The following is a 109,588-nucleotide window of genomic DNA, read 5'->3' on the forward strand; positions in this document are numbered from 1 at the left end:
TGATGTGACAATTATCATTTAAACTGCATTGTCAAACTCGATGAAATGGAACCAAACTGTTCTCTATGCTGTTCAACCGCTGCACCAACAGCACCACAGCTGTGGCAATGCAAGGTCGACCCTGCAGTTAGAAGTGGGATGCAGTGACTCCAACATGCTGCACGTTGGCCAGTATTTGCAGGTGAACTTGCATAAGAAGCAGTGTCTTAACACAGCTGTTTCATTAAAAACTACCGCTTATGAGGCTCAGATTTGTAGTTTTACAGGGATGAGCCGCAGATGAAAGAACACAAATATGACATATGTAGCTACATTTTAGGAGGGAGAAAAACGAGTTGGAAGATAGATCCTTTTTGACTGTTTTATGATTTGAAAAGTAAACCTGGCAATAGTTTGAAATGAAGGCTCTAACTAAACACAGCCAGTAGTCCCCAAGAATGTGGCTACAAACTGAGGAGATTTTAGCTTAACTATTAATAGAAGCAAAGAGTTCGCTGTTACACTTGTCATCTTTGAGGCCTGTCCAGGTACGGACGTCTCTTCCTGACCAGGAAATGTTAAGGGTTAAAGCACTTTATGTAGAACATTCACATGGAGTTTACAGATTTCAACTGTGTCATAACAGCACGACATTCCAGCCCTCTCACCAAAAGCTTGCCCAAACATTCAGTGGACATGGTAGGAAACATTAAACTAGGTCTTTTTGGTGAGGTAAAGGCAAATTGCACAAAGCAGACGCTGGGGTGGGGTTTGGTATAAGCCCACTGATCACAACAACAAGTGAGCTACTCTGACTTCGAGACAGTAGGTGTTCCCTAACACATCTAATCCCAGCTCTGATGACAATTTACAAGCTAAAGAAAAACACTGAAGACCTTCACAGAGAAAAATGCACCGTTTTGTTTCATTTTACACAAAAAGTTTCCCACCTATTGCATTCTAGTGTCAGAAGCAAGTTCAGGGAGTGTCCCCTGCAGCTTCCGAAGGCATCGCATAAGGACAAGGACGCTGGCTGGCTCCCTGAAGCATGGATGCGTATTGACACCGATTCAAATGTCCCTACATGAAACAAACAGTAAACAGGTCTCACTCGTCACAAGCAGGCAGCAGGCCACACTCACAGCTATAGGCCACTGGACATTAAGGACTTCCCAGGGAGGCGCCCACACCTCCTTCTAGGCTGAGACGAGTCAACGCCCACAGAGGGCAGTTCCAGAGCCGCCGCGTCTCCACAGGAAGCAACAGCTGCCTGCTACTCCTGCCTCCTTCTGAGGCCTTGAAAAGCAGGATCTGGGTTCTCCCCTGCAACAGGCAACTCAGCTGTTCCCAAAGAGAACATTGTCATGAGATGTCAGGATGCCGGCTGTGGACTCTTGTCCCTCAGTTTCAAATCTCCGTAGTGCTCCACTGAATAGGTTCCTTCACAACCCGGACGTATACTCTGCTTTTGCTGAGAGATGATTCCAGCCTCACGGAATCCACCAAAGAATAAATACTAACTGGAAACCACTGTGGGGCGAAGTGGGGGGAGGAAAAAATACAAACGAGAGATGTTTCTGTGGTGGTTTTCCCAGCACCGCCTCTCTGGTACTGCAGGGACTTCCAGTACAGGGGGCCATGCCCTGTGCAGGTAGAAGAGTCTCTGTCCCAAGAAGGAACTTACTTGGCCTCTTGTTTCTCCTGCAGCAGTGGAATAATCGACTCCCACGCCATGAGGCACTGAAACAACAACAGGCACACACGGTATCAGCATCCAGTTTCAGATTCAGGGTCAGCTTCTTAATTCTGCTCTGATCTACCCTTTCATCATCAATCCTGCTGGGTCACCTTTGCTAACAACACCTACATGCCTCATCCATAACCAGTATGCACAGGGGAGGTGACAGGTGTTTGTTTGGAATGCCCCACCCCCACCTGTATGAAAGACAGCTGTGTCTCTAAAAGGCTTAAATGCATTCATGTCAGTCCAGAAAGCTCAGATCCAGACAGTGAAAGTGCGTTCACTAGAAGCCACTCTTCCCCTTTAAAAAGCGGAAAAGAGACTATGCAGGAACCCCGTGATGAAGCCCTAGGCCAGGTCCCAGCAGGACGGAGACACTGCGGCAGGTGTGGGTGGTGCTTACATAAGGACATCAGTCATAACTGGAACAGGCCAACCACCGACTCACCAGCCTCAGATTTGCTTGTTTGGGCCACTCCTGGATCTCCCAGAAGGGACAGTGGGGGAAGGGAGTGACTTGAGTTTTATTATGTCCAAACATTGCTGTGTACTTTCCATTCATATCACCAGTCCTCACTCTCCTCCATGAAGTAGAATTATTCATTACACACATACATCCCCACTTCATCAATGGGGAAATGAAGACTCAGGAAAAACGATGGGCCCAGAGCCCAGCTTGCACGTGGCAGAGCTCATGGCTCCCACACTGACAGCCTTTCCAATACGCCAATCTCTTTGCATTCCAGACCCTGTGAAAGGCCAAGAACCTGGAAGACTCTGGCATGGTCCTCCGGGAGCACTCTGTTTGGCAGAAACAATCCTCCCTTCAAGCAGTCTCTTGTGGAGGACGGGTGAACTGCATGAGGCCTTTCTCAGAAGCAGCCCAGGGCTGGAGGATTTACTCCTGAGTCATTTGGGGAGGAGTTCTGAGAAGGTGGGAGGAGAGAGGCATCCTTAGGTCAAGCAGGAAAGAGGGGTGGTGAAATTGCTCCGATTCCTTCCTGGTGACTCTGAGGTTAGAAAGGAAGTCAGATGGCCCGTGGCATTCTGGGTCCTGCTCTCTCCCTAGGCCATCACCTCACATCTGGAAGGGTCTTCCTACGTCAGCCACGAGGAATCGAGGCCATGCTAGCTTTCTTTTTGGTCCTCAAATGGACCAAACTCCTTCCTACCCTTGCACATGTTGTTCCCCTTGCCTGGAATACATGTTCCCGAAGTCTTTGTCTCAGACTCAGAATAAATGTTCTTTCCCCAGACTGGCCTTTCCTGCCCACTCCACCTGCCTCTTCCCCCACCGTCTGCATTATGCCCACCCCGTACTTTCTCCCACGGGTTCCTGTTCTTTTCCTTATTTCGCCCTAAAGTTGTGGGCGTTTTGCTTAACACACATCCTCTACTAGACGTGGGCTGCCTTAAGGGCAGGAATCCTGTTGTTATCAATGCTGTACATACAGTCCCTTACGCACAACAAGTGCACAAAAAGCACCTGTTAAGTATTTGTAGGAGCCAAGACTAGGCCAGGACAGTGCCCCTGTGCGTGGTGCAGTGGGAGGGACACCTAAGCACGGACATGAGACCTGGTTTGAGTCCCCCGACCCGGGCTTTGGAAATGCTGGGATTAATCACCAAGAGGAGTGATGGAGACATTTGATCTAGTTGGTTCTACAGTAGTAGGAAGGCTGTTGAACAGGGCAGGGAAGGTGAGGGAGTCAGGAGGGAAGGCTGAGAGCCCACCACGTTCCAGGAGTGTTCTAGGAGCTCACGCATCCATCATTTCATGTTATCTTTACAATCGTTTGGTAGAGAAGGATCACTCCCACTTTACGGACGAAGAAACAGAGGCACAGAAGGCACCTTGCCTAAGGGCGCAATCAGGAGAGAAACGAAAGAGGCTCTGACTTCACGTGGAGTGATCATCCCACCTTTGGGCAGGCAGGACTGTCCTGAGGGCAGGTGGCCCCTGTCCCCTAGGCTGCCAGTGTGTCAGAAGTGTTCAGCCTTGTGGACCTCAGAGCCAACTCTGATCCTACTTCAGTCACTTGCAGGCTGTGCACCCTTGGGCAGAGTTTAAAACCTGCTGAGCCTCGGTTTCTTCAGCTTTAAATTGGGAATCATAAAACCCGCATGACAGCGTTACAGTGAGGGCTAAATTTAATAAGGTGACACATGCAAAGCCCCCAGCCCAGCATCACTGGGCTCTTAAAACACAGGAGTGAGAAAAGGAGCACACGCCACCCTTCTGCTTTCAAACTGTCCCTCTCTAAGACCTGACAAGTAAGGAACGTTCCACAACAGCTTCCTGAGCCCTCCTACAAATGACCTTGACAAGATGCAGACACACTGCTCCTAAACAGCAGCCAGAGCCACCAAAGCCTTCAAAAGAGATCACTTCTAACACTCTGGGAGGCTGAGGCGGGAGGATCGCTCGAGGTCAGGAGTTCGAGACCAGGCTGAGCAAGAGCGAGACCCCGTCTCTACTAAAAATAGAAAGGAATTATATGGACAACTAAAAATATATACAGAAAAATTAGCCGAGCATGGTGGCACATGCTTGTAGTCCCAGCTACTCGGGAGGCTGAGGCAGAAGGATTGCTTGAGTCCAGGAGTTTGAGGTTGCTGTGAGCTAGGCTGACACCACGGCACTCTAGCCTGGGCGACAGAGTGAGACTCTGTCTCAAAAAAAAAAAAAAAGAGATCGCTTCTTCTGGTTTGGGATGAGGACGTGCTCCCAGGACCGTGGTGTGAGCAGCCGAGTTAATACTTGTCCAGCGTGCTGGGGGGCTGCGGTGTTTCCAACAGTTTGCTTTCAAGTCTACAAGTTATTAACACTTGTTGAATTGTGATGGGGCCATTCTTCGTCTGTAACTTTAAGCTTTTAAGGAATACCAGGATTCATTAGCAGAAATCATGCAGAGTATTACGAGCAAACCTTGACTGGGGAGACTGGGCTGTAGTTTGTGGACTGTGTGTGTGTGTGTGTGTGTGTGTGTGTGTGTGTATAAGTACACGCCTGTCAGGGTGCTTACCCTGAGGTCCACAGATCAAGGGGATCCATGAATAAAACTGTTTTCCTTTGTAATCCTACATGCCTTTATTTAAGGTATTAAAAAACAGTACTTTAAAGTTTATTTTAAAAACAATCAGTATTTTGGTAAGGGGTCTATAGGCTTCACCAGATGACCAAAGGGGCCATGGCACAATGAAAGTGAAGAACCCCTGTATCCAGAACCACAAGACGGTGTAAAATAACCCCAAAGCCTGTGTTACCTGCCAGCAGCCCCGTGCTTTAGGTCTGACTCTTGGGAGCAAACAGGCGCCAGGCTCAAAGAGCATGGACGGTAAAACTATTGCTCTCCTGGCAGCATTTGCAAGGGAAACCCCTGTGTGTACCTGAGGGCCTCTGCTTCCAAACTGGGCACCACAGCCAGCACGGCGGGGCAAGGGCACAAAGGGGGAGCTGAGAGTGAGATCGAATCAGGGAAGAAGATGACAGCAGCAGGATCCCTGCTTCTGGACTTCTGGCAGGCCCTTACGAAAGGCTCCAGCTCGTGGAAACCGTGGTCCTGTCGGGCACACTCATTACCTTCTCGTAATATTGGATGTTCTTGTCCGCCATCCCCATGAGCAGCTGCCGGAAGTCCTGCCTCTTGTTGTTCTGCCACCTCTCCATGTCAGCCTTCAGGTCAGCGTTGAAACACTCCATCCGATCCTGGCATTTCTCAACGTCTGCTGGCACCTGGGAAGGGGAGGCACACGTGGGTGCTTTGCACTCATAACTGGCATCTCCTGCCTCAAGCGCCTCTGCTCACGCATTTGTCAAAGGCCAAAATACTACATTAAAATGCCATCTACACACTCCTTCCTCTGGAGGCATTTATCTGAAAGCAGAGCCTTGAGTTTTCAGGTCTAAGGAGAAGTTCTGAAAAGGGGCTACCCTAACCCAAATCTTCAAACCCATCCAAGCACAACACAGACTCATGGGGAAAACACCTCCCTGTTTACACACAGGAAGAAGCATTGAAATTCAGAGTCATATGTCTTTGGTTCCTTTTAGGATTTACTCATCCATACTTAAAAATGTGCACAGACTTTGCGACTATACAGCAGTATTTGATATTACCCTACTATTCTCTTATGTCCCATATTGGAACTAGAAAAGAAGGTTTTCCCAGATCATGTGAACCATTCCATTACTTGTGACGTTTGATCATGTCTTTCCTCATTAATCAGAGAATTGTAATAATAAGATTATTGGCCAATTTCCTCCTTTCAACCCCACATTATAGACTAGATACTTGTCCATGCTTTTCCAGATAGACAATCAAAAACGAAGAGTTAGATAAGTCTGAGAAAATGGGAGCAAAGTTATTTATGTGTGTCAAAAGAATCTGAAATACAAGAAGAAAAATATAGCAGGCTATTTCAAGCTTTTCTTAAAGAGGTTTAGAAGACTCTCTCAAAAGCGCACTGCGTCACTTGAATTTCACAACTTTCACTTCGCAGTGGTGAGTTTCACACAGCCCACACGGCTGGAGAGGCCCCATGGTCGCAGTGGTTCCCAAAGCACAAAGCCGGCTTCTCTCTCCTACCCAAGTGCCCCACTGGGTCCTGGAGGTGGCCAGCGGGTCAACATGCCCAAAGCTGGGTCAAACACCCACCCGCCAGATGCTTCCCAACAAAGAGTGAGGTCTTGTATGTTGTGTGCTGGGGCCCATGAACCCCCAAGTCTCCAGGCTGTGGTCACCATCAGGAGCCAATCTCGACCAACTAGGGAAGTTTTACACCCACACCTTGAGGGCAAGGGCACCAATGTGGCGAGGCCAGGCCTGAGGGAGCTGGACACCTTCAGGGCACTTGGCCGTCTGCCACACAGACCATCGGGAGATGGCTGCAGAGCACGGGAGGGAGGGAAGGGACGCAGCCAAGGCAAGAGGAGTCAAATGTGCCTGGCACGAGAATGAAACTTGGAGGAGACAAGGATGAGTTGGAGAGAAAGATACAACCAGACATCCTGGGCAACTTAAAGGAAATCTTCTGTTAAGAGAGGAAAGGAAAAGCAGCCCTTTTCAAACCACTTGAGCTTCTGGAAGAGAAAAAAATTAAAAGACTGACTTTTTCTTCTGATGAAGCCTTTCTTCTGACTGAAGCCACTTTCCCTGCTGGGTCACCCATCACTGTTGGTTACCTCTGGAGAAATGGAAATGAAAAGCAGGGTGCCCGGCCTCGCCTCTGCAGAGCGCTCCCCGGCAAAGGTCCAGGAATCAGCCTCAGCGGACAGACCCCCGGCGAGCCATGGCGTCTCTGGCCAGACTCGCCTTCCCGCAGGCACAGGCCTGCTCCCTGAGCCCTCTCCTGGCCACGGCTCATGTCAGCACCGGGGGAGCGTGTCTTCCCCTCTGCTTAAGGAAATTTTGGCTGCGAAGAGAAACAGCAAAGTTCTGCAAAGAGAACCTCGCCAGGGTGCAGCGAGAAGAGGGAGGCTGGAGTGTCTGACTCAGAGGATTTCTCATGGAGGAAAGATTCCTGGTTCTGTTCTAGGGATGGGAACTCTGGTCGACTCAGAAAAATTCAGAGTCAAAACTGCGGCTCTGATTTCATGATTGCCTGAGCCTCTGTCTGGGCAATACCTGGCTTATCGTTTTGGCACTGAGGAATAGTGAAGTGCTTAGGTCTCAACAGGCAAATCTTGTCTCGAGGTGCCTATGGTCTATAGGGAAGGAAGAGGAACATGTCTAGACATGTGAGACACTGTGAGGGGGCTGGAGAGGGCATCCCACCTCGGGGAGGATCAGTCTTCAGGGAGGAAACAGCACCGAGGTGACTCTGTAAAGACGACAGAAGCAGGACAGGACAATGGAGTGGGCACTCCACAGTGGCAGTCCACACGAGTCCATGCAAGTGGCACAGGTGAGAAGACACCTGGACCCACCTTGGGAATCCCCCACAAAGGTGTAGACAGAGACTGCAGGTGGCAAAACTGGGGGTGGGGTGGTCAGTGGGTAGAGTGGGGCCTTTCAGAAGGCCAGGTTTTCTGAGGCCTTTGCTGTGGCAGACAGAGTTTGACGACCCCATCAACCGCTTACCAGGCGTGTGACTCGGGGCCTCTCGGTGCCTCAGCTTCTCTGTTTGGGTGATAAGACTCTTGTGATGGTTGAAAGAGATAACAGGTGCTAAGCACTTGGTGTCTCGCATATATTAAGCGCTCAATAATGGTCTGTTAGTTCATATCAGTATCAATATTGTAAACTGCTGTTCATAAGAGATAATCTGTCATTTGTACATCCCCTCAAGTCAAGAATGTTTTATTGAGCTTTCTTCCATGAAATTTTTTCATTTTTTCGTTTTTTTTTTGTTTTCCAAATATAAAATATCATATTATTAACTATGTTCCTTCAAACTTTACGCCACCCTTTGCCCACGCCACCACACCCTGAGATTTCACCAGACATCAGAGATGAGTCAACTCCAAACTATACAGTGGCACAATCACAGGGGACACCCTGGAACCAGGGTGGTGGCTTTCATACCAGAAGGGAGAGGATGGATTAAACCAATCTGGTGACACAGAAGTGACAGATTTGGCAACCAACTGCCTGTGAGAAATAAGATATAGGGAGTTGGAAAGAAACCTGAAATTTCTAGTCTGGGTGACTAGGGTGGCAATAGTGCCACCAAAGGGCTCAGAATAAACAACAGATCCATAGACCAGAGAAAAGAAGGAGCTACAGCCAAGGGAAGGGTGAAACCTCCCTCCACAAAGGAGGCTGAGACAAATCAACAATAAAAAAAACCCCAAACAACCCAATTAAAAATGGGCAAAGAACTTGAACAGACATTTCTCCAAAGAAGATACACAAATGGCCAACAAGGACATGAAAACATGCTCAACATCACTAATCACTGGGGAAATGCAAATCAAAACTGCAATGAGAGCACCTCACACCCATGAGCATGGCTGCTCTCCAAAACACAGAAAATAGCAAGTGTTGGCGAGAACATGGGGAAACTGGAAGCTTTGTGCACTGTTGGTGGGAATGTAAAATGGTGCGGCCACTATGGAAAACAGTGTAGAGGCTCCTGAAAAAGTTAAAAAAAGAATTACCATATGATTCTGCTGAATTCCACTTCTGGGTACATGCCCAAAAAAAATGAAAGCAAGGCCTCAAAGAGGTATTTGTGCACTTATGTTCATAGCAGTATTATAAACAATAGCCCAAAGGTAGAAGAAACCCAAATTGTCCATCAGTGGGTGAATGGTTAAACAAAATGTGCATATTTTAACACACACACACACAATGGGATATTATTCAGCCTCAGAAAGGAGAATACATGCTACAATATGGATGAACCTTGAGGACATTATGCTAAGTGAAATAAGCCAGTCACAAAAAAAGACAAATACCATATGATTTCACTTACATGAGGTACTTAGTGTGGTCAAACTCAGAAAAAGGGAAAGAGAAAGTAGAATGAGGTTGGCAAGATCTGGGGGGAGGAAGAATGGGAAGTTGTTTACTGGGGACAGAGTTTCAGTTCTGCAAAATGAAGTGATTTCCAGAGATTGGTTGCATAACAATATGAATGTACTTGACACTGTTGAACCGTACACTTAAAAATGGTTAAGATGGTAATTTAATGTTATGCATATTTTATAATTAAAAAGTTTTTAAATATATGAAAGAAAAAAGAGGGGGTTGAGGAGTGCAGGGCCCATGGGTAGGGCTCATGGAGAAGCCGACCTGCACGGGGTTCATAAAGGACTCAGCAAAGGTCAGTACAAAAGGTGGGCACAGAGGCAGGAGGGGTGAATCTGAGAACAGAGCCGGAGAAGCCCAGGGATGGCACGAGTTGGAAGAGGGCGGCTGGGGGACTAAAAAGACGAGAATAAAAGGAACCAGGCTGAGCTGTCTGAAGTGACCAGCTTGTGAAGGTGCCAGCTTGGTGAAGAGGACAGCTGGCAGGCGACACTCAGGTATGCATTCTCCTCACCCTTGTTTCTCTTTGGACAGTGTCCTTGTGACAATCAATTCACTGACCAGTAATGCTGAGCATTCCTCATCTCACGTTTTGAGTTTTCGTGTCTGAGATACTGCTGCACTGTGCTACCCTGCGTCTGAGATACCACTGAGCTGTGCTACCCTGTGTCTGAGATACCAGTGAGCTGTGCTACCCTGTGTCTGAGATACCGATGAGCCGCGCTACCCTGTGTCTGAGATACCACTGAGCCGTGCTACCCTGTGTCTGAGATACCGATGAGCCGCGCTACCCTGTGTCTGAGATACCACTGAGCTGTGCTACCCTGTGTCTGAGATACCACTGAGCTGTGCTACCCTGTGTCTGAGATACCAGTGAGCCGCGCTACCCTGTGTCTGAGATACCACTGAGCTGTGCCACCTTGTGTCTGAGATACTGATGAGCTGTGCTACCCTGTGTCTGAGATACCGATGAGCCGCGCTACCCTGTGTCTGAGATACCAGTGAGCCGCGCTACCCTGTGTCTGAGATGCTGAGGAGCCATGCTACCTTGTGTCTGAGATGCTGAGGAGCTGTGCTACCTTGTGTCTGAGATGCTGAGGAGCTGTGCTACCTTGTGTCTGAGGGATGCTGAGATGGCAACAGCCACTGCTAATGGCTGGGTGTTGCTTATCACAAGACACCAAGAAGAAAAACATCACCAAATAAAACCTCAAAAGACAAAATCTTCTAAATAGAGGACACAACTGCATTTTTCACATTGGCTCCCAATCTCTCAGGAGAATTTCCTTATAGAAAAAGGGTTGTTGGAGTGATGGGAGGAATGCCACGTGGGATAGGACTGTACGTTTCTGTGTGTTGGGGAGAGGGACAGTAACCTACATTCACTCAATATCCATTTAAAAATGTATGATTGAGCTCTTCCCATGGGCCAGGCATTCCCAGGCCCTAGAATACACATCTCTACCTAACCTTCCTTCTTGAAGCTGGGCTGGAGGTGTCACATTGTCTGCTCCCATGATGATAAGAGGTTAAAAAGTCCTCCAAAGACTGTACAAGGCAGACATAAGCCCAAGATCTGGGGGAGAGGGGAGCTCATGGCTGCCATGGGACAGGTCCCAGGACCAATGACAGAATCCATTCAAGATGGCAGTCTCCTCATCCACACATCACTGGGTGAGCAGGTGGGCAGAGCCTCCTAATTGGCCATGTGTGAATGGCAGTGCCATTGATCCCCCGGCCCTCTGGGAAGCCAGAGCCCCTGGCTGGTCACCTCCAGCTTCAAGCAACCTCGTCTGCCCATCCCAACGTGCTGTGCAAATAGACAAATGTTTTCAGTTTCTACATGAGCTACGAGATGAAAAAAAGTTGAGAAAACACTGAGACAGGGTCAAGACTGAAAACAGGCCACTGAACTTGGCAAACAGAAAGTCCCAGTGCTCTGAAAGAATGCATTTTTTATTTTAGTAGATAAAAAACAAACTTCAGAGGATGGCAGGTGAGGAGGGAAGGAGAGATGCGTGTGTAAGATGGGTCTAGAGCCTATGTGCTGAGAACAAGAGAGCCACAGCTCACCTGCACAGCCATTGAGGAGCTGGGGGCCAGGATGAGGACCCAAGAGAAGGTCCACGCTCTCTTCCACAGCCCCTCTGGCATCCATCTATCCACGCTTAGGAAATCCAGAGCCCTCCCCTCGAGGAGGCAGAGGTTGCTAGGAACCCTTGTAGCACGGGGCAAAGGGCGCCAGCTTTGGAGCCAGATATACCTGGGCCCAACACCAACTCCACCATTTGTTAGCTTTGGCACGTAAGTTATACGACTCCCCTGAGCCCTGGTTCCTCGTCTGTAAAATGGGAACAACTCCAGTGATGGAAGCCGTGGCAGGAATTAAATAAGATACGGGTGATGACAGAGTCCTGCCCTCCTTCGGCTGGATGCATCCAGCTTTCTAACCAGGCTGAGGTCATGGCTACTGTGGAGAGAACTGGAAAATATCAGGTGTCTCTCTCCTCCTATTCCAGAACATTCACCATCCAGGTGGTTCTAAGAGCCTTCAAAGGTCCACAGCCTTCAAGAGGTTCATCCAAGTGAGCCCAATTTCTACTTCTCCTCCCCACTTCTGCTCAACCTGGGAAGTGACAGGTTCACAGAGTCTCCTGCTCCCGTATACTTCACACAACACACGCGCTCCCTGCACGCCACGTATCGTCTCACCTCCACGCCATGTATCTTCTCACCTCCCATTTCAACCTGCACCTGGCACTGTACCCAGGACGAGGCCACCTATGGGTCAGAGCCTGGAACAGCACCCCTCCTCCGATCGTTTTTTACCTTTTGCAGATAACTAAGAATTCTGTAAAGAATGCTCTGCTTGTTCTTTTTTGAACTGTAATACATGAATGTATTAGCGTTGAAAGGAGTCAAATGCAGAACAGAGTAAATGTAAAACTCCCTCCACGGTTTACCCTCCTTGTTCACACTAGGGTAGGGATGTTTCCAGTTCAATCCTCATGCAATTCCCCAGCCCCTCCTGGTTTCCAGCACTGGCTTCAATACGCTCCCTAGCTTCTAAGGAGGATCAAATCCTAAGATGTACCCAACAAGCCTGTAGTCCCCACAGACGCAGCGGAAGGCAGCCAGGCCCCTGTGCAGTACCTATCATTTCTCCAACCTCCAAATTAAAATGGGGAGAGCCACGTCTACACAATCCAAACTCCACCTGCCTGAGAATAAACTACGTCACCATCTGCTGAGTTTTCTCAAGCCTAACAACAAAGCAAAACTTTAAACTCTACGACACTAACACTTCCCCTCAGCTCTAGAGGCCTCTGCCTGGCCTCAGCACACACCGAGGAGCCCCAGGACTCGCTCCTCCCTCCTCAGATGGCCTAGGGCTCCTCTGTCCTAAGAGGGCCACCCCAGCTTGAAATTCATGGTGAGGGTCATGGAAACCCCTGAGGCCACTTCCCTCCTCTGGGTTACAGAAAAATGATCAGATTTTTACATCACTCCATGGTCTCACAAAAATCAACCTTCCTTCACTCTTCAGAGCAATTTTTTCAAGATTTCACCTCAAAACTCAAGTCTCCTGTTAAGATGTCCATACCTAGGGCCCTCTCTTCTTCCCCGCTCCCCTGGGACAGACTTGGGAGCTATCTTGCTCCCACGCTCCCCATGATCAGTCACCAACAGTGGAAACGGCTGAGGCCTTCGGGCAGAATCAGCCCTAACCCACTTCCTGATACCCTGGTTTTATCTCAGCAGCAGCAGCTCTAGATGTGTGAGCTCACAACTGCATCAAGCAAAGCACAGCAAGGCCTTACGTTGCTCGTCTCCTAGATGTGCTAAGAGAATGCACACGTGTGTTTGGGACCCACTAGTCATTCTCACCCACTGGACAAGAAACCCTTCCCCTCTGGTCAGAATTCCTGTGGCCAAGAGAGCGTTCCAGGAAGGTGGAGAACAGCAGGAGCAGGAAGTTTTCAACCACAACTCGGAAGTTGAAAGAGGAGCCGCAGCAGCTCAGCTGGTTGGTACGTGGGAGCCAAACACCAGCTCTTCCCTCTGCTCTGAGGCTGGAACGAGCTTCCCGCAGCCAGCAGGCCAGGGTGCAGTTAAAGACTTAGTTAGGCCTATTATTTATAACCTTCAGTTCCTGGCTTTGGAAAGGAGTATGTCCCGTATAGGGCTTACATATTAAATGACAAATGGTCTGAGAAGGTTTGTATTCAGTGCTGAGCATGTACAAATGCAGACAGAACTATTTAAGTGACATTTTTAAAATGCAGGGTCCTCAGTTTCCAAAGTGTACCAGCAGCAGAACTTGCTGGTTCTCCTTTCCTCCCTCGCCAGAAAAAGTAACCTCTATTTTTTTCTCAAATATTTAATTGGCAAGCAAAGATTTATATATTCAAGGTGCACAATGTGATTATTTGATATATGTATATGTTGTGTAATGATTATCACAATCAAATTAATGAACACACCCATCACCACCCATGCTGTACATTAGACCCCCAGGACTTGTTTATCTTATAACTGAAAGTTTGTACCTTGTGACCAACATCTCCCCATTTCCTCCACACCCCCAGCCACCACTGTTCTCCTGTTTCTACAAGTTCAATTTTGTTAGATTCCACTTGTAAGTAAGATCACGGAGTATTTCTTTCCATGAAGTGACTTCCATCTTCATATTACGGGGCTAAACTGTTAGAAGGAAACTTCTTAAATATATAAAAATATGTCATCCCATTAAATAGACTGAGACAAGGGCTCAGCCGATGGCACCATGTTCCAGAATATCAGAAACAGCTAAGAACTAGTCAATGGGACAGGCAGAGCCAGGTAGAGAGCAGCTGTGCACACGGCTGTATTTCTGCCGTGGCCTCCGTTGGGACACACAGGATGGAAGAAGACCGACAGCCTTTGGCAAGAGGAACGAGAGGGACGGTCCCAGCTGCATACACTGGGCCAAAGACCAGAGTCCCAATCTCATCATCTGCCTTTCCAAGGATGTACGCAGCCTTCACGCTCTGGTGTAGATCACCATGGGTGACACACAAATCAACACAACAACACGCACAGCATCTCTGCCGTGTACGGCACATTGCACATAGGGACGTTTGGCATCAAAGAGGCCAGGCAACCGATTCTGCTTCACTTCCTCACCCACGCAGTGGGGAAAGAACAATGCCTTCCCTCTGGGCCTCAGATGGCGACTGTGGTGATCCCATGAAGTAGTATAATAATTAACCTTAAAAAGCACTACACAAAGCCAAGGTGTGCCACTTCTGAGGTTTGAGTTTCAAATACCCAAAGCTGGTTCCTTTCCAGGTATGTCCTGACACAGTGGTGGCAGCAAGAACCAAGGCAAAGGAAGGAAATAAAACCCCAACAGCTCTGATGCCGAACTATTTCCCTGACACTGGGTCCCTGCATTATCTTAATAACATTCTCTACTCCTTCTCTGAGACTACAAACAGCAAAGAAGCAGAATAACAAAGAAAAGTGGCAAGATTCTAAAGTCAGACTGCAGAGTATGATTCTACCAGTTGCTAGCTGTGACACTGGGCCTGGTGTGCTCATCTCTCAAATGGCAATAAGGGAACCTAAACCACACAGCGGTGATATGGAATAAAGGAGATTATACACACACACACACACACAGTTGTTCCTGGGTATCTGGTGAGGGTTTGGTTCCAGGACCCCTGCAGAGGGCAAAATATGTGAATGCTCAAGTCCCTGATATAAAATGACATAGTATTTGCATATAACCCCTGCACATCCTCCCCTATACTTTAAATCATGTCTAAGTTACCTATAATATCTAATACAATGTAAATACTATGTAAATAGTTGTTATACAGACTGAGCATTTCCATTCCGAAAATCTGAAATGCTTCAAAATCTGAAACTTATTTTTTTTTTTTTAAAGAGATGGGGTCTCCCCATGTGGCCCAGGTTGGAGTGCAGTCGCCATTCACAAGCACTATCACAGTGCACTGCAGCCTCTTACTCCTGACCTCATGTGATCCTCCTGCCTCAGCCTCCTGAGTAGCCAGGACTACAGGCTCACACCACTGTGCTCGACTCAAAATCTGAAACTTGTTGAGTGCTAACATGACAACACAAGTGGAAAATCCCACACGTGACCTCGTGTGATGGGTCACAGTCAAAACCTTATTTCATGCACAAAATTATTAAAAATATTCTATAAAATTATTCTTAGGCTATGTGTATAAGGTGTATACAAAACATAAACCAATCTTGTGTTAACACTTGGATCCCATTCCCAAGATATTCCACTATGTATATGTAAATATTCCAAAATCCAAAACACTTATGGTTTCAAGCATTTTGGATAAGGATACTCAATCTGTACTATGTTGTTTTTATTCTTTGTGTTATTTTCTATTATTGTATTTTTTTGGCTATTTTTCCCCAGATATTTTCAATCTATGGTTAGTTGATTCAGCAAATGCAGAACCCATGGATAGAGGAACAACTGTGTGTATGTTTGTGTGTGTGTGTGTGTGTGTGTTTTGTGTAAAGAGAATGGATTCAGACACAGTGAGCACATTGTAAGCACTTGCATGTTGGCCATTTTACTCTTCCTTTTAATCCTGGCTGGGGAGAAAGAAAGGCAACAAAGGAAGTGGCTGGTACAACCCATGCATTTCTGCAATCTGATCCTCTATCTAGACTCAGAACACTTGAGCCAGAAGGCATCATAGGCAAGACAGATCAGTGCTGCTCAAACTCCAGGGTAAAGGACTATTTTTTGTTGGCTTTTTCCTCAATCCAACCAAGTTGTAGTCCTACTGTGCATAACTTGTATCAGCACTAGTTTGACAACACTCATCTGTAGCGTTCAACAAGGTGTGTGCACTGGCTCCGCACCAGTGTCAAATTGCTATAAAAGTTTCCAGGCGCTTACTCTCAGCTTCGGTACTTTTCTCATCGTGAATCACACAGTTAATGGGCCAGTCCTCCAACCACACCTTGAGAGCGCTGACTTAGGCTGTTCTTTCCCTCTCTCTGCAATGCCATTTTACAGGGCAAGGAACTGCCAATGAATGGCAGAGCTGGAAGTCTGTTGTGTTTTTTTTAATCCCAGTGCCAGGCACAGGGGCTCACATCTGCAATCCCAGCACTTTGGGAGGCTGAGACAGGAGGATTGCTTGAGTCCAGGAGTTCGAGGCTGCAGTGAGCTATGATCAGGCCACTGCATTCCAGCCTGGGTGACAGAGTGAGACCCTGTCTCTACAAACAACAACAACAAAAACATCCCAGGAAATAGCAGAAAATTCAACCCCAAGTGCATGTTTGGAATTCTCAGAAACAAGGCAGAAAAGGGAGCAAAAAGAGGAAAATATAAACACCAACGTATCCCAGCTGGCACTGACCACCCTCAGTCATACAGATCCAGAGACAAGAACTGACTTAGCACCAGCAGGGAGGTTACAGCTTGTCAGCCCTCACCAGGCGGCTTCCCTGACCTTGGGGCGTTCTTCCTTTCTCAGAGCCACAGCTTCCAGTTTGGCTTCGTACTCCGCTTGGACTTGGTCCCTCTTCTTCAATACGCTCTGTGGGAGGCAGAGAGGAGAAGCACATGACACGGAGTCCACAAAGGGCTTCCAACCCCCAGGCGATTGCTTCTTTACCCCGCAACTCCCCAAATCATGGCACACCCAGGCCCAGCCATGGGCTCCTAGCACAGCCTGGCTGTGGCACAAGAGCTGTAGTGTGACACGTGACATGGACTCTGGAGGACGCAGGGGAAAGGAGGGGAGATGGGCGACCCATTCCCAGAGACAGCTTTCTAGGGAAGGGCAAGTGTGGGAAATGGTGCCCATCCATCGCCACACTGACAGGAGGGCTCTCGGCTTCCCTGTGTGCAGAGAGAACTCGGCTGTGCGGAAATGTGCAGCTTTGCAGGTTACGATGCAGGACATTCCCTGACTCTTAATGGAAAAGAGAAAGTCAAGAGAGCTCTTCACTCTTTAATTCACTGATTGGAGCCCCGGTGGACTGATTTGTTCGTTGATCCGTTAGCCACTTATTTGTCCTCTGCTCTGGTCCAGGTATACATAGAGCAAAGAGCTACAGCCCCTACCCTAAGGGGTTCAGTCTAGCAGAGGTATAGACACGGTATGAGGCTACAAGTGCTAAAAGAGCTATGCATGTGCAAGTCCAGAATTCCTGGCACCATGTGGCAAGCCTGCCAAAATGGTAAATGGGCCCGAAGAGAGACAGTTTTGGACAGGGCTAGAGTAAGGCAAACCAAGCGCCAAGGGTGCAAAGTTTAAGGAGATGCTCATTCTCTGGCCCACAGGAGTACAAGGTCAGCACCTGAGCGTGAGTACAAATACCTGAGCGTGAGCACCTCCTGAAATCTGTGCCCTGGGCTCACCTCCCTTAGTCCTAGCTCTGCTGCTAGGATCCCACCAAGCAAAACAGAAAAGCTTGCCAGTAGACATTCTAGAAAAGTATCTGTTTCATCAAAGTGTTTTTCTTTTCTTCTTTTAGAATCACAAAAATGGCAAAGCAAGAGTGATAAGAACTTTCTTTCCCATTAACTCAAAAGTCACAAACTGCTATGAAAGTTTCAAATCATGTACTTGACCCCTAGGGACCTTCCAGCAGAGCATGGGTCAGTGCAGGACGGAGCCACTCCTTGGCTAAACAGTGGACACCTTGTATCCCTGACGAAGTGCTAAAATAAAAGGTGATAAGTGACCGAATAGTTGAGAGCTCCGGGGTCAACCTTCAAATGCAATGTGTCAACACTGGGAGCCTCAAGTCTTCCCCTGAAGAATTTACTTTGAGAGATGTTTTACCATGACAAGAATATGAGGTAAAAATTTTGACAGTTTTATTTCATCATGTGCCACTCATTTGTCTCCCAAGTGCTCTGACATCCCCTCCACACACTCGTTAATCTTTGAGTAGGAATATCCACAATGCTGTGCAGTAGAACTCTCTGCTATGATGGAAATGTTCTATAATCTACACTGTCTAGTACAGAAGCCATGACCTCCACATGCCTGCTGAGCACCTAAAATACAGCTAGCATGACTGAGGAACTGGGTTTAAATTTTTATTTAATTTTGCTAATTTGACTTTAAACTTAAATAGCCATATATGACTAGTGGCTACCGAAAGGACAGCACTGCTAATAAACTAACAGAGGAAAAAAAGGAGAAAACTCACAGCTCATAATTGCCCCCTCAAAAAGAAAGATCACAGCTCACAATTGCCCCTTTGTCTGATTAACCACCTGTGGCTTAACTTGTTCTAAGAATTTGTTTTTACAACACTTGAAAGAAATCGAGCAGATAGAAAGAGCGTGACCTCCCCCAGTTTCCACCAGCCCACATTCCAGGGAGACTAATAAGCCAGCCTCACAGAATAGAGAAAAACAAAAGGAAAAAAAAATACACAAACACACACAGCCACTTCACAGCTGCCTTTTGCCATCAGCTTGCAGCAATAACTTTTTTTCCCTTTTACCCCCAATAAAAACCCTGAACCCCTCACCCTTAGGGCCAGCACTTCTCCTTTATTTCATGCCATGCCCTCCCCTTCCTTTGGGAAGTAAAATAAACTTTCTCTAAAACTAGTCTAATCTTTGTCTCGAGAATTCTTTCTCATCCCTCACTACGAGTTCCCACCCTAACAGCTACCATATTGGATGACATAAATCTATAAAGTAAAAATTTTAAACTCAGGGGTCCTGTCTGGATTTCATAGAGCCCAGAAAATAATCTAAATCTACTGGTCAGGAACCAACAGCAGTAAAAATCACAATCTCTACCCAATTAAAATGAAAATATGCTTGCTATCCATGGACATGCAAATGCGGTTCCCCCCAGGAGCGATGGAACAGCAGGGTGTGTACTTCCCCTCACAGGATGCCTCACATCTTACTGGAAAAAACATACATATCCAGACCAGCATTTCCAGGAATGAGAATGAGTTGCTCCAGTGACAGTGTGGCAAGAACCTCACAACCAAAGCTGTAAGACCATGCCTTGGAATAGGGTCAGCACAGTGCAGGGATGGACAGGGAGAGGAGATGCACGAACCCTACTCAGCTAAAACATTCTAAAAGCATCTCCTCTCTCTATCCCCAAAACAGGCGAGGGAGCCAGCAGATCCAGCCATACCCCCTCCAGTTAGCCTGAGCCTTCCCTGGCCCAGAGGACAGGCAGGGCTGCTGTCTCTTCAGCCACTGTTCCCTGCAGCCTCTCCTGGCGTGGCCAGCATGCTGCCTTCTCATGCAGGATGACTAGAGGATCTGTGCTAACCACTCTGCATCACTGGACAGCATGAAAGGCTCACAAAAGGGCATTATTCCTGTTTCAGAGACAAGAAGACTAAGGTACAGTGGCTGGACCTGTTCGACACCACAACACTGGCTAACAGCATAGAGAGGTGACTCATTCAGGTTCTTCCTGCTACGTTCAGCTTGTGGTTTCACAGTTGGACTTTGATCCAACAATGCCAAAGGTTGGGAAATGTGCTCTGAATCAAAACAAACTGTTTCAGACCAGCATCCTTGTTAGGACACATTTGCCCCTGTTCGTGATGGTCTGAGAGGACTGGGCTCCCAGCCCAGTCTCTGATGATAAAACTGGTTGAGCCAGCCTATGACTTAGATGCAGTGGGACGAAAGGGACAAGAGACCCAGTCAGGGTCTACAGAGAGGCTCTCCATCACTTGGTGACAGGCAGAAGACAGTCATCAGCTGAGCTTCCCACAGAACCGTACAAGGATCTCTGATTCTAACGGGTGTCCCAAGTCAAAACGGGAATTGCACAGAGATATCTTCCTCCTTACACTGCGCCACCCACCCTCCCCTATAGGGCCACCCTCACCCTGTTTCTGTCCTGCCTTCAAGCACCTTCATTCACCTATCCAGGTGCAGGGATACAGCAGAGAACAAAACACACAAAACCTTTGCCTTCATGAGCTTACATCCTAGAGGAGAGGCAGACAATAAACATGCAAAATACATAGTGTGTAAGGTGGCTCTAGGTGTTTAGGAGGAAAAATAAAACAGGAAAGGAAGATAGGAAGTACCAAGGGTTTGGAGGAGGGCAAAATTGTATGGAGGGTGCCCAGGGAGGGCCACACACTCAGAAGGTGACTTTCAATTAGAGACATGGAAGAAATTTCTCCTGAGTGCTATATACTTTTTAACGTAGAACACTTCATGATTTCAAGTGCTCCTAATAATCCAGAACTTTACTACCTTTCTTTCCTAATAAAGAGAGGGCAAATGACTCAGCTTCTTTAATAAATTATAAAGAAGAACAAATAGACGAAGAGGGATTTTAAAATATTTAAGAAACAGGCCAGGCGCTGTGGATCATGCCTGTAATCCTAGCACTTTGGAAGGCTAAGGCAGGAGGAGCACTTTTAAGGTCAGGAGTTCAAGACCACTCTGGGCAACAAACATAGCGAGACCTCATCTCTACAAAAAGCCAAAAAAAAAAAAAAAAGAAAAAAAGCCAAGCATTGTGGTAAGTTCCTGTAAACCCAGCTTCTCAGGGGTCTGAGGCAGGAGGATCACTTGAGCCCGGGAGTTCATGGCTGCTGTGAGCTATGATCGCACCACTGCATTCCAGCCTGGGCAACAGAATGAGACCCTGTCTCCAGGGGGAAAAAATTTCTTTTAAGAAACCTATCGACCAATGTATGCATCTTATTTGGATCCCAATTTGGAAAAAGACCTATAGAAACTGTCTGAGACAACTGGGGAAATTTGAATGCTAACTGGATATTTTAACATAGTAAGAATAAGGTAGTTTTTTCTTTTAAAAAGAATGTTTATATTTTAGAGATATGTACTAAATGTTTATATATGAAATGATATGATGTCTGGGATTTGCTTTAAAATAATCCGGGGTGGGCACTGGGAGCGGAGTGGGAGTGCAGACAGACAAGGCGGGACACGAGTGAGTAACCGCTGAGAGCACAACTGCTGACGCTGGCTGGGCTACAGTGGGCTCGTTAGACTTTCGCTCTACTTTGGGATATGTTTGAATTTTTCTATAATAAATAGGTCAAAATACCTTTTTCTATAATAAAAGGTGTTATGGAAACTTAATACCTGCCATCCAAAATGTTTATAACAAATAATAATGGCCACTAGAAGGCCTAGAATTATGTCATCCGTGAAATATGCCAACAGCCTTTATCCTACAATGACAAAACTGTCTGCAAGAGTTAGCTCACAGATGCAATCTGCGGTTTGACTCTCAACATCTGCACTGGGTTTTTCCCAGGAAAGGACCACAATGGTCAGGGTCTACGGGAAAGCTCAACACCCCTCCCCACCCCCAGCGCTCATGCTCACGCCCTCCCCTGGCAAGGCCATAGGCTCACAAACCGTGGGAGGGCGAAAAGGCAGTCTAAACAGAGCCCCAGCACCAAAGGCCAAAGCCTCCTCAAGTCTGGAAAGTGTTTATGCTTCAAAGCTTTACGGAAGAGGGACATTAGGACGCAGGGCTGAGGAAGTCTAGGAAGGCAGCAGGAACAGCTCAGCCACACGTAGAGAACTGCAGAACACGATGGTTCATATTCTGGTACACCAGGGCTGACAACCCAAAAGACCCAAGAGAAATTCATGTAGAATAATGGGTGTTCTGTAATAGAGAGAGAAGTTCTAATGAGAATGAAAATAAATACCCAGCGTGGCCCTGTGGCTTGTTTTCGGTAGCCCTCTAGGAGAACGCTTTTCTGCAGGAAGGAAAATGGGACCAACTTGGTCCTGCTGAGATCACAGTTTCTGGCTAAATGACTGAGCTCAGACTGCCCCTTTCAACATGCTCCTTTTATACGTTCATTTTGTGGAGACCAGGACCACCTGCAAGTTACATCTTCCGGGGCAATGTTGATAATATTGAAACCACACATTTCTCCCCAATTTTAAAAGATATTTGTTACATGCAATTTGGAAAATAAAGAAAAAAATGTATAGAATGGGGGGGAAGTCATCCATAATCTCATCTCTCAGACACAACCAGTGATACATTGTGTCTTTACCTCTAGTTTTTTTCCTTGAGTGGCTTCTTTGATGCTGCCCATTTCTGTTTCCTCTTCCTGCACTTCTGTTATTCAGATGTTGGACCTTATGATCTACTTCTCTAATTTTCATATTTTTTTCTCTCCAATTCTCTTTTCATTTCATTTTATATGCAATTTCCTTAACTTTTTCTTTTAACTCTTCTATTTTTTTTTTTTCATTACTATCATGGTTTCAATTTCCAAGAGCTCTTTGTTCTCTGAATTTTTTTTTTTTTTTTTTTTTGAGACACAGTCTTGCTGTGGTGCCCGGGCTACAGTGCAGTCGCATCATCATAGCTCACAGTAACCTCAACCTCCTGGGCTCAAGGGATCCTCCTGCCTCAGCCTCCCAAGTAGCTGGGACTACAGGCATGTGCCACCATGCCCGGCTAATTCTTCTATATTTTGTGGAGATGGGGCCTTGGTATTTGCTTGGGGTTGTTCTCTACATTTTAAAAAATTTTTGTTCTGTGGCTCTGACATCTTCTCTTCTCTTTTGGAAGATATTAATGAGTTCTTTTTCTGGAAATTTTCTTCTCCCTCAATAATGTTTCACTGAATACACTTTTTCTTCTTTGTTTTTACTTTTGATATTCATGTTAGAATCTTTCCTTAAATATTTGGTGACACTTGTCTATCCACTCACCCAAGAGGGAAACACGAAAGAAAGTGGCTGACAGCTCTCCTCACAGAGGGCTTGTTGACCATTCCCTATAGGAGACTCTGTTGGGTCCCTACACTGAGGGGCCCTTCTCTCCCGCAACCAATATCAGTATCTTTGGGTGTTTTCTCTTGGGCTGTTCAGACTTTCTGGGCAATGGCTCTTCTCTTCTCATCCTTGCATGGAAGATACAATGCCGAGAGCCAAGCAGGAGAAGATGAGTGAGAGTTTCAACATTCAGGAACCTTTTACTGAACACCCTCAGCTGTACCTAGAGTCTTGTTTGTTGTTCCAGAGACCCTCAATTTTACCCCCTCCAGAGAACACACCCACAATTCTGCCAGAGTGGAGAAGGAACAGCAGCCGCTGTGTGAGGAGGGAGGAGAGAATCAGAAGCTCTGATTCTTAGAGGGACTCCTGACTTACTCTTCAGCCCCACCTCTCCCTCAGCCCCAGGGGTGCTGCCAATTCTCAACCTTTCTGGAGGGTTCTACAGTGTAAACCACGTGACTTCTCAGGTCCCCCCACCACCAACAGTCAGCTTCCACATCAGCTTTTTTGAGTCATTTAAGTTACTCGACTCCTCTCAGTGGGCTTTTTACTTCCCCAAATTGCATTGCTATCATCTCCTTGCCCACTGCTGTCTTTGTAGGCTTATGCCTTAAAAAAAAAAAAAAAATCCTTCTAGTTTCATTTTGATGAAGTTCCATGAAGAAGAAGTTGTTTAAATATGGATTCTGTCTGCCACTACTGGGAATCTCAGAATTTTAATTTTAATATTTTTAAATTCTTGCTAAAACTTTTAAGCTCATCATGTCATTTCACATCCTGCTTCTTCACATTTTCACCCCAACTCCAAGAAATTAGCTCCACAATCTATAATCACTTTTGTTCAGGAAGAGGGACTTTTGTCCCCCGATAATTCAATCTTCCAGAAAAATCTTCATTTCAGTGTGTGAAAAGCACTGGAAATGGCCAACCTAAAGCACAAATGGTCTGTCCCTGGAGCTTGACTCACTTGCTCCATCTTGTGGCTTCTGTGGGGAAAGGCGGGCAGGCTGAAAAACCATCTGACAATTCAACTGGCATTTGAAAAGAACTACCGCGGAATGCTGTCGAAAGCATCTCCAACTCAAAGATAAACTTTGTCTTTAAACCAAAACTTCTGTATCCACATCTCACACCTATTATCACGATCACCAATGATGCCCATGTTGTTATTTTAAATCCAATGGTCACTGTTCATTTTGCCCCTTCTCCTTAAAACATTTCTCTGCTTCATTGAGGCAATTCTCTGCTTTTTTCCTCCTACCACCCCAACTATTCCATAACCAACTCATAACCAACTGGCGTCGCACCTCCACTGAATGACTAATAAGCATGTCTGAAATCAACATGGCCCAAACCACTTGGTTCCCAGCGACTCAATCTGTTCCTCCCTGGACCTTCCCCATCCCAATAAACAGTACTACTATCTGCCCAGCTGCTAAAGCCAAAACCCCCCAATTCCTCCTTTTCTTACTTCACTTTCCCCCAGCAGCAAGTCTAGTTGGCCCTTCATCCAACACGTACCCCAAATCCACCCACCTCACCACCACCACAGTCAAGCTCCACTGCCTGGTTATCTGTCCCTGGCTCCCTGTGACATCCTCCTAAATGGTCTCCCCAACCTCCACTCTCATTCTCTACAATCTGTCTCCATACTGTAGCACTACATGTCTTCTTAAAGTAAACAATCACATCCTGTCATTCCCCTGCAGAAAACCAAACGGCTTCCTTTCTACTCCTTAGAATAAAATCCAGCCTCTTACCAACGATGGCCTTTAAGGTGCTACTGTATGACCTGGCCCCCACCTCCTGCCACTTGTTCCCTTTGCTCCCTGGGCTCCAGTCACACTGGCCTTTCTGATCTGCAGACACCAAGCTCATTTCTGCTTTAGAACCTTTGCACTGGCTGTTCCCTCTGCCTAAAATGCTCCATCCTCCCATCCTGGCACAGCTAGCTCCTACGTATCACTCAAGTCTCCAGCTAGAGCCACTTTCTCCCTGTGGCTTTCCCTTACAACTCTCTCTTTCTTTGGACCCTCGCCCCACTCCAGTCATTCACCAAGACCTCTGAAATAAGCATGCTCATTGACACAGATAAATCCATCTCTTAAAAATAACAAGATGCATGGCATGCAATAGTTATATATTTGTAAATGTTCCCAATTCACCAAACTGTCAAATCCAATTAAATATTTGCTGACTACCTTCTATGAATAAGGCAGTGTGGGAAATGAGATGGTCCTGCCCTAACCTCCTTAAATAAAACTTCAACTCTTGGCCTGGTCATAATGACGCCAATACTCTAAAGGCACTGCCAGAAATTTGGTGAGGACTCTTAAGATGGTCTCTCTCAGTCCATCACTGCTCTAATTACATTTTTATACACACACAGTCTATAGCATGTGAAATTCCATATAAGGGCTCACCTGTAGATGTCTACAGGGTGTTTAACTTGAGTACTCGGCTTGAGGATAACTTTGGTACCCACCCCCCCTGCCCCCCAGCACTGTGTGCTATCTCTCCACGTATCCTTGGAATACATGCCTTTAACTATCTTTCTAGAACAAGCTGTTCTCATTGTTCACAGCTTAAAACATCACTGCTCCATTTGTTCCACGTGGCCTGATAATGACCCCACTTCAACACTTTCTTTCTACCTCCAAAGGGAACAGAATGCACCCAGCCACAATTGTCCTTAAAGAGACACAACTGGGGAAAGTACTCACCTGGCTTTCCTCCTGGCAAGCAGTTAAACACACAGCTATAACGTGACTGGTCAACAGGGAGTACAATTCTGTGGCCACGGAACAGAGAAGAGACTTACCCATAGGGTTCTGTTTCTTCATCTCAAAAATGAGCAAATTAGACAAGATGATCCCAAAGTCCTTCCAAGCTCAGAGAGGAACCCCACCCGTAGCCCCAGCAGGAGAGGGGTTCCTGAGCCCCCTCACTTTCCCCATCCAGGGATCAACCCAGCCTCTCAACTATTTCAAGTTCCTAAGGCACAGGCCACCGACTCCAAATGAGGACGACAAAAATTCACGATTTGGTTCACTCAAGGTCATGACAACAGGAGTAGAGTGACGGAACATCACCACACCAGTAACTGCCCACCAAAACAAAAACAGGACTTTCCCAGCTGGTGAAGAATGTGCCACAGCCAGGCTTTCAGCAACTCCTCTGCCCCATGTTTAGCTTTCATACTGAAGAGCAAAGCCTGCCCTGCTTATACCTCAAATATCAGAAAGTCATTTTGGAAATGGAATTATGTGACTCTCTCAGAGGAATTAAATATAGTTAAGAATTCTTAAAGGAGCAGCAGTGTGAAAAGGTGGGGGAGCCACTTAGGATACCATCCCCCTCCTGATGTCTTTTGTCCTGGCCACAGAGACCCCGACAATCCCACCACAGTCTTGGCTTTGCCATCAAGTCACTCCTGTCTTGCCCAGAACACTCCGCAGAGACGTTTTCCTGTTGCAAAGACCGGGAGCAGGTGACCCCATTCCTTACTAACTGGGCTTAGCTCAGCTCACCCTGGGGCAGAGCATGGGTTTCAGAGCTGCCAGCCAACATTCCCTCTTCTCCACCTCTTCCCCAGACAACACTGTGGATGATCCCATTCTCCCAGACTGAGTAACCTGATCGATATTTTTTCAGGTTCAGTAAACAAGAAACTCAATACATATGCCTCACACATGGGGTGAAGAAAGCAAGCAAACAAATATTTCTTTGATGTATAACTTCAATTACTCACACATGCTTGTGTCTCTTGTGTTGTAATAAAGATGCCAGATAAATCCTTGCTATGTGACAATTTAAATCCTGCTTCAAACACAAATATATATTAATATATATATATGTATATATACACTTGTCATGTGCAAGAACAAAGAAATTTGCATTATAATATCCCAGTACCATGTATGCACTGGGTTTTTACTCTGGCAAGGTTAGGAAGTGTTTTGACGAAGGGTGTGTCTATATAAGAGGCAAATCTAAATCTAGGGACATCCCAAGGAATGTAAAATTTTATTTTTGTTTACAAAAACAGACACTATTAACTTTCTAAGAAAAGTGAAATATTCTAGTTTATTTTAAGCAAGTCAGGATGCCTCTCTATACTTGCTTCAGACACAGGATTAAAAATATAATATGCATATCTTAATTTTTTAAAGAAAAGGCAACGTGATGGAGGAAGATGAGCAGCAAATTTGGAGCCAGAAGTTTTGGTTTTCAGCCTCAGTTCTGATAATTACCAACAAAGCTGTCTCAGGCCAATGATCTCACATCTGAGCTTTATCCAATCCCCATCACCACCACCATTATCATTTCCACCTTACAGACTAGGAAATTCATGCCATTTCCCTGATCATTGTGAGATCCAGACACAATCCTGTCTTTGAAAGTGTTTTATTAATATTATCACATGAGACTGTGATTCGTTCTACCAGGAAGAGGCTCCACTTTCCATTGTCCACACTTTAATATGTATCAAGAGTCTTAGAATATTCACACCTGATGAAATGAGATGGAGTAATGCTGGGCACATGGGAGTTCATCATACTGTTCACTCTACTTTTGTATATCCTTGAAGTTTTCCATAATAAAGCGTTTTGTTTTTGTTTTTGTTTTTTGAGACACAGTCTTGCTCTACTGCCTGGGTTAAAGTACAGTGGCATCAGCATAGCTCACTGGAACCTCAAACTCCTGGGCTCAAGTGATCCTCCCACCTCAGCCTCCCAAGTAGCTGGGACTACAGGTGCACACCCTCCACACTGGCTAATTTTTTTTTTTTTTTGTAGAGATGGGGTCTTTGCTCTGGCTCAGGCTGGTTTCAAACTCCTGGCCTTAAGTGATCCTCCTGCCTCGTTCCCCCAAAGTGCTAGGATTACAGGTATCAGCCACTGTACCTGGCCTCCATGATAAAGATTTTTTTTTTAACTTTTTATAACTAGTTGATTCGTTATTTTCACTCCCCTTCTCAAGCTGTAAAATACTTTCACAGTTCTATGGCCTTTTTGGTTTTCCATTTTTACAGTGCAGTGTTGACTGACAGGTGTCTCTCTGGAGATTCAGGTCAGGCCCTGCCCAGGTCTTTCCTAGTGGGATGCCCCAGACCTGCCCCAAAGACAGACTGGTAATTCAGGGGTCTCCTCTGACAAACAGGAAGGGGGCTACTTAAAGACTGGGATGTTCAACACTGAGCTGTGTATCTTTTTCTGTAGGTCAGGAAGACTGACCCTTTCCTCTGGCTGGTGCCACCACCACAGGAGTCCCCTAAAGCTGTGTTCCCAACCCACCTCTGTGTAGGCTGCGGAAGTTTCTGGTGTGGGCATCAGAAGTTCCTCTCTTTTGAACTTGTAGTTTCTCTTTTTTTCATACATTGCTCCCAGACCAGAGCCATTCTGATTCTTGTTCCTTCTATTCACCACCTGCCCCCCCTTTTTTTTTGGTTAAAGTTTTCAAAATCTTACCATTTTTTCTAAAGTTTCACAATGATATGCTCGAGTTGGCTACTTTTTCATTCCTTTTGCTGGGCAATTACCATGTCATTTTAATCTGAAGACTTCTGTCTTCAGCTGTGGGAGATTTTCTTTCCTTCTTTTTGTTTTTTAAAGACAGGATGTCACCCTGTTGCCTAGTCTGGAGTGCAGTGGTGTGATCACAGCTCACTGCAGCCTCAAACTCCTGGGCCAGATTTTCTTGTATTATTTCTTTTGCAATTTCCTTCCCTCCATATTCCCTGTTCTCTCAGGAACTCTTATCAGTTAGATGCTGAACCTTTGGGATTAATTCCTATGTCTCTTTTCTTTCACACTTTTGGTACTTTTGCATTTTTGTTCTATTTTTCCAACTACTTGTTTGTCTTACTTTAAGATTTCCTCAACCTCATCTTCCAACTTTACTATTGAATTTTATTTCAGCAATCATATTTTAACTTCCAAGAGCTCTAATTTAATTATCTATTCTTTTTACGCAGCATCCTGTTCTTGTTTAGGAGATCTTATATCAACTTGAACTCCCAGAGAACACTGATAAGAATTTCTTCCCAAACTTATTTTTTCCTTTAATTCACAAATTTAGTTCACCATGTGTTCTATTTATACATCTGTGATGTCAGTCCACATGTCTGATCCCACCCACCCAGGAAGAAGGAAACTTGTACCACATGCAAGTAGGCAACACTCCACTACTTTTTGGTAATTACTATTACAAAGAAAGTACCTAAGTGCACAACAAGCAAGCCAGCTTACCTTCATGGAGTCAGAGTATAAAATGTATTCCCTGAGCACAGGTAGAAAGTCTTCAGTCATGTCATCCGTCAGCTCTTCCAAGGCTGTAGAGCAGTTGCCGATGCAACCCGACACGCCCTCCAGGGGTTCAGCCAGCTCACCCTCCAGCGCGCTCCATGTGGAGTACACAGGCCCGTATTCTCTCAGCTCCACAAGATACTCTAAACAGGGAAGAGAGACCAGTTAAAAATCTGCCTGGGCAGCAATCACTGGTATTACTGACTCTGTAATCACCACAGTCAAGAGTTCTCTCTGTTAAGTTGTGTTTCCTCGGGTGTTCACTCAGCTGAGCACACTCTTCTTTAAACATACCACTGTTTCTAACATAATTTTTATAATTTTAAAACCACTAAAAGCTGACATTACTGCTGACATCGGAACATCAGTCCATTCCGCCCCATAATGGGAAGGCCACACCTCTGGGTAACACGCACGATGATGCCTTCTGGGGAAAAGTGGCAGGAGCCACATCCACCAAACATCTTCCAAAATAACCACTCACCTACCCCACACTGTGAAGCAGTATTTTCATAGGAAACGGGGGCAGAGTTTCATATAGGTTTAGGGAGATGTTTTTAAAGGAAAAGAAATTAGTAACAATGGAAAAACAATGGAATTTTAGGAAGCATTTTGACATAGGAGATGTGGTCTTACACTGACAGACTCACTCTTTCACTCAGTGGTCATCCCAACACCTTGGTCCCACCAGAATTTACTCCACAGGATCCCCAGGTGCAGACGATGCCCAAAGCCATCTCTAAAACCTGTGGGCCCCACATGCACATCAGTGGATAAAAGAAAAGGAGCAAGAACAGGGAACAAGGAAAAATGTTGATTTTTGTTCCCCCTACAAAGAAAACCTGGTCCATCATCGTTTGTCACCAGGATTCTCACCATTACAACAGAAAGTTGTTGCCCTTGTTTAGGAACCACTGAATGGCAGCTGCTGGAGAAGTCTTTCCAAGGTGTCTCATATGCTGGCATAATTATTAACACTGTTTGGGTCTGTCTGGCCTACACGTATGTAAGGGCACAAAAGACCCCAACATTCTGGGATGTGGCCATGAGAGGGTGGGAAGGAAGTGGTGGCCACAACCAGGAAGGACAGGCACAGGCCCCGGCAACTCCCCAGCTCAGGAGTGGGTTTGAAATGAACCAGGGGTGGGGCGGGTGAGTCAACCTCAAGTCTAAAGCCTTGTTAGGGTCATAACCTTGGCAAACGCAGGTCACCATGCTGCCCTTTTGAACCATCGTTCTGCCAGAAAAGACATCTAAGTTTTTTAAAATTATCATTACTATGAATGAAGGGCAGCTGAGTCCCTGTCTTCACTTTTAAAGCTAAAGTTAAGAGAAATAAAGGAGGAAAGGCCCAGAGTGGTTGTTTGCTGTGGGAAAAGCAAACGCAAGGCTGGGATGCAGGACAAAGGATGGAGTGCAAAATTACATTCCAGTCACAACTAGCTCCTCCGGCTTGGACTTACTTGTTTTACAAGTAAAATATGGCCTAGTTCTGTCACGCCAATGTTTCTGAGGTTTGATTCTGCTTAGCACACATGAACGCCATTTCTGCCACTGTGGTCTCGGAGCGTAATGGAGATCCCAACAAAGAGCTCACCTATTTCTTCTTTGATGATCCGCTGGGCTATTCGATCAATGGTCCCCAGTTTGAGAGCAAACGTGTCTAAGTAATCACCTATAGCTGCAAACTCAAGAGGCCGAGTCCTCAGCTTGTAGCCACCGGTGACGTGCTTGACCGACTCACCCACTCTGGTCAGCAATGCCATCCCCTGCTTCTTGTAGATGTTCAGGTCCTGAGGGTGACACATGAACAGACCCAAAGCGCTCAATCACTCACATGGCCAGGACTAAGTGAACCAATTCCTAAAGGCAGCCTCTATTTGGAAATGGAGGACTTAGAGAACGAGGAGCTGAGTTAGGGGCGCTAATTCATGCACACAAGCCTTCCCCCGTTGACACTGTAATCAACAGACCACGCTGCTGTCTGTTTACACCCAGATCCCTCTCAACAGAGCCGGACTCTGATCCTTTCATTGGGTTCACTCACCTGAGTTCCTTTAAACATGACGCGGTTTCTAACATAATTTTTTAAACCTCTGTCTAAAAAAGTATCTGTCTCTCCCGTACAAATCACCCTGTGTTGCCTTTAGGAGCAAAACTGAAGAGCTGAGGTTCAGATATTCATCCATTCATTTATTAATATTTATACCCCAACTAGAGCCATCTAAGGAGAGTTGAGGGTGAAAAGCAGGAAACAGCAACAGAAAAAGCACTGCTAGAAAACTCAGGCCAAGGACAGATGCTGTAAACAACAGAACATTTTAACCCTGAATTTCTTGTAGGTCAAAGCAAAAACGGGAAATATGTTAAGTTTCATAACCCACTGTACCTAATTTAAAAGCATATTAGCCTACCAGGTAAAACAAACTTCTTGCTATCATTAAACCCTAAGGGGAGTCTACAGTGTCTTCAGATAGTCCTTTGTCACTTACTGAAATGGCACCTTTCAAAAATGGTTTCACAGAAGATGCAGGTGTCTGTTCCTCATCTCCACCCTCAATACAAACAGAATGTTATTAATGTTATTAATCACAAGGAGCCTGCATTTCAGATGTAATAATTCCCAGTCCTAGAAGGGCATGTGTACAGGGAGATATGGGAACGTGGAACAAGGCTATAGCTTTCTGGTGACCTGGGCTGAGGCAGGCAGGGAGCAGAGAACGTGGGATTCACGGTTAACGCAGCTGCCCGACAGCCCCTGCTCACTTGACACACACTCTCAGGCTGATGTCACCACAGTATCTGAAACGCAGGCTCCTTTTGACTTCACTTCCGTCTTCATGCAGCCCAGGCCTTCATTTCTGCCCAATTCCACCCTTTTGTATCCACACTTCCACCCAACCAAGGCGTCTGCTCTATCAATTGTCCCCTCTCCTGTCTATACCTTATTTGTAACCCTTCAGCATGTGCGATCCACCCAAGGTTCACCCCTCTTAAAACAGCGGCCATCCCCTCTAGCCATCTCCACCTCTCTCCTTCCCTTCAGAGTCAGGCTGCCTGCAAGAATGTCCTAGAGATTCCATCTCCCCCGCTGACCTCCCACACTCTAGCCAAGAAACGTTCCTCAAAGGCACCAAGCCAGCATAATACAACTGAAACCTCAGGGTTCTGGAATTGCTTCTGCAGACAATATTTTTTAGAGTGGGGCTAGATTCAAATTGGCTCATTGGACTGTGTAAGCTCTAGCAGAGCTTTGAAAGGGTGTCACCAGTTAATCAAGGTAATTAACATGTTGAATAAAGTCATCTGGTAGTATCTATCTGATTGCTACACCCATTTGGCCAAAGATAAACACACTGACTTGAACACAGTTGATATTGACCTTCCTCCACTTCTCCCAGCATTACTGGCTTTTTCTTAAGGACAATACCAGTTTGTGATAAGCTCACATCATCATGAGGAAAAGGAAGAGCATCTCTGTGTTCCCTATGGCAGAACACATCAGTGCAAGACCAAGGTACTCAAGGTACTTCAAAGGAAAAGATGGGGGAGCCGGAGGAGAGCAATAGGGAGCTGTTGTTTAATGGGTATAGATTTTCAGATTTGCAAGATGAGAAAGTTCTGGAGATCAGTTGCACAACAACATGAATGTACTTAACACACTACTGAACTATACACTTAGAAACAGTTGAGATGGTAAATTTCACATTATGTGTACTTTATCACAAAGTAAAAGATTTTTTTTAAAAGATAGGGCTATTTAGCACATTTAGTTCAGCAAGTAATACTGAACTAGGGCTAGGACCTGTTCTGTTTAAAGTCACCTCTTCCGTATTCACTCACATGAAGTCAGATTTCGATTTAGACACTGAAAGACCTTCTATATTTTTAAAAATCATTTTCCTACTGGTTGGCCCACAGATAAATCAATCTCTCACACACTCACACTCTCTCTTTCCTACTGGTTCTTCATACACATCCTAATGACCAGGGTACAAGCCTTTCCCCCCTTTTCTTCTCTGTTGAGTAAAGATGACTGTGCTTGAGGGCTTTCTGGACAACAAGCCTTGGGTGAGAAAGTGAGCTGCACTTTTGGAGAAAAGGATGGATTTTACTTTAAGGTGAAAAAACTATACCTGAGCATTAGTTCACCAAGAAATACTTGTTTTTAAAAGTATTCAAGTTCAACACGTGGAGGAAAAAGCCTCTGGGAAAAAGAGACAATGAATGGGAAAGTCATCAATAAGGCTAAATGCCAACCGAGGTCATAAAACAAAAGTAAAAGACTTTGCCATGTGGTTTCCACTGAGTACAGAATGGCACCCTCTCTAAAGTCTTTAATATCGACTGATGTTATCTGTAAATAGCTCTCAATTTTTGCAATTGTGAAAAAGAAAACTAGAAAGCATCTGGACCTCAATGCCCTTACCAACATGGAATGTATTACTTATGGCCTGAACATGGAAACATGATACCTGAACCCAAACAGATGGGGCTGGAAGGAAGCTAGCAGGAGAGTCTGGGCATATGACCCCATTTCTGCAGACAAGGAGAGTGGAGCATCTCAGGTTTTCTGGCCAATTCTGCCAACAGGGAAGTGCAGAGAAAAGCTAATGAACAACCCAACTGAGTCTGAATTAACAGAGTCTGGCGACTGTGTAGGACCCAAATGTCTTCCAAATGCTTGGAAAATGCCCACCTGGTAAGAACGCGTCTGAAGCAGTAAGGGTCAGGCAGTCTGATACAGGGGGAAAGTGTGCCCTCAGGAGCCACAAAGACCCAATTTCAAATCCTAGTAATGCCACTTGAACAAGTATAAACTTCCTGAACTCCAGTTTCCTTGTCTGTAAAATGAGGCTATGAATAATCACTTAGAGGGCTCTTGTGAAGAACAAACACCCTTACCAAACAATAAATGTTTGTTCCCTTCTGTGCCCACTGTTGGTCAAACCGGCCTCACCCAACAATACTGCCAAGAAGGGTTTAAGGAAACACTTATCTCTGCTTTTGGCAAGTGAAAATATTCTAACTTTCTCTGCTGCTGTAAGGGGCGGTGGGGGTGTGGGAGGGATCTCTTGAATTCTAACACAAAAACCATGCTAATGTAAATGCGCACCAAAAAATAGAGCAATTTTATGACACCTGCTATAGTGGACCATTCATGAAGGTGGCTTGTGAGAGATCCAAACAGCTTTTAAGAAACAGCCCCAAGAGTGATAATTTGGGGAAGGAATATGCAAAATTCTGTGCTTACCTTAGCAGTAAGGAAAACATTAAAGTGCTCATTGAAGGAGAGCACAGGATGATCCGTAATTCTTTTCAGGAATTTATCCAAAGCTTTTCTTCTGGTCTCCACAAACTCTTCTGAAAAACGATCCACAACACCTTTCACCACAAACTTCTCAGGAAGCGGCTACGAAGACATGAAGAAAAAAATCAGAGTAATTGATGAGATGGTGCAGGGACAACCAGCCAGGCTAGCAAACAGCTCCTATTACCTGTGTGTCCAAGAACAGTATTTCTTGATCAGTCAGATCTTTATATAGTCAGCAATATAAAGATTTCCGAAAAATACAGTTAGAATAAATCACTACTACCCTGTCAATTTTATACTGCAAGGAATAAAACACTATAGCATAGTCCCTGAAATATAGAAAAGTCAACGTTTAGTATAGTTATCTTTACATTGCTTGATGTAAGAGGGCTGTCCGGGAAGTATCCAGCCATTATTAATATAATGAGAACAGTTACATGGCTAGATACTTTCCAGACAGCCTTTGTACACATGATAGAATGAGAAAGTTATGGCAAGATAAGAAAGATAGTCTAAGGGAAGAAGGCAGAACACATGAACCACACAAAAATTCATTTAACTATCTTAAGATTTTACTCCCAGTTCTAGGGGTAGAAGAATTTGGTGAATGAAGAAATAAGAACACTAGGCAAATTCGTGTATCCAAAAAATACCTTTTCTAAGCCAATTTTTTTGTTCAGGTTTATACTTAAAAATTCTTTAAATTTTAATTTCCCTTACTCCCCTTACTCAAATTTCTCTGTCACGCTTACTTTGAACAGATAATTGTGGGCAATTTAAAACTACCTGGCTACCAAGGGATCTTTGAGCTTTAACCTATTCCGCAGGAGCTTGATCAGATGTTTGATCAAAAGGTCTTCCACCTTACTACTACCACAGGCAAAGAGAGTACCTTCTATGCATAATTTTTAAATATTTGAATTATGAAACATTAAAAGACAATTCACATTAAAAATGGGCAAATGATCTGATAGATATTTCTCCAAATAATATATACAAATGGCCAAAAACAAACACATGAAAAGATGCTCAACATCATTAATCATTAGGGAAGTACAAACCAAAATAATAATGAGATACCACTGGGATGATCATCATTTTAAAAAAAGAATAAGTGTTGGTGAGGATGTGGAGAAACTGGAACCCTTACACATCACTGGTGGGAATGTAAAATGCACAGCTACTGTGGAAAACACTTTGGTGGTTCCTCAATAAGTTAAATATAGAATTATCATGTGACTTAACAATTCTGTTCATAGATACAGGACCAAAAGAATTGAAATCAGGTGCTCAAACAAAACCTTGTACACAAATGGTCATAGCAGCCCTATTCACAGTGGCCAAAATGTAGAAATAATCCAATGTCTGTGGATGGGTGAATGGATAAACAAAACATGGTATATCCACTACATAAAAAGGAATTAAGTACTGAAACATGCTACATCGTGGACAAACCCTGAAAACATATGGTAAGTGAAAGAAGTCAGATACAAAAGGCCATCTATTATATGACTGCATTTATACAAAATGTGTAGAATAGGCAAATCCATACAGACAGAAAGCAGATTAATGGTTGCCAGGAGTTGGAGAGAGGGGAGAAAGGAGAAGTGACCACTTCATGGGTATAAGGTTTTCTTCCGGGATGATAAAAAACTTCTGAAACTCTTCAGGAGGTGGTGATAGTTGCACAACATCCTGAATGTACTTGATACCACTGAACTGCAGACTTTAATATGGTCAAAATGGTAAATTTTATGTATTTTACACAATAAAAGAAACAACATATTATGTATCTCTAAGTCATAAAGCATAACAATAATACCAGCACTCATGCATCTACCACTCAACTCAACAGGACAGCACCACTGACAAAGCGCCCTGTCAGCAGATCCCTGATCAGATCTCCACTCTTCCCCACCCTGCAGGAGGGAACCACAATCCTCAACTTTCTGTTCATTGCTCCCTATACTTACAGTTTTAAAATAATATTGTTTGTCGAACTTACTTTTGAACTTCATGAAAAACAGAACTACAGTGACGCATCACTTAACGACAAGGATATATTCTGAGAAATGTGTCCCTGGGCAATTTCATTGTTGTCCAGATATCATAGAGAGTACTTCACAAGCCGAGATGGTATAGCCCACTGCACACCTAGGCTACGTGGTACAGCCTATGGCTCCTAGGCCACAGACCTGAACCACATTAGTGTACTGAATACTGTAGGCAACTGCAACACAACGGTAAGTATTTGTGAATCTAAACATATAAGAGCTACAATAAAAATACAGTATTATAATCTTATGGGACCACCATCATATACGAGGTCCACTGTTGACTGAAGCAACATTATGCGGCACATGCCTGTATACTTTTGTCACTCAACACTAGCTTTCTCTCCCTATCCACACTGATGCACATTAAGCCACAGGAGAATCATTTTACTGCTCCATAGTCTCACGTTATATAATGACCATATGACAACGTGTCCATCTACTCTCCTGACCATGTACACACGTGAATGGTTTACAGATTTGTGGCAGTACTAACCATGCTGCTGTGAACACTCTTGCAGATGCACGTATGCAAGTGTCTTTATAGAATAAACAAGGCGAGGATGGCCAAGTAGGTCTACCAAGGCAATCACGTTTTTCCTTTAATATATTAAGGAGTAAATTAATATATTTTCTAATGTTAAACCAATCTAGTAGTTCAAGTTCAAAACAGCAGGAGATTAAACACAAGCATTTAAGTCTACAACCTCCTCAAATATGGCAGCAAAGAGAGTTATTTTTCTTTTAAGTTATAAACCCTGCAGGACAAAACAAACCAGAAATAAGACACAGCAACAAGGACTAGTGGACTTAGCCAACCCAAAAAAGTAAAATACTAAGCCACGTGGAGTAGGAAAACCAAGAAGGAACCTAGATTTGTAACACAAAACCTTTAAAAGATTGAGGAATTGGAAACACTAGCACCCCTGGAAATGAAGTACCTGGGATACGAGGGAATTCAACAGCCTCAACTTGAAAGAGCTTTAGAAAGTCGGCATGTTTTAGGTCTCAAGAGTAAAGGTTCTGATGCTGTGCTTCCTGGGTTTATCTTTCACCTCTGCCACCTACCAGCTGTTTGCCTTTGGTCAAATTTTATAATCTCTTGGTACCTTGGTTTCCTCGTCTTTAAAAAAAAGATAATAGCATCAACGACATGGGGTTTTGTGAGGATTAAATTAGCTAATAAGCTGAAAGTGCTTTGAATGATTCCTACCACAGAGTTAACACTCGAAAGTCTGAGTGTTTTTGTTGTAGTACTTGCAGCAGCTTCAGGGGACTTCTAATCTTAATGGATATCAAGTGTTGATTTAAACCTTGAGATGGTAGGAGTATTCAGGGAAGAGGCTAAGAATACTTAGAGATTTCTTTGTAACAGAGCAGGAGTTCTCAACAGCATGGTGGAAAGGTTTGGAAATGAAAGAAGAGAGGGAAACAGAGTCAGGAATAAAATCACAGAGCCAAGTCTGACACCCACGGGAGCTTACGCTTGAGTAGAATATTGGCCACATGACCCTGGGTCAGATATACAGGTCACCCAGCCCAACATTCCGGCCCAGTCAAAAGCACCAGAGAAGCTTTCTTAAGAGGGTATAGTTAGGATAATTCCTTTATTCTGGTCAGTTCTCTCCCATTCCTTTAGGCAGTCATTCTCACACCCCAACTTTTCACACTAAGCAGATTACCATCTGAAGTAGGAACCAGGTGTAAGAACAGCAAATGGAAGTTCCCTAACCATTTGGCTTCCTCCATAGAAGCCCATCTACTGTGCATCCATCCCCCTCACCTCCTTCTGCACGTCCCTGTGGACAATATACCCCTCCCAAAGTTAACTATTTCATCTGTGTCCTTGACCCATTCGTTCACTATGGTGTACCTGTTATGAATTAATTATATCTTCTCTTCCCTGCATCTTCAACATCTCCTGCTTATCCAGCTCTATGCCCAGAATCTACAAAAATATGGTTTTTCTACCTGAAAATAATGAATCCAACCACCCCTTGACCTTACATTCTTCTTCTCCACTCTCTTTCCTGGCTCATTCAACCTTTTTGAAAGGAGTCATTTATCTTGATTTCCACTCTTTCCATTGATTTCTCAACCCCTTACCTCTCCCCCGGCCCCAAAACAAAACTGGCTTTGGTACTGCCCTTTAATGCTGTGTTTCCCTGCCCCATCCACAGCCAATGCAGAAACTGCTCCTTTAAAGATGATCGCCAAGGACCTTCTAATTGCCAAATCCAGTGGGTAATTTTGCTCTTATCTCATGAGTCCCACATACTCTCATGTGTTTCTACCAAACAGGACTTGGGAGGAAGACCTAGCAAGCAAGTAAGCGGTTAGATGCGCTCCACTGAACACAGCCAATGACCTCCTGAAACAGTTGTCCATTCTTCAGACTTAGTACATTCAACTTATGTAATGAATTGGGAGAACTTGCTATTTAAAGGAACCCTGGGGTGAATCCTTCTGCAGAGAGAATTTCCTTCTGTAAAAAGATTATTCCCAAATGTACATGGCTTTGGAAATTTGTTTCTTCCTATTTCAAGCTTCCTTAATGGGATGCATCTACTCTCAGTCTCACCTTTAGGATGTTTATGCAGAGGAATCTGGGTTGCTGGTGAAATCAAGTGCATTGATAGTCTGTAAATGAGATCATGCAAATGAAAAGCTCAACATAGCTGTAAGCACAGAATAGATGTCTAATGAATGCCAGGTATTTTTATTAATTTTTGAACACTGAGAACAGAAAGCAAAAAGAGGAGTGGACCACAAGGTAGAACTTCCACATGTCTTTTAGACCAAAATGTGAAAAAAAAAAAAAAATCATCATCTGGGATACCACTTCACACTCTCTAGGATGGTTACTAGAAAAAAGGAAAATAACAAGTATTGGCAAATATGTGGAGAAATTGGATCCTCATACATTGCTGGTGAGAATATAAAATGGCACAGCTACTGTGGAAAAATTTGGCAGTTCCTTAAAAAAATTAAATATAGAAATATCATATGATTTAGCAATTCCACTTCTTGGTGTCTAGCCAAGATAATCAAAAACAGGTGTTCAAACAAGATCTTGTACAACAAATGTTCATAGCAGCATTATTCATAGTAGGTGGGCTGGGCAAAGTGGGGAATGGGGAGTCATTACTTAACAGGTGTGGAGTTTCTTCTGAGGGTGCTGAAATGTTCCGGATCGAATAGTGGTGATGGTTGTGCAATACTGTGAATGTACTAAAAGCCACTAAATTGTACACTTTCAAATGGTTAAAATGGTGAATTTTATATGAATTTTACTTCAATTTTTTAAAAAAGGAAATGTGATAGTGGAAGCAGATGTCAGAGAGAAGAGAAAATGCCACATATGCTGCTGGCTCTGAAGATAAGGGAAGGGGCCATGAGCCAAGGAATGCAGGTGTCCTTAGGAGTGAGAAAGGGCAAGAGAACGTTCTCCCTTAGCCCCCTCCAGAAGGAACACAGCCCTGGCCTACACCTTGATATTAGCCCACTGACACCAATTTTGCACTTTTGACTCCAGAGCTGTAAGAGAATAAATTTCTGTTGTTTAAGCCACTCTAATATCACCTGTGCTGAAGGAGTAGATAGAGATGAAACAAGATTGGCCATAGGCTGATAAATGTTGAAACTGAGTGATGGGGTTTCATGTGGGTTCACTGCACTGAATCTCTCTAGTATATCTGATATTTTTCATAATGAAAACATTTTTAAAATCTAAATATATATACACATATGTGTTGGAACCTGCCAAAAAAATCCTACTTGCAAAACATTATAATAATGTATTAAATATTCCAAAGTTTAATCTTGATATATTGACATTTTTACAACACTTGGTACTTTGGTGAAGCACTTTCACATATATTCCATATTAGTTTATAAAACTGTTGTGTAATTTGTGAAACAAAAGCATACTTCCTGTAGAAAATGGAGAGCTACTATTTTTGGGTAGGAAATCTGGACAAAGACTTCAATTGCTCAATCTAGAAACGTCCAACTTCCTCTTGTCAGCATTTGAATTGCTACTGTGATTCAACAAATATTTACTGCATAAGTGCACATGAAATATTTACATAACAGAAACCTGTATTTCCTACCCTTGTCATGTTAACAGAAAATATTGCCCCTCAGCAAAAATAACTACGAAATGAATAAAGGAGCATCAAGATTAAAACCTTGTCTCTGTAAAGAAAAATCACCAAGCCTGCTTTAATTCAAAGTATTTGAAAGTTCAACCAATGTTTCACTACTTATTAACTTACTACTGGATAAGCCAAAAACACGTACATTTAACAGTTCAAAGGTGGAGGAATCAACCAGAAAATGAAGTTAAGAGTTTTTACTGATTATTTCATATTAAGAAAAACAGTTACAAATTCCTTCTCATTAATTCCCGAGAGTCCACTGCTATACAAAAGAAAACTGGGTGTATAATAAATGCAAATGCATCCTTCCATAAGGCTTCCTTCATAGAAGTTGAACAAATCTCCAAGTGAAATTAAACACTAAAGTGTTAAACATATTTGTTTCATCTTTCAAATCTATGTGTGTCCATCTAATCATGAAATCTCTCTGCTGTGTAACTAGTACTCCAGCAAATGAAACAGATTTAAAACCACTGAACCATATAGAAGCAGAAGACAGAATGAATGGTGGTTGCAGGGGATGGGGGGAGAGGGAAATAGGGAGTTATCGTTCAGCATGTGTAAAGTTAGTGTTATTCAAGACGAATAAGTTCTAGATATCTGCTGTACAACATGGTGCCTATAGTTAATATGGTATTGCTCCCCTTGCCCAAGGAGGATATTCCAAGACCTGCAGTGGATGCCTCAAACCATGGACAGTATCAAACCCTATATACACTATGTTTTTTCCTATACATACATACCTATGATAAATTTTCATTTGTAAATTAGGCACAGTAAGAGACTAACAATAACAAAATCTAATTATAATATACTATAACAAAAGCTATGTGAATGTGGCCTATTTTCTTTCTATCCAAATATCTCATGGTACTGTACTCACCCTTCTTCTTGTGATCTGTTGATCTGATATCCAAGAGGGCTACTAAGTAACTCACAGGTGGGCAGTGTCTACAGTGTGGATACACTGGACAAAGGGATGATTCATTTCCCGGGAAGGACTGTACAAGATTTCATCACACTATTCAAAGTGGCTCACAATTTAAAACTTAAGGATTATTTCTGGAATTTTTCATTTAATATTTTCAGACTCCAAGTAACAAACTGCAGAAAGTAAAATTTTAGAAAAGAGGGAGTCCCCTCTTTTCTGTACCATAGCACAACTGTATCATGTTGTGCACTTAAAAATTTGTTTAAGAGGATAGATCTCGTTAAGTATTCTTACCAAAAAAAAAAAAAGCAAAGAGGCAAAAGAAAACTTTTGAGGGTGATAGATCTGTTTGTTACCTTGATTGTGGTGCTGGTATCATGGATGTAGACAAGCCCATCAAACTGTATGCATTAAATATATGTAAGTTTTTTTAATATTAATTATATCTCGATATTAAAAAAACACTGAGAAAAAAAGTCACAATACAGACTTTCTGATGGCTGCAACTATTACATAACAAAGAAAAACACAGTGAACTGCCATTATGACATGACAAACATACCCACCCAGCACAATTCTAGTTTCAAGATGACATTTTAAGAGTATATGGTTAGTCTGAGCCACCCTGGGGCTTTGCAAAACCTTTCAAGCTCCCATAACCTAGCCAAAAACTGCCTTGCTCCTCACCCCACCTCAGTGGTGGTGGAGACCAAGCAGCCCCCTGGGAACTACAGGGTCCCTCCTATGGTTCAACATATGTAAATCCATAAATGTGATTTACCACATAAACAGAAGTAAAAATAAAGATCTAGCCAGACCAATCAGGCAAGAGAAGGAAATTAAGGGTAACCAAATGGGGAAAGAGGAAATCAAACTATCACTCTTCACTGATGATATGATCTTATATCTAGAAAACCCCAAAGATTCCACCAAGAGACCCCTGGAATTGATAAATAAACTCATCAAAGTCTTAGGCTACCAAATCAATGTACACAAATCAGTAGCATTCCTATACACCAACAACAGCCAAGCTGAGAATCAAATCAAAGACTCAATATCTTTCACAATAGCTACAAAGAAAGGAATGTATTTAACTAAGGAAGTAAAAGATCTCTACAGAGAGAACTATGAACCACTGAGACAGGAAACTGCAGAATATGTATACAAATGGAAAAACATACCATGCTATGGATCGGCAGAATCAACATTGTTAAAATGTCTATACTACCCAAAGTGATTTAAAGATTCAATGCAATCCCCATCAAAATACCAATGTCATTTTTTGCAGATCTAGAAAAAATAATTCTACGCTTCATTTGGAACCTGAGAAGAGCCTAAATAGCCAAAGCAACCTTAAGCAAAAAGAACAAATTGGGAGGCATCAAGTTACCAGACTTTAAGCTATACTACAAGGCCACAAAAAATCAGAGACATAAACCAATGGAACAGGACAGAGAACCCAGATATAAAACCATCCACAAATGGCCATCTGATCTTTGACAAAGCAGACAACAATATACACTGGGGAAATGAATCCCTATTTCAATAAGTGGTGCTGGGAAAACTGGATAGCCACCTGTAGAAGACTGAAACAGGATCCAAATCTCTCACCACTCACAAAAATTAATTCAAGATGGATAACAAACCTAAACCTAAGACATGAAACCATAAGAATTCTAGAAGAAAAGGTTGGAAACACTCTTCCAGATATCAGCCTTGGCAAAGGATTTATGAACACAATCCCAAAGGCAATCACAGCAACAACAAAAATTAATAAATGGAACTTGATTAAATTAAAAAGCTTCTGCCCAGCCAAGGAAATAATCAACAGAGCGAAGAGAAAACTTTCAGAATGGGAGAAAATATTTGCATGCTATACATCCAATAAAGGGCTAATAACCAGAATCTACGAAGAAATCAAGCAAATCTGCAAGAAAAAAATCAAACTCTATGAAAGAGTGGGCAAAAGACATGAACAGAAGTTTTTCAAAAGTAAATAGATGGTTAATAAACATATGAAAAAATGATCAGTGTCACTAATCATCAGGGAAATGCAAATCAAAACCACAATGAGATATCACCTAACCCCAGTGAGAATGTCTTTTATCAAAAAGTCCCAAAACAATAGATGCTGACATGGATATGGAGAGAAGGAACACTTATGCACTGTTGGTAGGACAGCAAACTAGTACAACTTCTATGAAAAATAGTATGGAGATTCCTCAAAGAATTAAAGATCTACTATAGACTTACCATTTGATCCAGCAATCCCACTACTGGGTATTTACCCAAAGGAAATAAAGTCATTTTATCAAAAAGACCCTTGCACTGGAATGTTTATTGCAGACAATTCACAATCACAAATATGTGGCATCGACTCAAAATGCCCATCCATTCATGAGTGGATTAATAAAATGTGGTATATGTATGCCATGCAGTACTACTCAGCCATAAAAAAAAATGAATTAATACTGTTTGCAACAATCTGGATGGAACTGGAGACCATTTTCCTAAATGAAGTATCACAAGAATAGAAAGACATACATCACATGTATTCACCATTAAATTGGAACTAATCGAACAGCACTCATGTGCACAAATGGAAGTAAAACTCTGCAGAAATCAAGCAGGTGGGAGGCAGGAGGAGGGGATGGGTGAAATCATACCTAACGGGTACAATGTACACTATCAAGGTGACAGGCACACTTATAACTTTGACTCAAGCAGTACAAAAGCAATCCATGTAACCAAAACATTTATACCCCTGTAATATTCTGAAATTAAAAAAAAATAATATATGGTTATTTCTTTCTGCTTTTAAAATTCCTAAGGAACAAAGCAATATAAAAAGAAAGAAAAAAATCTGTTGTGGCACCAGAAGACGTAAAATGGTGCTGTTAATAGGCCAGATTTGTTGAAGACACAAAGTAGAAAAGACTGGATTGACAGAAAAGTCAATCAATCAATATCAACCATCCTATGATTCTACTCAGGCAAAGCAAAGGTTAGCCTATGAAGTCCAGGGTTGGGTTTCTCCAGTAGAGTCCCAGAAGCTGTCAAAATCAGAGCCACAGGGACCAGAAACAAGGGCAGGCCTGAGGACAGCCAACAAGGAAGGGCAAACCCAAGAACACAGGTGCCTCCCCAGAACCACAGTCTGGCTGGCTGTTTACTTACAGTTTCACGTGGCTCCAATGAAGCCCAGGTAAAGAGTAGATTTTATCTCCATGCTCCTAACATAAGCAGTAGAATCTGAAAGTTCAGTAATTCTCAAACGTTATTAATCATAGCTGAGTTAAGAAGGCATCAAAAACCATGGAACTCACCACCATTCCCCTAAGTTTTCCAGCTGATTCAAAAAGATCCTAAAGTCCCTCCAAAAAAATAAGACACGTGCAAATAGGTAGAAGAGCTCTGAAAACAAAGTATATTGAGAGGTGGGGGCAGAGATGGGGACCCATGAAATATTGAAATGTGCTGGAAAGGTACGATAATTCAAATAGTGTAGACGGAGCATCAAACTAGAGAGATCAATAGACCAAATGGTTCAGAAACAGCCCAGGAATATACACATCTAATACATGATACAGTTTAATGCATGAACTATGAGAAAGATGACTGATTAGTTATAAGTGCTTCTGGGAGAACTTACACACCATCTAACAAAGTAAAGTACACACATCTTACCACAGAATAAATTCTAGATTTAAATATAAAAAATAAAGGCATAAAAATAATATAAGAAAATACACAAAATTTTAACATTCTATGTTAGAAACAGCCTTCAAAGCCAGAAACTGTAAAGGAAAGATTAACTTGGGTGGGAGGGAAGAGGTGGGTTTTTTTAGAGAGCTAAGTCTAAGACAAATGATAAATGGAGAAAAAATAGGTAGAAAGATAAGATATTCCCAACTGGGTTAATTTTTTTCCCCACAAACCAATAAGGAAAAATAAAAGAGAGAAAAATGAAGAGGCAATTCATTTAAAATGCCAATGTCCAATAAAGTCATGCAAAGATATTCAGCCTTCACTAGTAATCAAAGAAATGAAAACTTATCTAAAAATGGACTCAAAATGGACTAAATAACTAAAACTATAAAACTCTTAGGAGAAAGCACAGGTATAAATCATGATTTTGGATTAGGCAATAGTTTCTTAATGTGACAGCAAAAGCACAAGCAGCCAAAGAAAAAAATAAGTTGGACTTCACCAAAAAAACAAAACAAAACCTTTGTACTCCAAGAGACACCACCAGCTGGGCTTAATCCCAGCTACCTGGGAGCCTGAGGCAGGAGGATCATTTGAAGGCAGGAGTTCAAGACCAGCCTGGGCAACATAGCGAGATCCTGTCTCTGAAAAAATTTTAAAAGTTAGCCAGGTGTGGTGGCATGCACCTGTAGTCCCAGCTACTCTGGAGCCTGAGGCTGGAGGATCATTTGAGGCCAGGAGTTTGAGACCAGCCTGGGTGATATAGCAAGACTCTGTCTGTCTCAAAAAAATTTTTGCAGATCATTTATCTGATAAGCCATTTGTATCTAGAATATACAAAGAACTATGACAACTCAATAATAAAAAGACACCCTAATGTTTAAATGAGCAATGGATCTTAATAGGTATTTCTTCAAGGAAGTAAGGTGCTCAACATCATTAGCCATCAGGGAAATGCAAATTAAAACTACAATGAGATATAATTTCACATCCACCAGGATGGCTATAATCAAAAAGACAGATAATAACCAGTGTTGATGGAGATGTAGAAAAACCAGAACTGCTGTACACTACATGTGGGAATGTAAAATGATGCAGTCACTTTTGAAAATAGTCTGGTGGTTCTTCAAAAGGTTAAATATAGAGTTATATATGATTCAGCAATTATACTCTTAGTTATATATGATTCAGCAATTATACTCAAGAAAAACAAAAACATATGTCCACAGAAAAACTTGTACATGAATGTTCATAGCAGTATTAGTTATAATAGCCAAAAAGAGAAACAACCAAAATGTCTATCTAGGGTAAGTAGATAGACCAAATGTGCTATATACACACAATGGAATATTATTCGGCAATAAAAAGGAATGGAATATTAATATATGCTATGACATGGATGAACCTTGAAAACATTATGCTAAGTAAAAGAAGCCAGTTACAGAAGATCACATAATGTCTCATTCCACTTATATGAAATGTCCAGAATCAGCAAATCTATCGGGACAAAGTAGGTAAGTGGTTGCCAGGGGCTGGGCGAGATAGAGGGTTTGGAGGTGACAACTAAGGGGTGTGAGGTTTCTTCTTGGGGTGAAGCGAAGTTTCTAAAATTGACTGTCCTGATGGCTGTACAATTCTATGAATATACTAAAAGCCTTTGACTGTACATTTTAAATGGGTAAATTTTTAAAAAAGAAATGAAAATCTAAACAACAATTACATTGTTTACTGGGTCTCCACTTGACAGTACGTTCCCCAAGGCAGGGGTCCCTTGTCTTTCTTATAACCTCTCACCCCACCCTCTGTTCTTCCCCAAAGTCATCTACCAGGCCTAGGAAAAAGATTAACACCAAGTTGATGCTTAATAATAGGACAGACACCTCCTAGCAAAGCTGCTGTAGAATGAGTTCTACTAGGGGAAAAGGGGGGTTGTTTCTGGTTTGACTTTCATGTTTAAATCAGAGACGCTCTCCTGTATTAAATCTCTCTCCACTCCAGATATGTGAGTACCAAGAATTTATAAAGAAATTTAAGTCTCCACTTTTTTTTGAAGTACCTTTCTACTCGCTGCTTCTACCCAGAAGATAAGAGACCACACTGAAAGACACTCTGGATCATTCTGGAGACTCTTCCATTCTTTTAGCGTCTGTGGATGAGCCGCTATATGTCACCAGCAGGTGTCACTGTCTAACTTTTGCTCTTCGCATACCAAACCTCAAATGTACCAGCTGCCAAGAGGGGGAGCCGAATTCCCCTGACGTGCAGTGAGCGCTGCCCATAAAGAGCCACTTCCTTCCAAAGTACAGTAAGGAAAGGGAGGGGGAAGAAAGGAACTGTGCAGTGAAGACACCTGACACTGCCTCTAGTCAGGTGATCAGGGCTAACATCAACAGTGACACACAGTGCTGACAGCATGTGCCCTCGATGTGGGTGATGAGAAAGGCACCTGACCTCCGTGGTTGTCCTCCCCAAAATATATTACCCCAATCTAATGACAAGAAAAACATCAGACAAATGTCAATTGAGGGATGTTCTACAAAACACCTGTCCAGTGCTCCTCAAAACTGTCAAGGTCATCAAAAAACAAGGAAAGCCTGAGAAACTGTCATAAACAAGAAGGGCCTAAGGGACATGACTACTAAATGTAATGTGGGATCCTGGAATAGAAAAAGGACATTAGGCAAAAACTAACTAGGAACTCGGAATAAAGGACTTTTAGTTAATAATAATGCTTACTTAATAATGATTGGTTCATCAATTACAACAAAATGTGTCATATTAATATAAAATGTTAATAACAAGCAAAACTGGGTGTGGGGTATGAAAATCCTCTATCTTTGCAATAATTCTGTAACTCTAAAACTGTTCTAAAATAAGAAGTTTATTTTTAAAAAATGATTCACTGTCAATTTTGCCAAATTAAGATTCTATTTTAAGGAATAATCCCAACTCTTTAAAATCTATTGTTTCCTCTTCAGGCATGTTTTTAAGTGAAAAGCAAAAGGCAGCCTTGGAGAGCAGAGAGGATATGTGATTGGGGAAAAAGGAAATGCCCTGAGAAAGAACGGCAAGACCCATCATTTCTACCACGCCACTAGCAACGTGGCTCTTTTCACTGTGAAAACCAAGAAAACTCCCAGCATGCTCACAACATATACAGCCTCTTCCAACCATGGGGGAAAAAGGTTTGAAGAAGCAGTGGTGACAGAAAAGTTGATGGTGCTAAGAAGTTATCATTGAACTGAGGTTTTTGGTGAAAGATAAATCAGCCCCTCTGAGGAATTTTATGACCTAAACTGCCCTAAAGCCCCCAAAGCCCAAGAAACATCTAGTATCTAAACAGTTAAGTCTACCTTTAACAAAAGAAGTCAGGCCAGGCAGGTGGTTCAGGCCTGTAATCCTAGGACTTGGGAGACCTAGGTGGGAGGATTGCTTGAGGCCAGGAGTAAAAGACCAGCCTGAGTAAGGAAGACCCTGACTCTACAAAAACTAGGAAAATTAGCCAGGCTTAGTGGCACGTGCCTATAGTTCCAGCTACTCTGGAGGCTAAGGCAGGAAGATAGCTTGAGCCCAGGAGTTTGAAGCTGCAGTGAGTTATAATCACACCACTGCCCTCGTGCCTGGGCAACAAAGCAAGACCCTGTTTCAGGAAAAAAAAAAAAAAGAAAGAAAGAAAAGAAAAAAGTAGTCAGAAAAGTACTCAATATGAGTGTTGATTTAGTATTTAGTAGTCTTTCAAATTTTATTTGCTCTGGTTCTGTTAAAACATGTGCAGATGGAAATACTATAGTAAATAAATGTTACGCTGCTTCAATAAATAGTTAGGTGGTTTCCTTGTTTGTTTTTCCAATGAAAAACTGTGGTTAAAATGGATTGTGTGCTAGATTCCTGCTCCCATGTCTAAAGAAAGCCCAGCCAGCTGCAATCTGAGCCATCATTCTTCACCTGGTGGCAGCCATCCAAACCTCAAGAACAATGTCTACGAAGGGGGAAAGAGCTTCCACAAGGCTTATACTTCCAAGCTTCAATCTTTAAAGAGGCAGCAAATGAAAATTAGGACTATCCAAACCTCAAAAAATTATCATAGTGAAAGTGAAAATTTACCCCACCCCACCCAAGAACTGGCACACTATATGACAAATCTAAAACCAAAACCCAAAAGGTGAAATATTCTATACAGTATCCATAAACATGTTTTACATACATTTGATAGGTGAATCTAGTATAAAATGTATGGCAGGATTTACCAGTAATTTAAAGAGCACAAGCTGAGTGAGCCTTTCGGGAAAGATAATGCAGGCAAAATGAGAAACAAGCGGTAATGACTTACTACCTACGGGAATGAGATGAGTGGGCTGGGATTCTTCCAATTTGTTCCTCAACCAGTCAAAATCCTGGTATCTTCGACGAACAGAATATTCTGGCAGGTCAAACTCCACCCGGGTACTCTGCAAATAAGAACGGAATGGAAAAAATAAGCATAAGGGAATAGTAGCATATTTTGGCTGAAGGGAAGGAAAAAAGCTCTCTCAGAATAACTAAACCAGGCAAGAACACACTTTCCTTCCACCGAACGCACCAGCCAAATGGCAGAGTTTACCAACATAGAATGACTAGCCTGGGCCACTGAGCCCAGTTAGAAATTCAAGAAGCTCGAATAAAAATGTCACGGTATTTTTTTCCTCTGTATCCTCAGGAAATGGAACTCAACTATCCTTCAGAATTGTTTAGAAACATTGATTCATTTCCTCCAAGCTTAACTCTGAGAATTTCTTTTAGCAGAATAATTCTACTTAGGATATTGCTACTGAATCCAAATCTATGAAAAGAAATTAAGTCTCCACCTTCTGCTAAATATGCTGACAAATTTTGCCAAAGGGGAAATAAACAAAAAGTAGAGATAACAGATCACTGCTCATTTAGGAGGCAGATTAGATGAAAATAGAAAAGATTTTTGCTTAATCTGCCATATTCTGCCAGAACCATAACCTTGAAACTATGTTGTATTTTAGGTACATAAGAGAAATCTAGAAGGAAATATAATAATATCAAAATGCCATTGTGTTACAAAAAAAATTTTAATAATCTTATCCCCTTTCCTGAATTGTTAAAGTTTTCTGAAATGTGACTGCAGCACTTTAATGAAAACCAATGTTAAATAAAATTAGGCTGATTTATATCAAAATAAGATCTTTTTTTTTTTTTTTTTTGAGACAGAGTCTCGCTTTGTTGCCCGGGCGAGAGTGAGTGCCGTGGCATCAGCCTAGCTCACAGCAACCTCAGACTCCTGGGCTTAAGTGATCCTCCTGCCTCAGCCTCCCGAGTAGCTGGGACTACAGGCATGCGCCACCATGCCCGGCTAATTTTTTCTATATATATTTTAGTTGGCCAGATAATTTCTTTCTATTTTTAGTAGAGACGGGGTCTCGCTCTTGCTGAGGCTGGTCTTGAACTCCTGACCTCGAGTGATCCACCCGCCTCGGCCTCCCAGAGTGCTAGGATTACAGGCATGAGCCACTGCGCCTGGCCAAAATAAGATTTTTACTCAGTAATTTGCTCAAACTAAAACTGTGTCTCAGATAAGCCATTTTTCCCTATGAGGGTAGAGACTATCTGATGGTCACTGTTCTCAGAAATTAAAGTACAAGATAAAAATGGTCAGGCTACATTTCATAAATTTACTCCTTCAAGCCAAAAGTCTGTTTTAATTCACAACACCAAGAAAATCTTACAAACACATGAACAAGAGTCATACAGAGAAAAAGCTGTGAACCGCTCTGGCATTGAAAATTACGATTTCATCCTCCCCCAAAACCTGTGCTCACAGTCTGAGTAAAATTGTGAAATTACAGGATTCAATTTCGTATGGCCCCCAACTCACACTGCATCGTTTTCCCCTCGCAAGTCCCACGCACCAGCATACACCTACGAAACACAACCTTGGCTGGGCACAGTGGCTTACACCTGTAATCCTAGCACTTTGGGAGGCCCAGATGGGAGGATCACTTGAGGCCAGGAATTGGAGACCAACCTGAACAAGGGTGAGACCTTGTCCCTACGAAAACTAGAAAAATTAGCCAGGCATGGTGGCACCTGCCTGTAGTCCCAGCTACTCGGCACATTGGTGGGTAGGACTGCTCGAGCCCAGAAGTTTGAGGCTGCAGTGAGCTATGGCGACACCACTACACTCTAGCCTGGGCAACAGAGTGAGACCATCCCTGTCTCAAAACAAACAAACAAACAAACAAAAAACCCTTCCCCCATGTTGGGGAGGTAGGCTGAAAAGTATGGGGAAATTCACTCAACGTAGTTATTTGTCACTAATGTAATAGAACCCCCAAATTAGCATTGTGACATTGGAGAGAGGAGAAAAACAATACTTAAATCCAACGAATAAGTCACTGCTGACTAATATTCAGGCATAGCATGATAGAAATCTTGGAGCATGACATTTTGGGCTGATTTAAAAAAAAAAAAAGACGATGACGAAGAAAAGAAAAGAAAAAAAAAATAACGGGAGCAGGTAGCTGGACACACCCCCTAGGCAGGGAAGGAGGAATTCTGCGCCTGCGCAGTTCTTGCACCACCTCCTTCCAGAGCCCTGAGATGCCACTAAGCCTCCCCTAAGCCACAGTTTCCTCAACAGTCAGAAGAATGTTGAAAGGGAAGTTTTTCAAGACCCAGAAATCCCCCGCAACAGGCTCCATCTGAGGACTTGCCCACGATCATGGCCCACGAGAGGTGTATTCTGAAAGGTACCAAATGAAAACAACTCATTTCCATTGTCAATGGAACACATGGAAGACACTACTTTTTGCCTTCTTAAATGTTACATGATCATCAGCTAATAATTTCTCTTTGTTTTGCAAATCCATTTCATAAATTATAGTGTATGTAACATTTCTACTCTAACTTTGAAATCAATTTTTGATAACTACAAAAAGTAGTATGATAAAACACAAGTTTTGCCTCAACCAATTTCACTTTTGGGGAACAGGCTTTTTTTTTCCTTCTTCTTCTTCTGTTTATTCAGATTATATACACTTATTTTAAAACCTCAGGAAAAATAAAAAACAGATCAGCCATAATCCCTCTAAATAGAGAAAAGCACAATTAACATTATGGTTTATATCTTTCCAGGTTTTTTCTATGTATATTCATTCATTCACTCATTTGTCTTTAATATATCTTGGACATTCTTCTATGTCAATAAATTCAGATCTACATAATCATTTTTAACATATGGTATTCCACTGAATGGCTATACCATAATTAAACCAAATCCTATTTAAGTTGTTCCCAATTTTTCAATCAATAAACAATGCTACAGTAAGCATCATTAGGTCCCTGTCTAATAATTCCCTTAAAATAAAATAAATTCCCAAAGACAGAACTGCTAGATGAAAAAGCACACGTATTTTTAATTGTCAAACTGTTTCAGAAATATAGCAATTTATATATACATATATATATATATATATATATATTTTTTTTTTTTTTTGACACAGGGTCTCGCTCTGTTGCCCAGGCTAGAATGCGGTGATGTCATCGTAGCTCACTGCAACCTCAAACTCCTGGGCTCAAGCGATCTTCCTGCCTCAGCCTCCAGAGTGCCACCACATCCAGCTAATTTTTCAATTTTTTGTAGAGACAGGGTCTCACTCTTGCTTAGGCTGGCCTTGAACTGGCCTCCAGCAATCCTCCCACCTCTGCCTCCCCAAATGCTAGGATTATAGGCATGAGCCACAGCATCCAGCCAGGAACTAGTTATCTCTGATGGACTGATAATTGAAAAATAATATACCATGTTTATTTTTGTTCCTTTAGTAACTTTTGGAGTTGAACAAGTTAGTCAGCCATATATTTTTCTTCTTTTTTCAGGGTCTTTTTTTTTAATTGTGAGTCAAATCTTTTTCATCTATGTAAGCTCTTTATTGCTATTTGCCTATCATAATTTCCAAATGGTTTTTCTTATACAGAATTTTTTCACTATTATGTAGTTGATTTCATCCTGTTTTCTCCCTTTTAAGGTTGCTACTATTTATCTCAGGAATGGAAAAACCACCACCACACATACTCTCTAATAATTGAGAGCTAACTGATGGGCACACATGGGTACAAAGAGATACAACTGTCATTGGAAATCAAGAAGGGGGAAGAAGGGGAGGGATGAAAACTTACCTGTGGGGTACAATGAGCACTATTTGGGTGATGGGGACACTAAAAGCCCTGACTTAAGCACTATGAAAGGTATCCATGTAACAAAAACATTTGTACCCCCCCCTTTAATATTTTGAAATTAAAAAAAAAAAGGCTGCTACTTTTGGTGTCTCAATAAGGAGGCCATCCCCATTGCAAGCTTATAAAAATATTCACTTGTATTCTTTCATTTATTTATGGTTTTCAATCATTGTTATTCTACTTCTAGGTATCTACCTTTGTTTTGGGGAAAAAAAACGTTTAAACTATGACAAAGATATTTGTATAATGATCTTCATTTGCAATATTGTTTAAAATAGCAAAGGAATAGAAGTAACCTGAATGTCCAACAGTAAAAAACTGTTAAGGAAATTTATAGTATATTTATTCAATGGCCATCAGTAATTATGTTTCTAAGACATTCTTAATGACAAAAAATGCTTCAATATAGTTTTAAGGGAAAATGGCAAGATACAAAATTAATTGTACATACATTATGATTTCATTTGTGTTAAAAATGAATATAAAAAATTAGAAGAAAAATTTAGAACTGATAATGAGAACTGTCCTGTTGATACTCACCCTTATTTCCAAATTTTATACCATTCTCATACAGTATTTTTACAGTCACACATCAAAAAATGCTCATTTTTAAAAAGCTCCTTTAAGGACATAGGGAACTTAATACAGCAGGAAAAACTTGTTTGATGCTTTCAAAGCAATAAGGGTAAAAAATCATCATAAAACAGAAGGATACTCACACTCTCTGACCCAGTATTTACTGCACTTATTTTTACCACAGCTTGTTCTAGAAAAGATGTAGTAATATGTAAAATACGATCAAGTGACATAAATTAGAAGTAGGTGAGAAAGATAAGAGAAAAACAAGGACAGGGAGAAAAAGTAGAGCCAGGAACGAGGCTAGCGATGCATCCGCACGATGGAACGCTGTGTGCCCGCTCAAACTGGGCCGCAGACATTACTTTGAATTTCTGGAGAGAAAACCATTTTCAGGTCTTACAGTATTCACAAAACATGCAGACCAGTAAAACTCCAACTGTGAGTTTGTAGTCAATTTTTCCTCTGTAAAATTCAAAGTCTAAGTTAGAAAGGAAAATAAAGAAATATATGTTTATCTCTATTTTCTAATATCTGTGGTAAACAAAAGCAAAGCATCCACCCACAGTTCCATAACCAGAGACAACCATGACATCATTTTGCTCTGTGCCCTTCCACATTGTGTCCACAACCTAGAATATGCAAAGATCACGAGGTCATGGGTACATACCCAAAGTCAACTCTAAGAACGGGTAACCAAACACAAAGCCACAGTCTAATCAATCAGCCAGCAGGGCGCCTGTCTGCTGGGCCTCACCCTAGCACACAAAGTCCCCCTTCTGCCCCAGGAGCTGATGTGCCCAACAACTGTGGCCCAGGGCCATGCCATAGAATGCCCATTCAATCCAAAATTTAAACAGCAGGCTCACTCCAGACAAATTTGGTCCAGGACACAGCTGGATCCTAAGACGTCTAAGTGACCTGCATCTCCCAACAAAGGAAGCTCTTCCCTTATCAGGTAATAGCCAGCTAATCCTATTTTGCCTCAAACCCCCCCTAAGAGAACACCTGAGAATGAAGACTAGAAAGGCCTTTGGCCTTTCATCCTCACGCTCCTCTGGCTTCCTTTCTCTGACATCCATTTATCTCCTTCCTCTCAAAGGTTTCCACCAGGCTCTCTGGAACACCCATTCCAACTTGATAGAGTCCTGTAGTTCTTCAGCCTGTTCAAATGTTGAAACATGACTCACCCCTGAGAATACAGCCTGCCTGCCGTCTATCCCTCCCTGAGCTGCCCATTTTCTCACATGCCACAAACCTCGCTTGCCCCAAGGCCAGGAGTCACCGTGGACATCCTCCTCGCTGCACACTGCTCCTCACTGCCACAGCCCTGGGGAAACCAACCCTTTTGAGGCTCATGCCACCAAGCTATAGACACCCTCTATCCCTCCTCACAGTTGTCATCAACTGACAGCCCTGTCACTTCTCCTGATTCCTGGCAGATCCAGGCACCTGGCTCTTCTTCCAAAAGCCCTTCCATGAGCTGGATGCCCTAAAGATCCAGGTGGTTCACATGTACAACACCTGCCTGTAAGCCAACAATGTCCCCTTCCACTCCAGGGCCTCTCCACAGGCTGATACCTGGCAGAAATTCACACATCTCCCTCTCTCAACAGCACCCCTCTATTTCAGGTTCTTCTGCTTCCCAATACCCCTGGTTTTTCAGCCTCTTGGGACCTCAAGTTCCTTGACATTCGTCCATTCAGATCTTTACTTCCTTTCTTATTCCGTGTCCATTCCATGGCCCAGCATGTCAATCCCCTGTCTACCACAAGATGAAACGCTCCTCCCCCCACTGTCCATTCGCCCAACTCTGGCAAAAACGCCACCATCAACGTCTTGCTTTCCCAGACCGGGCATGTGAGCACACACTGCTGGGGAGGAAACAGAATCAGGCAGGCAGCAGACTGGTCTCCACCCTCACCCTTACACTGCCAAGCAACCTCTTACACTCCCTTAGTCAGCTCACTCTCATTTTCCACTTCAGTTATCAAAAAAGCTGTAAAAGTTCTGAAACCTTCTAATCCCCACTTCAAAACCTCCCTCTCACTCTCAGTAGAAGACCTCATCCATTCAGAGAGAAAACTGCAGCTTTAGGCAAAGAACCCCCTAACTTTCTGCCACAAAACAAACTTCCCTTCTCTTTCCAGAAGCAATGGAAAGAGTGCACCTCCTCCTCCACCCGGGGGCCAATCCCTCTACTTTTGCTCAGACTGTTATCTCCTTCCACCTTCCAGCAGCTTCCATCCCACTCTCCAATCTTCAACCTAATGTCTCCTTCTCCACCAACACTGGACACTTGGCATTTAAACAAGTCTCTTCATCCTTTAAAAAACCACAAAAGCCTCCCTCTCCCTCAACCCCCACAGCCTCTTTCGGCTACTGCTCGCTCTCTATGCTCATTTTCACTGCCAAGCTACCAACACGCGTCTGCTCTGTCTCACTCCCACTCGCGCCAACCCACTGCAAACCGGGTTCTGCACCACCACACCACTGAAGCTCTCCTGCCACAGTCAGCAACAGCCGTCTTTCCCCCACACCTAACCTCTGACCAGCATTTACACTCTGTTGACCACTGAGGCATTTGGAAAGAGGAACTGGTTGGGGCATAAGACTTCCCCGCCCCCGCACCAAGACAGGGTCTTGCTCTGTCGCTCAGGCTGGAGTGCAGTGGTGCAATCATAGCTCGCTGCAGTCTCGAACTCTTGGGCCCAAGCAATCCTCCTGCTTCAGCCTCCTGAGTTGGTCTACAGGCACGTGCCATTGTGCCTTTTTTTTTTTTTTTTTCATTTTTTTATAGACGGGGTCTCAATATGTTGCTCAGGTTGGTCTCAAACAACTGGCCTCAAGCAATCCTCCCATCTCAGCCTCCTGAGTTGCTGAGGGGCACAGGGTAAAAGACAAGAGAAGGAGGGCCTCTGGAGGGAGTTGAAGGCTCTTCTCTATTTCTTCCCCCTCAAGTCTATTTCTACATCATCAGTTTCAACAGCCAGGCCATGGTACTGGATCACAGTGCTGAGTGTGGGAGCCATCTCTCTCTTGGAAATCACGTCTTTTGGAAGTCTAGTGCAATTATTAAGTGTACGAACTCTGGAATCAGACAGGCCTAGACTCAAGTTCTAGCTCCACTACATATCAGCTGCATGTCTTTGAGCAATTTTTTAAATATATCTGTGGCTCAGTTCCCTCACTTATAAAATAAGAGCAGTACCAATATCTACTTCATTGAGTGTGAAGATTAATAATAAAGCATTTAGCACAAAAGAAATGATGGCACATCCACATGCTGGAACACTACTGCAGTCTTAGAAATGGTGGCATAAAAGTGTGCTTACCAGTGTTTACTAGCAAAGAAAGATGTTCACAATGTTTAAATGAACTGGCAGCATGCAAGATACTTATTTGTGTACGTGGATAGAGGAAAATAGCACAGAAAGTTATCAATGATTATTTCTGGCTAGTGAGCTTTACAATTTTTAGCTTACTTGCACTTTCTATGTTTTCTACAATTAACATGCATTACTTACATAAAATAAAAATTAAAGGGTTTCTATTGCAAAAGAGTACAGCACATGGTAAGCGTCAAGAACTAGCTGCTATCATGTTACTTTCTAGGAGCTGCCTGCCCTGAGAATGCCTCAACTGGCTCTCCACCACTGGAGAGAGAAGATATTGACGGCTTAGACATGGGTGGGTAATTCTTTGCCTATGTTGGCTGTCAGCCCTAGACTCATTTTAGCTCAGGCGAAAAGAACTCTGCAGTTCATCCAGCTTTGGCCATCAGGAATCTGAATTAGGATTGGAGAGCCTCAAAGTAATAAAGCAAAGCATTTGTACAGCCTCATCCTCTGACTGTTAACCTTGCTTGATGACCTCAGCAGAAATGGAGGTCCCAGGACAGGATCAGGCGTTGGGATTCTGTGTTCCCATTTGTCCTCTTTCTCTCACACCTGCATACCTCTACATATCATTTAACACAACTTTCGGGAAGAAGGCTCCAAATGCACCACCAAGATACCAAACCTGGTGTCACTATTAGAAATAGGAAAAGAGAAGACAGGTGTGGTGGCTCATGCCTGTAATCCTAGCAATTTGGGAGGCCAAGACAGCTCAAGACCAGCCTGGGCAACATAGCAAGACCCAATCTCTACAAAAAAATAAAAAAATTAGCCAGGCATCATGGCACATAACTATAGTCCTACGTACTCAGGATGCTGAGGCAAGAGGACCACTCGAGCCCAGGAGTTTAAGGTTGCAGTGAGCTATGATGACTCCACTGCACTCTAGTCTGAGCAACAGAGCAAGACCCTGTCTCCAAAACAAAAGAAAAAAAAGAAACTCTGGTTTGGGATCAGATGTAGAAGAGACGGTAAGAAGTAAAACTTAGATCTGCAACAAGATCATCTTGAGGGGCTACCATCACAGCCAAGTAAAATGTGGGACTGTAACTTGCAAAATGTTACTCTAAGGTATTTACTGACTTACAGGAAATCAACTAAGCCCATGAGAAGTTACAGAAATAAGAACACAAATGGAAAAGGGCAGGGAAGGAAGGAACAAAGAGGTGTAGGAAAGACTTGTGAGTTGCGGCATGAGCACTGGCCTATGAATCAGTTAACAGATGTCCTGCAGTATTTGCATTTTGGGGCCAGAGGAATCAAGTAGCAGTGGGGAAAATGTCAGGGCAGGCAAAGCATTGCTGTGCCAGCAAGGCAGTCACCTTGTCATTTGGCCACATACAGCACCAAGTTAAGAAAAACAGGGTTTGCATTTCACTGACTTCAGGGTAAAAAATAAGTTCATCCTAGGAAAAATTAAATAAATGGAAATAATTCCTGGGAATATGTATATTAACCTAGGATCTCTGAGGAAGTAATATACACCTAAGCACCTAGCCCAACGTCTGAGAAACAGTGGGCGCCCAGTGGCAGTGGTAACGGGGAAAGGCTGTGTGTGTACATGTGCACATGCATATATACACAAATCTTCAAATGTGAACCAGGTGCAGAAAGGACCAGGTAATAACATCAAAAACTTGGGGAAGCCTTAAATGTCCATAGAGAAAAAATATTGTATAATAATTGCATAAATAATTATGCAGACACTGAAAGAATAAGCTAGATATAGTCACATGAACATAGAAAGGTCTTGTAAAATGAAAGTCAGAAAGCAATATTATACTGAAATCTAAATTATGTATCTTCTAACTATATGTGTGAATGTAAATGCAAAGAAAAAGGATTGCAAGGACACGCACCAAAGTTTAGCAATGGTTGCTTTCAGCAAGAACCACCACCTAAATGAGAAGGGCTAAGGAAGACTCCTGGTTTCTACTCCATATTTGGTCTTTAGTACTGTTTCTTTTATTTTTCACAATAATGTATTATAATACTTGTGTAATTTTTAAAATACATTTTCATCTAATAAAAGATAAAGAAACAAAATATGAGTGTATTTTATTCTCTGCCTTTCTTTCCAAGAATTTACTTTTCTATGATTTGTTTTTTAATATGGGCTGTATAGTCCCACAAACTCAAGTCAGGATCCTGGTTAAACTTTGTGACCTTCAATAAGTTACTTAATACTTTCTGCTTCTGTTTTTCTCAGCTGCAAAACTGTAACTAAAAGATACAACTTTTAGGATTGCTGTGACAATAATTAAAGCTCGACACCCTGCCCACTACCTGCCTGGCACACAGCAGAAAGTCAGTAAGTATTAATTCTTGTCCTCTTATTCCTTCTCCCCTACCATCAACCCTAAGTAGGCCAAATTATAATCATGGTCTCATCACAGTGATTTAGGTTGATAAAATGATTCATAAATTTCAATAGTAATATAATATTAACATGTTAAATAGTATCATGATAGAAAATAAGTGCAAATATAGGGATTAAATGTTTATTTGAAAGATCTTAGTCACAATTTCTCCCTCATTTTAAGATTTAAAAAACCCACTGTTATATATAGATATAATCCTTTTAATCTGAATACATGCACTATCTCAAAAAGTCACATCCACAGTTGTAATAAAGGTGAACAAAGAGAGGGAGAGAGCAAAGGCAGAAGTGAGACCCAATTCCAAGACTACTCAACACAGGCATATATAACAAAGGGACCTACTTTCGTGGTGATCCTATACGTGATGTAGGTCTCCATCGTACACACGTGTTTCTTGGGATCGTCAACTGTGACAAAGAGATCTCGGGTCTCACCATCGATGTCATCATCAAGTTGAAGTCTGTTGAGAAGGGAAGACGAAGAAGCTGGACTTGAAGTGCCTGCGGGAGTTCCACCGTTGGGCAAAATCAGATCCTAAAAGAAGAAAAGAGTTACCTTACAAATTAAATGGAAACACACAACCTGGAGAGTATCAACAAAAGCAACTGGTTTAGCCAAACTAAGAAACACCTCTAAAATACAAAAATCACTTTCAAAAAAATCTGAGCACCTTCTTACTCAGTGTTCCTTGAGTGAACAGATCTTTCATGACCAACAGAAACAAACCATGGCAGTGCTCTGGGTCAAATTCATGCCAACTCATCTTTTAGGGTGCTGGAGGAACCAACACAAGCAAATAGTTCAGGGACAGAGAACACAAGATCCCCACCATTGTAAGAATTTCAACAGAGAAAGGACTCTGAGCACACCACATATTCTGTTTTTCCCACTTTCTCAAGACCACACCACACCTGGGCCCAGGCAAACATTAAGGGGACTGAACCCTTTTAAATACTTAACACATAAAAACTCAATCTGCCATCACGACAAGACAACTAAACATTATGTGCTTCCTAAAAGAAGTTCACACTGCCACCTATGAAGTATGCTTGCCAAAAAAAATCACATAGGAATCCTAAACATGCCTCTAGACACAACACCAATTTATAGGAAATACAGAGAAGTGAAGAACATGTTCAGTGATGCTATAAGGATACAATCAGCAAAATCCGCACTAGGTGAAACTATTAATAAAAAGAACCAAAGACCCAGCTTCTCCAATAAATAAATTGCAAGAAAAAGAGAGAAGGAGCACCTACAGATGTAAAGAAACTTAAGAGATCAACCAATTGCATTAAAACAAAATGTAAAGATTTTGAGATATTCAGGTAAATTTAAATATTGATGATATTAAGGAATCATTAGGTGTGATAATGGGAGTATGATTTTCCAAAGTCTTCATCTTTTAGAAATATATACTAAAATACTTATAGATGAAATAAGATGTCTGGTATTTGCTTCAAAATAATTAAGGATGGGTAGGTGGGGCTGCAAATGACACAAGATATTCAAGAGTTGGTAATTGTTGAAGCTGGAACTTTCAGCTTCCTCATACAACTCTCTCCACTGTTGTATATGCTTAAAATTTTCTTCGATAAAAAAGTTTTAAAAGGGGAGGGGAGGTGGTTGGGGGAACAAATACCACAAAAGAAAAGGAAGGAAAAATTACATTGCTGATGAGCAAAAAGAAAAAAATAGAAAAATGACAAACCTCTTTCTCTTTAGGCCTTAGTAGAAAGCCACCTGAATAAATTATGTCCCTGCAATATTCAAAAAGACTGTGAAATTGGAAGGGCCCAGTCTTACAGGTGTATTTCTTGGTTTTAAGAAACCAAGATAACAGAACAGAGCCCTGCCTAGCAGATGTGAAAGCCTCTGAACGTCACCTTGGAATCACTGGGAGACAAAGACTAAGGAATATGGTAAGAGACAGGACCATGGAAAGGGCCTTGGTGACCTGTGGGTCATCAGATCACAGGCTGCGAATAGGGAGGTGCTTTCCCCATATTCTCTCATCTTGGAGCTCTGCAGGCTGGACGTGGCCCAGCCCCCAGGTGAGAGAACACACAGGAAACCAGAGGTCAACCTAGCAGTCATATCCATGAGCTCCAGCTGATCATGGGGCTTGTAGGAAGAGGGAGGGGACAAGGCAGAGGGAAGCATGGCCTGGGGTCAAGGGCAATGGCACCAGCTTGGTGGGTGATGGAAAGTACCATTCAACTCAAGTACCAGAAAAGGCATCTTCCTTTATCTCCCATCTGCACTGACCACAGATCATTTAATCACATACTTATGCAATATGAAAAGCTTTTGTAGGGCCGGGCGCGGTGGCTCACGCCTGTAATCCTAGCACTATGGGAGGCCGAGGCGGGTGGATCGCTCGAGCTCAGGAGTTCGAGACCAGCCTGAGCAAGAGCAAGACTACGTCTCTACTAAAAATAGAAAGAAATTATCTGGCCAACTAAAAATATATATAGAAAAAATTAGCCAGGCATGGGGATGCATGCCTGTAGTCCCAGCTACTCGGGAGGCTGAGGCAGGAGGATCGCTTGAGCCCAGGAGTTTGAGGTTGCTGTGAGCTAGGCTGACGCCACGGCACTCTAGCCCAGGTAACAGAGTGAGACTCTGTGTCCAAAAAAAAAAAAAAAAAAAAAAAGCTTTTGTAATTGTGGAAAGGGCACCATTTTCACAGAAGGTACTCATGGGAATAGAATCACCCCCCCACACACTTCTCAGCTGTGCTTCTGACCACAGGGCAGGTCCAGGAGCTCGTCAGTTGTGGCGTCACACCCTCAGCAGCTACGCGTGGTGTGGACGTGACTGCAGAGCCCAGCTAGGGCAGCAGTCGCTCCTCTGACTGCTTTCTCAGCTTCTGGGACCACAGGGCATGTACTGCCCACACCCCAGTGTCTGGGGATCTGAGAAGGGACATCATCTTCTCTGGAACTCTAAGATAACCATCTTGTCATGGTCATGTAGCATGATCAACTGCTACACAGTTGATAAATAAATGAAGACTCCCCATTGCTACAAAATATCAACTCTCCACGTAGTTTCCACTATAAGAGCATTTTTCTTCCTCCTCCTCCCTCCTTTTTTTCTGCCTTACAAAGAGAGATACAGAGCTGGCTGGATTGCTTTAGAAAACTCTCTGGTTCAAAGAATTTAAATTTTAAGATCCACCATTGTGGTAAGCCAGCCACAAGACAGAATATTAAATTACAATAAATCACTGGTAAAAATTCTATATCACATTAAGCATATGGCTTATGAAGAGAGTGGTATGCATCAGAGCCAATACAGATGTAATAAAAACAAGTCATACTAAAATAATCTGATTTCCCTTTCTGATAATATTAGAGAAATGAGGGCAACAGGATGATCTAGTTTCAGAAGAGCCTGGCAAAGGCTCTCGAGGCATCTTCACAGTGAAGGGGAGAGGGATGGCTCTCTGAATGCACAGACTGCACCTTACCTGTCACGATGTGCCTCCCTCGTGCCAGGTACAAGCAGATGCTTGGTGAACAGACATACCCCATACAAACTGACAGAACACTCTTGATTGTTGGTTTTGTTGTAAAATCAAATTTAAGCCCAATTTGGAGAATAAACGTAAAGGTACATTCTCAAAAATGTTCTGTTCAAAGGTATTCACAACCCAACAAAGAACACAGAGTGAAACCTGGAAAAACCCCAAAGGCTTGATAACCAGGAAATGATTGTGTTTACATTAATAAGACGTTACCCACTCATTTAAAAATTATAAATCTAGACCTCTAGATAAACCCAGTGAATTGAACACAAGCCTTTGCTTTCTCCCTTTTTCTGCCCTCCAGATACTAGCCTAGAAAATGAGAGAAGAATCTGGGGGAGGAAAAATGAACAAGAAAAACAGTGACTGGAGCCACATCAATACGGGACACTAGGAAAGGGTGCCATTTAAATGCCAAAACTTTCACAGGTTTTCTACTGGATGTAACTGAGCCACAACTGAAAAAAGAACTAAGAGGCATCTTTAACCCATGTTACTGAGGTTACTTAAGGTTATCAAGATAACCTAAAAGGTAGAAAATGTCCTAAACCCCCTCATATGCACCCCAATTTGAAAGTGCAATTGTCAGGGGGACGGGGATGCAGCAGGCCCAACAGTGGGGCAAACGAGGACCACCAGGGCGTCACCAGGGCAGGGCGTCTGTCTGGTTGCTGTGAACAAAAGGATGCCGAGCACAGGCAGATACACCAAGTGAGAGCCACCAGCAGAGGGCGCCCTAGCCGCACAGCTTTATCGCCCCACAAAGGGTAGAGATGCAGGAAGAAAAGTCACAGGAACATGAAGTACCTTGGGTTGGCCGCCCTGGGTGTGTCCAACAAGCACAGAGCAGGCCAGACTGCAAATGCTGGAGGCACGGGGCTCTACTGAGATGGGGAGAGGAGCTGAAACAAGAAGGAAGCCAGGCCACAGTGGATCCAGACACAGGGAGGAGCAGAACCAAGTTTCCCCGACTGGACTGCCCAGGACCCTGCCTCCCTCCGACTCCTTTCCTGGCTGACAGATAACTCAGCTGGTAATCAACTCAGCTGGTAATCTAAGGATCCAAGACAACTGTAATGACATCAAGCAGAAACACAGGCCATCCAGTAATTCACTTGTTTTGATGGCAGGCAAGAAGCAGGCCTGAATTATTACTTCATCAGACACAAGAAAACCATAAATACACACCAAGACTGCATTATCCCATCATTCAGAACAAAGAAAACCAAAAAATGCATCTAGCCTATATTAACTCATCATTCAGACCCAAAAAAACTCAAACAAAGGAAGAAGCACAGAGTCCTTAAGAGCAGATAAACATGCATTTGAAAAAGATTTATCCCATGAAACAGAATATTTTAGGTCACATCTACTTTGTGCTCCCATTTTAAAGAAAAAAAAAAAAGCCTAAAGAAAGTGGAAAGAAAATTTTAAAATTAAAGCATAAATCAAAAACAGAAAAGAACAAAAGTTACAAACAAACCCCAAATTTAATTCTTCTAAAAGACGAATTAGATAAATTAAAACTTAGGAAGCCTGACCAATATAGAAAGAAGAAAAAGGAAACAGAGAACAGGCAATAACTATTTAAATCTGATACCCACATAAGAGTGTATATTATAAGGTTGTGCTATGAATAACTATGTCAGTAAGTTTGGAAATCTATAGCGTTAGGTGGCTTTCTGGGAAAAAATGTGTGGCCAAAGAGAAATTAAGTAGAGGTAGGAAACCTGAACAAATATTCACAAAACTGTTGTCAGAGAACATCCACTAAAAGGTAAGCTAGAAGCCAATGGTTTTACAATGAGCTCACATGAATCTTCAAAGATTCAGTTCTACTTTATTCAAATATTCTAAGACACATTTTAAAAATGTAGAAAGCTTTCAAATCACTTTATGAAGGTTACCTATATCTGATATCAAAATATTAGGACAAAAAGTATATGAGGTATAAGTGTATGTATCATTAATAAAGTAAAAACTAATGGCATACTAAAAGAATTTTTAGAAAAGAAGAAGAAAAATATACCAGGATCAAGTCAAATGTATGTAAGGAAAACAAGAATGATTTAACATGAGGAAATTTATCAATGAATTTATTACATTAACTGATAGTATATATAACCACTGTTGAAGATACTCATGTCCACAACTACCAAACGTTTTTTTTTTTTTTTTGAGACAGTGTCTCGTTTTGTTGCCCAGGCTAGAGTGAGTGCCGTCGCGTCAGCCTCGCTCACAGCAACCTCAAACTCCTGGGCTCAAGTTATCCTTCTGCCTCAGCCTCCCAAGTAGCTGGGACTACAGGCATGTACCACCACGCTCAGCTAATATTTTCTATATATTTTTAGTTGTCCAGCTGATTTCTTTCTATCTTTTGTAGAGACAGGGTCTCGCTCTTGCTCAGGCTGGTCCCAAACTCCTGACCTCGAGCAATCCTCCCGCCTCGGCCTCCAAGAGTGCTAGGATTACAGGCGTGAGCCACCATGCCCAGCCCACAACTACCAAATGTTTACTGGTATCATTCATTGGTAAATATCAGCCATTCCATTAAAATCTCTAAGTAAAATTAAGGAGGAAAAAGAAATGTTAAATATGTTAAAGAGTATATATCAGAAACCATCAACAATGAACCTTGAAAACATTATTCTAAGTGAAAGAAGCCAGACAAGAAAGGCCACATGCTGTATGATTCCATTTATATGAAATTTCAGAACAGGTAAATCCTTAGAAACAAAAAACAGACTTTTGGTTGCCAGAGGCTAGAGGGATGGAAATGGGGAGAGACAACTTAATGAGGGTGGTATTTCTTCTGGGGGTGACAAAAATATTCTGGAATTAGATAGTGATAATGGCTGCACAACTCTGTTAATACACTAAAAACCACTCTACTGTACACTTTTAAATGGTAAATTTCATGGTATATAAGTTATGCCTGAATAATAATAATAAAACAGCAGTGGCCGGGCGCAGTGGCTCACGCCTGTAATCCTAGCACTCTGGGAGGCCGAGGTGGGAAGATGGCTTTAGCTCAGGAGTTCGAGACCAACCTGAGGAAGAGCAAGACCCCCGTTTCTACTAAAAATAGAAAAATAAGCCAGGTGTGATAGCACTCGCCTGTGGTCCCAGCTACTGGGGAGGCTGAGACAAACAGAAGGATTGCTTGAGGCCAGAAGTTTGAGGTTGCAGTGGGCTATGATGACACCACTGCACTCTACCCGGGGCAACAGAATGAGACTCTGTCTCAAACAGAGTGAACAATATAGCAAACAATGTGAAACTCTGGAGGCATGTCCACTAAATCCAGAGACCCAGTATTTACCATTATTCAAAACCATTTTGGAGATTCTAGGTACTACAACGACACACAGAAGAATACCTGAATTCATACAAGGATCTACCACTTCATTTCATGGCAATAGGTCGGGCTCCTCTCAAATTAACCTAAATTTTAAATGCATAGAATAGGAAGGAAATGTGTTTAAAGCATTTTAAACACATTTAAATCTTAGCTGATATATTTACTAAATAATGTTCAGCAAAAGAAGTAGCAGACAGACTACACGGTAGATTGAATTATTGTTCATAATTTTTAACTCCCCTCTTTTAAAAGGATCATACATTCTTACTATTGACTTCTCACAGGAAGACATCCCCTCTCCAACAACTGTGGGCTTGGCTGTGTGACTTGCTCTGGCACGAGCACACACCACATCGGAACAGACCCTTGAAGAGCCATTGCATGTTTCCACTAGCTCTCGTGCTCTCTCCCCTCCACCTCTGCTCTTGCAGAAGGGAAAGGCTTGTGGGAAAGAGCCACAGAAGCTGACTCACAGCCACCGACGCATAACATGACCCAGAAATTAATGTGTGTTGCAAACCTTTGAATTTTTGGAGTTATTACATCAGCAAAGCTGACTAGTACATATAATTATAAAAATGTCTATATAACTTATACAAATCTAGATAGGAAACAATGATATAAACAATATGGAATGTTGAGAAGTAGAGATTTACCTTTTTTTTTTCCCCCCCAAAAAAGAGTTATTCAAACGTATGTTAACTAGTATGTCCCAAGTTCTGGGACCCTACGTGCTTATTAGGAGGAAGTTCAGTTTCCCCCACCACTGCCCCAGAGTCCTCATCTCAAATATACTCCAAGGCTGCTTGTACAAGTGTCTCCAAGTTCCCAAGGCCCACCAGTCTGTGGTTTTTAGTTTAGTATCTTCCTTAAACAGTTCTACATTTCCCTACTTTGGATTCTGGACCATTTCTTATAAGACAAACACTTTCCTTTAGACATGGGTTAAGAGACCACCTGTTTCAAAGCTTTATTTGTAGGTTAAAGTCGTTCAGAAACTGAAACCGTTTCCACAGATTTTCTACTAGAAAACCTGCCCTTCAAGTAAAATCCACCATTGGCCTGATGCAAAAGAACACCTCTTAACAAGACCATAAATAAAGCCAAAGTGAAAGAGCCCAAGTCCACATTCCTTGGCAAAGTTTCCAATGTCTGTTATAAGCTTTTTCAAAGAATCTCCAGACTAGCAATCACTTCTCCAGACATTCTTATGATTCTAAGGAGCAACGATTTTACCCAACTCTCAGCTGAATTTAAACATGATTCTTGTTCATTCCCTTTAAGGAAGATCCACTACTTCAAGCACATATTAAACACCTAATACATGTCAGCCAAAGTGCCAATTGCAAGGCTACCAAGAAAAATAGGATATAACATCTGCGTTTAAATAACTCACACTTACTAAGATGCAATGCAATATTGGTCATAACAGAGCTCCACAAATTGAAGGGGGCAGCTTGCAAAAGAATGTGTAAATTTGCCAAACAGAAAAACAAGGCTGGGGGAGAATTGGCCTGGTCATACCAGGCTGAGAAATTACCACCACTCAAGGAAAAGAGGTACTCCCAACAGCTTGTCCCTAACTGAATGATAACTGAGATCCACAACACAAAGATTCTGCCTCTATGTATAGCTGGTCAAGTATGTGCAATCCCACCTGGAGGACTCAGAAGTCCAAGGAGACAGCTTTCTCAAAAGACAGATTAAACCTCCCCAAAGGGGACAGATCCCAAGAGAAAACACGACTCTACCTAAAAACCTGTTCTCTTTTCTGCCTACCTTGACATTTGTTCTTAGGATCCTGCCAAGTGAAAACCCACAAAACTAAATAAGGCATTCCACACTGACATTTGTACTCCAAAATTACACAAGGTTCTGGGTGTAAACCCCTCAGAGACCATCCAAGTTGTCTGCATTACATATAAGGAAAAGGCTTAAATGGAACATGCATGAGGTCACTCAAATGGTACATGGGGAGCCCAGGTCTAGGGTCCCTCACATAGGGCTACACTACACCACAATCCAGGTGCTTCCGCTTGTATCTTAGATAGGAAGAAGGTGCCTAGTATAATCCCTTCATAAATGTTCATTCCTTTCCTACCCTTCATCCAATGCCTCTTAACTGTACCATTCATTCATCTTACAAAGCCTGGTTCTAGTTTACAGGTTTCTGTGCTACCATCTGACACAGTACTATCCACGTGATACACGCTCAGCGCTTGACCAAACAAGTCAAATACCTAAGAAAAGCTAAGGAAAAGGGCATTTTGGGGGGATTTTCAGAACAAGGACCTAGAAGAAACAAAATACCATGCAGAGCTGAATACGTACTAGGTGATCAAATACTTGTTGATTAATCATCACCCCAACCCAAATCTTCTCAAGGGCAAAAACCACTCGAGGAGCAGAACAGAGCAGGACTCAACTCCCAACAGCAAGTGCCAAGCAGTTACTGTTACGTCCACTCTCACAGCCCCCCTGCTCAGGACTGCTTCAAAAGCCTTGCACCTTTAGCAAGACCAAAAGTGTCCCTGCCTCAAAAATTTACCATTTCTCTACAACAGGGACTCTTTCTCTGGAATCCATAGGCACCTTGGTGGCCAAAAAAGATGTGCCAAACTTTGCATGTGCACATGTAAATGTTAATCTTCCTTGGGAGAGAACCTGTAAGTTTTAGAGTCTCAAAAATACCTATGGGGGAGGGAAAAGTCACTATAGATTCTAACCTATCTCTCTAAACTAAAAAGAGGAATCAAATACATTCCAACTTCCAAGAGATACCCAAATTCCAACTGCCCTCTGGTAGAGTACTTTCACATTCAGTGATCTGCCATGCAAACACCCTACCTTTGGGGATGGGGATGTCCTTAAATCCTCAACGCAAATCTAACATGAGAAGAGAGTGTGCTAAATTAGAAGGAAATGTGTGACTATATTCAAATAGGTCATACATCCTTAAAAAGTGTTTTCACTTCATTTTTTTCTCCTTGTACAGAGTGGAGGAGAGTGTACAGGATTCTCTCAGTATTGTATTAGTTTTGTGGCATTAAACAATGTTGTATTGATTCAATTCAGATCTCACATCTTACCACGAAGCAGCCAGAAGAGATGTTTTTCTGTGGCACTTCCAGGCCGGAGACACACTTTCCCCATGGCATCTTTTTCAGAATCCTGAAGTGTGCCTGCCTATAACCCAAAAGTGCAGATGGATTTCCAGGCCAGAGATCCACTGGCTGGCTACCTGGTTGCTCCAGATCTAATTCCACAAATTCCTACTGATATGACTAAGACAATATTCTAAACCAAACTGCTCAAAAGGGTTTTGCAACTAAGTAATCAGACAAGGACAGGCAAGGAAAGTAGAAAAAAGGCAGGAAGGAAGGGCGTAAAAGGAAAAGGCTTTAAACTTAATATTGGTCACAGTCTTGCCCTCTCACATGGGCGTTCTTGACATTCAGGGGCAGAAATGAGCTCTGAAGAATATTATGTTTTAGTTAAGGTTGTTGTGGACAAAGGTGCTGATAGATTATGGGAGAGTTGACTTCCCAAAGCCACTCCTAGGTATAGCTGTTGTTCAACAAAATTTAGCTAAAAGATTACATTCCTGGAATATATATATATTAATAATTAAATGTGTTTTAAGCATCTTTCTTCAAGTAATGAAATAGTTGATTATGTCTCTATGAGATGGCAGAGGGAGGAGGACAAAATAATGATCACTCCCTATCTATTCTGGAGACCAAAATATTTTCCAACACACAGGGGTTTTAAGTAGCCTAATTACCAGGGTACTATACTCTCCCAAACCACAGGTTAGAAGATATGGAAAGCTAAATCTATCCTTTCATGTATTCATCCAAACACTTATCAAGTTCCAACTGACTGCCAGGTGCTATTCTAGATGTGGAGGAAAAAAAGCTGATAAGGAATTTATTTGAGGAATCTAGTTTAAGTAACCTGTTGTACTAGAGCCCCGAGGAAACAAAGAGTAATTCTACTCTCCGAGGAAGGCTCCAGAGAGCGATTCTGACCTGAGCTTCACAGGATGGCAGGAGGCCTGGGTTTAAACTCCAGCTCTCCTGCTGGCTAAGAGGCTGTAAGAAAACCACATAAATGCACCAATGTTCACTAGAAAATGGCAAGACCCCATTCCGGCAGCTAGGCTGCATGCAGACTATCAAGAATGTCTATGAAAGAGACAGTCAATGGAAGAGAAAGGCGTTCCTGGCACGAAACACCACATAGCAAAATCATCTCGGGGTGAAGTGCAGAGGGCGTAGCTGGGGACTGGTCACCGTGGATGGACATCAGTGTGGATGGATATGAGCCACTCCAGGGAAAGTGGCAGGAAATAAGGCCTGGAAAGCGCATTAGCTCCAGAATCTGAGGGATCTTAAATAACAGGCTTGAGAATTTAAGGTGCACCCCACTGGCAATGGCCAAGATTTTAAGTAGGAAAGCGGAAATCATGCATAAGGTTTATAAAAAAACTTCAGAAAAAGCATGCAGAAAAAACAGAGACAATATAGGAGACACGAAAGGGAGCAATTAGGGAGCTGCTGTAATTGTCCAAGCACATCCCTCCATCTGCCCAGGAGAGGTGTCGTCAATGCCAAGGTCAGATGACCTAGGATACTCTGATGAATGTTTCCTAGGCGGAAAAAACAGTGTGGTCACATAAGGGGGAATTGTGTTTCAAACGTAGGTAAATTACAGGATTAGAAACTGCTGTAGTTCTAGCAAAATCTAGTTCAACAGCCCTGCATGCTGTCCACAGAGCCCATCCGTAGGACAGAGGGCAAGTCCTGCCAAAATGACTGTGTTCAGCAAAGGCTTAAGCCAAGGTCACTGGGTACTTGGCATTCTCTTGCCTGTGTAAGAGCTGCCTCCCACAGGTCACTCACCTTCAGTGATCTGCTTCAGTGATACTTGGTTTGGGCCATTTTTCCCACTGTCACAAACCAGCAGTCCTCACCAGAGGAACCCACATGGGGAATCATGACTACAGTCCATCCATTTGAGGAGGCCAGATGCACAGACAACCCACAGACTGTCATCACAGCCTGGCTCTGACACCTGGCCTGAGTGTTCTCCTTGAGACATCTGAACCCACCCTTGGCAGAGAGCAAAAGGTGGCCAGCTGAGCATCCAGGAGCCTGGGCTATAAGGTGACTCAAAACTCCAAAACAGAAAGCAAACTCTTGGGGCTAAGGACTTAGAGACAAAAATCCATACTTTTCACAGCAATCTACACATACAGCTCTAAGTCAAAGGAAGGGAAGATAAAAAAATTAAATGTTTAAGCCCATACTCTCTCCTAGGCACTATATAAGCCATTTTATACATTAATGTCTCATTTAACCCTTAAAATAACCTGGCGTTTAAAAAAATTAGGCAGACACAGTGATATGCACCTGTAGTCCCAGCTACTCGGGAATCTGAGACAGGAGGATGGCTTGAGCCCAGGAGTTGGAAGTTGCAGTGAGCTGTGATCTCACCACTGCACTCCAGCCTGGGCAACAGAACAAGATCTTGCCTCTAAATAAATAACTTGGTGGCAGAGGGGAGGGAATTTTATTATTCCTGTTTTATGGCTAAAAGAGGTTAAGGACCACGGAGGTTAGAAGATGGGCAAGGTCACTTAGCCTGTAACAAACAGAGGCACAGTCCAGTCCCAAGATTCCAGAGCAGAGACTAGTAGCCCTCCTCCATCTGCCTCCCTGTCACAGGAGACTTCATTAAACAGGCACCTACTGGTCAAGAGACTCCCAGCTACCACCACATTCACCTTTGCATTTGTGGCACCTAGAGAAGTGCCTGGTTGTGAGCAATCCTTCCTATGTGTCTCTTAAAACAATGAAACTTCTGACCCACCAGTGCCAGAGAAATAAATCCAGCCACTTCTCTCAAGAGATTTTAAGAGCCAGCCAGCTCCAGAGAAGATCCAACATAAGGTGCCAGAAATCATCAACAAACAGCTCCACTTGGCCATCAGCAATCCCCAATGGAATCCAGAAAAACAAAACAAGACCCCACCACAGTGTCTACATTTAGAAATAAATGTGAGTGGTCAGATGCTACTGTGCACGGGCACAACTGGCTTGAACATTCAATGTTAATACACAAGTGTAGAGGGTTCTCATCCCCAGAGGATTCTTAGGTAATATATATCCAAACAGCTCAATGACTCATCCTGTCATTCCCTAAATTGATGGAAGGATCTGAGTTTTAATAAATAACTATGGAACTTCAAGTAGTGAAGAGAGAATAGATTATTCAATAAAGGCTGATGGAGAATTTGGTTAACTATTTAGAAAACAAGTTGTATCCTTCTTTAACACTAAACACAAAAATAAATGTCAGGTCATTTAAAGGATTAAATGAAAATTTTTTTAAAAATGAGTACCAGATGATGATTTATATTGGGGGTTGGCAAACTTTTTTTTAAGGACCAGATAGTAAATATTTTCAACTTTGTGGGCCATTTGGTCTCTGCTGCAACAACTCAAGTCATCTGGTGCAGTGCAAAGGCAGCCATAGACAGTAGGTAGACTAATAAATGTGGCTGTGTTCCAATAAAACTTGCTCATGGACACTGAAATTTTAATTTCATTAATTTTCACATGGTACGAAATATAATTCTTTTGATTTTTTTGTTTTTACCCATTTAAAAATGTAAAACCACTCTAAAGACTGATGGTGGTGAGGGGTTAGGGATGGGGAACGGGAAAGGGTGTTGCAAACAAAGGGTAGCAGGAAGGAGCCTTCTAGTGATGGAACAGTTCTGCACCTGCACCAGTAACAGAACTCCACACAGATAGAACTGCACAGAGCTACGCACACTCACAAATGAGTGCACGTAAAACTGGTGGAATGTGAATGACTCTTGTGGATTGTACCAATGTCAATTTCCCGGTATTATTTGATCCAGCAATCCCATTATCGGGCATCTACACAAAAGAACAAAAGACATTCTATAAAACAGACATCTGCACTCGAATGTTTATAGCAGCTGAATTCACAATTGCAAAGATGTGGAAACAACCCAAGTGCCCATCAATACATGAGTGGATTAATAAAATATGGTATATGTATACCATGGAGTACTACTCAGCTATAAGAAACAATGGTGATATAGCACCTCTTGTATTTTCCTGGATAGAGCTGGACCCCATTCTACTAAGTGAAGTATCCCAAGAATGGAAAAGTAAACACCACATGTACTCACCATCAAATTGGTTTCACTCATCATCACCTAAGAGCACATTTAGGAATAACATTAATCGGGGGTCGGGCAGATGTTGGGGGGGAGGGTGTATACATACATAACGAGTGCAATGTGCACCGTCTAGGGGATGGACACGCTTGAAGCTCTGAAGGGGGGGGGCACCCAGGGGCAAGGGCAATATACGTAACCTAAACTTTTATACCCCCATGATATGCTGAAATAAATAAATAAATAAAAGTTTCCTGGTATTGTTATCCAAGTAAGCAGGATGCTATCACTGGAGAAAACTGAGTAAAGGGTATCTCAGTGGGACCTCTTTATATACATTTTTTGTAACTTTCTATGAATCTATAATTCAAAATAAAAAGTTTAAAAAATTTTTAAACGATTAAAAAGGATTTTTTTTTTTTTTTGAGACAGGGTCTCGTTCTGTCGCCCAGGCTGGAGTACAGTGGCATCATGACAGCTCACTGCAACCTCCAACTCCTGGACTCAAGCAATCTTCCTGCCTCAGCCTCCCAAGTAGCTGAGACCACAGGCATGCAACACCACACCCGGATAGTCTTTCTATTTTCAGTAGAGAGGGGTCTCGCTCTTGCTCAGGCTGATTTCCAACTTCTGGCCTTGGGCAATCCTCCCACCTCAGCCTCGCAGAGTGCTAGGATTACAGGTGTGAGCTTTCTAGGCCTGGCCTAAAATGCATCCTTAACTCATGGGCTATATAAAAACAGGCAGCTGGCCAGATTTGGTCTTTTGGCCTTAGTTTGCAGATTTCTGATTTAGATGAATAGTATTAATATACAAAATCTTGTGGTTAGGAAAGGATTTCTAAACCCCAAAACAAAAGCAGAATCCATAAAGGAAAAGACTAACAGATACGACAACTTTTCTATGTCAAGACACAAATAATAACAATTAAAAGATAATTTAAAAACTGGGGAAAGGAGTTGAACATACATGAAAATAGGTTGTTTGCCTGAACAGATTAAGAGTTTTAAAAATCAATATGAAAAAGAACCCAATACAAAAATTAACAAATTATGTAAATACGGCCAATAAACAATAATTGTTCAACATTAATAGTAAACAAAATGAAAATGAAAAAACATATCGTTTCTCCCATGAAATTGGCAAAGATTAAAAAGATTATCTCTGGTTCCAAAGTCATACTGTTTCTACTACACCACACTAAAAAATGTTTAGGACAATATCACCAAAATAAAATGGCTTTTTCAAAGCTCTGTGCAGAGCCAAAAGAGCAAGGAAGGACTTTGCAAACAAGAACAACGTGAGCTGGATGACAATACTATGATTAGGGGACACTGTGACAGGTTGAACAATCTTCAAGAGAAAATGTTGATAATAGAGCTGGTGTCCCCTTTTTCAATCTTCTGCCATGACTAAGTGTCATCGATGCCTATGCTGAGGACATAGATTCAGAACACATTATCTCATCCATTTGTCTTCAATGATCCAAGTGCTTTTCCTCCTCAGTTGTGACTAATGGCAGATGGTAATACTTACACCTAGTGAATTTCATCTTACTATAAAATACATGCCCTAGGAAAGCAGATAGTCCTCAAAATCACCCAAGGTAGCACAGGACACAAGTGGCAGTCAGCCAGAAGCTATGCTGATGCTAAGCGTAAGGAACATTTTTAATTCTATGCACAATGGTGCTACTACACCAAGGGAGGAGCCCACATAGCGAAGGCAGGAAACCCATTCTTCTTGGGTTTCGGTGTGAAGAAAACAGCTTCCAAAAGCGCAAGTAAAAGGCTTAGACATCCCCTTTAGCTGCCCTCAGCAAACCCACACATCAAGTTTTTTCGGACTCTAGAATGATTTCCTTAGGCGGTGCCAAGCAGGGATTACAAACTTCTCTCTTTTTTAAATTTTTTTATTTTTTTTGAGACAAGAGTCTCACTCTGTTGCCTGGGCTAGAGTGTCATGGCATCATCATAGCTCACAACACCCTCAAACTCCTGGGCTCAAGCGATCCTCCTGCCTCAGCCTCCTGAGTAGCTGGGACTACAAGCATGCGCCACCATGCCTGGCCTCTCTTTTTTTTTTTAGTAAAAAAAAAAAAAAGGTATTTTAGTAGTAAACTACGCATAACATAAAATTTACCATCCTGACCATTTTAAAGTGTAAAATTCAGTTCACTAATGTTAAGTACCTTCACACTATAGAGAGAAGTGATCTCCAAAATTCGGTTCACACCCTTCTCTTTTTAACCAAAGGACTTTTTGGCTATGATTAGGTTTGCCCCCTCACCCCAACTCTGCCTGCTTGTGCACATATATGTTTACACACACACAGACATGTGTGTGTGGCCATATAAACATGCACCCCAGTGGTGGCACAAGAACAAATCTCCCTAACTGGGAGAACAGCATGTGCCTCCGCAGCTGCAGACCAGGAACTGAGAGCACCCTTGTCAGCCCCTGCCCTTGGCCAACATCATCATCCCGGACACATACCCTGAGATGAGCATGTGTCTGAAAGCATTAGGAAGGTACAGTGACAGCCTGGCCCCGCTCCTCCCTAGCTGAGAGATTCCTGCCTTCGTCTCAGAGCTTCCATGTTCTCATCTGTAAAACAGGGATGACAGTGTCTGCCTCATAGAGGACTGAATGAGAGAAAATGGTGCAGCGCTCAGCCAAGCGCCTTGCATGCAGCAGCTTCTCCAACTCTAGCTCCCTTCCCTCACCCCTCGACCCTGTGTGCTCACCTGAGCTACACACTGGGGAGGAAAAACAGAACATGTAACCAGAAGGAGAAATGAAGGAAGGAGAATGAAGAGGATCTAAGAAAAGGTCTCCACAGTGAAGCTGATGAGGCTGGCTCTCCCCCGCCCCCTCACACAGCCCATCCATCACCTCCCTAAGGAGACACTAAGCTTCCCGCTAACACACTCTGCACACGAGCCAGCTGCGGCCCTCACAGGCCAGGCCAAGGATGCAGAACACACCGTTGCTACCTCCCATCCCGTGTGCCAGCAGCACCCAATTCCTGGACAATCCTCAGTCCAGGAGCAATTCCCTCAAAGTGCCATGAGCTCTTATATCCCTAACTTTGTATGGGATCTTTCCCCTCCCCAGGACTCACCTAGCTAATGTCCATTTGTGCTTCAAGACGCAACTCCAAAGATAATCCCTCAAAGATGTCTTCTTTCTCAACCGACCTCCCCAGCCGCCAGCACTCATCCAGTCTGGGTTGTGCTAACACCCATAGTGCTGTCATTGTGCCCTGTACGTGGCCCTTTCAGAACCCGTCTCATCTGTGCTGTCAGTGCCTGTTTATCTGCCTGCCCCTGCTGCCACACCATAAGGCGTGAGGAAGTACGGACCTGGTATCATCATCTTTGTGTCTCCAGCACAGTGTCTTCCGCAGTCTGTATTTTTTAAAGGATGGCCATGACAATATCTCCCATCCCACATGCTTATCTCTGATCTGGCCTCTTCCCTATCAAGAGAACAATCCACCCTGTTGAATCTGGGTGGGTTCCCCGACTGCTTTGACCAAAAGAATCTGGTAGAAGTGATGCTGCCAATTCCAGGCACATCCCTTATATGGCCCAGCAATTTCCATTTCCTCTTAAAATGCTCATTCTTGGGACATGCCCTCCAGATACTCATCCACCACGCTTTCAGTAACTCAAGCCACATGGCAATGTCACATGTAGACACTCCAGGCAACCGCCAGCTTTGAGTGAGTCACTGTGAGCGAACAGTCCGATTGAGCCTTTGGTTGACTGCAGCCCCAGCCAACATCCGACTTGAACTGCATGACAGACCTCACGCAAAAACCACACACCTGAGGCCAGAAAACCCACCAAGAGAGAAAACAGTATATTTGTGTTTTAACCTACTTAGCTTTGGGGTGGTTCACTAAGCAACGGTGCATAACCACAGCAGTATCTGCCTGGTAAACGGGAGGTAAAAAAAATGAAAGAACAATTAAATTAGCTATGATCAGATGAACAGCACACAGCATTCAAATTAATAGCCATTGCTATTATTAAATTACATGGGAGAGGAACAAACTAGGAAACTGGCTAAAGAGGGTGTTACATCCCCACCAGTGAAAAGTAATGAGATACACGAGGTCCACAATGCCGAGCTCTGTGTTCGACTCTCATGTCACTCCAAATTCCAAAGGAATGACAAAAGAGATATAAAAATAAGAATAAACCCATTAAAAAGCCAGAAAACAGGGATGGATGCCATCAGTCAATACAAAATTTTGAGGAATTTCTGGAAGAGATACAACAGACAGGATCAAATTTAGCCAGAGTTGAGAAACCAAAACCTAAACAGGCCACAGTGGGAAATGCTCAGCATGAGAAGAGATGAGATTTTCTATACGGGGTCTGAAAAAACACCCAAATTCAGAGATGATAGTGACTGAACAGAAGCAGGCATTGGGAGGGCAGGTGGGGGTGATCAAAGGACTGTGTGTGGAATGCTGAATTGCTAGTACAACTGGCAGAAAGAAAAGAGGAAGGACATTTTGGGAACAGCTGTGAAATTCTCCAACTGCAGGGTAACTCCCTACTTCCTCAACTGAGAAGGGTCCAACCAACTACTGTCCTGTTATCAGCCACACACCCTGACAAGAAGCCCACCTAACAGCAATTCCAAGGACCTAGTCTCCACCCTCTCCCCTCCCCTCCTCTCACCCCTGCCTGCATTCCAATCACTGCAGCCAGGGCAAAGGCTGACTGCAGAGTCTCTGTGTACTGCTTGTGCACACATATACATGTTTATACACACAAACCCATGCATGAATGTGTAGCCACACAAAACTTGCATCCCAGGGGTAGAATAAGAACAAGCCTTGCTGCTTGGGGGGACAGCATGTGCACCCCCAAGAAAATAGAAGCCCATCCCACCCCTCAGCTGCAGACTAGAAATTCAGGGTACTGAGTCCAGAGGTGCCCTAGACCAAGAGCATCATCTAGACATCACATTCTGAGAGAAGGCCCCAAAACACGACTGATAAACCAACATAAGTAAGTCTAAGTTTAAATTTGAGAGAAAGGTAGAAACACCAGAATGGAATGACGTGAAAAATAAATCCATCATTTAGGAGATCAAATCAAGGAAATCTCACAATATATAGGTTTGAAAATATAATGAAATAAAGAGATAAGAAAAAGTAAAACCAAAAAAAGACTAAAATTCAAATATCCATAAGTCCTTTCTCCAGAAAAGAAGCAAGAACAAAAAGGATGTAGAAGCAGCAGCAAAACTAAACGGGCCCATTGGTTTCAAGTGGTAATACAAAAAAAAAAAAAAAAAAATTAATAAATACCTAAATAAAAGAAGACTGGTGAAATCTCTAAATTTAATAAAAGAAGAAAAATCTAGGAGTATTACATGATTTTGCAAAGAAGAAAAAGAATCACTAGCACAGACTTCTCATCTGGGACAGTAAGTGTTGAACTAATTGCAAAATGGAATACTATGCAATCATTAAAAAGGAAGGAAGAGGAGGGAAGGGGAGAACGAAGGTCTTCATGTACCAATATGGAACAACCTCCAAGAACTGTGGTTCTGTGTAAAGCAAGGTACAAAACAGTGTGTAAGGTATGCTACCAGCTTTTTAAAAAAAGATCACACGCACCCACTTTCATATTTATGCATAACATACCTCTAGAAAGCTTCTACAGAAATTGGTAACATCGGTTGCCTCTTGAGAAGGAAATCTGCTGCCAGAGGAAAGGCAACATTGGGCCCAGGGCAAAAGGGAGATTTTTCACCAGAAAAATTTTTGTAACTTCTGAATATTGCGCCAAGAGAATGTATTGCCTACACATACACACACACAAAAAAATTCTCTCCCTCTTTCTCTCTCTCTTTCAAACATATGTACAAATTTAAAATAAAGACAAAACACAGAATGGGACAAAACACAATACAATATCCAAAATATATAATGAACTCTTAAAAATAATATATAAATAACTCAGAATATATAAAGAACTCAATAAAAAAAGCAACCCAATAAAAATAGGCAAAAGATTTGAACAGATACTTCACAAAAGATATACAAATGGCCAATTAGCATGTGAAGAGGCTTGGCATTATTAGTAATCAGATTAACACAAATTAAAATGACAAGATACCACTACACACCCACCAGAACGGCTAAAACTAAAAAAGTCCACAATACCAAGTCTTGGCAAAAATGTGGAGCTACTAGCACTCTCATACACTGGAACGTCACTCTTAGGTATTTAGCCAAGAGAAATGAAAGCATGTCAACCAAAGACTTGTACTTGAATGTTTGTAGTAGCGTTACATGTGTCTTTCTAGGAATTTGTCCATTCTGTCTAGATGACATAATTTATTCGCATAGAATTGTTCACAGCACTCCTTTATAATCCTTTTTTATTTCTGTAAGATCATTAGTAGTGTGCACTCTTTCATTTCTCATTTTAGTAATTTGAATCTTTTTTTTCCTTGGTCAATCTAGCTAGAGGTCTGTCAATTTTCTTGGCCTTTTTTTTTTTTTTTCAAAGAACGAAATTTTGGTTTCATTGTTTTCCTCTAATGTTTTAGACTATTATCTTTTAATGTTGGGGTAGAAGAAGAGAAACGGAAACATGAAAAGCCTGGAAATGCAAGGGACTGTCCAAAGGGGATTCAGCTAGCAGCATCGAGCACAGTGCCCGACACTTGATAAATATTTGATGACTAAATGAGTGGAATATGAATTTCCTGATTGAGTCTAGTTTCTCTCATCTATTTCCTTTGGAAAAGAATTCTGTTTTCTTGCCAGTTGAAATAAACCTTTCTTCTCAAGGTATATAGTTCACGTATCAGAAAGACTTCTCTTTTGCTTTTCAGCATCATGTTGAATGAGCCAAGGGTAATTCACTCTTACTGAAACAAGAAGAAAATCAAATTCAGGAGAGGAAATGAAAATGTCTACTATAATCAGATTATCGTAATACTCAGATCAATGATAATGTAAATATAACATAATTGTGAATATTTATTGCACACGGTTTATTTGTTAAGGCTATCTATAATTTGGCCTTGACGTCATACTTTATAGTGCATGAATCCTAGAGCTGACTCAGGATTTTCTTCCCACAATTTACATATTCTTTCTGCAGAATTGGGTCTGTTTCCTCTTCCCTTTATGCATTCAAGTTTTATAATCCTTCACTATATAACCTTGCTGTTCTAGAAAGCATTCTTCCTTTCTTTTCTTTCACCTTTTACTTCCAGAATGTTTAAGGTACCCCACACACGGAAAGATGATCCTATCCCTGACATCAGTAATGTCAAAAATAGGCAAAGAATCTTCTTTGTAGTCATCTAAAATACGCTGTTCATATGAGTTGTGAGAGTCAGTTATAACAACAACTTTTGGACTCTATTACACATAATCTCATTAAGTTATCAACAACCTTATGAGGTAGGTACTATTATTATCCCCATTTTATTGATGAGACAACAGAGGTTCAGAGGATGTGAGTGACTTGCCAACCGGTAGGTGATTACATCAGCACTTCCTTGGTTGACTCTAAAGGCTCCATTTTCTCTGCTCAGCTGCAACTGCCTCAAACCTCATTCCTCTAACCTACTTCTCTAATTTAATACAGTTCTAAACTTCTTTACACAATGTACTTCCTTGCTTTGAAACCAGAGGTGGAAACTATCCTTTATACTTTCAGCTGCTGGCTACACTGTTTCTCACAATTAAAAGAGTCTCTTTACCCATTTACTGCATCATTATAAACCCATAGATAGATGAAGTTTCTTGATTCATATTATAAATCAACAGCAAGACTTTTCTAGCAGCCTAAACATAATTTAAACACAAAGAAAGTTTAAAATGAAAAATGTTTTTGTTTGTTCTAAATTAAAGAGCAAACATGCCAAGGTCAACACTTGAAAACACATTCACCTATGTAATTCCAAAGCTGGTTTATGTGAAATGCAAACATTGCTTCTACAAGTTATAATCATGGAACGCTGCAATGTGTCTTTAATAAATGTTGCCCTTTCTACTCATACTCAGTACTGGACACAGCAAAGTCTAAGAGAATAAGAATGATTTGAGAAAAACAAAATACAGTGACAGCCAGGTGCAATGGCTCACACCTATAATCCCAGAACCTTGGATTAAGGCCAGGAGTTTGAGACCAGCCTGGGCAAAACAATGAGACCACATCTGTTAAAAAAAAAAAAAAAATTGTTTTTAATTAGCTGGGCATGGTGACATGTACCTGTATTCCCAGCTACTCAGAAGGCTAAGGCAGGGAGATCACTTGAGTTCAAGAGTTTGAGGTTGCAGTGGGCTATGATGGCACCACAACACTCCAATCTGGGCAACAGAGTGAGATCTTGTCTCTAAATAAAAGAAAAAAAAAATACAGTGGGTACCTTGTTCTTCAGAGTCAGGCTGAAAGTGGAAATGTGACCACTTTGCTCAAACCATGGCTCTTGAGACATGACTTAGGGGTAAGGAACCTATGGCCTTGGGGCCACGTGTGGCCTTTTGACAGAATCCAAATTTTGTAGAACACATCCTTTTAATAAAGGGATTTATTCTGTGAAGTTTGGGTTCACTCGAGGGGCCGCACTTATGGATCTGGAGGGCCACATGTGGCTTTGAGGCCACTGGTTCCCCACCCCTGTGTGGGGGTGGATGAGATACTTCCTAGCTTACTCAAAAAGCTTTAAGACCTGAAATAATATGCCAGGCCTCCCAGCACACCAGGAGAGGAGAATTTGGTTACAGCAAGGGAGTCAAGGCAACTCAATCGCATCCTCTTACAAAGAGGCGTCTAATCACTAACACAACCACTTCACAGAAACACTTATTCCATTTATGCTAGGCTGCCCTCATCGTAATTTAAACACAAAGTTTGCGTTGATCAGTCAAGTTTTCCCTGTGTCTGCTGAGAAGCTGCAATGAAGCATAGGTAAGCCCTCACCAGAGTGAGAATTGCTATGAGGGAAACTTAAAAAGGAAGAGAGCTACTGTCACTGGGCTGAAAATATCTCTGCTTTCTCAGAGACAGGCAAAGTCCAACGCAGTCCTTTGCAAGGAAGGATAGAGGTAAGAGAATGAAACAAGGGTCCAATAAAGTCTAGACAACTGTGAGACAATGGAAGGTTTCCTCTGCTCCATGACTTGGGCCAGGAAAGAAAAGCATCTCTCAACCCAGGACAAAAGTTCACAAAACTGACTGACCATAAGGAGAAAGGGGAAAACTCGCCAAGAGCCAATACTCACCCATATCAGATCAGAACAGATTAAAAACTACCTGAAGAGCATTGCCCCTTTTATCACCCTCCTTACAGCTCTGCCCTATCTCTTCAGGGATTTGAGCAGCTGTGACTCAGCCTTTGAGTAGGGACAACACATCCACTCAGTAGGGCTACTAGAGTGAGAGCCCTCCCCATTCCACCACCACCACCCCCTTTTTTTTTGGAAACATGATCAAGATTAGTCAAGTTTTCCCTTTTTAATCAATATCAACCATTATTAACCAAATTAGGAAGAGAGGGTTATGATTCTTTCTCTCTAATTTGGTTAAATGGCCTCTAGGGGAAAGACTATACTCAGACAGGGTCAGAAAATGACCCTCTGAGAGGCAGGGCTGCATCCTTCAAAGGCTAGTATACATATTTACACAAAAACTCCTCCACACACACAAAAGACAGTAGATTATACACAGCTTATACTTTTCTTTTTTTTTACTTAATATACTTTGCCATTGTTGTGTATCAGTATACATAGAGCTGCCTTATTCTTTTTAATACTGCATTTCAAAAATCACCATAGTTTACAAAACTAGCTCCCTGCTGGTGGCCATTTAGGCTCTTTCTTATCTTTTGCTATTAAAAATAATACTGCAACAGATACCCTTGTACACACATCATTTAGCACACGTCCATTTATTGAGTCAACACATATCTGTGCACCCACCCCATCCTAGGTTTTGTTCATGCACAGAAATTACAGCAATAAGAAACCAGATAAAGCCTCTGCCCTCAAGGAGTTTATAGCATAGCACAGGAGACAGACAGTGAATAAAACATGTCTGGTGGCATATGTGCTGTGCAGCAAAATAAAGCAGCGTAAAAGGGGAGAATAACTGGACAAGGAGGGGCTACTACAAGTTTATACAGAGAGGTCTGGGGAGGCCTGGATGAAACAGAGGAGCAAGCCCTGATGCTACCTGGGCCAAAAGGCAGAGGGGCAAGGGAGTGAGCAGGGAGAAAGCAGTGGATGGAGAACAGAGATGCTGCCAGGGCCAGATTATGCACAGCCTTGGAGGCCATGGAGGATTTGAGGGTACCATGTGAGAACTGAAGTCTCTGGATGGTTTTAAACAAGGGTAAAGACATGGTGGGACTGATGTTGTTTATTCTTTAATCCCTCTGGGTCAGAAGTGGTGGCTCGCACCTGTAGTGTCAGCTACTGGGGAGACTGAGGAGGGAGGACTGCTTGAGCCCAGGTGTTTAAGGTTACAGTGAGCTAGGACCACACCACTGTACTCCAGCCTGGGCAACACAGCAAGACCCTGTTTCAAAATAATAATAATCATCATCCCTCTGGTTGCTGTGTTGACAACTGACTTAAGGTGGGAGGATGGAAGCAGGAAGACTAGTCAGGAGGCTAGTACAGTAATCCAGGAAGAAAGGACAACGACTGGGTCAGGACAGTGGCAATGGGGAAAGTGAGAAGTAAACAGATTCTGGATATGGTACTGCAAAAGGATCTGTTGATGGACTGGGTATGGGATGAGAAAGAGAGAAGAGCCAAGAATAATTCCAAGCTTTTGTTTGTTTGGGGTTTTTTTCCTTGGGGTTTTTTTTTTGGGGGGGGGGGAGGTTCTGGGTTTTTTTTTTTTTTTTTTGGCCTAAGCAACCAGAATAATGGAGCTACCAGTTTTTGAGCTAGTACAGACTAGAAGAGGTGGTTTCCCCATCTCCAAGATGGGTGAGGGATAAGAGCAGGTTAGACAGCTAGCTTGAGATACAGGTCTAGATGTCAAAAGGCATCTGGAATCTGGAATTCAGGAGAGAGGTTTTTGGCCTGGAGTCATTAGTGTACAGATGTGTCAGGCTGGATGACATTGCTTAGGGACACCACGCAGATGAAGAGAGGTTGTGTCAGGACCAAGTCCTGGAGCACTTCCATATTTAGAAGTAGGGAAATGAGGAACCAGCAAAAGAGACTGAGAAGGTACAGCCAGTAAGTTACAAAAGGAACCAAAAGTGAGTGGTATCCCAGAAGCCCTGTGAAGGATCAGCTCTCCTGTGTGTGCCAGGGGGTACATGATCCACAACCAAGAGACAGAGATGCCCTGGCTGTGCCCTCGGTATGACAGCATGGGAGACAGCTGCACCCGCAGTGGAGACCCCTGACATCAAGCTCTTTGGGAAGTGGACATTTCCCTGCTGGATGACGTCACAGTGAAGGAGAAGTAGGCTGAGTGCCTGCTCCAAAGCACAGGGTGCTACATGGCCAAACACTTGTGCAAGTGAAGGGGGGACCAGAGGACAGAAATGACCTCAATGTAGAGGTCTTTAGCAATATTAACCAGTGGTAGGGAGAAAAGCCTTTCCCCTTCATGTGCTAGTTAATCTGTAGGATAGATACAAATAAAAAAAGAACTGCTGAATTAAAGGAAATATACACATATTTGATAGATGCTGCCAAACTGCCTCCATACGTGTTTGTACCATCAGTTATATATGAGACTACACCTGCTGGGCAAGGCTGAATGAGAAAAGCTGAAGGTATGCTGGACTGATGGTGAATTTATTCTGGGTAAGTCAGAGAATTCTACTAAGGCAATTGATCTTAACCTTGGCTACCCATTAGAATTATTAATAACTGGAGAAATTAAAAAAAATACTGGTTTCTGGGCCAACCTATTAGATCCAAATTTGAGATGGGGACCAGGCATCAGTATTGTCTAAGAGGTCCTCAGAGGATCTGAACGCCTAGTCAAGGCTGACAGCCTTGTTCTAAGACTGTGTTTCCCAATTTTTCATGTGCACACAAATCACTTAGGGATTGTATCAAAATGCAGATTTTGATTATGCAGGTCTGGAATCTAGCCTGAGATGCTGCATTTCCAGTGAGCTCCCAGATATCAATGATACTGGTCCCAGGACCACACTTTGAGTAGCAAGGTTCTAAGGCAATAGACGACAACTAGAAACACACAGAGTGCAGCAAAGGTGGGCAAGCAAACATTCACATGACATTCCAGGCAGCTCATGAGGAAAATCATTTGGCAAAGACATAACTTTCCAGGAGGGGACCAGAGAGGCAAATAGGTACCCGATCACAGACGGCCAGGCTAAGGACTCAAGACCATGACAGCGGAAGCAATGGGAAGTTGCTGCAGGTCTCCAAGGACGGGACTGACACGTGCAAGGTAATGCTTTAGGAATTCTGGCTACAGTGTTCAGAATAGGATGGGAAAGGAGGACCTGACTGAATGAAAGCGGGAAAACCAGTCAATCATACATCTTGATTAGGATATTGACAATGGAAATGAAGAGACATTAAAGAACAGTGGTGCTTATACAGGAATGAGATACTTAGGAGGAGAGGGGAAAAGCAGTATGGTTTTAAATACCCTCATCACACGGTGATTACAGAAGCACTTGGAAAGATGAGTTTGAACTAAAAAACGCAAATCTGACAATCCTTAAGTCCTGATACAGTAGTAAAGCCCATCCAGAGATGGTATATAAGCAACTAGCAAAGGGCAGGAACCACGGCTGGGCAGACCCACAGAGCTTAGAAGGAAAAACAAGAGGCTCCAGAGATGCAGGGGAAGATCAGGGGAGGATCAAGAGAGGAAAGAATCAATGCTTTCAGTGAATATTTATTAAGCACCCACTATGCACCAGACATTGGGCTGGGAAAACACCGTGAACAGAACAGACCCTGAGAGAAAGAACAGATAGTAAGAAAAAAACATGAGGGGCGATTGGTTCATGATGGCTATCAAGGAAAAGGGGCACTGAACCAGAGGTCTGGAAACCTGGGTCCTAACCCGAGCCCTGCCACAAACTAGCTGGGTGACCTGGGTCTGACAAATCACTCTTCTGTCTGGGCCACACTTTCCTCAATTGAAAACAGGGGGATGAGAGTGGATGACCTCCAGGGCCCCTGAAGCTCCAGCCTTGGGATTCTGATCTTCTAGCAGCGCGTGGAGGGGCAGGAGCTGGACCACGGGGGCGCTGTTGAGGCAAGAGGTGGCAGATGGCGAGGCAGATGGAGGCAGCGCACAGAGAATGCTCATCCCAGGAGTCTGGCACTGATGGGGAGTGAGCAGGCAGAGGCAGTGAGCCTTAGAAAATTCAAGCAGGGGAGACTGGCTCCGTACAGACGAAAAGGCTGAAAAAGCTAGAAACAGAGTTGAGGGGAGAGACACAGGATACAATGCAACAGGGGTCGGCCTGAAGCCTGTGCTCTAAGACGTGCTACACACTCAGCACACTGCCAATTCTGCAATAGCGCAGGCGGTGGAGAGAGTGGGCCCTGGAATTGGACAGACTCAAGTTCAAATCCCAGCCTCACTCTCTTCTAGCTCTGTGACCTTTAAAAAGTTACTTCACCTCTCAAAGCCATTTCTCCAGCTGTCAAAGGGGAATGAGATGGTAGCTATGTCACAGGGTAAGATGCTGAAAAAACAGTTAAGCTTCCCAAGTGAGTGCTCCGTTAATGTTATAATTACAAACACACATTACTCATCCCTCTGGGAAAAGCTGAGGATAACAGAGGGAACACGTGCTGGATGGCCTCGATGCAGAAGAGACAGCAACAGAAGCATCAGTCAGGGAAATGAAAAGCACTGCAAGCGTGTATTAACATGAAAGGCTGGGCATGGGGAGACCATGTTAAGTCTCTCCACAAACAGGAACGCTAGAGAGGGATGTTGTAGGCGGGGGATGGAGTAGTCCAGGCCAGCTCCACAGTCTACCAAGAATAGAGAAGCCTTGGGGACCCCCCGTCATATGCAAGCACACCCAGAGAGCAGGAACGGGCCAGACCTGGAACACCAGCATAGATAAGTGGTGATTTTAATAGCACCTCGAAACCAGCACCTCCAAAGGATACACTCAGGGCCAGCTTCATGGGCATACAATCTGTGCTGTCACCAGGGACCTGTGCTCAGAAGGATCCCACACTGGGCTTAATGCTCTGCTGTCACCAGAGAGCATTAAGAATGAAATTCTTAATCATTTTTTAACAAGGTGACAAGCATTTGAGTTTTTCACTGGGCCCCACAAACTGTGTAGCCGATCTTGGATACAGTGGTAGAGAACACCCACTGGATTAATATACACATAATGAAATCTAAGGGCTAAAAAGTATAGATTTTCCATTATCATTACCCAGAAAAAAATTATTCAAATTCTTATTGAAATCCAACAATGATCATTAATTAAAAGACAAAATGCAGCTGTTACCTCCAGGCCTCTTTCAAACATGCTTCACCCTAGAATTTTTTTAACTCAAAAAAAAAAAAAAAAAAACCCTACCCTGATCCCCCTCATGACATTCTGTAGACACCCCTATCATCATGTTAAGTTGCAATTATTCGCCTGCACTTCCTCCATCTCCTTTCCTGGGCCTTGAGCACCTGGAAGGTAATGTCCATCTATGTATCCCCCAGGCATGGCACATGGTAGGCCCGTCCAGATCTTTGAGGAAATGAACAAAAACTCCAAGTGCCCTTCACAATTGCTGATGCAAGTCATGAAATAAACAAGATTTGCTTGGACGGAAAGTGCAGAGAAAGGCTGCTATATTACATTTTTGCAGCACAGATGCTGATGCCAACAGGATGACAAGCCCAGTTCCTTAGAACATACCTCTGCCCTAATTTAATAGTCCTGAAGAAGGTCTAGGCTTCCATTTTTATGAAGAACACCTATTCCACAATCATGTTTATTCTAATTACAGCCAGACACTGTTTACCTGGGATGTCTGAGACCTGAGCTGGGCCAGACCAATGTCATTTCCAGAATTTGGACATCTTAACTCCCAAGGAATATAATGCCTTACACGGTACATAGTACAGAGAAGGCGCTCAAACACTGGTAGAATAAATGCCTCCTAACAATTCAAGTATTAACATAATATGGTGAATCACCTTTGGTAAGAAATAAATGAGCCTCACAAGTACATACACCTTCAGTGGGGAAAAGACAGTCTTTTCAACAAATGGGTCTTGGGAAAACTGGATATGCACAAGCAAAAGAATGAAGCTGGACCCTCATCTTACATCACACACAACAGTTAACTCAAAATGGATTAAAGACCCAAAACTATAACACACCTAGAAGGAAAGATAGGTGAAAAGCTTCATGAAGCTGAACGATGGATATGATACCAAAAGCACAGACAACGAAAGCAAAATAGGCAAACCTAAAATCTTTCATGCAAAGGACACAATCAATAGACTGAAAAGGCAACCTACAGAATTGGAGAAAATATTTTCAAGTCATATGATAATGGGTTAATATCCAGAATATATAAACAACTCCTATAACTCAATAACAAAAAAATCAAATAATCTAAAAATGGGCAAAGGACTTGAACATTTTTCCAAAGAAGATATACAAATGGTCAATAAGCATATAAGATACCAAACATCAGAGAACTGCAGATCAAAACCACAATGAGACATAACCTCATGTCTACTAGGATGACTACTATTAAAAAAAAAAACAGAAAATAATTAATGTTGGCAAGGATGTGGAGAAATTGGACCCCTTGTACACTGTTGGTGAGATTGTAAAATGATGAAATTGCTTTTGAAAACAGTATGGAGTTTCCTCAAAAAATTAAAAACAGAATTACCATATGATCTACCAATCCCCTTCTAGGAATATATCCAAAAGAATTGAAAACAGGTCTCAGGGAGACACTTGCACACTAATGTTCATTGCAGTATTACCAACAATAGGCAAGAGGAAGGCAAAAGCAATCTGAATGTCTGTCAAGTAAATGGACAAAAGGTGATATACCTACACAATGGAATATTATTCAGCCTTAAAAAAGAAGAAAATCCTGTCTCATGTCACAAAATGGATGAGCCTTGAGGACATTATGCCAAGTATAATAAAATACACCAGTCACAAAAAGGGAAATATTTTATGATTCCACTCACATGAGACATCTAAAGTAGTCAAATGAATAGAAATAAAGTAGAAAGGTAGTTACCAGGGGCTTGGGGAAGAAAGAGAAGGGTGGTTGTCATTTAATGGGTACAGAGTTTCAGTCTTACCAGATGAAAAAGTCCTGGAGGTCTGTTGCACAATAATGTGAATATACTTAACACTACTGAACTGTATAGCTAAAAATGGTTATGATGATTTTTTAAAAAAGGGTACTTAAAACTGTCTTATTGTATAGCCAGGCGTCATGGCACGCGTCTATAGTCCCACCTAGCTACTCAGGAAGCTCAGGCAAGAGGATCGCTTGAGCCCAGGAGTTAGAGGTTGCAGTGAGCTGTACCCAGGGCAACAGAGCAAGACTTTATCTCAAAAAAAAAAAAAAAAAAAGTCTTATTGTATCTAAAATTGACATTAACCTCAATGTCAAAATTATTACAGAAAATTAATAAATCATAATGTCTTTCCACAAAAAGTACATATGCTTAGGAAACAATTCAATGTCCATCAACTGATGACTAGATACACAAATGTGGTATATCTATGACATGGAATATTATTTACACATAAAGAGAAGTGAAATAATGAAGTAGTGCTGGGGCTTGGGGCTAACGGGAGAGATTAGACAAAGGGTACAAACTTTCTTTTATAAGATGAAAAGTTCTGAAGATCTAATGTACAGCATGATAACTATAGTTAATAATAATGTATTTTATACTTGAAATTTGCTAAGAGAGTAGATCTCCAGTGTTGTCACCACAAAAAAAAGTAACTATGTGAGGTGATCGATATGTTAATTAGGTTGATTGGGGTAATCATTTCATAATATATAAGCGTATCAAAACATCACATTGTACATCTTAAGTAGATACAATTTTTATTTGCCAATTGTATTTCAATAAAGCTGAGGGAAAAAAGGAATGAAGTAGTGATACACACCATGACATGGATGAACCTTTCAAACATTGGACGGAGGGAAAGAAGCCAGACACAAAAGGCCAGACATGCATATTGTATGACTGCATTTAAACAAAATGTCCAGTATGAGCAAATCCATAGAGACAGCAGATTAGCGGTTGCTGGGGGTTGGAAGGAGGGGAAATAGAGAGTGTCTGCTAATGGGTGTGGGGTATTTTTTGAGATGATAAAAACATTCCAGAGTTATGACAGTTGTACAATCTTGTGAATACAATGAAAGCCACTAAAGTGCATCCTTTAAAAAGGTAAATTTTATGATATGTGAATGACATCATAATTTTTTTAAGTATATATGCTTAGAAAACCTATAGTTTAGTTTTTGGCCTGCTTTTCCTCAAATTACTGTTTTATTCTTGCCACCATTACTCAGCCAGTTACTAAAGCCAGTGACCCAAGAATCTCCCGAGTAGTGATCTTTCACTCTGTGTCTAGCACACCTCAGGGCTGCTTCTGGACCCCTGGGGCTGGAATAAGGACTTATCCCTTCAGACTCCTCCCCCAGCCCTAGACGATTGGCCCAAGTTGAGCTCCTGGGCCAAGCTGGGCCAATCACACACCTCACTCTCATGGCCCAGCTGACTGGCCTAAAGATGGGCATGTGACCCAAGCCAGGTATCCCTGACCTTTTCCCCTGGGACAAGAGATTCATCCCCTTTCTGGAGGCAGAGCAGTGAAATGTGAGGGATACCAGCTGCCAGTTGCCGGATTTACCCCCACATGGATGAAGCTGGTCTGAGAGAATAAAACTGACGCTCAGTAGCATTCAGACCCCTGGCTGCAGCTCACTCCTGTCGCTAAAGTGAGCCTGTCAATAGATTCACCTTTTTGCTGCATATCCATCATTTGCAAACAAAACTCCTAACCTGTACACTCTGAATCCAGTGAGTCCGGCCCTACTAAAACTGCCTCCCCACCCTTCCTCTGCAACAGCCTTCTCCCCGGACTCCCTGGCTCCAGGCTCTACCCACCCAATCACGGTGACTCTCTAACCACAAATATGGCCCTGATCCTCCCCTGCTTAAAACACTGGCTGGGCTCCCAATTGCTCAGGTTAAAGCCCTTACTATGTGCCACTAGAGACCACAATCTGCACACTACCAACCTTTCCAGCCTCAGTACTCACCAATCCCCTCACACACCGTGCATATATCACTTGACAATGCTAAGCCTTGGGCACATGCTGTTTTTCCTGCCTGATTTATTCTTCCTTCCTGTGTCTGTTTGCAGAACATCTACTTTTTCATTTTAAAGCTCAAACATCATCTCCTTCGCAAAAGCCACCTGACTTCATTCCCCATAAATAACTTCCATAATAACTGTAGCAGATGCTGTTGTTGTCCCCACCCATACATCCCCTGGCCCTGACCACACTTCAGTGCCCACTGGCCTGACTACCAACTGCCAGCATCTGCATTTCTTGGCCTGACTGCTTCCCCTGGCTGCTGAACCTGCTCTGCCCACCCAAGGGGCAGGCTAGAAACTGCTTGGGAATTAATGCCCCAACACCCCACCCAAGCAGCCTTCAACCAACAACTGATGAGAGCTGCCGTTTGGAGACCCCAGCTTCCTCACCTGGAGCGGAGATAACCGAGGTTTGTGTTCTGTACAGGCTCCCAGGGTTCCCCTGCAGGGGAAAGCTCCAGCCATGCTCAGAGGAAACTGGCTTGGTAACGCAGCCTGCACTGATCACCTCCCTGTCTCACTTCCCTGCTCCTCTAATGCTGTTTTCTTCACCTCTCAGATACACAGCTGGCAGTTAAATCCTTTCTCAGGGTCTGCTTCTAAGGCAATAACACCTAGCATTGTCATAGTACTTAAGTGTGTCCCAGATGCTATTATAAATACTCATCCAAGCTTCAGAATTGCCCATGTAAGATAATCCAAAATTTAGATAGGGAGGAACAGCGGCATTACAAAGCTAAGAAACTTGCCCAAGGCCACAGAATTAGTAAATACATTCAGCATTTTTCACATTCTATTGCAACCATCTGTTGATGTGTCTCTATTCTTCACTGGACCATGAATCTCACAGGGAGGAGTTTTGTTTTTTTTTTTAACCTTTTTTATCTTTTTCTACATCCCCTGCATCTAGCACAGAGCCAGGCATGCAGCAGACGCTCAAGAGCTACGGGGGGGGGGGGGGGGGGGGGGGCGGTTTTGAACAGCGCCCGCACTCTGCCACCCAACCATGCCTTGTGCTGTTCCTGCCCGTGCCCTTTCTCTAACAGGAGCCCGGGGACACCTTTGCAGAATATTCCCACTGCCCCACACACATACACAAAAACTCAGACAAATGACCATAATTCCTGATCCCTGCGCTGGCCACCAAAATGAAGAATTCTGTGGGGCAGGGCAGACATGGGACACCACACAACCCTTCTGATATCTGGGAAACAAACCAAATTGCTCATACATGAATGGGTGCCCCTTGGCCAGGCTGTTGTTTATGTACTCACTTTATTTTGAGAGGCTCTCGTTCATCAGGGAACACCTACCTTCTTGTAGCCTCCACTAGTACTCAATTCTCAAACTGCGATGACATCCTGCTCTGCATTTTATTGTCAATATTCACTTTGTCTAAATTCTGACCTCTACCTCTGCATCTTCTACTCCTATCTTATTTGGATGTACTGGGATTACACTTCTATATAACAAAGAAGAGCTTCCCAGAGGCAGCATTTGGTTGAGCCTTGAAGTCTGAGCAGGCTGTCAAGAGTGGGCTTCTATCCTAAACACCTGCTTGAAACCGCTTCCTACCTATCTTGACACTTCAGTCGCACACCTGCCCCCAGTCTGCGTTCCCTCTCACCATTCACCATCAGTCTCCTGGACTAGAAAACACTCACGCCCACACCACCAAATTCCTTACCTTTACATTTTCCAATCTTTCTTCTCCCGGGCAACAACTCCTACCTAAACCAGGCTAACCCTTCCTACCTTACCTCTTTCCCTGCCAGTCTCTCCCCATCCTGAGCATTGATCACACATTCCCCTGCTCAAAACCCCCCTAGGCTGGCTACTGCAGAAAGAATAAAAGCTAACCTCCACACCACAGCATTCAAAACAGTCTTCCGTCTCCTCCTGGCCTGTCCACCCACCTCCTCTCACCTGTCTCCACCTGTCGACTCTCAAAGCCCACTCCAGACACATCACCCAACTCAATCCTCCTGCAGCAGCCACAGGTATTTCCTGCCTTGAGAGATTGCTCAAGCTACACCCTCAGCTGTGGGGCTTTCTCCCCTCGACCCCTGAAAGCCCCCTCAGACCTCAGGGACCTGGTGAAAACACAACCTCTGGCACCCTCAGCCGATTTGCAGACACACATCGTGACAGTGGGGGTGACCAAGGCAATTAAACACCCCCTTCTCAATGTGCCCCAAGGAAAACTCAATTTCACTTCATATTTTAAGGTCATAGTATTGGTCCATTTCTTGTTGTTGTTTCAAGTAACAAACTAAATTGAAAATAGTGTCAACAGAAGGGAATTTATTACCTCCTATAACCAGGAAGCCATGCTAGCTTCAGGCACAGTCGGCACCGTCAGATCCAGAACTCAAAGGAGCGTGCCCCTCTTTCTCTCCTAGCGCTCCTTCCTCCCTTGGCTTCATTCATAAGCCAGGCACTCTCCACATTGCAGGAAACAATCGCTCATAATCTAACATAAAGAAAAGCATTCTTCACCCCAGCATCCATCTAGCAAACCTCAGGAAAGACTGATTGGCTCTGCTAGGGTCACATGTCCACCAAGGATGCTATTTTGGCCAGTGGAAGATATTGATGAAAGACCAGAAGGCAGGAGGAGGAGAGAAGCCAGGATATTTCTCCCCCGAGCCCAGCTTCTCTCTCTGTCTCCCTTCTAGCGCTCCCTTCGTCGGCGGCCCCAGCTCTCGCTGAGCAGCTCCAACACAGTCCTAGTTCCCAGAGAAGCTCCTGGACCCTACTGAACATCACCTCCTCCCCTAGACCTCCAGCCCTGAGGGTGACCACGGCTTCCTGCTATTGTGACTGTCTGGGCTGCCTTACCACCCCCTGCTGGGCTTCTCACATCTTCCATCACCGATGTAACTGACTCCCTGTTTTAGAGTCTCTCGGTTTGAAACACCTCCGTGGTTTTTATTCCCTAATCAGACCACAACTGATACAGAAATTGACAAAAAATAGGCAAAAATGTAGAAAGAAAGGTGGAGAGTATAACATCAAGGAACGATAACAACCTCACACTTATTAAAGGCACACTATGTATCAGGCGCTACTCTAACTACAAACACACCGGCTCTTCCTATCAACCTGTGATGTAGGTACTCCTCGTATCCCCTTTTTACAGATGAGGAAACTGTGGCTTGGAGAGGTTGAATGATCTGCTCACTGTAAGACGTTAAGTGGTGAAGCATTCGAATCCAGACGACCTGGTTCCAGAGCACACACTCACTCTAAAGCAGGAAGCCGAGGGCAAGTGTTGCAAGCAGAAGGGTGTGGACAGGATCAAGTGCTGCCTTTCAAGAAGTCAGGTAAGATAAGGACTGTAAAGCATCTACTAGAGGATTTAGCAATGAGGAAGTCACTGGGGATCTTGAGGAGCAAAGTCAGAAACCAGACAGCAGGACGCTGAGGAGTACACCAGATGCCAGGAATCAGAGACAAGAGCAGCAAACCTTCCTTTCAGAAAGTTTGTTTGTGAAGAGGATTCACAAAACAGGGCATGAGATGGAGGAAGGAAGAGCATCACAGCAGAACTTTTTTGACTCTTTGTTTTAAAAATGAGAGCAACTTAAGCGAGTTTAAATATTGATAGGAATGAGCCAGTTGAGAGGGCGTCTGAAGACACAGGTGTAAGGCAGGACAACGAACAGAGTGGTCTCCAAGAGGCTAGAAGAGGTGGGCTATACCTACGATCAGCCTTGCAATCTTCTACTGGAACAAGGGGCCAGAAAGAAAAGAGGGCCATGGATTCAGCAGAGCATTTTGTAATCTGGTGAAAGGAAGGGCCTTTCTGGTGGCTTCCACCTTCTCTAAGGTGCAAGGTGAGGCCATCTGCAGAATGGGGGGTGGAGGTGGGAGTGTGAGGAGCAGAGAAAAGCGTCAGATCAGCCACTGTGCAGAACGGGGGCCTACTGTGGAAAGAAAGAAGTGCCAGCGCCACCAAGGCCCCTGCCATGGTCGGAACCTGTGAACTCACATGGGCAGCAATGCTCAAGGTCCCTGGGCACAGGCGAAAGACAAGAGCCAATGGAATGATCCAGGGTGGGCTATGAACGGAGGAGAACAAGGGGACTGAATGTAGTGGCAGGAATAAATGATGAGATGGGCCACAGAATCCAAAGGAGGTCAGGGAGCAGGGTAGTCAGGGTTACTGACTCAGAGACCCAGAAAGACAGGAGGGTAAGGCAAGAGAAGATGACAAATGTGGAGAAAAGGGAACCCTTGCACACATTGATGAGAATGTAGATTGGTATGGCCACTATGGAAAACAGCATGGAGGTTGCTGAAGAAATTAAAAACAGAACTACCACAGGACACAGCAATCCCTCTCCTGGGCATATCCCGAGAGAACACAAAATCACCACCTCTTGAAGAAATCTGCACTCCCATGTTCACTGCAGCATTGATCACAAGAGCCAAGATATGGAAACAAACTATATCTCAACAGACAAATGGATAAAGAACACACATGCACACACATATACACAACTGAATATTATTCAGCTCTAAAAAAGAATATCTTGTCATTTGCCATAAGGTAGATGAGCCTAAAAGACATGATGCTAAGTGAAATAAGCCAGACACAGGAAAAAAACTATTACATGATCGCATTTATATGCAGAATCAGAAAAAAAACTCAAATATACAAAGAGAACAAAACAGTAGTGTGGGCCAATGGGGAGGCTAGGTCAGAAGATACAAAGTAGCAGATACACAGGAGGCACAAGTCTAGCGATCTAACGGGCAACATGAGGACTACAGGTAACAATTGTACTATATTTGGGAATCATGCTAAATCTGTAGATTTTAGCTGCTTCTGCCACAAAAACAAAAAATAATAAAGAGTCACTATGAGAGATGATGGACATATTAATTTGCTTCACTGTAGTAAACTTTGTACTATCTATATATATATCTCATAACATCCAGCTGTATACCTTAAGTATACACAATAAATTTCCTTTTTTAAAAAGGTGATACCTAATGGCACTACTTCAGAGCTGGAGTGGTGCTAGTTATTACGATGCAGGGTGTAGGGTGTGGCCATGGGAAAGGGCAGATGAACTGTTGAAAAACAAGACCAAAAAAAGGCAAAGGTGATGAAAGAAGAAACTGATAGCTCTGGAGATGGAGACTTGGACAGATCAGCCATGTGGATAGTTAAGACCCCTGAGATGATGATTTGAGAATGCAGTAAATTGGGGTCTAAAGATTTTAATGAACGAGAGTGAGAAGCAGTGAAGTTAGAAAATGACAGGGAAGGAAAAGGTAGTGAAAAGTCTGTAGTGGGTATTTGTTGCTTCCTGCTTGTTCAACATTCACTCCTGGTAACAGCACTCTGATTTTGCTTTGGAAATCACCTCCTTCCTCCCCAGTCACAGAGGAGGCTTCCAAAATACTAGTAACATTCTGTGTGTTAATCTGGGAGTAGCAACATGAGTGTTCATTTTATTCTTTAATTATTCTTTAAACTGTTCGTTTTATCCTTTAAACTATATAGACACATTTTTTCATATACTTCCTGTATATATTTCACAATTTAAAAAAAAAAATCCCTCATTCCAAAGATAAGCACCTGATCCAGGTCTGAGCAATCAGGATCACAAAGACTGGCTTAGGCGCCTGACCCAATTTAGGCCAATGAGACACCAGCCCAGAGCTTTTGCCAGAACTATCAGGAAAGATGTGCTCTCTTTCTGTTGGAGCTGTGAAGCTGGTTTGTAGAACATATCCCTTCACTAGCTTGGGAATAAAGCTAACAGAAGAAAGCAGAGCCAAGAGATAGAAAGTGACAGATCCCCGACGTCATTTGAATACCTTGTTCCAGCCATTCTTGAAGCTAAAATACCTGGGCCTTTTCAACTACGTGAGCCAGTAGATTTTTTTTTTCTCTCTAGTCAATTTGCATTCAGTTTATATCCTTTTAAGTAAAAAGCATCCTGACTGATTCAGTGGAGTAATCAAATAAGGTATTCTCACTTCAACACCCAATGAGATCCTTTTAACACGTAAGTCAAACTCTGCCCTCCTGCTCAAGACCCTATAACGAACCTCACTTCCCCAAGGCACTCACAGGAAAGGCCAAAGTCCTCAGGCTTGCCACACACAGCACAATGTGACTCTACCCTTCTCTGCCCTCAGCATATGATTCTCCACTGCTCACTCTGCCCCCAGCCACACTGCCTCCAGCCTGTTCCCTGACACATCAGGCACCTGCCTTCAGGCCTCCGCTTCAGCGGTTCCCTCCACCTAGACACTCTTCTCCAGACATCCACCTGCTAACTCCCTCACCTCCTTCAAGTCTGCTCAACTCTCTATTTTCCAATAAGGCCCACCTGAATCCCCTTCCCTGTGGTCAGTGATCCCGAATGCCCCTCTCCCTGGTCTACTTTTTCTTCCTTCCATAGTATTTATTGTATAATACAGTACTGTACTCACTAAAATGTACCCAATGAGGGCAGGGGTCTTTGGCTTTATTCATCTCAGCTTCCTAGAACAGTGCCTGGCTCGTAGTATAGACCCTCAAATATTTGCTGAATGAATACAAAGAATGACATGAGTCTCAAAAGAGCAGAGCTTGGTCTGTATTAATAAAAGGCAACGGGACTAGCGGGAGAGGAAAGGACTCCCACCTCCTGAACCTGACAGAAATGCAGTACGGGAAGAAAAGACATCTCTACTGTGAACACCTCAGGGAAAGTCTTAAGTGACCTAAGGGTGCAGGAAGAAGATGAAGAGTTTAGTGAAGAGGCTGAGGACGTAAGAAGAGAAGTTAACCACTGAATATGGCTCGACAGGGGTTAAAGTGGGGTGGAGAACCTGCGGCCTTGGGGCCACATGTGGCCTTTTGGATCCCTGAGTGTGGCCTTTTGACTGAATTCAAACTACAGAACAAATCCTTTTGTTCTGTGAAGTCTGGATTCAGTTGAGGGACTGCAGTGGGGGATCTGAAGGGCCCCATGTGGCCTCAAGGCTATAGGTTCCCCACCCTTCGCCCAGAGTAATTTGCAGATGAAAGTAAAAAAGAGGAAAGATAGGCCAAGCGATTATTTACATTTTAGATGGAGACAAAAGCTACAGTGATATGAGGCCTAGTGAGTTTAGCTTGTATCAGAAGAATTAGTCCTAGCAACCCCTGGTAGATAGAAAGGATCCTCCCATCACACCATGGTTTGAATGATTTGAGAAGTGGGTAGATGGAGAGTCCATCACATTTGGTCTTTCTCTCCTACCCAAGCACCACAGAGGCCATTCAGAAGTGTCAGCTGGTTGGAGACACAAGACTACCCTGCTCGTGGCACCAGTGTGGGCCCACAGAAAGCAATTCCCCTTTGCATAATGACCCTGCACTAGGGACAGCCTGTCACACCTTCATTCCCCTTGCCCAGAACTGACCCTGAATCCCTGTCATCCAGGATCACAACCCCAATGTCCAGAAAGACTAAAAACCAGGCTTCTTTTCAAAGATAGACCACAGCACTCAACTTTCCTACATGCCCTCCATGCTGCCTAGGCAAGAGAAAGCCGGCCAAAGGGAAGGCCTTCTTCCACTGGTTCTGACTCACCTCTGTTGCTTGCTAGCTTCTCTCTACAGAAATTTCTTCAGAGTTATGAGAACATACGTGTATGCCAAGATTCAAGGAAAATGTTATTCCTAGTCAGAGAAAGAAATTACAATGCTTAGCCTCTAAGGGAAAGTGGCTTACTATAAATCAGGCCCTTGAGAATGGTGTCATTTAGATGCTCCCCACAGCTGTTAGGAGACCTAGTAAATATTTCATAATTAATAATAATGCCTTCAAGACTGTCTCTTCTCACAGAACTGACCCTGTAAAGGAAACCAAAAGTAATTGGACTTGGGACTGACTTCCTGCCCACTAACCAGATCTTGGTGGTATAGGTCATTTGTACTCTGAGTACTTATCAGTAAAATGCCCATACTCCTGAGTCAGGCATCATCCAAGAGCAGATCATTAAGGAACTATTTAAAATAGCTATCTGTAGTAGCCAGCCTCCAAGATGGCCCCAGTGATCCCCACCTCCGGATACTCACACCTCTTCCCACATTGTACCAGTGTCAGTCTGTATAACCAACAGAATATGGCAGAGATATGTCACTTTCAAGATTAGGTTATATAAGACTGGCTGAAATTTTGGGCTCTCTTGGATCACTTGCTGTGGGGGAAACCAGTTGCCACATGGGACAGCCCCGTGCAAAGTAGCTAAGGCCTGCCCACAGCCACTGAGTGAGCTTGGAAGTGGAATCCAGCCGTCAGATGACTGCAGCCCAAGCCAACAGCTAAGTCAGAACCACCCAGGTAAGCAGCTGCCAGATTGTTTGACCATCAGACACTATTCTCAGGTGGTAAATGTTAGGGTAATTTGTTACACAGCAATAGATAATGAATTCATTATCCTATACAGAACAGAGAAGGAAGCAGAAGGTTTATCCTCAGTTCCTATACCACATTCATTTAAGACCAATTTCTGTCCATAAGAAAGCAAATTACTCAATCATTCAACAATTACTTTTTGAAAGTCAAATGTGAGCAAGGTATCTCTAAGCAACATAAGCCAACATATAGTCTGTAATCTTCTATAAAATAAAGAGAATGACAAAGACACACACATAGCTGCTCAATTCACTGGTTTCATTAGCTTTTTAAGTTTTCTTGTTCCTAATGCTTTACACCCCACTCCCTGCTTTCACAACCCCTCTCTGGAAGGTACATTAAGCCCCACTCCCTAGCTATTTTGGGTGCTCAGTGCCCTTCTGACTGTAAGGCCAGCAAATTGTATTTTCTCCTACTCATTGTTACCGCATGGTCTCCCATCTAACGGGGAAAGAAAGGTAGGTGCCTTGACTCCATTAATATTAGGACAAGGAAGAATACATTTAGTATTTTACTAAGAGGAAATCGTGATCTCAAGCGCTGAGAACAATTCTAGTTTGTGCAATTAGTGACTTAAGTGGCACCAGGAGCGCTGATACAATCACTGCTCAAGTCCCGGTCGCAGCAGAACTGGCGATGGGGGAGGGGGTGTGCCGCCCCTTACCCCTCACTGGGCTGTGCTGTCTCTCAAAGCAGCAGGAGAGTTGTGCTGCTCGGAGGGAATCAGGAGCCTCCCTCTGCACAAAGAAGGTCAAAGGGCGAGCTTTCTTTCCATCAACCACAAAACCAGCCTCTGCCAAACCTAAACAGTGTGGTAGGCCGAAAGAGGTGAATGGAGCCCCAGACAGAAAACCACAGCGAGACTCTCCTCCCGCCGCCGGCTGGGGTCTGAGTCAGGTGACTCCTCAGGGCAAACAACAAACCTAAACAAAGATCACTCCCCACATGACAGACTGAGGAAGAAGACCCTTGCAGTGAGACCAAGGCTGCCCAGTCCTCCCGGCGCAAAGCCATTAACTCTTGCTTCCTTGCAGTCTCGGGAAACTGAAGGAGCTACAAGTTATTCAGCAGCTCAGCCTTCAGGGATGCACCTGGAGCAACTTGGGACCCCATCTCAGGACACTGGCGCCGAGCACTCCGGTCCCAACACGCAGGCGGGACCCCTCCCCACCAGCTGTCACCCGCGCTCGCGACCAGTCACAGCCAGGGTAGCCCGTTCCCTCCGGCCGCTCCCCCTGCGGCTGCGACCCCGCGGAGGCGGCACAGGAGACGCTTTTTCCGAAGGCTCCAGGGGCGAGGGCACATCCGTCCCCCAGGAAGGGGCACCAGGGTGGGCGCGGCCCCAGGCCCAGGGTGGCTCCGGATCCATCATCTCCCCCCCCGGGAACGACATGCGCCTCACCTTGTCACCGAAGCTGCGGCCCATCAGCAGGTCCGGGCTGGGCGTGCTGTCGCCACCCACGGCCTCTTCGCTGCTGGAGCCAGCCAGCGGGTGCGGCATGTCGCGTAGGGAGTGGGGGCCCGTGGACGGCAGGGCCTTGGGGGGCCCGCCCGCCATGGCGCGCTCCTCCGGGGACGCGCCGCGGCCGCTTCCTCCTGCCGCCCGCCCGCAGCTGGCTCCCCGAGGCCCCGTTCGGCCGCCGCTCGGCCAGAGGCCCTGCACCGGCTGGGCTGGGAGCCGCCGCCGCCCGCCGGCGTGTGTCTGCCGGCGCCGTGCCGGGCTGCTCCGCGCCGCGCGCCCCCGCTCTGCGCCCGAGCCCGCCGCGGGTCCGCCAGCAGCACTGCCGCGGCGCCCGGCCCGCAGCGCCACGCCGCCCCCGCTCGCGGCCCCGCCCCCGCGCTTCGCGGCCGCCGGGGAGGGGGCGGAACGGGGATAGGGGCAGGGGCGGGGACAGGGATGGGGGGAGGTGGGCGGCCCCGCCCCGCCCCGCCCTGCGCGGCAGGAAGTGCGCCCTGCGCCCTCCGCGGCCGTGCCGGGGTGGCCAAGCTCGCCTGGGGACGCCGGCCGTGCGGAGGCTGCGCGCTGCCCCTGGAGCAGATGTTTAACGGAAATCGGAGGTGGCAAAAGACGTTGGAGGATCCTATTCCGTTCCACCGCATTTCCTGACGCGCCCGCCGGTAGCCACGCTTCGGGCTGGGGGCTTTGGGGCCACGCACGTGAGTCAGGGTCTTCTGGCCACTAAGGCACGCTCAGAAGTAACCCAAGATAGGTGCAATTACGACTCATATCATAAGAATAGCATAAAGGGCTTTGAGGCGCAGAGGAGCCAGAGAACATCAGGTGGGAACCCAGAAGGGAATTCAGGGAGGCAGCGTGGGCTTCTTCAGATTCACGCTGTGCAGTCTTGCTTCAGCAGCTAGGCTGAGTTTATGTAAGGTTAAACCTCAGAAGAGTAAGCATCCGTAAATAAAGAAAGAAAGAGTGCTTCAAATGATATATGACTCTTAACTCCGACTTCAGCCAGACTTTTGAAAGAACCATGAGGTTCAAGTTATTTTTCGTGCATTTGTGTTTCCTTCCCAGGCCTTTGGCTGAGCTGGAGTCTTCAGCTTCATTTGCTGGCCTAGTGCAGATGGCCAAGGGGTTACTTCCAGATCTTTGGGGTGCAAGTTCACCTTTTTTCACCTTGACTGTCCCTGGAGCTTCTGTCTCTAAGGCCAAGTCATCAGAGGTCATCAATCCCTTTAGCAAAGTGATGACTCGCGGCGACGGAGCACATTGTCCTCTACCCATTCCCAAACTCCTTAGGTTTGTCCGGTTCTACTTGCTAAAAAGTGGTGACAGATCTTGACGTTGGGATTCCCTAAGGCCTCTCCCACAGTTTTCTCTAGAAACAAGTGGAATGCGGAGTTGAAGCTGACCCAAAATATCACTCAGAGACTGAGCTTCAAAGACCTTGCATTACTTCCCCTGGTGTAATTTACAGGGTTGGACCCTTAGTCCTCAAGCTATCATCTTTTATCTCCCCCACATAAGTCGGCCTTGGCTGGGAAAAATAGGATGCAGAGGGCACTGGGAACAATTTTAAATGCTGCATCTACCTCATAGGAATGCCAAGATCTGGTCCTCTTGAACTTGGGTAAAATTGTTAATACTTTTATATTCAAGGGCTGCTTGAAACTACTACAGACTATCTGTTCTATTGAATTAGCATTAAAATAACACAGAAACGAGCGTTCTATAGATGTATAGATTTTTCTTATTGAATGGTGCTATTTATTAATTACAACACCACCTTAACACAATGGAGATCTTAGTTCCTTGACTCCCAACAGCTTTCTCTTTCGGGCACCAAGGAAAAGTGAAAAAAGATCCACATTTGGGGAAGTTGCCTGGTGGATATGTGTATTGCTCCAGTGATGGATGCACTGAAGGTCCTGACTTCACCCCAGTGCAATATGTCAATGTAGCAAAATTGCACTTGTACCCCATGATTATGTGCAATGAATACATAATAAATGTTTAAAAAGATCCACATTTGAATTCCTGCTTTGTCACTACAAGTGGGTGACCATGAGCAAATTAACTTCAACAAACCTGTTTCTAACCTAAGAGTTAAATAGCATTCTCTTATGTCCTGTTCCTAGCAAGGTGCTGGCGTGGCATAGATTCTCCCTAAATGTTAATTTCCTTCCTTTCCCTCTCTCTCAGGTTTTCTCTACTGCTCTTATAAAATAATAATCACAGAGCTTTCATAATTAAATATGCTGCACTCCAAACTCCTCCATTTGCTCAGTTTGAATCAGACTACCACTTATCTATGCTACCACCAAAAAAAAAAAAAAAGAAAGAAAGAAAGAGAAAGAAAGAAAAAAAAAAAACCAGAGTTCCTGAAAGGCCATATGAAAGAGTTTATTTATTTATTTTCCGATTTCCTGGTTGGTCAATGGCATCTAGCCACAATGATCCAGTGGGCAGTCATCAAAACTAAAGAAAGTGAACTTCCATGGAAAATATTTTGGTAGAAAGTTTCCACCATTCAAATTTAGCCCAGGCCTGTCTGTTCATATTCACCATTTCCTGTTATATTTCAGTGTTCCTTGTGGTAAGAAATTGTCACTGAAATAACTGTCCCAGAGCGTATGACTATGCTGCTACTAAAAGTTTTTAAAGCAACATAATGGTAAGGAGGAAGTGTGTAAAGTTTCTGTTTCAGAATAAAAGCCTGTGGTGTTTGTTGGAATTTATGGAGAGCAGCTTGGATTTTTAGGGCTAAGCCCTGAGGATGACACTGGATGTGTGTGCATGGGGTTTCCGGGAGGTCCCCAATGCCATCAGAACCCAAGAACACAGCATGGGGCCTTCTCTATCCATAGGGAATCTTAGGCACTTAGGCTGGCACTTTTCAGGAGACATGACCTTGGGCCTCAGAATTTAGTAAGTTTGCCAAACTGGAATCCTGTAAACCTCACTAGCAAGCCTATCGGGCTGTACATGGGTACCCAGACCTCAGAAACAAAGCAGTCTCAGCGAAGCATTCTCTCATTCTCTCCCCTGGTACAGCTTGTGCTTAGGCCTTCTTCACGTTTGTGTTAGCTGCTTATCCTCTTCTGGTCTTGAGTACAATCATAGCTTTATTCTATATGGCATCCCAAGCCCTGCCTCAAAATAACACCACCATTTCTGAAGTGGACGGCTGCTGAAGACAAAGGAGGTTTTCAGAGACCATTCAGAGTGACATGTAGCAAGCCACAGAGGGCTGTCTCAAACAAGGCGGGGTCAACTGAAAAGGCACAATTCCCAACAGAGACAAAATTGTGTGGACATTTTTTTTTGAGAGACAGGGTCTCACTCTGTCACCCAGGCTGGAGTGCAGTGGCACAATCACAGCTCATTGTAACCTCGAATTCCTGGGCTCAAACAATCCTTCCACCTCAGCCCCCCAAGTAGCTAGGACTACAGGCACATGCCACTGTGCCTGGCTAATTTTTTTAATTTTTAAAATTTTTTGTAGGAGTCCGCTTGCTCAAGGCTTCTTGGGCATGGCTCTGGGTGAAATTTTAAATATATATATATATATTTAAAAATTTTTTTTTGTAGAGACAGGGGTCTTCCTATGTTGCCCAGGCTAGTCTTGAACTCTCCGCCTCAAGCGATCCTCCTTCTTCAGCCTCCCAAAGTGCTGACATCACAGGCATGAACCACTGCGCCCAGCCCAAAAATTATGTGGACAATTCAATTCAGCCAATGATGTCCCAGGAAAGAGGCAAGGTCCACTTGAATCTAAGACCTGAAGAGTTTTGCAAACAAGAAATTGGAACTTGCCCCTGAACCAGCAGAGGGGCTTGTGGGTGAACGATAGGATCATTTTATCTCTCCATGTTGAACTCCTAGCCTCCCCAAAGCATGAAGACCCTCATGCAGTGACTAGTGCAACACAGTCATGGAGTGGGTGCTGTGAATCTCAAACTTTGGAGTACTTAAGAACCACCTAGGAGCTTGTTAAAATGCAAATTTCCAGACCTCACCCAAGAGATTCTGTTTCTGGGGTGAGGTCTGGAGTATTTTAAATTTTTAATTTAATTAATTTTGAATTTAAATTAATTCTTAATTTTTAAAATTTTAACAGCCTCCTAAGTGATGCTTATGCCAATGCTGATCTATAGACTTTACTTTGAGAAACATTGTTTTCATAGCTCCATCCATTTCTCTAAACCATAAATTGACATTCCAGACCTCCTTTTGTAAATCACATTTGTAAGTGCTTACTTTGGAGAAATTTCCTGTTTACTGGAAACTTGCTTAAAAGGCAAATTTCTATTACGAAATTTTGTAACAAGGTCTTTTTGCCCCTAAACTTTAATGGTTATTTTTATTGAGCATCTACCAGGTGCTTAAAATTTAGGAGAAGAGTTCAGATGAGCTACACCATCTGTTGATTGCTTCATTTCATAATTCTGGCTGTGAAGTGGATCACAATGGAGTGGATATCTTCCAGAGTCCCAGAGCAGCTGGGTCTCATCTGGCCATAGAAATGCAATTGGCTGCCACCACGGAAGGACACCTGCTACCTGGCTCTCTTCACAAGCAGGCTCTGGTGCATGGGGGTGTGGGCATGGATGTGGCTACCTATTAGAGAGGTTGGGCTAGAGAAAAGCTTAAACTGACAATACTAGAGGCCCCGTCATTGAGTCTTGTTAGCAGTGACTCTTTGGATGGGATGGAAAACATACTCACTGGCTGCATGCCTCCATGACAGTGTTTGGTTCCATCTCTAGGAATGATCCTTAAAAGGCATCTAGAAGTGAACGTTCACATATCATATGACATCACACACTTTCAGAACACTTTCAGAACACAACAGAACACAACAGAAATGCATACGTATATTCACCAAAAGATGGATCCAAAAATCTCCCCAGCAGCGCTATGTAGTAGCCAAAACTAGAAACAATTCACATGACTATCAACAGTGGAACGTATAAATAAATGTGGTACATTAGCACAATGGAATATTATAAAAATGAAGGAGAGAATGAAGGAAGAGAATGAAGGAGAGAATGAAGGTGAGAATGAAGGAACAACATGGTGAATGATTCTCACAAACGTAATGGTGAGTGAAAGGAACCAGATACAAAAGAATATCTACTATAGGATTCCATTTATATAAAGTTGGAAAACAGGCAAAACTAACATAGTGCAAGAAGTCAGAATAGCATTACCTTTATAGGAAGTTTCTGGGGTACCAATAATATTCTGTTTTTTGATCTGGGGGCTGTGTTTTGTTTTGTTTTTTTTTTTGTAAAAATTCATCAAGCAATACATTTACAATTTGTGAGCCTTTATGTTCTACTTCAATAAAAAGTTTATGTTGGTTGGGTGCAGTGGCTAACGCCTGTAATCCCAGTACTTTAGGAGGCCGAGGTGGGAAGATCACTTGAGCCCAGGAGTTCAAGACCAGCCAGGGCAATAGCAAGACCCCGTCTCTGCAAAAAAATTTCTTAAAAATAGCCTGGCATGGTGGCACACTATAGTCCCAGCACTTTGGAAGGCTGAGGCAGGAAGATAGCTTGAGCCTAATAATTTGAGGTTGCAGTGAGCTACGATGGATGATGCCACTGCACTCCAGCACGGACAGCAGAGTGAGACCGTGTCCAAAAAAAAAGAACAAAAATTTAGATAAAAAAGGGCATCTAGGCTGCGACTCTCACTTCCTAAGTGGGAACCTGAGTTCCAGAGATGATAAGTACTTGCTTGAGGTCAACCACCGAGCACTCCTGCTAGTGCTTCCTTGCACTTGGATGCATAGTGATGCACATGTGGTTTGGGGTTTGGGTGGGTTTGCCTTTTTGACATAAAGGCAAAAGGTAAAGGAGTGAGGAAATAAGTGAAAAGAAAAAGAGAGAAGTGACAGCCACTATTAAGTTGCCTACCAGTCATTTGTTCCTTCTTCATTGCTTCATTGCTGTTGCCCTCTATCTTCTCCCTTCCTTTCAAATGCAGTTACGTGTGAACTGATGCCTGGAGCTGCTGCAGCCGTCTTGTAGCCATGAGCACAGACATTCCTGATACACAGCTGAGTAGGTAAATGGAAAGAGCCTGTGCCTTTGCTGGCATCGAGTCACTGCACCTAAATCTAGACTTCTTAAGTAAAAAGTAAGCAACCCTGTGGTCTCAGGCAGTTTAGCCCCGATCCCTATAACTTGCCGCTGAACTCATCCTTATGGGTCCAGAAGACAAGAAGTATGAGCAAGCAGGAAGAAGCCTAAGTAGACAGTTCACCCCATGCACTGTGCCGTTCACAGAAGCACCATCCTTCTGTAACAAGCATTCTCCAAAGGGGAAATATCGCCCCCAAGGGGATGGAAAACTGGTTCTTGGGGTAGGGGCAGCAAATAAATCTTAGATATTGCAGTGGTTTGTGGCCCTCCGAAGCTCATCCCCTCTCCCCTGACAGAATCTTATTCCTTAGTGTTTGATTTTTCTAGTTATGGATAAATATAAACTCAATTAACTCTTCCCCTTAAGGAGCAGTAATAACAAAAGCAGGTTGAGAAACACTCCTCCCAGATCCCTGCCCCAAGTTCCACCACTATGGTGGAACTCTGCCCGGTCCCTCCTGGACTCTGTAACCCAGGCCCACAGACAGGTCCTCGCTACACAGAGGGAGTGAGGGTGTGTGTGCCCGAGGCCTTGTCTTTCTGAATAACCTGTGGGCAGTGCAGCAAAATAGAGCTGGGGTCACAGCAAGAAAATGATATTCAATTCCCAGATTATAGATCCAGGTGAGGTGACTTGCTAAAGTCAGGGCTCCCCCCACACCTCCAGCTACATAAGGTAGCGGATTGTGCTGGAGTTTCAGGATGCTCTGATTGGCGGGGTAGGAGGCTTGGCTTTCCCCTCTGCCCCAACTCGGGGCTCCCTGTGACGTGGCCGGTACAACACCACCACTGCCACCACTCATGAAGAAAGCCGCACTCACCACACACTCATTACTCTGTTTTCCTCTGCCTGCTGGAATAGTAGCCTTTGAATTTAGGCCAATAAATGGAAACTTCTAGAAGTTTTCTATCTGTTGGAATGCTTATTTTTTTCCAAAATCAAACTCAGTCTTCTGTGAGGCTTCTTAAACCACCCTGTCCCATGCTAGAATGAAGGTTCGTTCAGCTCCCAATTTCTAGTGCACAAGGTGTATCTTGTCTCCTCCAGGTCAGCATCCTTGTGA

At 43.4% G+C, this 109,588-nt stretch overlaps 1 protein-coding gene and 1 long non-coding RNA gene across 5 annotated transcripts; both read right to left on the reverse strand.

Moving 5' to 3' along the window:
• Positions 1-350: 350 nt before the first annotated feature.
• SNX30 (sorting nexin family member 30) lies at positions 351-102,620 on the reverse strand. Of its 4 annotated transcripts, XR_006737930.1 has the most exons (11): positions 102,325-102,583; positions 60,392-60,583; positions 49,791-49,901; positions 34,541-34,699; positions 30,884-31,079; positions 29,230-29,429; positions 16,692-16,778; positions 5,304-5,456; positions 1,664-1,719; positions 1,170-1,509; positions 351-1,059 (listed from the first exon to the last, which is right to left on the reverse strand). XR_006737930.1 is itself a non-coding variant. In XM_045563609.1 (10 exons), the coding sequence occupies exons 1-10, from the start codon at positions 102,478-102,480 to the stop codon at positions 1,470-1,472; spliced, it is 1,350 nt and encodes a 449-aa protein (XP_045419565.1). In that variant the 5' UTR covers positions 102,481-102,620; the 3' UTR covers positions 351-1,469. The 4 variants fall into 4 exon arrangements, 3 of the variants coding, with proteins under 3 accessions (XP_045419565.1, XP_045419566.1, XP_045419567.1); XM_045563609.1 differs by having other exon boundaries at positions 351-1,509; positions 102,325-102,620; XM_045563610.1 differs by having other exon boundaries at positions 351-1,719; positions 102,325-102,582.
• On the reverse strand, positions 80,741-94,748 carry LOC123646529. Its single transcript, XR_006737931.1, has 2 exons — positions 94,372-94,748; positions 80,741-81,063 (listed from the first exon to the last, which is right to left on the reverse strand). It is a non-coding gene; the product is annotated as an uncharacterized LOC123646529 (long non-coding RNA).
• Positions 102,621-109,588: the final 6,968 nt, after the last annotated feature.

This window comes from Lemur catta, chromosome 10, assembly GCF_020740605.2.
Source record: "Lemur catta isolate mLemCat1 chromosome 10, mLemCat1.pri, whole genome shotgun sequence".
Classification (NCBI taxonomy): Eukaryota; Metazoa; Chordata; class Mammalia; order Primates; family Lemuridae; genus Lemur; species Lemur catta.

Excerpts from the sequence above, each read along its gene's own strand:
- SNX30 (XM_045563609.1), bottom strand. The coding sequence starts at position 102,480 with ATGGCGGGCGGGCCCCCCAAGGCCCTGCCGTCCACGGGCCCCCACTCC. Across the intron at positions 34,700-49,790 it reads AGCCCACTCATCTCATTCCC|CCGCTTCCTGAGAAGTTTGT; the intron begins GTAGGTAGTAAG and ends ATGTCTTCGTAG. Across the intron at positions 31,080-34,540 it reads ATGTTTTCCTTACTGCTAAG|GACCTGAACATCTACAAGAA; the intron begins GTAAGCACAGAA and ends TGTCACCCTCAG.